Below are 144,179 nucleotides of genomic sequence, written 5' to 3'. Positions count from 1 at the left end.
GTCTCTCTCTGTCTCTCTCTCTCTCTCTCTCTCTCTCTCTCACACACACACACACACACACACGTAATACTGTTAAACATAAAGCAATCTTTGCCCTAAGTTCGCATCACAGGTGTTATTTCACGTCTCCAAGGCCTAATTTTTCCTTGTCTCTGTGAAATGACTGATCTTTTCTGCAGTAATTTGCCGACCCCAGTGCCATAAAAAAGTTTGTTTTCCATGCTTGTTTCCAGACCCTCTGTTCCTTTCCATTGCTGTTTGCCCATCCTTGCTCCAGTACCATATCATTTTAATCATTTTGCCAGGTATACTGAAACCCTTATCCAGCAATATGTCGAAGACTGTTTAGAGAGCCTAAACTTCATATCCATACTCATTTTGTTATCAGGTTGCCATTTTTTCAAGACAAATTAACATAGCAGAATTTCGAATGACATTATCATCCTTCTGGGAGTAAATGTTGCTAAGAAGGTGGTTTTTGTTTTGCTGTTGTTTGTTTTTAACATAGGATTTCACTGTGTAACCCGCCTGGAACTCATTTGTAGACACAGCTAGCCTTGAATTCTCAGAGATCCACCTGCCTCTGAGGTGTGTACTACCACACCTATCTGTGCTGTTGACCTCTAATAACAAGATATCCACTCCACAGACACATTGTTCATTTCCATTTATTGCAGTCTCTAAATTCTCTTAAGTATGACTTACCCTTTCTATGGACTGTGCTAGCACATCTGTCATTATATTTCTAAGTGGTAAAGGGTTAGGGCACACTCCATTGCTACTAATTTATTTACTAACTTGTGTTTACTATACAGAAGTACAGGTGGCTTGTGATTATTGGCCCTCAGTCCAGAAACTTGGTTACTGTCACTTAATAACTGCAATGACTTATTTTTAATTTGTCGTATTTTATAGTGTGTGTGTGTGTGTGTGTGTGTGTGTGTTCCCCATATATGCCAGAAGACAGAGTCAGATGCTTTGGAGCTAGAGTTATAACATGAGCCCTCTACAAGAGCATTCTTAACCACTGAGTCAACTCTCTAGCCCTGGCTTTATATAATTTTATTTTATTTTAAAAAATGTTTATTACTTTAAATTATGCATCTGTGGGTATATGTACATGGAAGTGCAGTTTCCCACAGAGGCCAGAGGATCCCCTGGAGCTGGAGTTACAGATGGTTGTGAACAACCAAATGTAAGTGTTGGGGATTGAACTCAGGTCCTCTGGAAGAGAAGTGTATGCTCTTTACTGCTGAGCCATCTCTTTAGCCCCTGGCTTCCTATAATTTTTAAAATTTTATTAATCTTTTAGAGTTTACTTCTTTATGTGCATTGGTAGGGTTTTTTGGGGGGTTTTTTGCCGTTAGGTGTGTCTGTGTGAGGGTTCAGGAGCCCTTGGAACTGGAGTTACAGACGGCTGTGAGCTACCACGTGGGTGCTGGGAATGGAACCCAGGTCCTCTGCAAGAGCAGACAGTGCTCTTAACTGCTGAACCATCTCTCCAGCCCTGGTTTTATATCAGTTTAAATGCTCTCTCTATACAGGAACGTCACCTGTAGGTAATGGCGCTCCCCCTATTCCTTTCCAGTCTTTGTGTTTTCACATTTCCCTGTTCTGCCACAGTATCAAGATGTCTAACATTTTATTGGGTAGAGAATTCACTCATCCTAGACTTGTTTTAATATTTTAGGGAGAAAATGCTTACTATGTCAAGTGGATTTTGACATTGTCATAGAGTAGGGGGTTTTTGTTTGTTTGTTTGTTTGTTTGTTTGTTTGCTGTATTATGTATTTATTTGGTTGGTTGGCCTTTTGAGGCAGGGAGAAGTTTGAGATAATCTATGTAGTCCTGGTTGTCCCGGAGCCCACTATAAAGATCTGTCTGGCCTCAAAGTCATAGAGATCCTCTTACCCCTGCTTCCCGTGCATTGAGATTAAAGGTGTATACTACCATACCCTGCCTGCACTTTATTGTTAATTGTTAGGCTAACCTGCATCGTAATAGTGGGTGTCATCAAGATCCCATCCCTCATGTATCATTGCCCTGTGCTCATGTTCATCTGGCCATCCCCTCTGCTGTCCCTCTTTCCATCCAAAAGGGCCTGCTGCTGCTTCTTGAGTGCATACACAGTGATAAAATCTTGACTGTCATATGAGAGAAAAAACAGGTTTTTTGTATCTGATAGAAACACTTCACTAGGTTACAGGAGCTCTTTTGTATTCTCAGTTGCTGATCCTTTCAGATCCCAAGAGGATTTGAACATAAAATAACTTGCTGTTTCCATGACCCTTTCCTGCACTCAAAACTGATTGGGGTTAAAACAGCCTTGCTTTTCTGCATTGAACTGTACGGTGACATGCTGCATGGTTCCCACCCACCTTTGGTTTCTTCTTGATCATCTTTTATTTAACATATGCGTCTCAGGGCTGGTGAGATGGGTCAGGGTTAAAGGTGCTTGCTTGCCGCCAAGGCTGATGACCTCATTTCAATCTCTGGTACCCACGTGGTGGGACTCACCTGGTACAAGCCACTAGTTGTCCTCTGTCCTTCACACTTACACACACACACACACACACACACACACACACACACCATCATGTAGGTTGGTGTCAGCTTCTGCTGGCTTCAAAAAATGAGCTAGAAATTTTTATGTTTCTTTTTCTGTTTCATGAAATAATTTGTGTAACACATTTTTTTTGCCCAAATATTTAGAAGACTCCTTACCAGAAGCCTGTGGATACAAAGGTTTCAAATTTTGTCCTGACGAATCTTACCAAATACAAACACATTCAGATTTTTCTCTTCTATTTTTAAACTTAAGTGAAGTTTTTTCATAATATTTTGCCCCTCCCACTTCTCCACGTCTGTTCCCGTGGTTATATAGTCTTGCTTTTTTTTATTTGCTTTGGAGTCCGCGTGTCTTTCTGTAGCCTAGACTGGCTTCCAACTTGCAGCAGTCCTTCCTACGTCTCCAAACTGGATTACACTCACCTTCCCGGACGCCAGCTTGTGTCCCATCTCTTCTCTCGGGTAATTGTTTGCTTTGCTGCATACAGCTTTCCAGGTGGATGCAACACCATCTGCCATTTCTTTTTTTTCCTGACTCAGTGAGATCATATTTGAAAAGTCTTTGTGTTTATATCTTGAGGTGTTATTCCTGTTTGCCTGTAGCAGTCTCAGTGTTTCAGGTCATAGTTTAATCCATTTTGAGTTTCAGTCTATCTAGTTTGAGTCTTGTACGTGTAGATACTCAGTTTGTCAAGCACCACCTGGTGAAGAGGCTCCCATTCCTCCATTTATGTATTCTTGGCACCTTTGTTGAGAAATAGTTGTATTTATTGATCTTATTTCTTGGGTCCCCTATAATGTTTAATCATGTCTCTCTCTTTCCCCTCCTCTCTTCTCTCCTCTTTCTCTCTGTCTCTGTCTTGTTGTTTCTTTCTCTCTCCTATCCCATCCTGCCTCCCCTCCCTGTCTCTCTCCCTCTGGGTGCCAGCACAGGCTGTTTTCTCACTGTGATTCTGTAGTATAATTTGAATTTAGGAATTGTGATGCCTCCAGTATTGCTCTTGCTTAGTTAGGATTGATATTATTATTTGGTGTCTTTTCTGCTTCCATCTAGATTTTTAGAGTTCTTTTTAGTTTTGTGAACGGTGTCACCACTGAAATTTTGGTGGGGGGTGACATTGAACTTGTCCATCACTTTAGGTAATATGGCGACTTTATGAACATGATATCTGCCAACTAACCCTTGCACATGAGAAGTCTTTCCATCTTCTAGCATTTGTTTTGAACATTTTAAAAATGTATTATTTATTTTCTGGGTATGAGTGTTTGTGCACCACATGTGTGTCTGGTCTGCTGCCTGTAGAGGTCAGCAGAACATACATGTTGGATCCTCTGGAACTGGAGTTAGAGGGCTGTGAGCCAACATGTAGTGCTGGGATTTGAACCCTGGTTCTCCGAAAGAGCAGTTAATGTTCTTAATCTCTCCAGCTAGCAATTTCTTAAATTTATCTTTTCAGTCTTTTATAGTTTTCATGGCAGAGCTCTGTTATTTATTTGGTGAGGTTTATCCCTAGGTGTATATGGAGGCTATTGAAATGGAATTGTTTCCTTGACTTCATTTTCACTCTGTTATCATTGTGTAACAAAGCCACTGATTTCTGAATTTGGATTTCATGCTTTGCTACTTACTGACAGTCACATTGAATGTGTAGAAGTTGGGCGTTTGTTCTCTCCTCCCACCACAATGACTTTGTGTGAGTTGAGCTATACTGCAGACCCATGGTCTGTTAATTGATGAAATGTGGTGTTGAAGTCAGTCACTCCTCCCTAACCCCTCATGTCTAGTACTTCTTGATCTGTGAAACTGATTGCACCAATGTGGGAATAGAAAATACCTCTGGCTTCAAGACACTGAACTTTTTCCGGATCTTCTAACCAAGTTAATGCTATGTCTTGAGATTATTTGAAACTACATATATAACCTTTCATTCTACTGTGAACTCAGCCTGTTTAACTTGACTTTGAGAAAGCAGTGTAACCAGCATTCCTACGTCCTAGATTTTCCATGTCATCAGCCTTTACTAAATGTATAGCTTTAATGTTAAAGTATGTATGCTTCCATGCCCCTGATCAAGGATAATGTATGTGTGTATCTTGTGGGAATCATATGCTGAAAGCAGCTAACAAGTTAAAAGCAACCTTACATGACAAATGTCCCGTAAATGTTGGAAGCAGCATGTGGTTATAATGGTTGATAACAGCTCTCTGCAGGTTTGAATGCTATTATGGGTAAGTTTGGGTCAGTAAAGTAACTTCTTCCCTTGCAAAACTCGGTTAAAGATCTCTGTAGAAAAGAATTTCTCATTCCTTTCTCATACTATGTTTTCTGTGCTATTAAATAAATACAGAACAAAGCCCTTTGTTAGGGACAGTCAAGCACCATACATGTGGCAGACAGACAACAGACAGGCCCCAGATCAGAAACTGCAATCAGACGGATGAAAGACACAGGGAGAAGTAGAGAACTCAAACGTGAGCTCACTATTGCCCTAAAGCACTCCGTGAAGTCCCCTAATACCTCCAACATTTGCCTGTGTATTTACAGTGTGAGATCTTTTGATGGATTGTCCTCTTTATTAAGATGCAGTGATTTTCTTTATCCGTTCTTGCGGTTTTTGTCTTGAAGTCAGCTTTTCCAAATAAGAGTATAGCTGCTTTTGCTTGTATGTAGATTCTGTTTGCGTGGAATACAATATTCCAAACTTTCACGTTTTGTCTTTTGACAATGAGGTAAGTTTCTTGGAGACAGGGCACAGTGGAATCTTGTTTTTCTTTTTTCTTAGCATTTCTCAGTTCTGCTTAGTTTTTAGTGGCTGTGCATTTTTATGCAGGTGTCTTCACCTGTGCATGTCTGTGCATGTAGAGGCCAGGGAATGACGTCAGGTGTCTTCCTCTAGTGCCTTCTACCTTAGTTTTTAAAGACAGAGTCTCTCAGTGGACATGGACCTCACTGATCTGGCTAGACCAGCTGGCCAACCAGCCCCAGGGACTGTCCTGTTTTTGCCACTCTGACTTCCGGTGTTGAGGTTACAGATGCATGCCATTGTACCTGATGGTTTCTAAGGTACACGTGCTGGTTCAGCAGCCACTTTAGACACCAAGCCGTCTCCCCAACCCTCAGGCTGCATATTTTCTGGAGAGGTAACGTTTATATTTAGAGCAATCACAGCAAGGTATGTACCGATTTCTTCCTTGTCCATCTTAAAGCTTTGTCTTCACTAAGGTAAAAATGTTAGCCCCTTCCCAAATGGGCTGTTGGTTTTTCTATTCTGACAGTGATGTCTTTTTTTCTTCCTCACACTCTCATGATGCTGTGAATATTTTTCTTCTGGGTGTAGTATTCTTTCCTTACTGTCTTCTTTCAGGATATCTGAGGAGTGGTGGATTGTTTTAGTTCAAGCTGATTGTAGAAGGACTTCATTTCTCCTGATTTTAAAGGATGAATCTACTGGGCATAGTAATCTGGGTTGATAATTACTGACTTTTAAGGTTTAAAATATGTCAGCCTGTGGTTCTCGTCCATTAGTATTTCTACAAGAAGTATCTTGATGCCCTGATGAGTTTGCCTTCCTGTCTCACTTGGATCTTCTGTCATGCAGCTTCCAGTTTTTTTGGTTTGTTCTGTTCCACATTAGAACCTTGAGATGACATGGAGAAGCACTTCTCTGATTATGTCTAGCTGCAAATTCCTCCTTTACTTGCATAGCCACATATTTCCCATGATTTGGGGGGATTTTCTGCCGGACTTCCACGGAGTAGTGTAGGAGCTTAGATTGTAACCCGGATCCTTTTTTGTTTGGTTGGTTTTTTTGGTTTTTCAAGACAGGGTTTCTCTGTATTGTTTTGGAGGCTGTCCTGGAACTCGCTCTGTAGACCAGGCTGGCCTCGAACTCACGGAGATCGGCCTGCCTCTGCCTCCCGAGTGCTGGGATTAAAGGCATGCGCCACCAACACCCAGCCGGATCCTTTTTTTAAGGCAAAATTTCAGAGAATTGGTCTCCTCAGCGTGTCCCAGCGTTCCTGAAAGTTGTAGTCATGATTGCTGTGGGGGTTTGCTGCTGTTGTTGTTTGTTTGCATGCTATGTGAAAGCAATTCCTCAATCTTGTCTTTAATTTCTGGAATTTTTGTTATGCTTGGTCTACAGCAGTGCTTTTCAGCCTTCCTAATGCTGCAACCCTTGGATACAGTTCCTTGTGTTTTAGTGACCCCCCTACCCTAAAATTATTTTTGTTGCTACTGTATAACAGTAACTTTGCTGCTGTTATGAATCATAATGTAAACATCTGTGTTTTCTGATGGTCTCAGGAGACTCCTGTGAAAGGGTGGTTTGAGTAGCAACCCACAAGTTGAAAACTCTCTTGGTTAAATGTTTTGCTTGACGCATCAGTCTTTGCATTTCCAAGGAATCTGTTTGGCTCTGTCTCTCCAGGATCTCTATTTCAGTTGCCATTTTTTTCATCTGCTTCAGGAATTCACTTCTTAATTGCTTCTTTAAGCTTAGGGATAATTTCTAAAACTGTACTGTAGAATTCTTTGTCCATTTGAAACATTGTGGTATTTATAGATTTAGCCACATTTGCTTTTTCACAATTATTGGATTTCTATGTTTTCCTGACTCTTCTTATTTCAGTGTCACCTGGAGGAAACTTCTTACCACATCTTATCCCAGACATATCCTATGTTTTCAATGTTGTGGTGGTTGCAGTTTGTTAAATATTATATTTTATGCTTTTCTTTCCTCCCTTCTTTCTTTCTTTCTTTCTTTCTTTCTTTCTTTCTTTCTTGTTGTTGTTGTTGTTCTTCTTCTTCTCCTCATCCTCTTCCTCCTCCTCCTCCTCCTCCTTCTTCTGACAGGGTCTTTCTACATAGCCTCGGGTGTCCTGGAATTCACTATGTAGACCAGGCTGGCCTGGAACTCACAAAGATCCACCTGCCTCTGCTGAGCTCTGGGATTAAATGTGTGTACCACCACACCCAGGAAGTAGTATATTTTCATTGCTGTTTTCTAGGGCAAGAACTCTGAAAGAAGGAGCATCACACAATGTCTAAACAGAAAGTTAGCCCTGTTGGAGAAGGAGAAGCCATGGGTCCATCACCAAAGAAAAGGTACACCATGGATATGGCGTCAAATAAATCTCTTGAAGCTCCCATCAAGGCGAAGGGAGAAGGTAAATATATCATTGTTGAGTAGACTCAAATTTTAAATAGCTTGTTTTACATGTCAATCCCAGTTCCCTCTCCCTCCCCTCCTCACGCACTCCCCCATCCCCCCCCATCCTCCCACCCTATTGCCAATTCCTTCCACATAGGAGATATCTAGAGTCTATCATTTCACTCAGGGTAGGGTCCAGGCACTTCCCTAAGAGTTCAGGCTGAGAGAGCATCCCTCTTTGTGTTATGGACACAGGATGTCTGTTAGTATTCGAGGGATAAACACTGATCCACTGCCAAGGACCCCATAGGTAGCTCAGGCCTCCTCACTGACACTCACATTCAGGGGGGTCTGGATCAGTCCCATGCTGGCCTCCCAGCTGTCGGTCTGGGGTCCAAGAGCTCTCCCCTGTTCAGATCAGCTGTCTCTGCTGGTTTGCCAGCCCATTCTTTGCCAATTTGTTCTTCGCTCCTCTCTCTCTGTCGCTGGGTTCCTTGGGTTCTGTTCAGTATTTAACTGTGGGTGTTTGCCTCTGCTTCCATCAGTCACTGGATGAAGGCTCCAGGATGGTTATAGATAGTGAACTTGATCTCCATACGAGCGTATTTATAAGTTGAAGAAAGCATGTGAAATGATGAAAGTGCTGGGAGTTGCTGCAGGGAGAGCAACAGCTATCATAGGACAAGATCTTAAAGGGGGCAGATGCTCTTCCCACCTGGCTGTGATTCTTCTCCCCCTCCCCTCCCCTTTCCTCCAGATTGTAATGCCTTCTGAGTCATCCACAGCACAAAACTGTTGTGAACATCAGCGCTCTGCGATGACACTGACATTCGCTTCTCAGCAGCTTCTGATGTAGACAGCCACCCCTTTATTAAGGGCAACTTTCTGGGATTTCTTATTTCATTTTCTGTGTGTGAGTGTTATTCCTGTGTGTGTATCTATGCCCTAGTTGTGTACCTGTTGCTTACATAAGCCAGAAGAGGGCATGGGATCCCCTGGGATTGGAGTTGCAGATGGTTGTGAGCAGCCATGTGAGTGCTGGGACTCAAACCTGGGTCCTCAGGAAGAGTGGCCAGTATCCTTTTTTTCCTTTTTAAAATTTAAATTAGAGCCGGGCAGTGGTGGCGCACGCCTTTAATCCCAGCACTCAGGAGGCAGAGGCAGGCGGATCTCTGTGAGTTCCAGGCCGGGCTGGACCGACAGCCTCCAAAATAATACAGAGAAACCCTGTCTCGTAAAACCAAAAAAAAAAAAAATAGAAACAAGTATATCAATGTGACACTAAGATGAGAGCGCCAAGGATGTATGTTGTTTCTTCATTGTCCTGTCCAACTAGTTTGTGCATATGATCATGGAGCCACAGGAATGCAGTGATGCTCTTCTATACTGTATCCTGGGGTCAGTTTGTCATGGTTGAGGTTTTTCTCTGGTGTACTCTCCTCTGCAATAATTTTAGGTCTTGAGGAGCGCAGACATGTGCAGCCAGCGAGCTCACCCACTTCCCAGCTCCATTTGCTACCTTGCTTTCCAGGTGCTACTGTTATCCAGAAAGCCCAGGTGGGGACGATGGAGGGTGATTCCAAGTCACCCAAAGTCTACCTGAAAGAATGTGACGAAAACCAGCTTAATCCTGTGGCAGGAGAAGCCATTCTCCCAAGTCCACGTGGTTCTCTGCCTGATGACTCTCTTCATCGCAAAGATGATGTCACAGTTGCAGGGGGAAGTGTTAGCCGTGACAACTCTGCAGACACTGCTACTGCACCAGCAACACCTTCATCGGAAGCTGGCCCCTATGTGTCCCCACGGAACCGAACTGTAACTAATTATGAAATAAAACATGCCCTGATGTCAGAAATCCGACGCTATGGACGCCGTAAGTACTCAAAGAATGGCTAGTAGCAAAGACAAGGCAGGTGTTTCTAGTTGTGTGATCAGAATAACCTGAAGCTGCCTCAGGAGATCCAGCCTTTGCCACAACCCAGAGTTTCTATACAATTGCCTACAGTCATCGTCACTGAAATATCTCAGTAGTCTCTGGCTTTCATTTGTAATGTTGCTTGGTCATTGCTCATAAGGATTGTGTCCGTCTCTGTGCAGAGGCATTTGGAACACATACCCACCATTTAGCATTCCTGACCACAAAGCGTATTACTGAGGTACACACAGATCCACCAAGATCCAGCCCTATTTCTTCATTTCTGGGAAATGCTCAAGTATTCTTACATTGTCTCTAGAATATGGAAGGATTTTCAAGCTGCTTGAAGAAGTGCAGGGACCTCTGGAAGCCCGGAAAGAGTTGGTAGAGTTCACCATCAAGGAAGCGGCAAGGTGGGTGGGCGCACAGGGGCACCGCAGATCTTCACGCAGTGCTTGGGTGAGGGGTGGAGAACAGCGCCTGCTTGGAGTCTTAGTCCCTGGCCCAACTTTATAGCTAAGGCTGATGACGTAGACATCTAGGTTGATGTCACTTGTGTTGGACACATCCTTCCAGGCCTACTCAACCCACCTTTGTCATGGTAGTCTTGAGCTGGGCACTGATCTCAGTAGACACCCTTCATATTGCCTAGAGTACCTGGTACCTGCAATGTACTGACTATTCCCACAGATGGTGAGCTCCTGCCTTGGGTCACACAGCACTTCCTACGACACAGGTGCTTTGGGTGTCTTTTTCTTACATGGTGTTTATGTTTATTTTCAGATTTAAAAGACACCACTTAATACATTATCTCAAGGAGATCCTGGAAAAATTAATGCCAGAAAGCTCTCTCAAGAACGATGATCTACACCCAAGTGTGTGATCCTGTTATTACTGTGGTCAGCAAGATACAACAAATACTTTAATGTGTTTCTGAATGTAGCAGGGGGATACTGAAGCCTCCTAGCATGTATTAGCTAAGATAAGTACCTCTAAGAAAACTGTCTTAAACTACTTTGAATAAAAGATGGGCTTTTTCCCTATGCATTTTTTTGAAAGCATAACTTCTGGTCTGTTGATTTTTTTCTATCCCCTCTGCTGAGTAATGTTATTTCATATCAGGTAAATATTATGACATGTCTGTATTCTGAAGCAGGTCACCAGTGTCATCTCTGGTATTTAGAACTGTGGTCTTTCCCAAGTATTGCTTTGGGGTTTTTTGTTCGTTTGGTTTTGTTTTTTGATTGTTGTGTTGTTGTTGTTTGGTTTTCTGAGATAGGGCTTCACTGTAGAACTCTGGCTGTCCTGGAACTCACTATGTAGAACTCACAAAGATCTGCCTGGCTCTGTCTCCTGAGTACTGGGTGGTAAAAGTGTGTGCTGCTGTACCTGGTGTCCCAACCGTTTCTTAATCCCATTGTCCAGAGATAGCCGCTCGACAGATCCTAGTGCTTGACTTAGGGACTCCACTCCTTTCATACCATCCTCCTTAGCCCTTGAAGTGCATTCAAGTATCATGTGATAACCAAGTATTATTCCAGAAGTCACAGACTCCTCCTCCATATGGTTGTTGATTGAGAAAGATGTGGTTTCCATAGTGATGAGCTTTTTACTTCTGCGTCCGTGTCAATGGATTCATTTTGGGATCTCCTTGAAAAGGTGATCTAACAGTGTCTAAAACTGTCAGAATAGGAAACATGGGTTCAGTGTTATACCACTAGGAGTAGCGGGTGGAGTTGGATCCTCACATTACTCCCTTCATCACCGAAGACATAAATGAGGCTATGATACAAACTGCTCCTTACACTTAGTAGCAAAAGAGAGACTTGCCAGCTCCTAGGTCCTACCTATCCAATTCCACAGGCAGTGCTATGAGCTAGAAACACAAGCAACTCTTCACTCGTAGTCATTTTAGCTAGGAATGTTGGCACATACTTGTCATCCCAGAGTTTGGGAGGTAAGAGCAGGAGAATCAGGGTTTGAAGTTTATCCTTGGCTGCAATGCTAGTGTCAAGGCTAACCCAGACTAAATAAGACTCTGTAAAAAAATATAATTTCACCCCTGTTTTGAACCAGTCAATTCCAGTCGTAGGAAACACAATGAGGCAGTGCATGTCAACAGCATGTACACTGGAGCCATCTCCCAATTTAATGACATTGCTGTATGGAGTGCCATAATGGTCAGGAAGCCATTTCTTAGGTCTATGAGTGCTGGCGTTCTCTTGATAATATGGCTAGAAAAGGAAGTCTGTGCCTTGAATAAATCTCTATGTACGAGTAAGAACAAATCTGCCCTTCTCCTTCTTTTGGTCAGCTTCCAAAATCATTGACCTGCCACCTGGAAGCCAAGTACTCACTCTGGGATGTAGTATCTTATGCAGTGTGACTGTCGTTTCCCCTGTGGGGAGATTAGGTATTGAGCAGTGTGATTGATCATGGAAGTTCATCTTCACAGGCTATTATGTAATATCCAACCGGACACCATGTCCTGGAACAGTGTGGATGCTTTAAGAATGTTCACCAAAGGTTAGTGTGGTCCTAGTAGCTTCCAACGTTGTTTTGTCCTGCATACAACCTTGGGAAGTTGGACTTGCCACTAACCAGAGTAAGCTTGGAAGTGATTTTTCTTGAGGTCTCTAGTGAGTCAGGGCTTGATTGAAACCTCAAGGTTGGTTTTGTGTGACTCCCAACAGAGACCCATAGTACTTCTCATTTACATATTTTATTGCTTTAAGCTGTTGAGTGAGAGTAGTTTGTTATGTAGCAGTGAAGAAACTAATATAGGTGCTGCCTACATGTTGTTAGTGATTAAAGTCACACATGATTTTTTTAGCCTAGTTGTTTTCTTGTTTTCCTTATCAACTGGCCACAGAGAACTATTCCTGAAGCCACAGACGCTATACAAGAAAAACTACTTTTTTTCTGGGCCCTGCTCTACTAGCAGATTCTTACTCAACATTGCATCACACAACCCTGAGGTAAATTGTTGTGTCCCCTTTGAAAGCCAAGATGCGGGTATTTGTTCGTGTTACAAGCACTATCTTGATATGCTCTAGATTATGTGATCACCCAAGTGTCACTCATTTCAAAGGCTCTGGTTTTTTTTTTCCGGAATGATTTCTCATGTTCTATCCAGCAAGTGTGCTGTTGGGGTATCTGGATTGGTTTCCATTTCCTGCTCAATGAGAATAATACACCAATCCAAAGGAATGATGCTATATGCTGGTAAGCAAGACCGCTAAGGACTGCTTTAGGGTGTAAACCTGAGGTAAGAAGTGATACAGGGCATGGAGAAATGGCTCTATGAATAAAGGGCTTGAAGCACAAATATGAAGGCCTGACTTTAGATTCCCAGAACCAACACAAAAACCAGGCACAGTGGCTTACACCAATAATCCCATTGATGCTTTGGTGGAGACAGGAGTATCCTTGGGGCTTTCTGGCTATCCAGTACAACTGAACTGGCACGCTTCATGTTCAGTGAGAAATGCTGCCTCAAAAACTAAGGCAGAGAGTAACTGAGAAAGACACACATGCACACACATATGAACATGTATATACACATACTTCACATATGCTTGCACACATGAAGTGATGCTACATTGACTTTTCAAGTAAAGTCAAACTTGTCCTTGTGACTATCAGGTGCCCAGCAACACATTGATTGTGAAAACAAGGAAGCCTCTTAGAGAATCATATTGGTTCCTGAAATAATCATCTGATTACAGTTATCATCATTGTGGTCATTCTCTGAGATGCATGGTATGAGGATCGACAACCTGCATCTTTAATTGTCAACAGTTTCACAAAGCACCACAATCCCTCCTATGAATGATGCCATTTTTAGTTTGCTATTACTATATGTATGCAGTTCTAGTGGTTTCCACTAGGCCTTCCATATCGAAATAGTCCTTTCCCACCAATCTATGATGTCTGTTTTCTGAATGTCTATTCTAGTGATAGCTTTCTGAGTTTCAGGTTATTAATAACTGAAGGGTGAGTTCAGGACCAATCAGAGATGGATATAAGTAAGTACAACTGAATTGATCATACGATCTCTACTTTCACCCATGAGCCACAGTGACATTTTGCTTCTATGGAAACGGGTGTTACTTCAGGGATGGTATCAAATAATCTCAGAATTCTGATGACTTCCCATGATAATTTTGTTCTCTCTGACTGCACTGTGGGGGTGTCCAGATACAACATTATTTTTGAGTGTACCTGTCACAGTTCTGAACTAGATTGGTGAGTAGGTTGCCCTGGTCTTAAACCATATTTTGCTTCCTTAACAAAATACTTAACACTGGGAATTTTAGAAGGAGCTGGAATTTACTTCTTACAGTTTTACAGGCTAATAAGTCCAAGTTCAGGAGCTCACATCTGATGAAGTCATTCTTGCTGTGTCACAACATGCCAGAAGGCAGCATCTGGCTAGAAGGACTGAAAGACGGCCAGCCTCACTCTGTTGTATTTTATTATGTTGAGACAGAGTCTCATGATGTAGCCCTGACTGGCCCAGTATTCATTATGTAGACCAGGCTGACCTTAGCTTGAAGAAATCTCCTACCTAAGTGCTGGCACTAAATATGTGCGCCAGCAATTAGCCAACCTCATCCAGACACCTCACTTTTAAAACCAACCTACCCTGCTGATCACTAACCCACTCTAACATTGACAATCCATCTAGGAATCGAGATACTCTCATGATATATTTTCAAAACCAGAAAAACTGTTATACCTCTCAACTGTGTTGCATTAGAAAGTAAACCTCAAGGGACACATTCAAACTATAGCATCTTCTTGACATGGCTTGGAGTCATCCAGTCATGCTGAGTAAATGGTCTTAGCTTTGGAGGTTCATGGGGGGCATACTGTGGTGAAACATCCTTTTGAGCATTACGTTTACTAAAAGACTTATTAATGCCATGGACATACAGACAACCAGTAGCACAGCCAGGGCCTAAGTGAAGTTCAGCCCCAACACCATATGTAGGCAGACAGCATAGTTGGAAGTCTGATTAGAGTTTAGGCCTACAAGGCAGAGTTGGGTTAGGAGAGCTTCTTTGGGATCTCAGAGGAGACTGGAAGGGTTTTTTCTTTTCAGCATGAACTTACAGCCAGGCTGTCCTTGATTCCCTGCCACCCAGTATGTTCTGATTTCTCTGGAGACACCTGAATAATCCACTACCTCTACAACACATCATTAATCTAGTAATTTGGCATGGGTTGGGGAACAACAAGTAACAGAGTAATCATTTTGCAGTGTAGCATGCATGGTTCTTCCTCAAGGGCAAAGCCACAGCAACTTCTGGCAAATGGAATAGTCATTAGAGAGGTACCTGGGCTCTACTTAGAAAATCATTATAAAGTCGTGTCCTCAGGGCATCCCAAGGTGGCCAAGCAGTTCTTTGTGCAGTTAAATCACTAACGCTGCAATCTCATTTAGGCTTCAGATTATCTTTCTGTGACTAGGCCAAGTTCTGTCTGAGATGTGTCCTTAATTTAGAATAAATCACCCTTGGGCCATATTTCCGCTCACTAACCATCGAGCTGTCAAAAGCTCTTTTAACCTCAGAAATGAAACTACTGAATCCAGAGCCTTGGTTTAGTAAGCCCACATCAATATGTTTAATTTTGTTCAACATTATTTTCCTCCTACCTTCATATACCACTATTAAAATCTATATCCACTCAAACTCTCTGTGTTCCTGCCTAAACATAAAGGGAAAAATCCTGGAAATATTTGGAAAAATGCTGAAACTCTTTGATTCGTTTTGGGGGCTAGTGAGAGAAAGGGGGTGTGCTGCACCTTCTAATGAGGACCAGCAGAGTTCTGCAAGATCTCTAACTCCAGGACTGGAGAGATGGCTCAGCAATTAAAAGCACTGGCTGTTCATCCAGAGGAACCGAGTTCAAATCCCAGCATCATCATGGCAGCTCATAGTTGTCTGTAACTCCAATATCTGACACTCTCACACGAACATACATGCAGGCAAAACACCAATGAACATAACATAAAAATAAATAAATTATTTATATGTGTGTGTGTACAGATTTGACAATGATTGAATGAAGATATCTATTACCCCATATACTTAGGGGGGCGGAGAACATTTAAAATCTATTCTCAAAGCTATTGTTCCAATCCTGGCACTCAGAAAACTTAAGCAGGGGGATCTCCAATGCCATTCTGTGCTATAGCCCGACTCTGTTGCCAATGTTAAAAAAAAGAAAAAGAAAAATTTTTAGGTGTATAGAACACTGTTGTTACTATGTTTTCTCACTAACTGTGGTTGCCAGGTTACGTGTTTGAACTCTTGCACACATTCCTCCTATCTAAGCACCTTTACGTGGCCCAACTAGAAACCATCCCCTAACCTCTGGCCCTCAGTCCTTAGCAACCACAATTCTTTTCTGTTTCTAGGAGCTCAATGCTGTAGTTAGAATGCACATGGGAATGAGGTCATGCAGTATTTGTCACTCACTTAGCACAGCAGCCTCTAGGTTCAACCATATTGTGACAAATAACAGAATTTTGTTTTCTTTTCCTTTTTTTTCTTATAGAATATTTTCCGTATTTTTTTAAGGCAGGTTCTTATTAGGTGGCCCATGCTGGCCTTGAACTTGCAATAATCCTTCTGCTTTGGGTCCTTGACTGCTAGGATTACAGCACTCCATCAAATTTCCTTCTCTTAAAAAATCACAATCAAATTCCATTGTGGATATGTACCACATTTTCTTTATCTATTCATCTACTGATGGAAGCTACTTGGACTGATTGTATATCTTGGTCATTTTAAATAATGCTACAATGATGATGATTTCAATTCTTCCTGAGACAAACACAGTAGTGGAATTGCAGGATCAGAAGACAGTTGTTGTTGTTTTGGCTTTAAGAGCTCTCCATCCTGTTTTCTGCAATAGCTGCACTAATTTACATTCTTAACAATAGCGTGTTCTTTGCAAAAAGCTCTTTTTAAACACCCTTGACAACAGGTGTGTGTGTGTGTGTGTGTGTGTGTGTGTGTGTGTGTGTGTGTGTGTAGTCATGTGTATGGGTATACTGTATGCACATATATGTGGAAGCAAGAGTTAAGCGACAGATTGGGGGTAGTGTTGTTCTTCAGGTCCTTCGTTGTTTTCTTTTGTTTTCTGCTGAGTCTCTCGCCTGGTTGGCCGAGGCTTAGTTGGCAGGTGAGTCGCTGTCCCTGTCTTCCCAGCATAAGGATTACAAGCAGGCACCTCCACACCTGGTTTCTTTACATGAGTTGTAGGGACAAAACTTGCATCCTTGTGCTCTCATAATAAGCTCTTTATCCACTGAGCTATCTCTGAGCCCCATACTTCTTTTTGCTTTTGTTGTTTTAAAATAAGGGTAATTCTAATAGGTACAAAGTGAAGTTTTGTTGTGATGTTACAAACCAATTTTCATGATGTCATTCATTTCCACTTAGTGACCTAAAATTAGCGGGTTGGAAATTCACTTAGTGCTGTAATTTCCTGCTGGTAGAATTGGACTTGGGACTTTGCTTTCTCCAACTCCGCTCCTGCCATCATAAAAAGGTTCAGCTAATTGTATGTGTTTTTTATTTGACATGGAACATGGACATAACCACATCATTTTCTCCCTTAAGCCATCCAGCAGATTCCGAGGCACCCAGTCATCAGTAATCTCTTTCTTAATCTGACTTTGGTGTTTGGAGCAAGTTTGACCACCTAGTCTCATTTGGTAGGGGCTTGAACTCAGGACTTCTGGAAGAATAGCCAGTGCCCTTAACACTGAGCCATCTCTCCAGTCCCCAGTTTGAGTTTCCATTCTGGCAACTTCTGGTATCTGAGTCTGCTTTGGTTTTGATGCATTTATCTCCCAAAGGGAATCAATATCCACAAGCACAATGTTCCATTCTCCATGTTATTATCCCCGGCCATTCCTCCAATGTCACCTCTCCAGACCACACACCCTTAGGTTTCCCCTGTTTATTAAGTGACCCTAGGATCCAGAATATTCTCTACTCACCTGCCTTTTCTTATAGGATTTTTCCAGGGGAAAGGATAGAAGGCCTTAGTCTATCATATTTTTTATCGTGGTTAATTATGATAGGACAGGAGAGATGGATCAGCAGTTAAGACACACACTTCTCTTCTAGAGGACCTGGGTTCAATCACCAAAATCCACCGACTAGCTCACATCTGACTGTAACTCCAGTTCTGGGTGATCTGACACCCTCTTCTGCTCTCCAATGATACTAGGTACAAAAGTGTGTAACTCCATACTTGCGGGCAATATACTCATACACTGAAATTAAAAGTTCATCTTATAAAAATACGACATCATATTTCCCACACAGACCATTCAAAGTGGACCACTCACTAGTAAAGAGCATCCTCGTTGTGTCAGGGACTGGAAAGCCACTAAACTCTCAGTCACTCCTCTGCCACCTCTCCTAGCTCTCAGTAAACACTTTTCTACTTCCTGTTTCAGTGATACATCATGGGTGGATCATACAGTATCCCTTCCAGATTTCCACAAGGTTTATCCACATAAATAAGAATCCTTTTTAAGAGTGCATAGTAATCTATTATCTGTATCACAAGCCCTTTATCTAGTTTTCTGCCTATGAGTATTTGGTTGCTTCCATGTCTTAGCTGCTGTGAACAATGGCACCATGAACATAGTTGTGCAGGTATTTCTTAAAGACACTGTACAGAATTCTTTTTGGTATACATGCAGAAATAAGATTGCTGAATAGTCGAGCAACTCTATTTTAACTCTTTTAGGAATCTCTGTAAAACTTTCATGATATGGTTGCATTGTTTTCTATTTACATCGCCACTCCAGCCTCTCTTGTTTGTTGCCTGCTGCATTTGTTCATTTCTTACAGAAGGGGCTTGAAGGTCTCCAACAGTGGTAGTGGGAATACCTGTTTCTCCAAGCTCTCCTATCAGTTTCTGCTTCAAATGTCCAGACTCTAACTTGCTATGTGCAAACGCATCGAAGACTACTACTAGTATACTATTCCTCCTCCAATAAACTCTCACTGCACAGCCCTGGTTGACCTGGAACTCGCTCTGTAGACCAGGCTGGCCTCAAACTCACAGAGGTCTCCCTCCCAAGTACTGGGATTAAAGATGTGTGCCACCACCCCTGGCTGGTATGTCTTCATTTCTAATTGATCCCTTTAACAGTATGGAATTCCCTTTTTTAACCATTCCTTTACCCTGAAGTATGCTGTTTGAAAATAACTACTGTTTTCCTGGATTAATTTTAGCGTGGGATATCTTTCTCCGTCTCTTTACTTTCACAGTCCATGCACCTTATATTTAAAGTAAGTTTCTTTTAGGTAAAATATAATTGTGTATTGTATTTTGATCCCGTCAACCTCTTAATTGTACTTGGCGTAATGATTATTGAAATATTTTCATCAATATCTAGCAAATTTGTTATTGTTTCTTGTTACCCTTGTTACACTGTCTTGTGTGTGTGTGTGCGCGCACGCACATGTATAAAATAGAGTTTTGTTATGTAGCCCAGTCTGGCTTCAGACTTGCAACCCTGCTTTAGTCTCCAGAGCTAGCAAAGCAGGCACCACCACACCTGGCCCTTGTGTGATTTTTCGTAAAGTGTGCATGTGTGTGTGTGTTCTTTGAGAAGTCCATACGTGTGTATATAATATGTTTCAATCATATCTGTTCCCCACTCCTCCTGAACTCCCTCCAGATTCCTCCTCCCACAACTTCCTGTCAAATTTATGTCTTCTATGTTTTGCAATTGCCTTTGATAACCCTGAGTCCAGTTAGTGCCGCTGGTATGCTCATGGCTGCGGATCTATCCACTGGAGGAGCTTGAGTAACTTACCAGTGGCCATACACTCCCAGTACCCATCAACTGCTAAGAGCATCTCCGTGAAGGGTGGGGCTTCATGAGCTCCCCCCCCCCCGCCCATGCTGGGCTTTTGACTGGCTTGTTCTTATGCAGCTAACCAGTAGTGAATTCACGAGGGCAACAGCAGCATCAGAAGACTGCACTTCTCCCTATCCTCCAGCCCTTAGACTCTTTCAGTCCCTTCTTGTGCGAGTGTTCCCCAAGCCTTGGTGGAGGAGATACAGATGTCCCATTTAGGACTGAGTTCTCACAGCCACTTATTCTCAGCACTGTAACCAGCGATGCATCTCTATTGTACAGGCAATGGTTTACCTACTCATTCTGGATAGAGTTTCTGGACAGCTTTCAAGCTTTTTCTGAATCCTTTCTGGGTTGATGAGGGAGAATACTCTTGTAGCTTTCTGCCATGGGATTCCCCCTGATTTCTACCTGTACTACTGCAGCCGCACAAATGCTGTGCTAATCCATGGTCCTGGGCTGCCACCTAGTGTTACTGCATATCCCGACACTTGTATTTTGTTCAATGACATCTCTACCTAGGACATAATTCTCATGCATGCTAAGATTCAGTTATGGGAGAAACTAGTCCCTTGGTCAGCCCTCTTTAAGAAGCAGGTTGTAATATCTAAATTATACTGCTTTGTCTCTCAAATGGGAATTGGTTTTCTCCCAATTGTACTGTATTGCTCCCCTGGGATGGAGAAGGAAATGGGAAGCAGGTCTGATGAGAGAGAATTCCATAAACTGCCCTACTAGTCTTAACTGCAGTTGTTTTATGTTCACCTTGGGTGCAGGAACATAACTGATTTCTATATGTTTCAAAATAATTGTTCCTTATAGTGTTCTTAATTCCACAACTCTGGAAGAGACCTCTCTAGGACATGCCATTCATCTTTTCGCTTTAGCTCCTTTGCTTTTTTCAAAACAAGATTTCTTAGCTCTGGCTACCCTGGATCTTGGCTCTTTTGGTTTTTGAGACAGGGTCTAATGTAGCTCAGATTGGCTTCATACATACTATGTAGCCAAGGATGGCCTTGAATTCAACAGTCCTTCTGCCTTTACCTCCCAAGTGCTAAGATTACAGGTGCAATTTTCTTTTTAAAAATTTTAACAGTTTTTATTACATTTACCTTTGGGGGGCATACACAGATACACATGTGTGTGTACACACATGGGGGCCAGAGGACAATTTTGAGAAATTAGTTTTCTACTTATATCATACAGGTCCTAGGGAATGAACTCATGTCATCAATCTTAGCAGCAAGTGCCTTTACTCCTAGAACTCTCTGGATGACCCAAAATGATCTTCTCTCCTTCTACTATGTGGATCCTGGGGATGGAGTTCATGTCATCTGGCATTGCAGCATCTCACCGGTCCTATATTCTAATAAAAAATACAAAATAATAGACTGGGCTCTTTTGTGCTACCCTAGTCTAAGACTTTCAAGACCGGGTTCACAGTTCACTTGCATCATTTCCCATGTGCATTTCATCACCGTATCAGCACTCTAGACAGTGACTGAGTGCTTTTCTTGAAATAGGAATTTCCAGAGAGCTTTGCCATGCTATCCACTTTGGGCTGTGTGATAAGACGGTGATGGATGGGAGCCCTGATCGCCCATGCCACGGGACTTGGGGAAGTTATTAGGTTTAGATGAGGATTTGTTTTCTTGGTTTTCAAGAACTTTCTGTCTCCCCTCTCTCCATCATGTAAGGACACACATGGCTGGCTGCAAGCCAGGAGCAGGCCCTCCCTTGAACTTGACCATGCTGACTTCCTACTACCCCAAATGCCAAGAGATACATTTATTTAAAGTTTGTTTTGTTCAGTTCGCCTAATCTATGCTATTCTGTTATGGCAGCTCCAGCCAATACATTCCGATTGTTGAATACCATAATAGTGGATTTTTGCCTGACTAATTAAGATACCAAGTCAGCTGGCTCAAAGGCAGGGAGATTATGTGGGTGGACCTGACCTTCTCAGGGAAGTCCTTAAGAAGCAGAATCCTGCCGGGCGGTGGTGGCGCACACCTTTGATCCCAGCACTCGGGAGGCAGAGGCAGGCGGATCTCTGAGTTCAAGGCCAGCATGGGCTACAGAGCGAGTTCCAGGACAACCTCCAAAACAATACAGAGAAACCTTGTCTCGAAAAAAAAAAGAAGCAGAATCCTTTCCCTACTTAGAAACAGAAGTGGTCCCAGAGTGTCAAAGCTGCAGAAGGAAACTCTGAGGCATATTTTCTCCAAGGATGAAGTGGGGTGGCTATGGAGTTTAGCTCAGCCCCCCAGACGACAGCCACCATGAAAACAGGGTCATCACCTTAAGGAACTAGAGCTGAATGAACACCAGGTGGGATGAGCCCCGGAGAGACACCCAGCCAGCTAGAGCTTTTGGGCTGGTGACACCCCCCATTGAGATTCGATGCCACCTGGTCTTTTGAACAGAGTAGTGACTACCTGTTTTGCAGTCCCAGCTGCAGCTCAGGCCTAAGTTGTATTTCCTAGGCACCTGGTGATAAGGAGAGCCCCATGAGCCCACAGATAATAGACGAATGGTGTTCTCATCTAGGCTGCAGTTAGAATCAGCAGATTTTGCTGATATTTGGCAAATAACCATGGAGGCACACAGCGGTGAAAAAGTTGATCCCCAGACATGTAAGGCGAGCACCACCACCGCCCAGCCTTACACCCACCTCTTGAGTACCGAGACCTCAAGCATACACCTCTATACTATTACTTAAGAATCTTAATTTTTATCCCACAACACAGGCAACAACTAAATGACTGTCTGGGCCTCAGATAGCATAGATAATTTATCTCATATCAATTGCTACTCCAAAGTGACTCTGGGGCCAAAAAGATGGCTAAATGGATAAGTATGCTTGTCACCAGGCCCGATGCAATGTGAGTGTGACTAAAGAACCCATATGGTGGAACGGGAAGACAGACTTCTACAAGTTGTCCCCTGGCTTCCACAAATGCACTGTGCAACATTTCCCTTCCCTGTCTCCCATATGAATGTCTCTTTGTACTGGCTGGTTTTGTATGTCAACTTGACACAAGCTAGAATCATCAGAGGAAGGAGCCTCAGCTGAGGAAATGCCTCCATGAGATCCAGCTGTCAGACATTTTCTCAATTAGTGATCAATGGGGGAGGGCCCAGTCTACAGTGGGTGGTGCCATCCCTGGACTGTGTAAGCCATGAAAGCAAGCCAGTAAGTAGCTCCCACTACGGCCTCTGCATCAACTCCTGCCTCCAATAACCCGCCTTGTATGAGTTCCTGTCCTTGACTTCTTTCAGTGACGAACAGCAATGCTGAAGTAAGTAAAATAAACCCTTTCCTCACCAACTTGCTTTTTAGTCATGATATTTCATCTCAACCATAGAAATCCTGAGATATTCTTAAACACATTATTATACTTTGTGTTTGTGAGGTGTGTTTGTGTGTGTGAACCATGTCACACACCTGGAGATCAGAGGACAATGGTTGGTTTTGTCTTTCTCCTATGTAGGTTACAGGGATGTAACTCAGGTTACCACGCTTGGTGGCAAGTGCCTTTCTCTCTAAGCCATCTCAACAGGCTCCAAATAATTTTTTGAAATGCAAATGATTTTCACTTCCCAAATATGGAAAGATTAAGTTAAAATCTGTCTGGGCTTTTGTGGAATAAGTCATTACCACACCCAGCTGTAGACTCCACATGCTTCAATATTGAATTGCAGGGCAAGATATGCCTTCTGATGCAATAGTGGCATAAATATTCTGAGAGTAACCAACTGTTTCCTGTTTGGGTCTGAGGCCTGCTCTATGGGAAGGAATATATATCTTGTGCCTTTGAACTAATCAAAACCCTGTGGTTAGGGAGGTCATGGACCCTGTGAGGGAATCTACTACTGATGCTTTGTTAAATGGACATATTATCAACTTGTTCAATATTTATAGACAAATGCAGCACTCAGTCTTGGTTAGAGAAGTCTCTTTTGGCAGCAGGAATTCATAATTGGTCAAAGCACTGATAATAAGTGACTGCTCAGTGCTTGGTTCCAAATGAGACATCTCTGTCATGCCCAGGGGAAACTGAGGAAAGGGAGATGTGGAAAGACAGTGGGAAACAAAGGTTGGAAAGGAGTGCAGTAGGGTACTGCCATCTGGAGATGACATGGTCATTGCCATCATGCACAAGGCAACAGTGACTGCCTGCATAGGGCCTAATTTTTTTTTATGGTAAAAGGAAAGTGAGAGACATGACAGGAAAATGGCAGACATGACAGTAGAAGGGGAACTAGTTGGGGAAAAGGTTGTCAGTGGGAAAGAATGTTGCCATTTCAAAAAGTGGAGCGCAAGAGAAAGATGCCGTGGGACAGAACTCGGGTGGAGGAAAGTGAGTGGGAAAAGCAGGGAGCAGACAGGATGCGCCCTCAGCTGCAGCCACTAAGAGCACCTCCTGTGCACATTCACTACGTTCCCTTTTAAAAGGGCCCTGCCCACCTCCCATCTCTTTCTCTCTCTTCTGTTCTGCCACTTCTGTCCACCAATGCCTGGCTTTTAAAAAAAAAACTTAAAAAATAAAAATAATTTAAAGGTCAGGTGCCGGTGGCACATACCTGTAAAACCAGGCACTCGATGGACACCGACAGCCTCCAAAACAATACAGGGAAACCCTGTCTCGTAAAACCAAAAAAAGTCAGGCACTCGGGAGGCAGAGGCAGGTAGATCTCTGTGAGTCTGAGGCCAGCCTGGTCTACAGAGTGAGTTCCACGACAGGGTCCAAAACAATACAGAGAAACCCTGTCTCAAAAAACAAACAAACAAACAAACAAAATCTCATAGACATAGTGGAACAAAATCTATGCAATCCTCATAAAAAAGTGTGACTGAAATACTTTATACCAAATAAACTGTGACACAAAATTTAAAAATATGGGGGTTGGAAAGATGGCTCAGTGGTTAAGAGCACTGACTGGTCTTGCAGAGGACCTGGGCTGGATTCCTAAAACCAGCATGATAGCTCACAACCATCTGTAATTCTAGTTCTAGAGTATCCCACACCATCTTCTGGCCTCCACAGGCACTCACTGCATGCACATATATGCTGGCAAAATACCCATACGTACAGAATAAAAATAAACCGTTTCAAACAAATTTTAAAGCTCTATACAGTTGTAAAAGGAAAAAAGCAAACCCTCTGTCAAAGAAAATCTGAACTTTTTGTCATGTAACTAGACATTTAGCAAATGTATCAATAGAGGCTCTAGCATGGCAGGCATTTGTAGTTGTTTATTTCTTTTTGCACTTCTGGCTCTTTGGGGGGCCTACCACCCAGCTGCCAAATAAATACATGGAGACTAACTCTTTCTTAAGGAATACCAGGCCTTAGCTTCCTTTGTTTCTAGCCAGCTTTTCTTAACTTAAACTATCATGTCTACCTTTGCCTCTGGGCTTTTACCTTTGTCTATTCTATATACCCCTCTTTCCTTTTTACTTGGAGGGTGGCTGGGTGGTTGGCCCCTGGTGTCCGCTATCCTTTTCTCACTCCTCAATCTTCTTTTCTCAGATTTTTCCTTCTATTTATAGTCTCTGCCTGCTGGGCCTGCCTATTTCTCTCTCCTGCCTTGCTATTGGCCATTCAGTTCTTTATTAGACCAATCAGGTGTTTTATTCTGGCAACGTAACACAGCTTCACAGAGTTAAACAAATGCAACATAAAAGAATGCAGCACATCTTTGCATCATTAAACAAATATTCCACAGTAAAAACAAATGTAACACATCTTTTAACTAATACAGGCATTTTACATTTACCTTTACAAATTGGGGCCAGAGCACCAAGCATCTCTGGCCTGTGGAAATTCAACTGTCCAAATTATAAACCTGAACAACTAGAGCCCTCTCCCCCAAAAAGACCTTGTCAGCATCCCAGAGCATCTTTCATTTATCACCAGCATGTATTCAGAGGCAATTGGTACCCAAAGATCAGAGAACCAAGACTATTTCCCTGCAGCTAAGAATTCTCCAGTGTTTGAGATTGACCAGCCATGGGTTTACTTCCTAACAGTCTTGATCAAAGTTGTTACAGCAGCACTTAGATTCTTAAACCTGCCATAACTTAAAAAAATTGAGAAGCAAATTGGTGAAGAAAATGTATTTGTTTAGTATTTAGCTAAACCAGAGATAGAAAGTCTCGTAGTTTCTCTCTGCTTCCTCTTTGATAATGCCATAATTCTATAGAAAAGATAAAAGAACTGTTGGAAGTCTTCCACTGGCAAATAAGGTCATGGCTGACATCAAGGTCTCAGCTTTTTCCTTCCACTAGTGTGAGCTTCTGAGATGAACTTTAATTCTTTGAAGTTCATTGTTTCAGTAGTATGATGGCTGAGGGGAGGGGCACAAAGGTCTTCTTTTAGAATTATCCCCATTCCTGCCAGTGTAGTTATAATTCTTTCTAGTAATTTTTTTAAAAAAATGTGGTTTAGCACCAGGCAGTGGTAGTTCATACCTTTAATCCCAGTACTCGGGTGGTAGAGGCAGGCCGATCACTGTAAGTTCGAGGTCAGCATGGTCTACAAGAGCTAGTTTCAGGACAGCCAGGGCTGTTACACGGAGAAATCCTGTCTCAAAAAAACACAAAAATATGGCTTGGAGGACTGGAACAATGGTTCAAAGGTTAAGAGTACTGGCTCTTGCAGATAACCCAGTTTCTGTTCCCAGACCCACATGGTGGCTCACAACCTTCTGTCACTCCAATCCCAGGAGATCTTAAGGCCTCTTCTAGCCTCTGAGGGCACTACATGGTGCTCAGACATACATTCAGGCAAAACACCCACACATATAAAAATTAATTAAAATAAAACATAAGTGTATAAATATTATTTTTATTAGATATATGAAATTGCTATTTTGCAGTGCATTGTTCTTTTTAAACAAATTAAATATGCTTGCAACTCTGTTAATTTCTAATATGGGAAAAATAAATACAGCACAGATACAAAACTTCCAAAGGCTTTATTCCTGTTTGATAATGTAAAGAGGGTTCTGGGGGAAATAAATTTGAGGATCACTGGTGTAACACAATAGAAAGGGGATACTTACGACAAAAACATTGAATAGATACAGTGTTCTTGTGCACTTTCAACTGACTTTGTAATTTTCATATGTGTAATTTTCACATCTACTGGGGAAAATCAAGCATATGTAGATTTGGGTATAAATGTTACTGGTGTCTGCTGGGAAATTTTTGAACACCATTATTTACACTCTTAAATGTAATTTGTGGTAATCTGGAGTCCCAAATATTTTTATAACTTCACCATTGCGCTGTTATTTTAGGCTACACACACACACACACACACACACACACACACACACACACACGCGCGCGCACACACACACACACACACACACACACACACGACAGCAGTTTTAGATTTATGAAGGGTTAAAACATCAAGTCTCCCTAACACCATGTAAGTCAGAAGTAGTACAAAGTACAACTCTGCAAAGTTGACAGTGTCATGGAATATGCTTAGGGAATGCACCAGAATTGAAAGCAGCATTGTAGAGGTGAGTTTGTTTTCTACCCTGTATTTCTCACTTGATTGCCACTTCCTTTGGCTGAGCTTTAGAAAGGTCCCCACTCTTGAAAGTGTAGGTAACCAACTCATATTCTTCTACATTTTGGCTCATTCATGTTTTCTTCCCCTTCCATTATTGATTAATTTTTTTTTTGCCCCTAGGAGTTCTTACTGGTGATACAGTAAACCATGCCTTTTTTTTTTTTTTTGGTTTTTATGAGACAGGGTTTCTCTGTATTGTTTTGGAGGCTGTCGGTCCAGCCCGGCCTCGAACTCACAGAGATCCTCCTGCCTCTGCTTCCTGAGTGCTGGGATTAAAAGCATGTGCCACCACCACCCGGCTAAACCATGCCTTTTATCTTCCAAACTGAATGGTTCAGGTTCATCCAAATCTGTTCTGATTTGTGGCACCACCTATGACTTGAAGGATGTAGGCAATTGTTTTATCATCCATTTTGTCCTATTCAGAAACAATTGCATTTTAGAGATGAGTAAAGGAATTATCATAAAGGTAATCCTCTGTTTGTTCCAGTTACACCTGCATTTCTCCTTGTAGTTTTGGTGCCTTGGTGAGCAACACAAGCCTGGGTGTCTAGCACATATAGCACCAATGGGATCAATGCTTGCTTCTCTTCAGTAATAATCGCCACAAGGAATGCTTTGCCTTCACCTGGGAAGTGCAACAGTATACCATAACTTGTTGTGGTAATATCAACACCTAGGCTTATATCTTAAATGAGTCTTTATAGGTCTGATCAGCTTTTTCTAATACCACACAGAACACCATTCTGTTGTACTGATGTCATTATCCTAACTGAGAGAGATGTAGAAAGTATTCAGACATGCTGGCAACACATTTACAAGATCAAAGTGTGGGAAATCAATCCTATGCAAAATCAGGATCTTACATGCTCTGAGGCACACTCAAATAATGCTTGTGGGGTACAACTGATACAGCCCAGTAATAACTGCTAACAATAGGTGGGAGGGGCCTACAAGGAGTTGGTCTACTTAGGATTGCTGACAACATGAACATGATATCCTATATTTTGAGACAGAGTCTCATTGAGTTGCCCAGCCAGACCATGAATTTTCTATCTTCTTCCCTCACCCCTTTCCAAGTAGCTGGAATTATAAGTCCTGGCCACACAGCTTATATTAGGTTTCTACTGCTACAAAAGAAACGATCACAAATTCAGCACCTTACAAGAACATGAATGTGTTGCTGGGCAGTTCTGTAGGTCAGATATGATAGCAAGATCAATTGCTTCTTCTGCCTAAAGGCTCATAAAATCAGTGTCAAGCTCTAATCATGATGCTGATTAACTGCATATTCAGTATTCTGCTTAATTCGGGTATCAAGTTGACTGTCTTAAAGACCACCGAGAATAGCCAAGCATGAGCTACTCTCAGGACTTCAGCAAGCACTGAACTCACCCCTTCCTTGCTGAAAGGGAAATCCAGGTGGTTTGAGGCTCTAGTTGGGTTTTGTTTTGAGACAAGTTCTCACTATATGGTGCTGGCTGGCCTGGAACTATATATGTAGACAAGGCCAGCCTCGAGGTGACAAAGATCCTCTTCTTTCTGTCTCCCAAGTGCTGGTGATACTGGAATTGAATATTCAAGATGCCCCAGGTGTGTCTATGGGGGTGTTTCTGGGGGAGACTGCCCTGTGTGTGGACGCAGGGAAAATTAATCCTTAGGGTGGTGAGCATCATCCACTTAGCTAGAAACATGGATTGAATTAAAAAGGGAAAAGTAAGGAGGTGACATGGTTCAGTGGGTAAACATGCTTGACACCAAACCAGGTGAGCTGAGGGCGTTTGATCTTCAGAACCTGAATGGCTTAAGACTGACTCTCTTGTCTCTCTCACTGTCCTTTCCACTCTCTCTCTCACTCCCGTCTGACTCTCACTCACTCTTCCTCTGTTTCTGTCTGTCTGTCTGTCTCTCACATGCACTCACTCCTCTCTCCCACACACACTATAATAAAAAGGGGGAGAGCGAGCAGAAAAGTGAAGCACTTGTCTTCTGGAGCTAGGACAGCTCTCTTCACCTGCCTTTGGAAGTCACAACTTCATGTTTTCTGAGCTCTGCAGACCAGGCACACACCCACACTCTTCTAGCCAGACTCTATGGTCCTTGACCCTGGACTAAGAGGTATCCAATCATGACTCACCCTGGGTTCTGTGATGCCACCTTGTTGTGGGACTTTTCAGCTTCCATGATCAAGTGAGCCAACCCCCTGCAGTCTCTTTTCACATATCTCTCTGTATATCATTTCGTTTTATTTCTGAAGAAAAATGACTAGATGTGTGGATGCTGCTTTTACCCTCACTTGGGTCATTAGATAGGTCTCATCTCTTAAGGCTTGCAGCGCTCACCTCTTTGCCTTTTCACCTTAAGGCAACATTAAGATCCTAGGACCACGCCCATACCTCCTTAGGCACACCCCTTCCATTTCTAAGATGTAAGGCTGCATCCTGGCCGCATAGTGAGAGTTGAAGGTTATTTATGTATAGGCACATAGAAAATGACTTTTATGCACTAGAATTGATGTTGGCATAGTCACTGCCAAATATTCAGTATGCCAGAGGTAGAGCCAAACTGTGAACCTTACATATGGCACTGTGTCCCAGAGTCATTAATCAGCTTCTGAGTGGCAGGCTGATTAGTTTGGCCTACTTCCATCAAAGGAAAGGTGGCTCTTTCCACGTGACACTTATTCTAGATATTAACTTTCTTTTTTCCAGTATTTATATTTGAAATGTGGGGGGGAATGTGTGGGTGCTCATGGGGGCCAGAAGAAGGGAGTAGGGTTCCATGGAGTTGGAATTTCAGGTGGCTGTGAGCTTCCCTGAATGTTAGGACCCAGACTGGAGTCCTTGGGGAAGAGCAGCAAGTGATATTATCCAGATTTCCAGTTCTGGATATGAATTTTAACTCCCATTCACTGCATTATGAGGAAACCACTTGTGGTCTTTTCAGTCAATTTTTATTTTTTTAAAAAAGCAGCAAACCAACATCACAACTCAAACCTAATCTAAATGTGCACTTGTCAGTGAAACACATGTAGATGTGGAGTGAAAAAGGCTTTCAAAATAGTCCATCAGATATGGTCCCCAAACCCCCGAATAAACGAGCAGTCTTTGTAAGCCTTGTGTTTGACGACTCCCTGGGAACCGAGGCGTTATTGCTGGGAACACAAGTCTGCAGTACAGTAGCATGAGTCTTGGGTAGTAAGCATAAACAGTTGAATCAAGTTAAAAAGTTGAAAATGTGGTAAGAAACTGTGGAGGTGGGGGACGGGGTAGGAGAGAGTCTGTGAGCCTTGACCCAAGAGCAACTGAGACATCTCTTAACTTTTCAGTTGAGAGCAGGCATGTTAAATCTCCACTTGTTTTACAAGAAGGCAATTAAAACTTACAATTCCAACAGCCCACAAACCAAATAAGAATATTGTAAAAAGAAATCAAAACTATGTTCAGAGCTCCACCCCATCTCATTTTCAGCACCCCAAGGAAAATAAAGGCATCCATGACTATCACAGATGAAAACAAAATGAATGTCACTAGAATCAATTTTTCCCCACTGAGGCATAAAATCTATATAGAAATCTGATACTATAACAAACTGTACTTGTCATAATTCTGTTTTAATTTCCTTTAAACCCTGTTTGATATAATTTTATTGTAAAAATGTTTTCATGATGCTGAACCTGGTCCAGTTCTTTCCACTTACTTTCCTATCAGGTTAATATTGCAGCTACTAGTTCTATCAGGAGCCTCTTCTCCAGGAGGCACACTCAGCAGAAACGCTGGCGTGCACAGAAGCTGTGGAGGGGCCTCTGTCAGAGAGCGCATTCCGCCTGCTGGGGACCTGAAGGCTATTCACCACTGTTCTCGGTGAGGACTCTTCCAGCCCTGTAAACATCAGTGTGCCACAGTCTCATTACTTTGCAGTTTCATGTCCTGGGACAGGAAGGCTGGTTCACAGCCAGTGAAAAGCTAGAGGAGTCTGAGTTTTGATGGCTGATAAACCTTACATCCCACAGAAAAGGAAAACACTTTTCCTTCTTTGCTACTTAAGAATGTGGCAGAAATGTATGCTGAGGTAGCCCAGTCAATCCTTATTTTTCTTTCTTTCGTTGTTGTAAATTTGGTCTCAGAATATTTCTGGAAGGGTGACATTTCGAAGCCACTGCTGGGACCTGCTTCCAGTACAGTCTCTAATGCTGGGCACTTGGCTGTCCTCTTCCGTGGCTTTATCCAGGCACTGGTTACTGTTCACATGCTGCAGGGTTAATTTCACTGGGTCATACTCCCAGAGCTGGTTGCATTTGAGCATGGTAACTGGGCCATTAAGTTTGGAAATGTCCAAACAAAGGTCATCTGTTCTAATCTCTTTGTTGGCAGTGTAGGAGAAAGCCTGATTACCTCCCAATCCATGGCAATTGAAAATTCCAACCTTTCCATTCTCTTTTCCAGCCATGTTATCTAGACATTGATTAGTTTCCACATTCTGTATCTCTCCCAATGAGGAATAGTGACGTGGAATTTGAGAATCAGGGTAAATATTTTCTAGGTACCAAGAGAAAGGTTTGCATTGTAGTTTATGTCTCAGACCGAGTCTTGATAATATATCTCCATAATCCACCTTTGTAACACCTGGAGAAATTATATAGAAGAAATTCTTGAATTCATCCATCCATACTTCTGCAAGCCCTCTGTTATTTTTATTAATAATTTGCCCTGTCCCTCCTGGAAACGTGTAAGGTGTAGCTTGCTGAAACACATGACCAACATGGGAACAAGTCACAATTTCTAAAGTTCCTCCACACTGCCAAATCCTAAAGGAAATTTCTAGGTTTTCTCCTCCCCAAATATCCATGCCAGCATCATAGGTTCCAATTTCCTGAAAGTAATCTCTGTCTATTGAAAAAAGGCCGCCGGCCATTGTACGTGTTCTGACAGGAAGAGTCCGGTCACCTTTCCTTCTGTCCATTTCTCTCTGGGGAACAGGATACCAACAAAAATTGAGCTTCCAGTTGAATCCACCATAGGTCATGTCAGAGCCTGCCCCGTACTCGAAAGTACCATCGCTGATCACATCAATGATAAGACACACCACTGTTTTCCTGCCATGTTTGATCCTGGCTAAGAGAGGATCCAGCTACCCTGCTGTACACTCACAGTGTGCATCCAGGAAGGTGGTCACTTGGCCTTTGGACACAGCAGCTCCTTTTACTCTAGCTCTGATGAGCCCAGAACGTTGTTCCATTCGAATTACATCAACTGGCACCTTGAGTTTTTTTTTTCCACATAACTCTCTAGAGGTCTTTTCAAAAAGTCTCTTCCACTGGCATCATCTACAAGAAGAATCTCTTCTGTCATGTGTCTTGGGGAGCGATTAATGACACTATGGACTGTTGGAAGAAGTGTGCTCCATGCCTCACTGTGGAAAACAATCACCACGATTGTTGTAGGAAGGTTATCTGGATACACCTTTGTTTTACATCCCTCTAACCTCACATCTGGTAAAGATCTGTTGAGTGCAATTGTCTCACTTGCCATCAAATTGAACTGATTGATTTTAAACATCGCTTTCAGTTTTTCCTGATCCTCTTTAGGAATGACGACTGGTTTCCCCATTTCTCCAGGACCTTCTTGAGGCTTCTGCACTGGCTCTGGAAGTCAGGAAGTCCCCTCTCCTCATCACACTTGTTGCACTCACTGAAGCAGCAGGAACATATCCAAGAGTACCCAAACCGAGGAGGTGGCGAGAACCACCTTGCAATATGCAAATTTTCTCATGGCACTTTAAGTCAAATGTAAAATTTTAAAATATACATATATAAATATACAAATATCATGAAAATTATTCCAATCTGGTTTCATCAGAAATCATGGTCACACCCCCAAAGTGACTTTTCAAATGAATTCGTATCACAAATCCACATGTCTCACATCATCTCGGCCCACGCGGTGGCGGCAGCGGTGGGCGCTCCTCAGGGCGGCGCGGGCAGTGGCTGCGCGCTCCCGCGGGCCTCAGCAAGGCCGCCATCCGCTGCGCCGCCTCCTCGGCCTCCGCCGCTCCCGCCCCCTCCACCCTCCCACCCCACCCCTCGGCGCGCTAGTTCCTGCCGAGCCTCATGCAGCCGCGAGGGCCAGCGCTCGCCAGGTGTCTCCATCAGCAAGGGGCGCTCGCCCCAACGCCGCCCGCCCGCCCGCCCGCCGGGGCGCAGTCCTCGCCCCACTTGTGGTCTTAGAAAGGTGATATTGGCCATCGAGACACTCCACATTGCTCCACTTCTAAGCATGGACCTCCAGAGAGGAAGCACAGCAATGAACAGTGCTGCCAGCTGTCACTGGTCTCGATGCCATAAGCCTGACCTGGCCAGCTCAGTATGACCTTCAGTTAATTCCCTTCTCACATGTCACTTACAGTTCTACCTTTGGAGGTCCGGTTAAAAGAACCCAGAAGGTAGAAGTTCCCTCCTAGCATCCAGGGTATACAGTGATTTCTTCAATAAGCTGCTTCATGTCCTCAGAAAACAGTGTGGGGTTTCTCTCAGTACTGATCCTTTAAGTTGTTGTTTTCCTGAGACAGGTTCTCACTATGCAGCCCACGGCGGCCTGCTACTCACTTTATATACAGAATGGTCTCAAACTCAAGATAATTCTCCTGCCTCATTCTTCCATGTTCAAAGATTACAAGCATGTGACATCATACCTGGCTTCAATATGTATAAATTGTAAATTTTACTTAATTTTGGCTTTGTAGAATGATGGGACATTACTTCAATATTTTCACCAAGTAAATAAAAAAAAAACTTCACTGGATTCATGTGTGATAGAGAATGACTAATTCCAGCACTTTGGATGACTGAGACAGGCTAATTAGCAATTTGAGACCAGCCTGAGTGATGTTAACATTTTAACATTTCAGGGCCAGCCTAGGCTACAAAGTGTGATACTACCTGAAAAAGAAGAAGAGGACAAGGAGGACAAGGAGGAGGCGTCTTCACAGAAGTGATAATTGTAAATGCCATCTGAACATTTTGGAGGACCTAATCTTTTTTTTTTTTTTTTTTTTTTTTTTTTTTGGTTTTTCGAGACAGGGTTTCTCTGTGGCTTTGGAGGCTGTCCTGGAACTTGCTCTGTAGACCAGGCTGGCCTCAAACTCACAGAGATCCGCCTGCCTCTGCCTCCCGAGTGCTGGGATTAAAGGCGTGCGCCACCAAGCCCGGCGACCTAATCTATTTTTATCATAGGTACTGTAAATCATAGAGTGATGAAAACTTTTTTCAAACGAAATTGGATGCTACTATACAAGGAGCTGAAGAGGATGGTGTGGATGGTGTGGAGTCCTTAGCACTCTTGTACTTTGTTATTAGAGATGATGATGTTTACAGCAGTCACATTCATACAGGATATTCACTGGCCCAGATGCTCAGTAAAGAGGGTTGGAGACAGCCCATAAAGCCAAGCACCATGACCTATTGACGGGAGTATCTGGGCAATGGGACTAGGAAATGCCTGGGAAAGAAGACAGTTCTAAATACCAGAGATGACACTTGTAACCTGCTGCAAAATACAGACTTGTCATGATAATTACCTGATGGGTCAATAACATCAACCAGCAGAGGTGAGAGGGGAAAATATCAACAAACCAGCAACAAGTTATGCTTTCAAACAAAACACAAGGGACAAAAGCCCATTTATTTTTTTACTAAGCGTAATTTAGAATACTTTTCTTAAACATAGTTATCTTAACTAACACATGCTAGACTTCAGCATCCTCCTACTACATTCTGGAACACATTAAAGTATTTGTTGTATCTTGCTGACCACAGTAATAACAGGATCACACACTTGGGTGTAGATCATCGTTCTTGAGAGAGCTTTCTGACATTAATTTTTCCAGGATCTCCTTGAGATAATGTATTAAGTGGTGTCTTTTAAATCTGAAAATAAACATAAACACCATGTAAGAAAAAGACACCCAAAGCACCTGTGTCGTAGGAAGTGCTGTGTGACCCAAGGCAGGAGCTCACCATCTGTGGGAATAGTCAGTACATTGCAGGTACCAGGTACTCTAGGCAATATGAAGGGTGTCTACTGAGATCAGTGCCCAGCTCAAGACTACCATGACAAAGGAGGGTTGAGTAGGCCTGGAAGGATGTGTCCAACACAAGTGACATCAACCTAGATGTCTACGTCATCAGCCTTAGCTATAAAGTTGGGCCAGGGACTAAGACTCCAAGCAGGCGCTGTTCTCCACCCTCACCCAAGCACTGCGTGAAGATCTGCGGTGCCCCTGTGCGCCCACCCACCTTGCCGCTTCCTTGATGGTGAACTCTACCAACTCTTTCCGGGCTTCCAGAGGTCCCTGCACTTCTTCAAGCAGCTTGAAAATCCTTCCATATTCTAGAGACAATGTAAGAATACTTGAGCATTTCCCAGAAATGAAGAAATAGGGCTGGATCTTGGTGGATCTGTGTGTACCTCAGTAATACGCTTTGTGGTCAGGAATGCTAAATGGTGGGTATGTGTTCCAAATGCCTCTGCACAGAGACGGACACAATCCTTATGAGCAATGACCAAGCAACATTACAAATGAAAGCCAGAGACTACTGAGATATTTCAGTGACGATGACTGTAGGCAATTGTATAGAAACTCTGGGTTGTGGCAAAGGCTGGATCTCCTGAGGCAGCTTCAGGTTATTCTGATCACACAACTAGAAACACCTGCCTTGTCTTTGTTACTAGCCATTCTTTGAGTAGTTATGGCGTCCACAGCATCGGATTTCTGACATCAGGGCATGTTTTATTTCATACAACTGGCGAAGCTTCAGAGAAGCGCCCCCCCCTTGCAGTAGATGGAAATTAATGCAGTGGCCCACAACTGGAAAATGTGCAGAGAGTGAGAGAGTTCAAAGCTCTCAGTTCTAAATTTGATATATTCATCAATCCCCCCTTTCAAGACTCAATGCTCTACGCAGAAGAGGAGGAAAAAATTTTGTAAAAGCCAGAGGTTGTGGATGACTCCAAAACAGTCTTCTAGACAAAACAGTACTGGTGTAAATCTGAACTCATGCATGAGACCCACACAGGTTCAATCCACACAACATCCCTGTCTGGAGAGGGGCAAATATTCACAAAGTTCCAACCCGAACAAAGAAGCTATTTGTAATTAATTCCTTCTAACAAGAAAATCTGTTTTCTCCCATCGAGTGTCAACAGGGTATATCAATTACACACCAGAGAAGGCTCCACGACCAGGTGTAGTTGGCAAACACAAAACAGACTCTGTATTTTGTTTGGTTTTGGTGTGTTGTGTTGTGGTGTGTGTATGTGTGTACATTTGCCCTTTTTTGGTATTTCCTGTCTTATTGTTTTGTTTTGATTTGGGGGGGTGTAGAGTGAAGCCTTTTCCTTGCTAGCTGCTTTGGTTTTTCCCCACCAGTCGCCTGGGCTCTGCCGCGTTGTAGTCCCCAAATAACACACAAGACGCTGTATTAATTATGAAGCTGTTGGCCTTGCTTGTTTTATACTGGCTAGCTCTGACTGAAGTATTTACCCCATAATTGTTATTCTAAGTATTTCTCTTACTGGAGAAAGGGTCTGGACTTCTTACCCCTATCATAGCTACATGGTGACTCCCTGTGTTTCTCCTACCTAGAGTCCTCCTGGACTCCTAGTCCCACCTATCTTGCTTCCCTATTGGCCAACAATGCTTTATTGACATATACACAGGCCTTCCCCATCATCTCCTCTTTTCTGTCTAAATAAAAAGAAAGGTCTTAACTTTAACATAGTCAAATTATATATAACAGAACAGTTTCGAAGTAAGAACACAGTTACAATATTTTGTCTATCACATTCAGCAGGATTTAAAGAAAATATCATCCATCCCATCCTTGTGAGTCCAAAGTTCTATATGTAGCTTATGTTTTAACATAACTAAGGAAAACTATAATTATAACTATCTGCCTTCAACTCTATCAAAGACCACAGAAGGATAACATATAAACACTAGGATTGACAGAGCCTACTCCTGACACCAGATAATGATGATAATCAATGCTATAGGGAATACAATATATTTATTTACCAGAGTGAGAATCACACAAGCTGGGAGTCAGAAGTGTGGCTGTATTCCAAAAGAGGAGGTCCTTTTTCCTTTCGCTTCCTTTTATATCTACCTGTGCTAATTTACTTGTCCCTGCCCTCATGGGTGGATAACTTTGTGGGGTTCACTCCTAGGGGGGGTTCTGCTTCTCATGAGAGAGAGAGAGACAGAGAGAGAGAATTTTAATAGGATTAGAGATACTTTCCATCTCTGTTAGTAGTCATTTTCCCAGTACTTACTTCGTCCATATCGTCGAATTTCCTTCATTAGCTCATGTTTTACATCAGCATTAGGGTTCTCACAGCTTACTGGGTACTGATTGGCCACAACTTTGCCCATAGTCAGTGCTGCAACTCTCGGAGCACTTACAGGGCTCTCTCTGCTAATGATTCCTCCTGTAAATGTGGCATCACCACCTTCAGGAATTAGCCCTGCACTGCTAAAATAAGTGGATTTGTCAAACGGAGCATTCTTTCTCAGAACCCATTTTGGGGAGCCTTTGCTTGTGGTGGGACCACCTTCCACCATCTCCTCCTGGGCCTTTGGGCTGACAGTAGCACCTAGAAAGAAAAGAGAAAAGCTGAGTTGTGGAGTGGGTGAGTTCCCTGTGCTCCTTGGGGTCTAAAATAATTTCAGAGGAAGAGAGCATACCAGAGAGAAATCTCACCCATGACAAACCGACCCCAGGACCTTCTGGAATCATGAACACACACAAACTAGGTGGACAGGACAATGAAGAAATAAACACGTACAGATCCCTGGTGTGCGTGGTTTAGTTTCACTTTCATGTACTTTAGAGGATGAAAATATCATGTGATATGAACATAGAAGCTATTTCTAGGGGCGAGAGAGATAGTTCAGCAGTTAAGAGGGCTTATTGCCTTTGCAGAGGCCACAAGTTCAGTTCCAGCATCCACTATGAGCAGTTCACAGCCACCTGTAACTCCAGCTCCAGAGGATATGAGTCCTCTGGTTTCCAAGATCATCTGCATGAACACACACATACCCATAGCTAAAATAAAAAAATCTGAAAAAAAGATATTGCTGGGAGGTGGTGGCAATGCCTTTAATTTCAGCACTCAGGGAGCAGAAGTGGGCAGAACTTTGTAAGTTCAAGGCCACTCTGGACTACAATGTGAGTCCCAGGACAGCCAGGATAGTCACATAGAGAAACCCTGTCTCGAAAAGGCAAAAAAGAAAAAAAAAGTTTAAAAAACAAACAACAAAAAAACCAAAAAAGGTATTACTACTCATTCACCCCAAATCCCAATCTGTGAATGATTTCACGCCTCTTTCTCTTATAGAATTCACATACATGAATTCTTCTTCCTCCTAGCGTGATGCACCCATGTCATTTGCTCAGCCTCTGCTGTGCCAGGCACCTGTCAGGATGTGTGATGAGCAGTGAAGTAGAAGAACAAGATCTTGCCTCGCCCTAAAAGAACTCACAGTGCCCCGAGCACATCAGGGAGGAACTGCACTCAGCTAGCACAAATTCACAGCTGTTTCTGTGTTGACGACATGAGCACGGATAGCTAAGGGAGAAGAGAGGGAGCCCACAGGAGCACTTGGTGGCAGGGCCTTTAAGAAGGGTTCACATAGCAAAGGGGGAAACAGAGGTGACCTGTGCAGACACAGAGGCAGGGATTTGGAGACATGAACCTGGGGCCACAGAAAGCGTGACAAGGTGACCACTGTGATCTAGGAGAGGAATGAATGGTAGGATGAGTTATACAGACTCTTGTAGATCACAGTCAGGAGTCAGCTTGTGTCCTTGGGGCTAAAGAACACAGAGGATGCGCTTTCAGCATGGGCGTGGCATGGCCTCATTTCCCTGTCACTATATCCAAGCTGCAGAAGTAGAGACTAAGAAGTGGGCAATAAAGTTGGGCTTGGTGGCGCATGCACCTTCGTCCCAGCACTCAGGAGGCAGACATAAGTGGATCTCTGTGAGTTCAAGACTACCCTGATCTACATAGCAAATTCCAGGTCAGCCATAGTAAGACACATTGAGACCCTTCCCCAACAAAAATGGAAAAAGTGATCCTTGGGGATGGAGACATGGTTCAAAAGTTAAGAGTGCTTGCCACTCTTCCAAAGGAACTGATTTCAGTTCCTGGCACCATGTTGGGAAGCTCACAAGTGCCTGTCCTTCCAGTTAGAGGGGATCCAGTTTCCCCTTCTGGTCTCCACATAGACTGCCACAAACATGGGACACACATAAATAAAAAAATTAAAAGAAGTAAAGAACATTGGGAAAGGGAAAGGGAAAGAGCAGAGCAGACATTTTTGGTCCTTTGTGGCGGTCTGCTTTAGAGAGTATTGCATGGTTAAGCAAATGAATAACAGAAAAGGGAGGAAAACTGTGGCAAAGCGTCACCAATAAGGAATAGAAACACAAAGCAGATCATGGAAACCCTGGTAAATGGCTATAAATGAAGACATGAACAGCTCCATCTAAACATACTCAGCATAGATGGGAATGCCATCTCAGACCACTGATGCTGTCCATAATAGTTTCTGCTGTGAAGGATACCGAGACAGGAGACCACACAAAGTATAGCATGAAGGAGAGGTGAGGACAGGAAAAAAGACATGCAACCATGTGCTGCTGAGCACAGGCCAGGGGATACAGCACCTCCACCCTCTGTTAGAGTTTATCCACGTGCAGGAAGCTGCTTTCCACGACCTGCTTGACACATGAAGGACACAGCATCGTTTACATCTTTACACCTCTGTTCCCTACCACCTGCAAGCTTACCAATACCTATTTGTCTAGCCACAGGGGACCGGATTACCTTCTTCTTTTGCAATGACTGTGGCCTTAAGATGAAGTTCTCCTTCTTTTTCCTCCACTGGCATCCAGGAAACAATGTGCTTCATTTCGGGTAATGTATGACCCACAGCTTCTCCAGCATGCCTCTCTTTATTTTCTGAGCATATAGAAAGCTCGTCACCTTTTTCAGCCATCATCTTTGTGTAGAAAATATCAACAGTTTTATTCCATTAATGACAAAATCCAACCATACAACGTTGCAAAAAGGGAAAGAGAAAAAAGGAGCAAAGCTTCTGGGCTGGAGTGATGGTTACGTGGTTAAGAACATTAGCTGCTCTTCCAGAGGACTTCAGTTCGAGTCCCAGTATCCATATGGTGGCTCATAACTATTTGAATCTCCAGTTCCAGAGGATCTGATCCCCTCCTGCTTCTCCAGCAACAGGCATACGAATGGAGTAAAAACACATATGCATATATGCAAGCAAAATACACACATACAAAATAAAATAAAGCAAACATTCTGGGGTAACATTGCAGTTTAGAAGTTTCATCTGTGTGATTCCACAATGTGAAAAGTCAGGAAAACCCAGAAACTCCAAACTGTGAAAAAAGCAAGGCTATGTGGTTCCTCCAGAAGATTATGACTCCATGATAAATAAAGTAAAAATATCTAAAAGTTTTGGGTGCAGAAAAATCCAGAAGTTTGGTGTGTGAGATGATCTCTGAGCTCAAAGGGTTCACAAGAAATGGAAGAATGAAGGAAAGAAGTGAATTCATGAAGTGGGTGAAAACTTTGGCAATGAGATAGATATCCCTCTGGGGAGCCAAACAGATAGCTTATAAATTCAGCAGTTAGTAAATCAAACGAAACATTTAACAGAGAGCATCTAGACCAAGCCTAACAAAGAATTCCAGGAATTAAATACAAGATTGAGGAATTATTGCTCTTACATGGCAAAAATCAAATTAAAAACAGAGTAGTCATGACCACAGCATTCAGGGAATACTGGAACATGATCAAGACACCAATCCCGGCTGGAGAAATGGTTCAGCTATCAAAAGCATTTGCTCTTTCAGAGGACCCAGGTTTGATTATCAGCATGCACATGGTGGCCTCCAGTTCCAGGGGAAGCCCTCATCTGACTTCTGACTTCTGTGCAGGCGCATACCTGATTCACATATATGCATTCAGGCAAAACCTTCACATACATAAAAAAATATTCTTTAAAAAGAGAACAATCCTATGAACTTTGGGCTTAAAAAAAAGGAACCAAGTTGTACTCTAAACACATAAACTCTATCCCATGAAAGTTCAGCAGAAAATTTCCCAAATCTTAGGAAAGATGTGGTCATGTATGTACAGGAAGAATTTACGACCTCAATTAGACAAGCCCAGAAAACCACCTCTCCATGTCATCTTATGGTTCTAATGAGAACAAAGCTGAACAAAGAAAAAAAATAAAATAAAAAGTCGTATGACCAAAGCTCCAAGACTAGAGCTAGGAGATCAAGTATTTAAACAATTTTTTTTCAGCTTCAGGATCAAGGACTTTTTAAAGATTTATTTATTATGAATACAACATCCTGCCTGCATGTGTGTCTGCACTCCAGAAGAGGGCACCCGATCTCATTATGGATGGTTGTGAGCCACCATGTGGTTGCTGGAAATTGAACTCAGGACCTCTGGAAGAGCAATCAGTATTCTTAACCTCTGAGCAATCTCTCCAGCCCAAATATTGATAAACTTAAAGCCTTGTTGTTCTCTCCTTCCTTCACTTGGGTCTCAGGAATTGAACTCAGGTCATCAGATTGGGAGACAAGCATCTCTGCATACTGACAGATCTCTCTGGACTACATATATATATATATATCGGGGCACTGTGCTTCATGACTTTAACCTCATTAAAGTGGTAAAAGCAGAGTGAGTTGGATGCCAGTCTGGTCTAAAAAGTGAGTTCCAGGACATCCAAGGCTACATAAAGAGACCCTGTCTCAAAAAAACAAAGAGAAAGAGAGAGTACCTGCCAACCAAGTTTACTACACCCTCATTTTTTATCCTTAGAGAGAAAGTCCTTCCATAATAAAGAACAAGATTAGTCATCACTAAGTTATCACCAACGGAGACAGTTAATAGAATATTATGCACAGAAGATATGATATGAAGCACCTTTCAAGGACAGCATGGTCTACAGAGTGAGTTCCAAGACAGCCTCCAAAACCACAGAGAAACCCCGTTTGGAATCCCCCGACCCCCAAAAGATATGCAGCAGCATGAAAGCTTGGAAACAACCCAGAAGAAAGGTAAGTGGGAATTTGGAAAGGGACAAATATTTTTACCTCAGTAAACCCACAAATTTTAAGATGAATATAGGAGAAATTAATACATACCTTATAAATATCAATGGTCTTAACTCTCTCCCTATAATATGCAGACTGGATGAAGAGATTAAAAATAAGATTCAACTGTTTCCTGTCTCAAGGAACTTCACTGTCAAGGACAAACAGAAACAGTCAAAGTGTGGACTATGGCATTCCCAGGCAAACAGAACCTATGCAAACGCAAGGGCAGCTATACTCATTATCTTTAAAAAAAAGTTAAAAAGAGATAAGGAAGGTCACTGCATCTTAATAAAGAGAATAATCCATCAAAAAAGATGTACCAACTGTAAGTACCCACAGCAAATGTTGGGTCACCTGATTTCATAGGCCCAAAATTCTGGACATGAACAGGTAGATCCAGGATACAATAAAAGTGATTGCTTACAATAGCAGATTCTCATCAATCCCTAGATCATCCAGACCAAAAAAAAACCAATGGAGAACCTTCAGAGTTTAACTGTACCACGGCTCAAACCGGTTTTACAGACATCTGCACCTGCAAGGTAGCTAGGAAATGCATATTATTTTCAGCAACCCAGGGAACGTTGTATAAACAGATCACATTTTCTGTCACTGAGTGAGTCTTAATAGGTACAGTCTTAATGTTTTATCAGACAGCGGTGGGAAAATAAAAGGCAAAGCAAAGGAAACAGCCCAGTGAAGAGGGAGCACACAAGCCAGCCCCAGGGCTCGTGCTTCTTAGAGCAGCATATGGGACCCACAGTGGGATTGCTGCTGCAAATTCAAGGGCAGTCTCCGCTACAGCCCAGACCATGGTTCACAAGCAAACTGTAATAAGACGGAAGAATGAAAAGACTACATAACCAGGAAACCAGAAGTGGGGGAGGAAAGGGAGGGGTTAAATATCAAATACTTCACTTTTTGCGTTTGAGTGAGATAAGACTAGATACAGTGTAGAAAAAACAGCCTAAGAAAAGCTGCTCCTGGGGGGTGTAGTGACACACACCTTTAATCCCAGCACTTGGGAGACAGAGGCAGAAGCAGGCAGATCTCTGTGAGTTCGAGGCCAGCCTGGTCTACAGAGTGAATTGCAGGACAGCCAGTGCTACAGAGAGAAGCCCTGTCTCAAAAAACAAACAAACAAACAAACAAACAAATAAAAATGTCTTATATTTTGTAAAATTGCTTAAAGCAAAAGTGGAAACTTCTATGTCCACAATGTTTTGGTTTAGGAGTCCTCTAAGCATTTCAAGGGTAGTAAAATATTTTAGACAAAGTCTGTCACAAACAGAAAAAAAAAAACGAGCCCATTCCTAAATCATTTTGTGAAACCAATAGAAAGCTGGTGACAATCTACATAACACATTAGAAGGAAAACTGTGAGGTGTAATCTCTCCTGAAAAAGAAGATAAACATCTCAAATCAATGATTGTCAGACAAAATCCAAAGGTGGGTGGGAACCATGCAGCATGTCACCGTACAGTTCAATACAGAAAGGCAAGGCTGCTTTAACCCCAATCAACTCTAAGCGCAGAAAAGGGTCAGGGAAATAGCAAGTCATTTTTTAAACCTTTTTATTACTTTAATTTTAAATAAATAGTTTGCTTCACATGTCAATCCCAGTTCCCTCTCCCTCCCCTCCTCCTGCACCCCACCATCCCCCCAGCCTCCCACACTATCCCCACTACCTTCCACATAGGGGATATCTAGAGTCTGTCATTTCACTCAGGGCAGGGTCCAGGCACTCCCCTAAGAGTCCAGGCTGAGAGAGCATGCCTCTTTGTGTTATGGACACACAAAGTCCGTTAATAGCAAGTCATTTTAAAAATGCCTTAAAATTCCAATCCTCTTCATGACTTGAAAGCAACTGAGAATATAAAACAACGGCTGGAACCCGTTGAAGTGTCTATCATATACAAAATAACCTGGTTTTTCCTCTCATATGACAGTCTACATTTAGCACTATGTATACACAACAGGAAGCAGCAGCGGGCCCTTTTGGGTAAAGGAAGCACAGTAGCAGAGAGAGGAAGAGGGAGAACCGAGGGGAGGGGACAGTTGGAGAACAAGAGTAAGCTGCAATAAGACAGGGATGTCATCTTGATGACACTCACTATTATAGCACAAGCCAATGTCACAATTAACTAATAAAGTGTGTCTACTAAACAAACATCAAAATCCATTTAAAAATACTAAGCATTTTCTCCCCCAAATTGCAAACAATACAACGATGCATACTCTCTATCCAACAATATGTTAAATGTTCTAATAATGTGGCAGAGCCGGAGCAATGTGAAAACACAAAGGCTGGTAAGGGAAGTGTCATTACCCACAGGTGACACTTCTGTTTGGAGAGACCACTTAAAATGATCCAAAACCACTGCAGTTACTAAGTGACTATAGTTAAGTTTCTAGACCTAGGGGCAAGAATCAGAAGCCACCTGTATTTCTATAGAGGAAGTACAAATAGTAAATGAACTTCAAAGAATCAATGAAAGCATGCCCCAAACCTTGAATACCTAGGAACATACTGGCAGATGCGCTAATGCATTAGAAAGGAAGGAAGGAAGGAAGGAAGGAAGGAGGGAGGGAGGGAGGGAGGGAGGGACGGAGGGAGGGACGGAGGGAGGGAGGGAAGGAAGGAAGGAAGGAGGGAGGGAGGGAAGGAAGGAAGGAAGGAGGGAGGGAAGGAAGGAAGGAAGGAGGGAGGGAAGGAAGGAAAGAAGGAACGAAGGAAGGAAAGAACGAAGGAAGGAAAGAATAACCATTACTTAGAGAGAGTGGAGATGATAGTAAATTGAAAAGAACAGTATTTGTACGAAGGAGAAATCATGCTTTTAAAACTCATCAACATTAATTCCTTCTAGAAAGGTAATAACAATCTCATTCAAAATCCCACTATGCTAATTGATTTTGAAAAATGGCAACCTAGTAATAAGTATGGATGTGAAATTGCTTAGACTATCCAGTCTTTAAGGAAAACAACATTAGAAGAAACAATCCCAGCTGGGAGTTTTAAAAGAAAAGCAGGGTTGGGGAGATAGCTGTCAATCAAGGGTTTTATATTTGATTCTAAGCACCCACATGAAAACGCTGTGTGCGGTGACGTTCACCTGTAATCCCAGCAGCGCTATGGAGGAAGAGACACTCAGAACAGATATTTGGGACTTGTTAGCCAACCAGGCTATTCTAATTGGTAAATCCCAGGTCAGTGAGACACTATCTCGAAGGGGTGGACAGAGGCATTTGAGGCATCCACATATAACCTACACACATGTATAAACTCATAAGTGAAACCATATGACACTGGAATAAAGACAGGCAAACATGGCAGCGGGAGAGGATATAGGATCTAGAAACAACTAGATTTATAGCACCTAGGCCAGCAAACCATCCTGGAAAACATGCTTCATTCATAAGTTCACTACCAAGAAGCTTCTCTGACGAGGGCCAAGCAAGACACTGGTACAGCAGAAGGTCAGTGGGAGTCATTTTATTGCTATGTTACCTTAGCAGGTTAAGAGTTCCTTTTATCCCTCCATAACACTATATTCTACTTCTCATTCCTTGAGAGCCTGTCTTCCCCCACTGTTCTCTTACTATCCCTACCCTCTGGGGTTATTCGGGTTGTAGCATGCATATCAAAAGCTTGGAAGCTGAGGAGCTTCTTGCAACAGATGGGAAGTAAGACAGAGACCCACGACTGGACAACATGCAGAGAGTGAGACTTTGCAGACTCAGTCCTAAATGGGATGCTTTCACCAAACCCCCTGCCCTCCAAGACTTGGGCATCTATGTGGAAGAAGAGGTGAAAGGACTATAAGAACCAGAGGCTCCGGAGGACCCCAGGGAAACTGTCTTCCAGATGCAGCAGGATTGGTACACAGATGAACTCCCAGAGGCTGTGGCAGCACACACAAGATCTGCACATGGTCAAATCAGACGGGGCCCCAGCACTGACAGGGGAAGTGGACAAGGGATGACATGCTAATTAAGAAGTGATTTGCAACTGATACCTTCTGGCAAAGGGACAGTTTTCCTCAATGGAGTGTCCCTGGATATATCAACCACACACTTCAGGGTAGGCTGCATGCCCAGAAATATTTGGCCAACAAAAAATGAACTCCATAATGGGAGGGGGCTTTTTGTTTCCATTTTTGTTGTTTTGGCTTTTTTGGTTTTTCTACTTTTTTGAGGGGTGAGAAAATATAAAGTCGGTGGGTAGGATCTGAGTGGAGTTGGGAGATAGGAAAATACAGTAAAAATATACTGTATGAATTTATTTAAAAATTAAGAAAAATAAATTCACATCATAAAGACAAAGAAAAATTATCCTTTGACTCCTAGTTCACGGGAGACATGTAAGTATACTTAGAATATTATATTTGTGGGTATTTGGGCAAGCAAAGATTGCTTTTGCCCTCCAAAACAATACAGAGAAACCCTGTCTTGTAAAACCAAAAAAAAAAAAGATTGCTTTTGCTTGTTTTTGTAGTTACTAGGGACCAAAACCAAGACTTCAAAAATGTTAGGCAAGCCTTGTCCCTTGAGACACATCTTTAGTCTGTCCATTTATTATTTATTTGTTGATTTATTGAGACAAGTCTCACTAAGTTGCCCAGGCTGGCATGAAATTGCCAGACAGGACTTCAGGTTGCAATACTCCTGCTCAACCTCTCGGGTAGCTAGGATTATAATCTTGTGCCTACAGGCAATCCTAACTAAGTTTTTTTTAAAAAGAATAAGACCACTGGCCACCAAGATTGAATTTTAATACATTCAACTAAAAGCCATTAGTTCCAGTGTTACTACTGGGCATGGTGGCACATTCTTGCAATCCACGCATTGGAGAGGTTATGGCAGGAGGATGCAGTGTGAGGCCAGTTTGGTCTACACAACAAGAACCCAACTTAAAGGGAAAGCAGAAGGGAGACAAAGAAGAAAGTTAAAATTCTCTTCTTATATACGTGTATATATGACAATGCACTTACGTCTAGAAAAATGAGTGGAACTGTGCAGATGTGGTAGTACACATCTGTACCTCCAGCATTTGAGAGACTGGGGCAGGAGTGGAGTTCATAGACAGCTTCAGCTATAAAGCAAATCTTTGACCAGCCTGAGGTCTACGAGAGCCTGTTATCAAAATGGCAGCAGCAGCAGCAGCAACACCACCAAATTGGCAGATTTCATAATGCATGCAAAACCACAAACTAAATTTTCAAATGTGAACATCTAACAAAATTTGTGCAGGAAGCCAGAAACACGATGGTTCTCAGTCTCCCGAGTCATCAAGAGAATTAATTGCAAATCCCCACACAGCGAGTGATCTATGCCCTGCCACCTGAGTGGCAAAAATGGAAAACCAAGTGACAAAAATTCAACACACTGGGGGAAATAGGTGGAAGATTCCCAAATTACTGGATTCAGGTGCCCAAAACCACAGTTGAAGGGTTATACTGAGGCCTCAGGGAAACGAGGATCCGGATGGAATGTCCCGTCTCACGGCCTTCGCTGATCATCCTGGGCTCTGGTTACACACCCGTTCAGAAAGTGCTCACCTCCCTAGGGCATAGACACAGTTCTGAAGCTGAGTCTCCGGCATTACTGAGGTCGAGAATCCAAGCAAACTCACCACCTATGGGTAGTTCAAGATTCAAGGAAAACTGCTACGCCTAAGTACCGCTGGGTCCAACATCAATAACTTTAAGGATTCAAGAAAAAAAAATTGCCACCCTTAGGGCCCCCAACATGGTTCAGTTCAAAGACACAAGGAAAACCGTCACCCTCTCAGTAGCTGAGGCCAGGTCCTAGCCTGGTTGAGTTTGAGGACACAAGGAAAACTGCCACCCCGGGGTTGAGACCGAGCCCAACATGGCTGACGCAGAAAAAAAAAAAAAAAGTCTCCGTTTGGAGGATTTATCCTCGCCTGAGGATGAGAAGGTATAGTTAAGTAAGACCCTTTCTTCCCAGTAGAGACTTACACTTGACGGTAGCTGCAAAAGTAGCAGAGGACTCACAGAGAAGACGACTGAGAAACCGCTGAACGGAGAAGTCCGTTGAGCCTCCCCGACTCTCCTCCCACGCAGAGTTCTAGCCTCCTCGAGATTCTGCGTGCATGCGCAGAGAAGGCACGTAGCCTGCGCAAAGTGGTTACTGGTTGGGCAGAACACCTCCACAGATCTCAGGCAGGACCTCACCAGAGGGAAGCCCACACAATTCTACAGAACAGTTGAGAACTGGCAGCTCTAAACAAACACCCCTCATAGGTGTCCTCAAAGAGCCATTATAAATATCCTACGGAACAGACCCATGAGTTGCAGTCCACGCTAAATGAGCTCACCCACGGAATAGTGTATGTATCTCGGCACTGAAATCCTGATGTTGTGGAGCAGGCCTAGTCATTGTGCAGCTGTATGCTGTGTGGTTACTTGGAACTTTGTAGAAACCGGTACTATAAGTACTAGCCACTAGCAAATGCCACCCCCCCCACACACACAGTTTGTCTGGAATGGAAAGAAGTGAAAGGATACTCTTATATTTTGGTTGTGAGCCTAGCCTTTAAAGGCTGAGCCATCTCTCCAGCCCGAAATGAAAGAGTACTAGTCTTACCAGGAATCTGATTAGTGACTGAGATCAGAAAGGAAGTAACTGGCCAGCTACTGCTGCTGGGCTGCTGTCCTCTGCCCCAGTGGGAGACTGACCAGAACTTGTTACACACAAGCCTGGAGATCAGGGAAACTGGCTGCCACCAGCCCAGGAGTCCTCTGTAGACAGGCTTCAGTGGCAATTGCCACAAGAAAGATCTTTAAAGGAGCCACTCTTTCTCACTGAACAGGACAAAAGGGAGCTAGTGAGCAAAATTAGCTCTCATCCTGAGGGATGCACAAAATGCAGCAGACTTAATGAGTGGTGCTCTACAGGTATGTTGAATATATTTTTTTAAGCATTGTTCAAGTTCTCTGCTTCTTTTTTTTCATTTTCTGAAATGAATAGTTGTATCTAATGGTCTCCTACTATTATTGTGGAGTTCTATGTTTCTTCATCATCTCAATTCTTCTTTCATTTAACTTTTTCCCATTTACTGCATGTGTATAATTTTCACATCTTGATGAATTGTCCCATTTATCAATGTAGAAGGTCATTATTTGTTTCATATAACAATTTCTGGGTCCATGCCTTGTATTGTCACGAACCTCATTATTGATCATTTGCACAGAGTAACTGCTTTTACTTTTTCATTTTCAGTCTGCTTGTGGCTTTGAATGTCGCGTGCCCCTTGCACAAAGCATATGGTTACATCATGTCCTTTCAAAATCCATCCTCCCAATAGTCAATAAGCATACTGACATATAATTCTCACATACTGCTATTCATCCATTTTAAGTTACAGTTCAGTGGCTTTTGGTAGCTAACATTTAAAAAATCATTAACTATGTATAACATAAATTTGTTACTTTCACCCATTTTAAGTGTGCAATTCAGTGGCTTTTTGCATTCACAATATTCTATAACCATATCACTCTCTCTAAATTTATTTACCCCACAAAGATAAACTCTGTAATCATTAACTCTACATTATCCTCAATTCCCAAGATTTAACCTAAAACCTAAAGGTAACCTATGCATTTACCTTCACTGAGGATTTCTCTTTCTTTCTGTCAGTTGCTGTCTTTTATGTATGTCTGTTCCTTTCAGCGTGGAGAACACTGATGTTCCAGGCAGTGGATAGTGATGAACTCCCTTATTTTTTTGGTCTATCTGAGAGTGTCTTAAATTCTCCAGCATTACTGAAGGTTTGTTTGTCCTGACTGACAGCACTTCCCTTCCACTGCTTGAATCCACTGCTCTCCTTTCGAGTGCAGTGCTGGGAACAGCACCCAAGGCATTGTGCAGACTAGACAGTTGTCTACCAGAGCTACACACACAACTCCTTTTTAGCATTTTCAATCTTATTATATTGCTTTTTGCCTTCCCAGGCTTCTGATAGGAAACCAAATGTTAAACTTAGGGCGGGTCTCTTGTATGTAACAAAATACTCTGGCGGCCTCCAGAATCTTTTGTCTCTTAATGGTTTTATTATGTCAGTGGCTCTCTGTTTCTCTGCTTTGCACTTCCTTGAGTTAGGTGGGTATACAGATATACATCTGTTAATAAATTTGAGAGTTTGGGACTGCTGGGTCTTTAAATATTTTCTTTACATAGTCTTCACACTGCTTTCTCACCTCTTCTTCTAGGAATCCTATTAATGTACACTAGGGTGGTTTGAATGAGAATGGCCTCATAGGCTCATATATTTGAATACTTGGTCTCCAGTTGGAGGAACTGTTTGGGAAGGATTAGGAGGTGTGGCCTTATTGGATGTGTGTCACTAGGAGTTGACTTTGAGGTTTCCAAAGCCCACACCATTCCAGGTTAGCTCTCTTTGCCTCTTAAGACAGATAAAGACATAAGCTCTCAGCCACTGCTCCAGTGCCATGCCTGTCTGCCTGCTGCCATGCTCCATACCATGATAGTCACGGACTCACCCTCTGAAACTGTAAGCCCCAATAAACACTTTCTTCTATAAGTTGCCTTGGTCACAGGGTTTTGTCACAGCAATAGAAAAGTAACTAAAACATACATATTTTTCAGGCTTGATATGGCCCATGGGGTAAGGTGAGTCTGTCAAATTAATTATTGGTTTTTTGTTTTGTTTTAGTGCTAAGACTTGGAACCCAGGTCTCTTGACAGCTATATCCCTCTGTTATTTTCACTTTTCTTAATACTAGTTTCTTTTATGCTCCTCACATTGGATACTTTCAGTCAACCTATCTTCAAGTCCACAGGTTCTTCTGTCTGCTAAAATCTGTTGTTGAACTCTTTTAGGGAATTTTCCATGTCAGTTTTTATACTTTTCCGGTCCATACTTTCTATTTGCTTTCTCTTTTTGTTAACTTATTCATTATATTTATTTATATACAATCTTCCTGCTTTTATTCAGCCATTTATCCATGTTTTCCTTAAGTTTCTTGATATCTAAGATTTAGAGTGTTTATACATTAAATCCAGTTACTATGCCATTTTCAAAATCATGGGTATATCTTGAAAAGGGTTGGACAAGTGTAGGTTGAAAAACCACAAAGCTCTCCTACTATGTTCTCATGACTCTGCACATTATTCCACTTTCATTTCGGTTATTATAAACCGGAGACAGTACTCCAGTGCCCCACACTAGCAAATAAAAACTCCAGTTCCAGAAATGGGTTGTTGCTGTGTGACAAGACTTTTCCTGGGGAGACACTAAACACATGTCTACTCAGCCCAGACAGGGAGCCAAAGACAGACCAAAGTAGGGATACCACCAAAGTCCAACTAGATGGGCCAATGAGTTTTATTGGGGTTACTTACGGGAATCTGAGTGAGGGGTCACTTACAGGAACTGACTCAAAGACAGCCGCATCACCAAAGTCCACTGGAGCACAGTGACAGCTCACAAAGCTGGGAACCTGGAGCACACTGCACAGTCTGCAGCATCTCAACAAGTTGGAGAGTGTCCTTTCCAAGTGCCTCAGTTGGTCTAAACCTCTTCCAGGCAGCTTCACTGGTTTCTGCTTCTTCCAGGCAGTTGATCTGGTCTCAGGGTCTTCTTAGCAGTTTGTCTTGTCTGAGAGAGACTCTGAAAAGTCTTGTTTACTCTGGCAAGGAGGAGCCTAATAAATCTGATCAGTTTCAGGGACTTCCTGAGCTATTTTTATTTGTTTGCCTTCTCTTAAGGGTTTTCCTGAGTGATGGAATTTTTCAATCTGGAAGGAAACTGATAAACAACAGCTACCTTTTTTTGAGTTGTTGCTCAATGGGGTTACATAGACATCCATGTATTATAGAGTATTGTCAATACTCTTAGCTCTCTCTAGAATTTGATAATAAGATTCTATTGTTAAAGTAAGTCATAGAACATGGAAAAATCAAGCTAGTACTTATTTGGAAGCTTCATCCCTATTGGTTAGCATTCATGGTGCTAGAAGATGCTATGCACATTGCTAGAGGAAAAAAGTCATTCTCAATCTCACTTAGATGCGAACCCTGCAAACTACAACAGGTCTGATAAGATGTGCCCATTGGTGCAATAATGGCATGTTATGGGAGTAGTCAATCACTTTCTGATTGGATCTAAGGCCGCTCTAAGAGAAGTAACCCATACCTGTCACTGTGACTAGATACGTCAGTGTTCTAGAGAAGAAGCTAATACTGTTATTCTCCTAAAAGGGCATAGTATGAAAATTACTCCTAATGACATGCAGGTTGACCAGTTGCGTATCTGTGTGCGAAGTACTATCTACAGCAATTAGCTTCTCTGATGAGAAGTGAGAGATGCACTGATCTATCAGTATAGCATTCATAATTAAGAAGTCTCTGTGCCTTTATTTGGGAGCTGGTTGTTGGCCCAAAGAAAATTCCAACTACAATAGTGTCTAACATTTTTTCTGAAAGGAATGCTAGGACAAGAGACATACAACTAGAAATGTATTAGCAATAAACTTTTGAAAATCAATAAAATGATTTTATTTCATATATGCAAAGTGAAAATCTCTTTGATCACTTACATTTTTTACAAATAAAAACAACAATACTGCTCCATATAAACTTTTATATAAACATCAAAGAAAATATACATATTATTTTTCCTTTTAGTGCTTCCAAAGCACAAAATGTACAAGTCTACCTGAAGACTTTCTGTTGTCACATGCAAGAACAAATGTCAGAGGTTAGTGCAGCCTCAGGTGCACTTTGTAATGTTTCTAGAAAAAATGGAAGAGCACTGGAGGTAGTTTGGTTGGTTACTCTCCCTGCCCCTTCCCAGAGAGAAATAAGTTACCTAAATAGCAGCTTTTTACTCTTTGATTCCAACTATCCTGAATATTGCATGGTTTAAAAGGCACAGCTAGAAATTGGTGAGTGGTGATTACCACTTGGATTCTATATGCTCACTTGTTTTATGGGACACAATAAGGATACTAAGCAGTGGATACTAAGCAGGTGGCCCCTGCCCTCTCTGAAAATGTCTGGAATGGTAACGCTCAAATGAGTGAACTCTGTTAGCTGTAGTAGGAGCAGCAGTGCTTTGTGATTTAACATCACTTTTCCTAGTTGGAAAAATAAAGAAGGAAATTAAAAAAATACTTTCAATTATAAATCTTAAGGCAAAAGCCCAGATTTACTTCCAGATAATCATTAAAATATCTAGTCAAACACTTTTCTTAGCCTGAGTTAGGTCATTTCCTTCACTCAAACATTCTAGTGGGCTTTATTAAGGTCCCATTCCATCCTACAGCACTTGGGAGGCAGAGGCAGAGGCAGGCAAATCTCTGAGTTCAAGGCCAGTCTGGTCTACAGAGTGACATCCAACATCCTACAGTGTTCTTTTTCCTCACTTGTCTTGATATTAACATGATGATCTGCTGTTGATGTGATTCACATTGTTAAGAAGGTAATGGGAATCTATTTTTTCTAGTACCTTCTCAAGGTACTGAATTAAAACTCTTCTTTTAAACCTGAAAATAAAAAGAAATATTATTAACCATCACAAAAGACTTGATAGTGTGTAAGGTGTTGTGCAGCCTGCAACCCAAAGGAAAAAAGTCACCCTCATGGGAAGATACTAACTTACCAAATGTGACACAGACAGATACACACACACACACACACACACACACACACACACACACACACACACACACTAGCTAGGAGTCATGAATCAGGACTCTAGTTGTTGTAATTTAAAAAGCAATGTGTGACGTGAGAGAAAGATGCAACAGAGCTCATGTGGAGGGTTTTTTAGGGGAAAGAGAATGGGAAAAGGGAGGAAGGGAGGAGGGAGATTGGTTTCTGGGGATAGGAGCAGTAAAAGAGAGAAGGGGGCAGAGAGACAGAGAAGCAGAGAGAGAGAGACAGAGAGAGATGGAGAGGTGAGCAGGGCCCTTTTAAAAGTGGGTGTGGTGAATGTACACAGGTGGTGCTCTTAGTGGCTGCAGCTGAAGACATATCCTGTCAGAACCCCAAGGGCAGGCCAGCAGAGATGCCTGAATACTAACACTGGTAGTCCCCATCTCAACACAGTAGTAATCAGCATTAACTATGAGTGAGGAGAAGTGTTTTCTTTCCAGATGAAGACAGAGCCTATCCCCTCTTTGTCTTTTATTGGATCCTACAACTAAAGTAAACAAAACAAAAGAAAAACAGAACCAAAAGCAATTAGAAAACATTTAGAAGTACTATTTATACCCACCTTGCAGCTTCCTTGATAGTAAACTCAACAAACTGTTTCTTCATCTCCAGAGGTCCTTGCACTTCTTCAAGCAAAATGAAAATCCTTTCATACTCTAGTGATATTACAAAATTCAGTGTTATAAAAACATGAATGAGAAATAAAATTCAATCTTTATGAATCCTCTGAAATCATTATTCTTGGGTAGAAAGTCATAAGCATAGCTGTTATGTTAAACACTAAAATCAAAATGTCTACATACATTTATGAAGGAAATTCTTTTAAACAGTACTCAAATGAGGTAAGCTGAATACTGGTTGCCCCAAACTGCCCTAGTCCATGAAGCCTGTGATTTTATTACCATAGATGCTTTATATGCTTATAGAATTAGGTTATGAATATTGAGTTTGTCCAGGTTTATGCTCAGGGGTTCCATGTAACCACAAATATCCTTCAAGATGGAATCAAATGAACATATGATTGCTTCTGGAATAGGGAAAATCAGTTTTCTTTGCGAGTATGGCTCATGGTAGTAGATGGCCTTGCACCTAGGAGTAGTACAAGGTGGATTCAGGTAGTTACTTAAAAAAGAAGAGAGGAAGTTGAGGGGGTAGGAAGTGGGGTAGATTCATGGAGGATTGTGGGTGAATAGGATCAAATATATTATATATAGGTCTCAAAGAATTAATCTAAAAATAGAATCTTTTTTGTTTTTTAAGACAGGATGTCTCTGTGTAGCACTGGCTGTCCTATAACTCTCTCTGTACATCAGACTGGCCTTGAACTCACAGAGATCACCTGCCTCTGCCTCCCAAGTGCTGGGATTAAAGGTGTGCAAAGGGGAAAACAGTGTTCTGCTGCTGACTTGATGCAGGGGGGATGATGGGCACAGCAAAGTGCAGCCAGTCTTCAGAAGCCAGAAAAGGCAAGGAAACAGATTCTGCCTTTATCCCGGAGAAGAAGCATTTGCCTTCACTTTAGTGAAAATATAGTCTGAATATGTAGTCTGAATTGCAAAGCTGTGAAGTAATCAATTTGTGCTGTCTGCTAATGAGATTTCCAGAGATCTACAAGGATAACACCAACTGGCAAACTAAGCGATAGTGGAGAACCTACATTAATAGCCCCTCCCTGATGATAAGGTTGATGATTACCTTATATGCCAAACTAGAACCTTCATCCAGTGACTGATGAAAGCAAAGACAGATACCCACAGCTAAACACTGAACTGAACTCCTGGAACCCAGTGACAGAGAGGGAGGAGTTATGAGCAAAGGGGTCAAGACTGTGCTGGTGAAACCTAAAAAGACAGCTGACCGGACAAGGGGGAGCTCTTGAACCCCAGATTGATGGCTGAGAGGACAACAGGGGACTGATCCAGACTCCATGAATGTAGTGTCAGTGAGGAGGCCTCAGAAATATCTGGGGCTTTGGGTAGTAGATCAGTGTTTACCATGGCATACGAATGAACTTTGGGAGCCCATTCCACATGGAGGGATGCTCTCTCAGCCTGGACACATGGGGAAGGGCCTAGGTCCTGCCCTGGATGAAATGACAGACACTGGAGATCCCCCCAAGGAGGGCCCCACCCTCCCTGGGGAATGATGTGGAGATTGGGTTGGGGGCTGGAGGGGCTGGTGAAGGGACAAGGGAGGAGGGGTAGGAGAGGTAGCTGGGATTGATATGTGAAGCATTCATGTTTCTTTCTTCCTTTCTTCCTTCCTTTCTTTCTTTCTTTCTTTTTTGTTTTTAGAGACAGGGTTTCTCTGTATTGTTTTGGAGGCTGTCCTGGAACTCGCTCCGTAGCCCAGGCTAGCCTTGAACTCACAGAGATCCACCTGCCTCTGCCTCCCAAGTGCTGGCATGCATGTTTCTAAACATATATTGAGAAAAAAAGAAGAAAAATAAAACCCTAAAGCAATGTTGCATGTCTTCAGTATGGCTCTTCTAAATGTATGAAGTTCAGTGAAATGTACAGATTTTTGGTGTGGGCTAGTGTTGTTATGATTGGCTATTTCATTGCTGCTCTTTAATGCTTGTATTTGTGAGCTCATTGCAATTAATTGATATTCATTTAAAATGAAAAACATCACAATAAAAAATTGAGGTGTCTGAAGCTATGGGTCACCCGAGAACTTGTTACAGTAGTAAAATGAAACTACTATAAGTTTAGGCCAGAAGAATCACTTTAAATTATGTAAAAGCCCAAGATTGACCAAAAATGCATGTGCAGACTCTACTCTGGGCCTAAGGATAGAGCTTTGTTGGTAAAGTGTCTGCCCAACAATCACGAGACCCTAGGTTCAATCCTTAGGAGCACCTTGTCTGTGCTACCACATAGTAATGCAAGCACTATGGAGGTAGAGACAGGAAGATTAGACAATTATCACCTGTCTGGACCACATAGAGAGTCCAAGGCCAACCTGAGCTGTATGAGAGACTGTCAAAACCAACAACAAAAACCACTTCGGAATCATACAAGAGGGATCTCCCGTTACTACTTACTTCGTCCAAACTTTCGGACTTCCTTCATCAACTGATGCTTTATGTCAGCATTGATGCCTTGTGCCATCGCAGGAGTGATTTGCATTGAATTTGGCACAGTTTCCAAAGCAGATGCCATTGGGATTTTTCTATCATCTACAGAAAGAGTGCAGGTTTTGGCTCCTCCTAGAAGTATATTATTAGTAGGTTTGTGAATGAGTCCATCTTTCCTGAGGCCAGTAAAATCATCAGATAGAGAATCCAACTGGTTGGACATAAGGCCGTCTCCTGCCACATTCATAAACTCTGCTGGAGCAGATTTTAATAAGAAGCCATCAGCTGGGCTTTGCCCGTTTTCCATCTTGTCTTCATGGATGTCATGAATGGCAGTGGCATCTGGAAAGCAAATGAAGAGGTTGAGCTGTGAAGTGGGCACACCGTGTCAGCCCCACAAGGACATCTCCATGTTCCTCAGTTTCAAGGAAACGATTGCTTTCATTGATGAAGAGGATGGAAAAGACGGAGATCTGAGACTCTTTCCACTAGGAATGCATACACAAATCAACATACCAATAAGTAAGTACTCATAGGTCCCTGGTGCTCAGGGCTTAATGTCACCCTGTATGCTTCAAAATCACACATAAACTACTACCCTTTACTGAGTTTGAATCTCTACAACTTGCGTATACAATATGCTTCCTGTATAAACCAAATATTCTGAGAAAATGCATGCCTATTGGGACTGACTAAACATTCCGTCCTCCCCTGCAAACAACTGCCTATCTGTAGACGAGTCTGTCCATTTCCCTTTTGATGCCAAAGTAATTATTTTTCTAATCTCAGGCCAGCACCTCTGTGTCATTTACTTCTCTTCTGCGGTATCAGGGATCAGGGTAGCAGCTGGGAATCAGCAGTGACCAAGAAACAAAGGAACTTGCTCCTGTCTGTCCTTACAGAACCTGGAGTTTGATGAGGCCATCAGAGAGGTCTACAGAGTGAGCAACAACACACTTGTAACTGCTTTCATTTGAGGAAAGACATAAACAGGGGATGACAGAGGGAGCGTCCAGGGCTGCCAGGTGGTGGCAGGATCTTCTGGGAGATGCTAATTTGTGATGAGGGCAGGAGATACAGGGGAGTAAGCCAGGAGCAGTGGGATGAAGGGTAAGGAGGCTATGGATGGAACTTGATGTAAGAGAGGACTGTGGTGTCAGGCCACGTGAAACTGTGTGGATCATGGTTAAGAGTCATGATGTATCCTGAACGTTAGAAATATGGAGGATGTATTTTCTGTATGGATGTAGCATGCTTCTATTTATCTAATGGCATCTTCACTCTGACTTCAAATTGAGAGAGAAGATGGGTAGAAACTAAACAAGAATGAGAAGCAGAGAGACCACCTAATAATAATAGCTTGGTGAAAATTCATGGAATTGTGGAGTGAAGGAATGGAGAAAGATAATAAAATACAGGGATTAAATTGAACGTCAAATTACTTCATCCTGTTAATGGAAGAAAGAGAATCTTAAAAATCATGGTGATTTTTGAGGTCTGTCACCTGAACCAACTGGATACAGTCATATGTCCAGGAGCCAGCATATTATTGGCTTTGATGATACTCACGATACTCAAAACTTCCTGACTCTGATTCAGTGGATTTAGGTTGATCACTCCGCACCAACAATACAGTGTTAGTTACACTACATTCTAATCTAAGGTTCTTCAACCCTACAGATCCTTAAAGGTGATAGAGATTTTCCTATGGACTGAGGGGTAATATCGTTAACCGCCAAGGATGCCAGCAGAGCTATTCTGGAGAGAGGCAAAGCTACACATTTAGTTGTAGCTTTATTGTCTATTATACTCCAAAATGGAGGCACTGAGTCCATGGTTAAATACAGGGTTGAGAGTAGGGGAATGGATTGTAGACTAAAGGTATATATATATATATATTGGGAGTTGTTCAAATAGAAACCCAATTTAAAGCCCCAAGGCTGCAGGGGACCACTTCAGGAAGAGAGCACAGTTAGAAGAGGTTCAAGGATTGAACTGTGGGGGTCAGTCGTATCTAGCTGTGAGAAAGAAAGGGAGCAAAGAGAAAGGGATGGAAAGGAGTCACTTTTAGAAAGAAAAGAAAACTATGTGTCTGCGAACTCAAGGGCTTCCCTAGAGGAAGACATGAACAACTGAACCAAAAACTATCGAGAAAGAAAGGCAATGTACAGAAAACCCTGGTGATCTTGAGAATTGTCTCAGTGGGGTCAAGGAGGCAGACCCCAGATTTACCAGTTCAATTATGAATAGGAGGTGGCAGTACGGAGAGTCATTGCTGATCCAGCTTCTTAATAGTGAGCCTACTTTACCTCCTTAGAAACTTGGTTTATCTTCCTAACTTCTGAAGTTGATCCAAATGGTTACAGCACACATGCTCATAACTACTTTTTGTACTAGCCTATGTTAATACTTGCTATGCATGTTTTAATCATTAATTATGGCATTAATATCATGTGTTAATTAATAATTATGTATCTTTTTCTTCCACTCATATGGCTAAGATAGCTAAATCAGGGTTTCTGCTCTCCAGAAGGTCTGTTGTGCCTAACATAAGATGCCTTAATAATGATTTACTTAATCAACAAATAAATGAACACAGAAAGCAATACAAAGGCAAAACAAAATTTTTAACGTGTTAATCCTCTAGGAACCATAAAGGAAAGCACAACCACTACTCTATACCTGGATGTACAAGGGTGGGTTTTATGAGGTTTGGACAAGATGGGAACCACGAGGCTGAGAGTGGTCCCTTTCCGCCCACATGGTTAGTTATAGTAGGTGGTGTTTGTGGTTTCCTCAACAGCAGGGACATACTCCGCCTTCTCTTAGATGACATAGGACTGCAGGGTTCTCCAGGACGTTTCACTTTGTTTTGTGGCCCTACTACAAACTCATCTGCTTCATCAATCATCATTCCCTAAAAAACATCAATGAACATGTTTCATTTAAAACAGAAGCTCAAATGTCAAAAAAACCCAAAAACAACAATTTAAGCACTTTTCATATACATACCCCCTGAGCCATGCATCGAATCATCTAGATTAGCTTTAATTATAGTCCCTGTAGCAACTCTGTTATCAGAAAATGCAACCCAATTTTAATCCTATCTAAGTGGAACAAGGAGGAAACTAACATGCAGGTTTTTGTCTAAGGTTAATAGAGAGCCTCAAACCAAACAAGATGAAATAAATCCAGTCATCTTTAAATATCTTCTTAAAACAATTTATGTTGTTTTATGTTGTGTGCACATGTGTGCTTGGATGCACCACATGTGTGTAGGTGCCCAGCAAACCCAGAAGAGGGTCTCAGATCCCCTGGAACTAAAGTTTTAGAAAGTTGTGAGCCACCTAATGTGGGTGCTAGGAATCAAACCCAGTCTTCTGCACGTGCTCTTAACTGCTGAGCTGTCTTTCCAGCAGCCAAGGTCATTCCTCATTCCTTTTTTCCCTTTTTTCTTTCTTTTTTTTCCAAGACAGAGTTTTTCTGTTTAACAGTCCTGGCTGTCCTGGAACTTATCCTGTAGACCAGACTGACCTGGAACTCAAAAGTCACAGAGATCTTCCTGCCTCTGCCTCCTGAGTGCTGGTGTTAAAGGCGTGCGCCACTACCTCCCAGACACAGTCACCCTTTTTAAAGTAATACAAAAACTATCTTTTGTCTGGTGGCGCAAGCCAGGCAGTGGTAGTGAACAACTTTAATCCCAGCACTCAGGAGGCAAAGGCAGGTGGATTTCCGTGAGTTCGAACCAGCCTGTTCTACAGGATAAGTTCCAGGATAGCCAGGGCAATTATACAGAGAAATCCTGTCTCAAAAAACCAAAACAAAACAAGAAACATCTTGCACTAGCCCTTGGTAGGGTTTAAACTCATCATTAAAAACACTGATTATTCCTCTACAGGGTAGTGCATGTAGACGGTGAAAGGCAGGCAAATGTGAAAACATCATTCCCTCAGACACAACCTCAGATATATATCTGTCTACCTTGGTGAGAACAGATGAACACAAAAATCAGCAATACCTTATCTTAGCTAAAAGCTGTGTCATTATAGACAGCTCAAGAATATGGGCATTATTACTTGGAAAAAACATGGCAAAACTATCTTTCTAAAAAATGTTTCCCTTCCATTAACCATGCAAAAAAGATAATGTTTTTACTGAGCATCTACTCTATGCTCTTAATATTCTAAACAGTGTAGGTGTATAACTCAGTATTCTTTACAGTTCTGTCAGTTTGGTGTAATTGTTATCCACAGTGTTACATGAGGAATCAAGGCACAAAACATTCAAAATCTTTAACTATGGATTGGCATGAGCTGGAATTTTTTTAATACAATTTGATGACAAAGAAAGATACGGAATATATCCATAACTTACATCCATGTTTGCCTACAGAAGTGTAGGGATAATCCCATTTCTTTTCATCATTAAAATGATCAAGTCAGTTTGCACCGCGCGCACGCGCACACACACACAGAGAGAGAGAGAGAGAGAGAGAGAGAGAGAGAGAGAGAGAGAGAGAGAGAGAGAGAGGAGAGAACATCGTAGTTCAAGAGATACACACTATAGATATGAATCATGGAAATGGAGGAAATACTTGGTATTCTCTATATTAAAAGAATTAGTGTGTGGTAGTATGAATGAATATAGAATGTGGATCCAGAAATATGTGGCTTTGTCAGCCATCACAGCATTTTGATATCTGACCACTTTAAGCCAAGATTTCTTCTTATTATAGGGTAGATGTGATTTATCTTTCAAAACACTTGTGAGTACAAACAATTATTTAAAACACCAAGTCCCACTATACACTCAACAAATGACAGCTATTGTATTCAATTAACACAACTTACATTAGGAGACTCCATTTCTCACCTACGGAGTCCTAGTGTCATATTTACCTCCGAGTGGAATACATCTGGCTAAAAGGACCAAGTTACAGCAAAAGTATAACAGACTCAGAAATGGGTATACTACCTTCTTATCTTGTTTAAATGGATTGCCGAAAGTATGCAGTCTTTTTGGTTGATCTGGATCAATCTCTCGTAGTGGAGAAGCCAGCATCTTTAGATATTCCTGATAGTTGCCCATTTGTGCAACTGGAACACTATGAAGTGAATCTGTAAAACCAGCAGCAGAGAAACTAATACTTAAAGCTGAAATATATGGCCCTTTTGAAAGGACATTATCATAGCTAGCTCGGCAATGTGTAGCTTAGCACTATAGTCTGGAATCTTGAATCTAGTATTCCAGGATCTATCTAGTGTCATCCTCAGTACCTAGCATCGTCTCCATTTTTACTAATCAGTGGTCTACAATTACTATACTGCCTCCAGGCTCACTTGACAAGAACTAGCAACTCCTTTACTTACTTCCCAACTCCATGTAAAAATGGACTTGTTTCCCGAATACCATCATTTGAATTCAAAACACTGTACATTCTGCATTTTTGTTCTAGTGTTCTGTTTCCAATAAAAAGATTTATTTTCGTTTTATATGTATGGTTTGCCTACATGTAAGTATGTGCACTGCATATAGGCCTGGTATATGCAGAGTCTAGAAGAAGACGTCACATCCCCTGGAACTGAAGTCATGGACAGTTGTGAGTCACCATGTAGGTGCTGGGAACTGAACCAGGGTCTCTTGTAAGAGTAGACACTGCTCTTAAATATTGTGCCACTGCTACAGCCTCTCTGTTTTCTGGAAAAGGTTTTCACTCTGTAGCCCAAACTAGAATCAAGTTTGTCGAATCCTCCTGTCTCGGGCTCTTGAGTGCTGAGCAACTATGCCTAAGCACTCACGGTGTTCTCTCGTCACAAAGGGAGTCTTGGTTAATGAGATTATCATCTAGAGATTTGATTGCATACACTTGGAAAGTTCTCTTCCTAGGAAACCTCTATTCACACACATGAAAGGTATAATAGCAGAGACTTGGCTAGAGTTTGTCCATTTTTTGTGGATAAGTAACCCCATTCAAAATTAACAAGCTAAATAAAGAGCAGTTGCAAACAGCCACAATATTCCCAGACATTATCTAGAGTTCACTGCTTTCATGGGGAATCGGTATTCTCTTCTGACTTTTTCACAGCTGGCTGGTGCAATCAGTGTCTGAGGGTGTAGGTTTGGAAATCTGACATACCTAGGTTCTGCCACTTTGCAATGGGCTAGCCCTGCCTGAGCAAGCTATTAAAATGCTTGCTCTTCATTTCAATGCCTATAAACTGGGCATAAAATCAGTATCTCTCTCCTGAGATTTTGAGGCTTGCAAGAGTGAGCCCACATAACAATGGCAATGGTGGTACAGAATGCTGACTGACACACACCTGCCTTTAAACTGGAGGGAAGAAAACTCGGGAGATGTAGGGCCTGAGTGACTATGAGCATTGTGAACATTAACACATTACAAAATAATTCTGCAATGAAGTCTTTCATGTAAGTCGTATCTGCTATTCTCCTAAAGAAAAGCAGTCCACGATTGAGTTACCTTCATCTTGTCCAACAATAAACTTCCGTGTTTTCAGTAGATTGGATCTCATTCTGGTCAACTGGTCTAAAAGTCCTCTACGTGGAATATCATAAGCATTTCTGTATGTCTGAGGTTTCAAATCCTAATTTAAATGAAGCAATCTCAGTTACTCCTAAGGCTTTTAAAATCTTGCTGAAGAGAACTATATTTCATACAACCAATTACAACTAATTTCTCTAGTAGAAAACTTCTATTTATTGTTCTGAATGTTAACATACCCTTAAGTCATTAAAGTCACTGGGGATATACTTTTCAAGTCCATCATTTAAAACTCTAAATTCCAAGATTTATATATACAACTGTATCTGTCTTGCTTGTAACCTAGATTTAGTCCCCTAGCAGGCAGGGAGGTGGGCTGCAGCAATCTCACGTCACGATGGGAACTGCTGACTGCACATGAAGTGACATTGGCTGAGGGCCTAGCTGCAGTGCCCTTGGAGTCTGCTGCAGCCCTGGTCTGGCTCAGGCATTCTCTAAACTGCACAGCGCTTCCTCATCCCCATACTACTTGCTGCTACTCTGTCATAGGTGCTAGCTCTACATGGCAGCCTGCCTACTGCAGTTTCCTTTCCATTTTACTGTTGACAGCTGTTTGGTGCTCATTTCTACCAACCAACGTATCATGTCCATTTAATCTCATCTTGGTATCTGCTGGCAGAATAATCTCAAAATGGCCTCACTAATAATTAGTAACTCCAAGCTGTGCATGGTGGTGCATGCCTTTAATCCCAGCACAGGCAGAGGCAGGCAGGCCTCTGAGTACAAGGCCAGCCTAATCTACAAAGCTAGTTCCAGGACAGACAGGGCTACACAGAGAAACACTATCTCTAAAAACCAAAATAATACTATTACTACTGCTACTACTAACAATAACAACTCCAAAATAGGCCATTGTTTCAAAACTAAAGCAACACAAACAACAAACATACCAGGAAAAGTCAGATAAACATGCCTGTTCATTGCACAACTTACCTTGTTGAAGAGCCCTATTTGGAAGCCAGCAAATTCTTTGGTATTCAATTCTGTCAGTCTTGGTGCACTTTCCCCTATGATTTCTTTCAACAGCTTTCTAAAGTTTTTATTGTGAGCCAAGGGCAAGCCACCTCCAGAATGGTTTTTCACTTTGATACCAATCTCCTGGGGGGGCTTCTTCCCCACTGATGCTAGTATTCGCTCTGACTCTAGTTTGGTCTAAAATGAAAGGACAGAATATGTTATCCGAGTATCTACTATACCATCATTTTATTATTTAAGAAAATACTTTAAGAGCCCCACTGAACACTTTTCATGTGCAAATCACAAAAAACAGTTAAGTGAATATTTCCCTATGCAAACACAGAGGGGACTGGAAAGACAAACGACTTCATGCATGTTTTCTTTTGTAGTGTCAAAACTATGAACAAATCATGGAGAAAATAGAAACCATGGGCAAGGATTTCACTCATAGACATGAAAAAGTGCATATTGTTACTGCAAAATCTAATCTAAATCAACACATTCAGTTTGGATCCAGACATAAAACTCTGTATTCATACATGTAAATTATTACTTTAATTCAGATCATATAGACTGGCATTATATTTGAAAACATAAAAATAATTTTTTTAAAAAAATGTGATTATCCAATAAATCTTATAAATGTAAAGCTTACATTAAAATATTACTAAGCAAATACTTTTTAATGTCTACTCAATAATTTTATCACCAAACATTGGGAAGTCCCCTTAATAAACATTGTATCAATTCATTTTGCTTGAATGATTTAAAGCATGGTATTTGGCATATTTTGAGCTTTAGATACATCTGAGATGGTTCAAGGAACACTGGTGACATATTAAATTAACAATTAGAGAAATAGAAATTAGTAACAATCGCTTCTTTTTCTAAAAAATTCAATCAATGTTCAGTAAGCCCCCAATAATTCTTTTATTTCTAATGGATTGGCCAGAGATATTTATTTTCCCTAATTATTTGGAATACATACATACATGCATGTATATATAAATATGCTTAAGAAAATTCTTGAGTCACGAAATGAGAGAAAAGTAGATAAAGGGTCTGTTTCTTTGAATGGCCTTGAAAGCACATTCAGTTAGAGAACACAGTGTGTCCCAGGAGGTCCCAGCACTTGCAGTAGTTTCAACTCTCTTCACTTTTCTTTCATTGTGGCCATACCCTGACAAAGCCGTAAGGGCCAAAAAGAAAATCAAATTAAAAAAATAGATCAATAAAGATAAATAACCAAGGTGTTTGCAACAACAACAACAAAAATCTATTAGCAGAGAGGAGTGTGGGTTAGGGGACTTGTCAGGTCAAAAATCTGGGCTTGCCTTTATTCTCTTTTGCACTTACAAGCACGCTAGACTAGCATGCCTTTGTGAGCTTTAGAATGGCTTTACATTTTTGCTCATTCCTAGCAAGGCATGCCAGCACCCCAATTGTGGAGTCCTATAGGTCCTTAGTAAAATCTGACACTTTGCTTAGCACCCGGTTTTCTTAAGGCCAAATTTGCAAACATACTCAGCTTGAAATGCTGTAGTTGCTGCGCATGCTGCTTCCTACCTAAACATGTATTTGTGGATAAGAGCGCAAAGCCGCTGCACTAATTTATCACACAACACAACTGTATGTCAGTAGCACTCTAACTGGGTAGTTTCTCAGACATCTCCATCGTACAAGAATGGTCTAGTTCAAAGTGAGAAATATGATAAGGAGGGGTGAGTGGAAGATGAGGTTCCAATAGAGAGGGCCAGGCAAGGGACAAGGTGGAGATGGTGAATGAGGTGGGCTCTAAAGGAATAGATGGAGGGCAAGAGAGGAGGAAGAATTCACTCTCCAGGGCCCCTTGGGGTCTATCACCCTCCAGGTGGAAGAATACGAGTCTCATGCCCCCCTTCTCCAGGGACAAGCAGGCAGCTTTATCCAAGGGCTAGCATGTGAGTATAAGAACTTAACATGCCCCCTGAAAAGCGATTTCAGGCAAGGGCTAGTGAATGACACCAGACCTTGGCATGCTGACTCACAAAACGGGGATGCTCTAGCCAAGTGAATTGAGGAGAAACTAGTTGGAGGACAGACAAAATGTGACCCACAAGAGAATCCTATGAAGCCTCTGCCCCTCTTAGGCCACAGAATATCAGCCAGCATGTGGGCAGAACAAACTGGCAGGCAGAAGGAGAAATGGCACAGCATCAAATGATACTGACAGACCCTTAACTGCATTTAATGGTGAAGCTAGAAGCCATAGAGAATCACATCATTACTAATCCATAAAGTGTAGAGATATATACACATTTAGTTTGAAAAGTTACAATTACACTAAAGAATAAGGAAATGCACTTCTGAGGGCAAAGGATTTTGGTTTGTTTGTTTTTACCAATACTACCTGTTGGCTGAGTTTTTTAAGGTAAGAGATAACACTGTAACTAAGTCCACAATCTAAATTATCTGATATCAGATTTGGAGCTCCCATCATCCTTAGTGCTTTCTTTAATGGCTATAAGGAAACAAAATACACAACAGTAAGAATAGAATAAATCTTAAATACTCAAAAGTTCAGTTATAAGGGGCAAGGGGACATGATTCATTTCTTAGAAGTCAAGGTGCTGCACATAAAACCAAACATGGAACATTAAAAAGTGGCAATGAAAATAGCAGAGAAGTAAAGAGCAGAAAAAAAATCAGAGGAGAGTGGGTAAGAAGAGCAAGTAGCAGCCAATTGAAACAAGTACATTGCTTTCAGTCTTAATCCCCATCATTGAATGTCTGCCCACTGCATGACTGCAGAGTCCACACTTGCCATGGCAAATACCAACACAGCCCACTTTCTCCTCCCAGCAACACCAATGGTCCCCTTGAAGACTGCCTTTTCACCTCTAGAAACTTGGCATCAACTTAAGACAGCAACCCCTGAAATGGTCTTGATCATCTTGATTAGGATTGCACGACCAGTTCAGAGTCATTAGGCATTGTTTTCTCGAAGTATACAAAAATAGAAGAGGCCAAGTCATGTTCTCTTCTCCTTGGATCCTCTCTAATACCAATGCCTCCACATCATGTTATATCAAGGTTGCATTTAACCAGCAATAAAGAATTATAATTTCTTGCGAGTTTTGTTTATGGACTGAAACATCACATTGAGTTTCTAGAGTTCAAAAGGGAAGTTGATGTAACATGAATTGAGACGTATTTATCCTTACATTCCAGAATTACAATTTTATAGGGTTAGTTTTAATAAGAGAAACATAGATGCGTTTATAACAATGACCATGGCAGTTAAAAATAAAGGAAACAGAAAGACAATGCTCGTTTGTGTCATCATGTCATCTGCAAACTCTTACATATGGCTTGAGAAGACAGTGATGACACAAATGTTTGTAAAGTAAAAGGAGTTATCTTCTTGTAGGGGTAAAACTTGATTCCTTATTCCTTATGACAAGAATCATCAGTGACAGTTTATACGTATATATACACACAAAAAATACATACTATTAAGTAGTATGGAGGCAGAGTTTTTAAGTAGCTGTCAAAAGCCTGTCGCCACTTCAGATTTGGCTTAAGCTTGTGAACTTTAAACAAGTCATCTGTAACACAAAACCAAGTAATCATGTTAGTCCAGAACCAGCTTGCAAGATCTAAAATCAGGCAACTAACATCTAGAAATCAGATTTGATTCAGGTTAGATGAACATTTCATGGCAGCTTATCTAAACCATCCTTCCTAGTTGTTGTACCTACCAAAGTTCCATATAGATGTTCTCCAACTTACAATAGTTCAATTGAAGACTTTTTTTAAACTTAAAGATGGTGGGAAGCTGGGCAGTGGCGCACACCTTTAATCCCATCACTTGGGAGGCAGAGGCAAGAGGATCTCTGTGAGTTCAAGGCCAGCCTGGTCTACATAGTGAGTAGTGAGTTCCAGGAACAGCCAGGACTGTTACACGGAGAAACCCTGTCTCAAAAAAATGAGAGAGAGAGAGAGAGAGAGAGAGAGAGAGAGAGAGAGAGAGAGAGAGAGAGAGAGAGAGAGAGAGAGAGAGAGAGAGAGAGAGAGAGAGCTGGTAGGAAAGTAATATATATTCAACAGCAACTACATTTTAACTTCTAAGTTGTGATCTTTTCTCAGCCTAATGATGAACAGTACAGAGCATTGTCCCAATGCTAGGCAGCAGGAGTAACCCACAGTTCCCACTCAGCCCCATGAATCATGATGGGGGAAACGAGAGACATTGTGAGGTGTGCCCTGGTGCTAACCTGAGATGATCTGGAGGTGAAGGGTAGTATAGGCATTTTGAACTTAAAACTTGATTTAGTAGATTTAATTCTATTATAAGTCACAAAGCGTATCTATTGTGCCTTTTAGAAAATGAAGTAAAATTTCAACTTGTGCATCCATTTGCAAAGCTATACGGCATAATATTTAAAACACTGATTTAGATTCACTTGAAGTATTTTCCTGATATGTTATGTATTAGTCATTCTAACATAATAATTTTCAACTGGGGGATTCATATCACTGGTGGACAGACTAGTATTTCTTTGGTTTAAAAACAAAGGATAGGCCAGACATGGTGGTAAATGTCTTTAATCCTAGCATTTACGAGGCAGAGACAAACAGATCTCTGATTTCGAGGCTACATGGAGAAATCCTGTCTCAAAAAGCCAAATCAACCAACCAAACAAACAACATAGAGTATAGGGGCCGGCAAGATGGCTCAGCAGGTAAGGGTGCTTGCAGCCAAGGCTCCCAACCTTAGTTCCAGCCCTCAGACCCACACGGCAGAAGGAAGAGAACAGATTCTTCTGACTTTCACATACATGCCATGGCATGTACACCCTTCCTCTCTTCTTGTTTCTTTTTTTTTTTTGAGCAAGGGTCTTAATATGTAGCCTAGATAAGCTTGAAATATACTATGTCTTCAGGCTTGACTCACTCATAATCTTTCTGCCTCAGCCACCCAATTGCTGGGATTATAGCCACGCACACTACATCTGGCTTAAAATGTCTCTTGCACACCATGTACACCAACATACTTAAGATATTCACCTTAAATATGCAGACATCCCCGATTTTAATATATAATGACTTTAGTAATATACACATTATACATATGGTGTGAAAACTTCCAAACACCCTCTTATTTCCTTCCAAGTTTGAAAAAACATTTGTAATTTAATAATTCAAACTGGTATTCCCAGGTACCAACATCTACCTGTCACCCATGCTGTAAAGACATTGGTGACAGTATCAGTTCATCCTCTATTGTTCTTTTAAGCTTCATTAGGCAAATAGTTTACTTACAGAGGGAAAATACAGACATTCTCTACAATTAGGTCTATTCTTTAAAAAGTACTTTGGTCAAGAAAAGCAACTAGTTATTTCCTTCTCCTTGTTGCCCTAATAAATTATTTACTTGCCGGGCATTGGTGGCACACGCCTTTGATCCCAGCACTCGGGAGGCAGAGGCAGGCGGATCTCTGTGAGTTCGAGGCCAGCCTGATCTACAGACCGAGTTCCAGGACAGCCTCCAAAACAATACAGAGAAACCCTGTCTCGAAAAACCAAAAAAAAATTATTTACTCACAGAGAAACAAATTTCAGTAAATTTACAGAGCCACAAAAACCAGGTCTTTTGTTCTTTTTTGGTATTTTTTTTTGCAGAAAAAATGAAAGAGAGGGCTGGAGGGATAGCTCAGCTGTTAAACACTAGGCTCACAACCAAAAATGTAAGAAAAAAGAAAGAGATCAGAAGGTGTCCTTGATTGAAGACCTCGGGTCCTTTACAGACCATTCATGTCTTGACAGGAAGCAATGAAACACTATGCTATACTGTGCTAGTTCTTGAAGTCTTTTGGGAATTAGTTAGAGGTTTGAAAGGTCTGCAAGAACTGGGATGTAGCTCAGTGGTATAGCGCTTGCCTAGTCTGTGAAAGGGCTTGCTTTCATCCCCAGCACTGGACAAAATCAGCTTCTAGGCAAAGTATTTGTCATTGTTAAAAGCAGTAAGGATGGGGCTGGAGAGATGTCTCAGTGATGAAGATCACTAACTAGCTTCTGTTCCAGAGGACCCAGGTTCGAGCCTCAGCTCCTAACAGTATACAACTTTCTATAACTCCAGTTCTGGGGGAATCTGAAGTTCTCTTGGCTTCTGTAGACATTAGGCATATACATGGTACATAGACATACTTGCAGGCAAAACACCTCTATGCATAAAATAATAAATTCTTTAAAAGAAAAGAAAAACTAAGGGTATTACTTACTCTGTTTATCTGATTTGTTTCTATCTAAAGTCTCTCTACTATTTACATCCTTGTCTATGTAGAGAGTGTGAGGCCAGCTGGCAATACACAAGACTATAAGATAGACAAGTATGTAAGTATGGTCATGAATTATTTGTCTTTCTGCATCTCCTTTGTTTCCTATAGCATAATATCCACCAGCACAGTGCCAATAGTTAGCAATGTGTTCTGTATATAGAAATTTTACACAGGGAGTAGATTTTATGGTATATACTTTCATTATAAAAATAATAAAAAGGAAACTCTTGAAAGACATGAGTAGGGCATGTTTAAGGCATAAATTGTAGATGTTTCATTGGCATACACTCATGAGTGCTTGAGATTAAATATGCCAATTCTAGTGCAATAAAGTGGGTCAAAAGTACACTTAAGGCCGGGAGTTGGTGCCCACGCCTTTGATCCCAGCACTTGGGAGGCAGAGGCCGGCGGATCTCTGTGAGTTCTAGGATAGCCTGGTCTACAGAGCAAGTTCCAGGACAGCCTCCAAAACAATACAGAGAAACCATGTCTCGGAAAACCAAAAAAAAAAAAAAGTACACTTAAATAGAGAAAAATAACAGCAGTCTAAATGAAAATTACTCTATTTTCTTTACTATATATTTGTTGAAATTGAGGTCATAAGGACATATTTAAGAAAATGGGTAGATTGATATATAAAATAGATATATTTTATTATTATTTAAGAAATATGTATTTATTCCTATTTATATGTATGGCTGTTTTGTCAGCATGTATGCCAGTGCATTGTGTTCATGCAGTGCTTTCAAAGGCCAGTAGAGGGTGCCATATTCCCTGGAACGGGCGTTCTAGGTAGTTATAAACTTGTGAACCTGTCTCTCTCTCTTTTTTAATATATATTTTTTATTTTTAAATTTAAATTAGAAAAAAGGTTGCTTCACATGTCAATTCCAGGTCCCGAACCTGTGTCTCTTAAAGGCTGAACCATGTCAGCAGCCCCTCTATTGGTAATCTTACTGTCCTCTAACACATAGCCTATACATTCTACTCGTAGTAACTCTCACAAAGAACATAGGTTCAGACTGGACTAAGAAATAAAGTACCTACTACAAACAAAGCAACCATGCTGATATACTTATGGTGACCTACTTTTAAATTTCTTAAATATGAACAAAGAAAGTAAAGTACTGTCTTGTAAATATATCATAATTAATAGTAGCACTATGATGAAATTCTGTAAATTTTTCATCTTTTAAGCAAAAATTTAGAAAACCTTGCCCAAAAAACCTCAAAGCTTTACAACTATATTATTCTATATTAGTCTAAAAAGATACAGCTTTTCAAACAAAAAGTAAATATTTCCATATACATTTTCAACAGCATTGAGTAATGGCTACTTAAGTTTTTTCCTTTAGAATTTTGTCATAGAATCAATCCATAACCTCTAACCCTGCTATTGTAGAATTGACTCTTGTACCTTAATTCCCCACCCTACTGAAAACATATGCTTTTAGGGTAACTAATATTCTGGAGAAAAATGAGTGTAACTCAGTCAGTACCCTCACAGAAGCCCTAGTTTCTGAAGAAAGCCATCAAATTCCTCTCCAACAAAATCCATAGTTTGGGAGATGGAGAGAGGGATCATCCGGGAAAGTGCTCACTGTTAAAGCTTGTTCCAAACAGACCAAGACACTGGTCTCAAAACTCAAAGTAAAAAGTGATTCATAAAGATATCTGACATCAACCTATGGCCTTCACACATGCATACACACATGCTCATGTTAAACACACACACACACACAATCTAGTTTTCTGGAGGCATTCAAATTCATCTAAAAAAAGCCAATATTCTTTCAAAAATGGAGAATGGAGGGTGATTAATGGAGTTTTGCAATTTGCAGAACACCAAAGATCAGATATCTCTTCTGTTTGATGTACAAGCAGAGAGAGACAGAGAGAGAGGAAGAGAAAGAAAATGAAGTCCAATCTTTCCAAATCAGTTTTTACACATTTATTTACTCTAATATTGCTTAGTCTTCAATGGAATTTGAAAGCTTATTAATCTTTTATCTACCAAGTATTTTTGCCATGTTTTAAAGAGGATTAAGTAGCACATAATTTACTCACCTAAAAGAGGAAGTAAAACTGGGTAGTTGTAAGGCATCACAAAGAGGTTTACACAAGTTAAAGTCGTACTAGCTTTTAAATAACCAAATGGATATCCAAGCTCATTGTATTTTCCACTGCTGGTGACAAACACCTAAGAGGAACATGAAGCAATGTACAGTTATGACAACATGTTATGTAAAGCCTAACTTGTAGCAATACTCCACAGCAGCATCTGTGGCACAACAATTCAAAAAATAGACTAGGTACTTTTGCATAGGGTTATGTAAAAATAACATGCTAAATATGCATATTCAAATTATAGGTATTCCACAACTATATGACAAATTAAACTAGATAATGCAATCATCACTCAGAGGCCACAGGAAGCATCAACAACACCCAGAAGTTCACTTCATTAGTATAATGGAAAATGATGCTGCAATCGTTTTAAGTATGCCAACTTCCCAAAAGAACAAGGCATTGTTACATTAGACTTAGAAAAACAGGAATATGGTTCCATAACCAAAGCTATTTAAAAGACTATGAAAACGGTCCTCACGCATATTATAAGCCATGCTGTTTCCTCATTTATTCATTTTTCACTCAATAAACAATTAGAGAGTAACCCATTATGAAACTCAGAAACTCTCTGTGGCAGCAAGGAGGTGCTTCACTTCAATCTGGAATGCACTTTCTTGGCTACATCATCTTAAAGGCTAGAACCCTGGGGGCATTCGCATAACTAACTGTCTTCTGATTCTTTATTGGTACTCCTGGGTTGGTATGTATTATTTATCAGCTTCCACACACTTGATATGCTGGGGTTCTCCAGGCACCATGTCGTCTCTGTGTTCTTGTTCCTGCAACCCTCAGGAGGAAACCTTCCTCTAATTTCTGACACACTAAGTTAATTTTAGCTGTCTGAATACAGAAAAATACAAGATACAATATGTAATCTTTTTTGTTTGGCTTCTGTTCAATACTACAGTTTTTAATTTTTTAAAAATTTCTTTTCTTTTTGAACCAGGGTTTCTCTGTGTTACAGTCCTGGTTGTGCTGGAACTTGGTCTGCAGACCAGGGTTCTCTTGAACTCACAGAGATCCACCTGCCCCTGCCTCCCAATTGCTGGGATTAAAGACATATGCCACCAGCACCCTGTAGTTTTGAAATTGTGTTTCTTATGTCTTTTACATCTTTGATTCAAGTTTGCTCCTTTTCTTTTGAACAAGCCATGGCATCTTGAGAGAATTAAAGTAGTTTATAGACACTGTGTATCAGTAATCTCACATTTTAGAATAAAACAGATGAGTGTCTGAAAGTGTTTCCTGTGTCAACAGAACCTAGGAATTACTGGATGGTCCTATAGTTTCGTAATAGAACAACTTTTTATATTCAACTAGAAAAGCTATGACTGTCAAGTTTAGAATTTTACAAGTAAAATTCCATAGGAAACTATATTAAGCAATGAGCAAGTCTTTCTAACTGCAGCACAGCACTTAGAAGAAGAATGGGATCTGTGCACTTGCCTCATCTAAGTAAAATCCCAGTCTACACATCGATGGGGCTTGGACCAAAGAAACTAGAGTTTTATTGCATTATTCTCACATAGAAAGTAATTTCAAGTTTCTGGTTCTTGGCCCAAAATATGCAGGACTTCTCTTTGTCAAGTTCATAATAAGAGCTGAGAGTCTTGCTCATACCTGAACTGAATCATACCCCATAGTTTAATGATTCTTAACCTGGGGAACAGATAAGAACGGGTCTCCCCTATCCTAAATCCTCAAATGCATGTTTCGTTAGATTCTACTTCCATAAATGGAAATGTACAGTACGTTAATGTTTCATACCTTTCTAAAATTATTTTTTGGCTATGTTGTTTATTTGATAGCATTTAAAATAGCATAATTATTACCAAAATTGAAAGTTTTTAAAATAATGTTTGTAAAGACTTTAAAGTTTTTATTTTTTAATATTTTTATTTTATGTGTATGAGTCTTTTGCCACTATGTACATATATACAGGCATGCATGCATACCTGGTGCTTATGGAGGCCACAAGAGGGCATCGAATCCCTGGAACTCGAGTTAGAGATAGCTGTGACATGGGACATGCCACATGGATGCTTAAAACTGAACCTGGATCCTCCAAAAGAGCATTAAGTGTTGTTAACCGCTGAGCCATCTCAGAGCCTTATTTTTGTTTTGAATTATGTATGTAGGGGTATGTGCATGTGTGTGGTGTCCACAAAGGCTAGAAAGATGGCATCAGATCATCTGGAGGTAGAGCTGCAGGAGGCTGTGAGCCACCTGATGTGAATAATGGAACTGAATTTAGGGTCTCTGTAAAGTTAGTGTGCATTTTTGTTTGTTTTGGCTTTTCGAGAAACGGTTGTTATGTGTAGTCCTGGTTCCCTGGAACTCAAGTCTGTAAACCAGGCTGGCCTTGAACTCAGGGATCTGCCTGCCTCAGACTGTCAAGTGCTGGGATTAAAGGCATGGACTACCACACCTGGCTAGTATGCATTCTTAACCACTATCACTAGACTCCTAATTCAGAACCAATTCCCCGATCACAGAATGATTACAAACATTTGGCTACTAGGCAATGATAGGTACCTGCCAGCAAGTATGAGGAGATTTTCTTTCCAAGATGTACTGAGTTAAGGGAGAGGGTTCAAGTTCATATTTGTCGAAGGGCAGTTTATCTATAACCATTGGTTCACAATCGATACAGGAAAACCTCACAACAGGATGAGATGTTCGTGGAGGCTAAAAAAAAAAAAGTAGGGAATATGATTGGATATTAAGCAAGTTCACAATTTTCTGACCATTCTAAAAGCTCTGTTACATTTTTGTCAAACCATCATTAAGACACAGATAGTATCTGAAGAGTTTCTAGAGCTTTAAGACTCACCATGGGGGTGGTGAGTCAAGTTCTTCACCCCTAACCTCTATTTAGGATTGGGAAGAGGGATGATAAGATAATGCAGAGCTAGAATTTCAGTAGAATAATAACTGCATTAATTATGTTAAAGTAACCGGTATAATCCCCAGGATAAACTCTCACTTTCAAATCCACTTTGTGACCTTTAAGCATTCCCTGTGCACCAGTCTTCTGTATGGGGTGAGATCATCGAGATACCACTGGACAAGGAGAATCTTTGAACTTTTCTAATGAGCTCAAGCTACTAAGAAGAAAAAGGAAAAACAGCCAAGGCATGGAAGTGTAAGATACACACTGATAATGATTTGGTCACAACTACAGGGCCTTAAAGGAATTTTATAGCACTGCTCATACCCACATGTTTGTTTTGAATAGCTGAAGCTGAGAGAGTTTTGGTGAGACTTCAAAGGCCTATGTGTTTGGGATACCACAGTAGATCAGTGGGGAAGCAATTTGGTCACCAGGTGTGTATAACTAGAAAACAGCACAGAGAGCAAGGAGGACAGCGATAGCTGAGACATGTGGGAGGCCAATACACACGTGATGAAAATGGCTGACTTCCTTTATAAAGGGGAAGCAAATGCATTTGGCTTTATCATTTATAAACGTGTAAGATGTTCGAGTAAAAATGGCTATCCAGTGAACTTCTACATGTGGAGAAATGGAAACACAAACTATGTATAAATTACTGGAATTTCCATAATTCTAGCTTTCCCTTATTTCGGTTTTAATCAGTCTTGTGAATTGTTTCTGATTCCTTAGATCTGACTATCTAAAAAAAGCTAATAAACACCGAAGTGAAACCCTATAACTAGCAATAATGTAATAAATCTGTCACTAAAGGGGTTTGAAGGGGCTATGAGCTGACAGGTTTGCCACCTTGGAACCCTGGGGGAGAGAAGAGGAATATTTTCCCTCACCCACAGAAGGGGGCTAAAAGGTGCCTGGTTCTTTGAGCCTTCCTTGGAACCCTGGGGGAGAGAAGAGGAATATTTTCCCTCACCCACAGAAGGGGGCTAAAAGGTGCCTGGTTCTTTGAGCCTTCCATGACTACTCCTGCAAATATAAGAACCTAAACTGGTAGCCTGGAAGAAAATGCAGTTTAATGTGGAAATTTCTAGAACCTAAAATATAAGTTAACCTGAATCAGGCAAGTAGTACATGAGAGGAGCAACGATATATTTGTATTCCCCATCCCTAGCCCCAAATCACACATGAACTACTCAGGCTTTCCTTCCTTAAGGATAGTGTTTCCTACAACCTTCTGTTTTTCCTAAACACTATCCCCCCAAAAAACCAACTCTCTGGTGCTAAGAGTAACTATAGCATCCAAACCTCTTTTACCAAATGCAGATACCAAAAGACAAACCTTTGCTCTGGGATAATTTTTGAGCACTACATGATTACTAATCATTGATAAGTAAAATGGTTCACCAGGGCATGACTATAGGTAATTGGGAAGCCGAGTGAGAAGAACTGTGAGTGAGTTCAAAGCCAGCCTGAGCTACAATGTGAGAATTCATATGATACAGAAATGCATTGATTAAAAATATGGAATCAACACATGTCTATCCATAGATGAATAAATGATGAAAACAGACATATACATAATGGAATTTCAGCCATAAAAATAAATTTGTCAAATTTGTAGGCTAACAGGTGCAACTCAAAAACATTTTATTAAGCAAGGTAACTCAGGCTCAGAAAGACATATGTTCTCTCATGTGTGGATCCTAGTTTGTAATGGTTAAATATGTATATCTAGGTGGGAGAAAAGGTAGGTACAGGCCAGGAAACTAGAAGGGACCATCAGATGGGGAAAAAGAGGTTTTAAAGAAGTGAGGTAGAGAAGGCAGCAGAATCCATGAGTTATTCAAATAGAAGAGGGCAAGAGGCTAACATGGGGAAGGGCAAGAGGCTAACATGGGGAAGGGCAAGAGGCTAACATGGGGAAGGGCAAGAGGCTAACATGGGGAAGGGCAAAGGGATGCTGAGGAGGACAGCAAGACTCAATCAAAATGAAGCATGCATGAAAACACCATAAAAACGGTTACTTTGTAAGCTAGTTTTGAAAACCCAATAATATAAGGTGACTGAAAGGAAATACCAAGTAAGAAATGAAAGTGTATCTACATAGAACGGCACATATTTTTATCTGCACTTCCTTTCAAGGGCAGTAGACAGCTATTTGCTTACCTTCTTCTCTTACTTTCATCCTTGAGAGCAGCTACCAACTGTGATTTTTACATTTTCATGCCTTAAAACAATATTTTCTGTATAAACTAGCCTTCCATTCTATTGTCCACAATAAAAATAATGACTTATTCAGTACAGGGCTGTAGCTGCCTAGAACATGTGAAGCCCTAAGTTCACCTCCCAATATTGCCATGAAAAATAAACAAAACAAGCAAACAACACATAAATAAATAGATGAATAGATAAATAAAATGGATGTTCCTTGGGAAAATGTATCCTTTTGGAGGGAGAAAACATTAGAATAATGCACTCCTAATTTGCTTTAAAACACATCAAAATAGCCATATTCAAAATAACTTCCTATATAAATTATAAAAATATTTCAACCTTTCGTTACACGCACACACTAAATAAATATAAAATAAATAAATAAAAGCAACGCTTTAATACTCATATGGCAAAGGCAATAGTACAAAAGACTAAAAAGTATGATAAAATAAAGGACACTCTCCTCTACTGCTTTGGGGTATTGAACTAGCCCCTTCAATAAAAGATGAAAAACAAAACAGTTTAAAAGCCTCAAGTTACTTTAAAAACTTCACTGTCATATAATTAAAAACCCAGATGACTGTTTACCCTCTTCATTTATAATACTTACTAGAGAAGGTAAATTCTGTTCTGGCCAGAAAGATTCTGGAATTGGCCAGTGTCCAACAGGAACACCAGTTTTAGAATTAGGTCGTACGTAGATGAGTTTATGACAACTATGCCAGGGTTGAGCAGCAAATAAGTTGCTTGGCCTACACAAATCCATCAGTCCATCTAAAAGAGAAATACATGACAGAAGGCATGGAAGACATGTCTGTTTTTACAGTTATTAATTTCTTGTACATAATTTTCAGTTTCAAGCAAATGACAAACTAAAACAAAAAATATGGTTTATGAAAAATGAAAGAAGAAAAAGGCAGTGACAGTTCATGGGTTTCTGTTCTCTCTCTTAAGACAATTTGAATCTAACTTGCCATTTAACTTAATGCTTCCCACTAGTCTTGTATTTTTTTGGTTGTGAGCCTAGCCTTTAACGGCTGAGCCATCTCTCCAGCCCGCCTCCAACTATTCTTAATGTACTATGAGAATATGAAATTATGTGGAAAACTAGCGCAAAACTAGTTTTACATTTTATGAGACTTGGGCACATAAATTAAGCACATCACAATGGTCTTTCTTCAAACAAATTTTAGGCAAATGAAACCATTTGTTCCCTGGTATAGTCTTTACATTTTTGGCATTTGGCAAAATAGATCATAAATTCCACTTATAATTGTCCTCTACACCCAATGACCCCCAAAACAAAGCACACTTGAAACTTGAGAACATGTTAAGTGGCATAATCTGTGTATACATAGGGGTGGGGAATATAAAGCAAATGGCTCAAGGTTGTGGGTGGATATTCACCCCATTTTCATATAATCTGGCCACATAATAATATACCATTAGTGCATTTTAATTATTTAAATTAGCTTATTTCTTTTGCATCCCCAAACAAAAACAAAATCCCTTATGCCATAATTTGCTAGTCTACATTAAAATTTGGAAGGACATTTTTTGCTATTTGGGTATCATTTTTCTTAAATTACGGAAGACTTGATTTACTTATGTTGGCATTATTTTAATCAAGTAATTATTTCAGGTCAGAGGTTTTTCAGGGGTTCACCAGGCTCTAGGAAAAGCATAGAGATACATTTGAGGGTCCCTCTAAAGTTGGGCACACAGTGCTTGGGATGCCCATGTTTCTGAGCAAAGTATTATTTACTTTCATCAGATTCTTTGAGACTACAGAAGTCTGGACAAAGGAGAAAATTGGAGCTAGAACGAAAATCTGAGCTACTTATGTGACAGCAAATAGAACTAGTTTTTCCATCTAAAGGGTTTCCATTCATGTTAAGGTCGTAAACACAAAATTATGGGCTGGGCAGTCAGTTTGCAGCACCCCTATATGGTTGCTTCAGAATATTCTGTGAGGCCCTAGTCTTCTCTGGCAGATATTCTTAATTTAGGAATCTAAGAAACTCCTGAAATTAGGCATAAAACTGTGGGTGTGTGACTTAAGTTCTTTTCTCCAGGGAAAGGAATCTAGATTTTTCAACAATTTCTCAAAGGGTTGCATGAACTAGAGAGTAAAACAAATCAAGAAACACAAGACCCACTGTGCTAGACAAAACTGTGTTGTTTTCTGCCATGTTCAGTAGATCCCGTCGGCTTTGCCCGCGGAAATCAGATACAAAAAACACCATACGCGGTAATCATGAAATCTCAGTCTCCTAGTCTCTCGGCCTCAGTCTCTCAGTGTGTGTGTGGGGGGCCGGGTGGTATGGTGTACTGTGTGTGCTGTGTGTGTGTGTGTGTGTGCGCTGTGTGGGGTGTGTGTGTGTGTGTGTGTGTGTGTAGTGGTATGGTGTGCTGTGTGGGGTGTGTCTGTGTGTGGTATGGTATGCTGTGGTGTGTGTGTGTGTGTGTGTGTGTGTGTGTGTGTGTGTGTGTGTGTAGTGGTATGGTGTGCTGTGTGTGTGTGTGTGTAGTGGTATGGTGTGCTGTGTGGGGTGTGGTGTGTGTGTGTAGTGGTATGGTATGCTGTGTGGGGTGTGTGTGTGTGTGTAGTGGTATGGTATGCTGTGTGGGGTGTGGGGTGTGCTGTGTGTGTGTGTAGTGGTATGGTATGCTGTGTGGGGTGTGGGGTGTGCTGTGTGTGTGTGTAGTGGTATGGTGTGCTGTGTGGGGTGTGTGTGTGTGTGTAGTGGTATGGTATGCTGTGTGGGGTGTGTGTGTGTGTGTAGTGGTATGGTGTGCTGTGTGGGGTGTGGTGTGTGTGTGTAGTGGTATGGTATGCTGTGTGGGGTGTGTGTGTGTGTGTGTAGTGGTATGGTATGCTGTGTGGGGTGTGGGGTGTGCTGTGTGTGTGTGTAGTGGTATGGTGTGCTGTGTGTGTGTGTAGTGGTATGGTATGCTGTGTGGGGTGTGTGTGTGTGTGTGTAGTGGTATGGTGTGCTGTGTGGTGTGTGTGTGTGTAGTGGTATGGTGTGCTGTGTGGGGTGTGTCTGTGTGTGGTATGGTGTGCTGTGGTGTGTGTGTGTGTGTGTGTGTGTGTGTGTGTGTGTGTGTGTAGTGGTATGGTGTGCTGTGTGTGTGTGTGTGTAGTGGTATGGTGTGCTGTGTGGGGTGTGGTGTGTGTGTGTAGTGGTATGGTATGCTGTGTGGGGTGTGTGTGTGTGTGTAGTGGTATGGTATGCTGTGTGGGGTGTGGGGTGTGCTGTGTGTGTGTGTAGTGGTATGGTATGCTGTGTGGGGTGTGGGGTGTGCTGTGTGTGTGTGTAGTGGTATGGTGTGCTGTGTGGGGTGTGTGTGTGTGTGTAGTGGTATGGTATGCTGTGTGGGGTGTGTGTGTGTGTGTAGTGGTATGGTGTGCTGTGTGGGGTGTGGTGTGTGTGTGTAGTGGTATGGTATGCTGTGTGGGGTGTGTGTGTGTGTGTGTAGTGGTATGGTATGCTGTGTGGGGTGTGGGGTGTGCTGTGTGTGTGTGTAGTGGTATGGTGTGCTGTGTGTGTGTGTAGTGGTATGGTATGCTGTGTGGGGTGTGTGTGTGTGTGTGTAGTGGTATGGTGTGCTGTGTGGTGTGTGTGTGTGTGTGTGTGTAGTGGTATGGTGTGCTGTGTGGGGTGTGGTGTGTGTGTGTAGTGGTATGGTATGCTGTGTGGGGTGTGTGTGTGTGTGTGTAGTGGTATGGTGTGCTGTGTGGGGTGTGTGTGTGTGTGTGTGTGTGTAGTGGTATGGTGTGCTGTGTGTGTGTGTGTGTAGTGGTATGGTGTGCTGTGTGGGGTGTGTCTGTGTGTGGTATGGTATGCTGTGGTGTGTGTGTGTGTGTAGTGGTATGGTGTGCTGTGTGGGGTGTGGGTGTGTGTGTGTAGTGGTATGGTGTGCTGTGTGTGTGTGTGTAGTGGTATGGTATGCTGTGTGGGGTGTGTGTGTGTGTGTGTAGTGGTATGGTGTGCTGTGTGGGGTGTGTGTGTGTAGTGGTATGGTGTGCTGTGTGTGGGGTGTGTGTGTGTGTAGTGGTATGGTGTGCTGTGTGGGGTGTGGTGTGTGTGTGTGTGTGTAGTGGTATGGTATGCTGTGTGGGGTGTGTGTGTGTGTAGTGGTATGGTGTGCTGTGTGTGTGTGTAGTGGTATGGTATGCTGTGTGGGGTGTGTGTGTGTGTGTAGTGGTATGGTGTGCTGTGTGGGGTGTGTGTGTGTGTAGTGGTATGGTGTGCTGTGTGGGGTGTGTGTGTGTGTGTAGTGGTATGGTATGCTGTGTGGGGTGTGTGTGTGTGTGTAGTGGTATGGTGTGCTGTGTGGGGTGTGTGTGTGTGTGTAGTGGTATGGTGTGCTGTGTGGGGTGTGTGTGTGTGTGTGTAGTGGTATGGTATGCTGTGTGGGGTGTGGTGTGTGTGTAGTGGTATGGTATGCTGTGTGGTGTGTGTGTGTGTGTGTGTGTAGTGGTATGGTATGCTGTGTGGGGTGTGGGGTGTGCTGTGTGTGTAGTGGTATGGTGTGCTGTGTGGGGTGTGTGTGTGTGTGTGTGTAGTGGTATGGTGTGTGTGTGTGTGTAGTGGTATGGTGTGCTGTGTGGGGTGTGTCTGTGTGTGGTATGGTATGCTGTGGTGTGTGTGTGTGTGTGTGTGTGTGTAGTGGTATGGTGTGCTGTGTGGGGTGTGGGGTGTGTGTGTGTAGTGGTATGGTGTGGGGTGTGTGTGTGTGTGTGTAGTGGTATGGTGTGCTGTGTGTGTGTAGTGGTATGGTATGCTGTGTGGGGTGTGTGTGTGTAGTGGTATGGTGTGCTGTGTGGGGTGTGTGTGTGTGTGTAGTGGTATGGTGTGCTGTGTGGGGTGTGGTGTGTGTGTGTGTAGTGGTATGGTATGCTGTGTGGTGTGTGTGTGTGTGTAGTGGTATGGTGTGCTGTGTGTGTGTGTGTGTGTAGTGGTATGGTATGCTGTGTGGGGTGTGGGGTGTGCTGTGTGGGGTGTGTGTAGTGGTATGGTGTGCTGTGTGTGTAGTGGTATGGTGTGCTGTGTGTGTGTGTGTGTGTGTGTGTGTGTTCGAGCGCATGAGAGAATGGAGAAGCAATAACAAAAGAACAGAGATTTAAGCAAGTCCTATACTGTATCACTATGATGTAATTTAGTTTCCCTGATCCATCTGAAACCCATTCAGAAACATTCATTTGACAAACCATCTGGAGCTTCACTATGGTTTAACTTCCTTATGCAAAATTAGCCCTTGCTTCTATATTTTTAGATGTCAAATTTTCTGTACGATCTCATTTGAAGAGAAAACATTCTGCAGCCAAAGAATGATCGAGAAAATGCCAATATGACCTACAGAATACTGTAAGTTCCTGAATAAACAAACATTCACACTCTTTTGCTGTGGGGCGGTAATTAACAGAGATTTCATAAAGCTTAGTTAACATATTTACTGATCACAATTGCCAAATCAGATCACTACCCAAATGCCATACCATAGTAGATATGCAAATACTTTGGGGGCAGCAAGATGAATGAATACGTTTTAGCCAAAAACTAGGGTCAAAAAAGTAGTAATTTCCTTAAAAAATGTTTGACATGAAATGAAGGTTGCTAGAATTTGACCACCTAACACATGCATGGATGACGGTCACACATTAGTTGTTTGGATGGATGTTCGTGATGACTGGGATGCACATGGATACTGAAGATTCTACTGCCACATGTTTAATGTCTTCGATCTTAGATCATTCTTCCATACAATATATTATGATAAAAAATGTTGTTGCTTAAAAAATGACTACTGTACCTTCTCCAACAGGAAGTGGATCTGGTCCTGTTTTTTCAAAATTAATAACTACACCACTCTGCACTTTTTGAACTAGTGATTCTAAACACTGATTCAGCATTCTTTGTGTTCTTACACAGTAGGAGCGACCTATGCCGGAGAGAAAAATTAAGAGCATATTTTATCAAATTAAATGCTGGTTCATAATACAAATATTTGAAAGCCTAAAATATCATTCAGAACCATCATAACTACATTAGCAAGAATGTGGTATGAACAATGACCTTAAGCAGCAGAGTTCACAAACTGCAAAGACAAGCAACCAAACACTAGCTATGGCATTTAATAAGAACCATACACTCTTATCCAAAATTCTTCCTTCAGACACATGAAACAACGATAGTACCTCCTGTGACTTCACACATCTGTGTGATGGCTGATTCATCAGTTGGTACACTCCCTAGTTGCTCTGGTTCGGTAGAAGCCACTCCAGGCAAACGCAACACCAGGGCAAATAACCTTTGATCCCAACGAAAAGGTTCTTTGGTTAGTTCACTTCCCGGCAGTGGAGAGTTCAAAGGAAGATGAAGCTGATAAGGCAAAATTTGAAAAGGTTCATCATAACAACCCACATGAAAAAGAAGAAAGAGTTCGCTTTCATGGAACTCAGAAGAATTAAGCTATCTCTTAAGGATTACCAAGATAGATTTGTGCAAGCTTTATTCTTAACTAGAAATACATGCCTCCCACAGAAATAGTTACATGTACTCTGCTATTTAAATGAAATGAAAAAAATTATATCTCACCTCTTCTTGAACGCTAGCAGTACTTGTTAACTTGTTTCCATCTGTGATGGTAATTAAAATAGACGGCTCTAAAAAAAACGGATTTCTCCCCTAAAATATATTTCAAAAGCATTAGAGCTGAGTAAAGCAATATAATTGTACTTAAACTTCTAAATTTGCCTTGCCAGTGATCCCTCAAACATAATAAAGTTTCCCTTGATAACTAAGGAATAAAAGCCTCACCCTTACTCATGAACCCATTCACCCGAGTCAAAAGCCTGGCAGATTAGGGCACACCTGTGGCACATGCTCTGCAGCCTGGACAGTGTGTCTGGGGATACTGAGCAGAATATTTAGCATAGGAAAGGACAATGGCGGCAGCAGTAAGTGCTTGTCTGACCTCCTCTTTGGTCTACAGTCTTTTATTAGAGGGGGGTGGGAGAGAAGTAAGGACAGAGAAGATTGCTCTCCAACTGTCTTGTTCTCATATTTTGCAGCACCTTATTTGTCACATTCTCAGATTTCTGATGATCAAAATGACAAGAAATTTTATTTGCTGTATAATTCATTGATGAATTGAGGTTTAAGAACCAAAATAGTGCCGGGCGTTGGTGGCGCACACCTTTAATCCCAGCACTCAGGAAGAAGAGGAAGGCGGATCTCTGTGAGTTCAAGGCCAGCCTGGTCTACAGAGCGAGTTCCAGGACAGTCGGGGGATGAGGGGGTGAAAGGAACCAAAAAAGTTGGGCTTGCTTTGTGATTTTTATGAAATGTGCATCATCTAAAAAACCGCATGAACCTCATTTTGGTTGATAATTCAGGTAGCACAAATCTTGCCTAATTTTGCACTCTTACCCTAAGTCATCAAAATAAATTAGCTGTACTCACTCAAAAATTGTTACCTGTCCATAATTGTCTATTCCAGATATTAATCTATTGAGATTTAACAAATCAAATGAGGATCTTAGAGCCTGACCAAGAGTAGTCAGTCCAGAAGCCTGAAGATTTTTCAGTTCGCTCATGAATGTGGCGTGATTTTCCTTCCAACCAGCCTGAAAACCAAACATTGACAAAGAAATTCTCAATTACACAAATATGATAGAGCGCAAACAAGCACTCAATAACACAGTGTCAAGCCGCTGATAAATAATCCCTCTTCAAACTAATTCCATTCTAGATCTTGACTATTCAAGAGGAATCAAAGCAAGTAGTCACTTTCAAAAAGTTCTACTAGCTTTAATGATCAAAGGCAAAGAAGTCAAGCAAACAACAATACATTCATTCGTTACAGCAGGGCTTTATTTCAAGATGGTAATCTATATTCAGGCTCAACCAAACCTACTCATACACACCAGCTCCCTCATCTTCACAGTGGCAACAAGCAGATGAGCATGGGGTAAGGTGAGAGTAAAATGCAACTATTTTGTAGATTCAGTGTCTTTGATAGAGGGGGGAGAGTTTCCCTTTTAAATGACAATACGGAGATGCACACAGAGTGTCTGGAGGGATGGCCCAGTGGTTAAGAGCACCTGCTGCTCTGGCAGAGGCCTCTGCTTTTGTTCCCAGCACATACGCTGGGTGGCTCACAACTGTGTGTAAGTACAGTTCCTACAGACCAACATCCTCTTCTGTTTTCTGGGGGCACCTGCACACTTGTGTGGCACATATACAGACAAGCGGCCACGCATAAATACATATCATTAATAATAAATAAATAAGCAGAGCCATATTTATTTGGAGACAATCCTGTTGGCACTATTTAAGATTCATAAAGTCCCAGACATAGAATAAGAAGAAAAAGAAAAGTTTTTGCAACGAAGCAACAGCTTCTAGGCACCCCCAGAAGCTATAAACAGCAGCAAGGAGCCAAAGAGTCAAGGTCAACAGCCAACTGTTGCTGGGATTAATTAGTCTGCAGAATTGGAGGAAGGAAAGGATTGTACTGCCTGCTCAGTAGTGACTATAAAAACAAAGCAACGGCGGGATACAAGAAGATGATGGCGGCTTTTAGTAAGTCACAGAGGAGTGTCAGCAAAGGGGAATGCAGATGGCACAGCCTGGCCACATGGAAGACTGGATGTCAGTCACTGGAGCCTGGAGGATGCTGAGGACATGGAGGATAAGCTGAGCACTGAAGGTACACCAACCAGAGCAGTACAGTTGGAGGCAGAAAGAGTAATACAGAGACAAACTCAGTAACTTATCTTTACTATTTGGCTAGAGTCAAAATGCCCATTATCAATACAACTACAGCAAACACTGTTTCAGTTTCATCATTTCTCAAAGCACAACAAGGCACAGAGGATAAAAGAACAAATGACCACATTGTGAAGGAAGAAAGGACATTGGAACAAGCCTGAAGATGACATGTCGTATTGATGTAAGAAGTAGAAAGGACCATCAAAAGAAGAGGAGTTCCTAAAAGGATGAGTCTTACTGGAGAACCACTAATAATATTATTATTGCTCTGGATATATGGCAGAAGTCAAGGCTAATGGGATAATTTGGGCTCTGACTATTAAATGTTTTGTACAGCACACTCAGTAGTTTGGATTGTATCTGCAGCCCTGGGAAGAACTCAGTGTTCTTTTTAATTAGGGGAGTGGTGTGATCAGATCTGCATTTTAGCAAGATCATGCTGCTAGGAGCTGGAGACTAAATTGAGGGGTGGAGGGAAGACCGAAGCTTGAGGCAGGAAAACTGGTTTGGAAACTGTTGCAGTAGCTAAGAGAAAAGTAATGAAAGCCTGAGCTAGGACAACAAGGGTAAGAGGTGATTGCAGACTAATGAAGTACTTTAAGAGGTGGGGTTGCCCGGACTCAGCACCTAATTTAGTGGGATGGATGAGGGAGGAGGGCTCATAGGTTAGGTTTGGGTTTCTAGCTTGGGAAAACTTCCGAATGATGGAATCCTTATTTCATTCAGCAATATTAGTTCCACACTATAAACTCATCCATATTAAGTGTTGAATTCCTAAAAGGCCACAGGACAACTCAGGATATGACTAAAGAGAAATGGGTGTACTACTTGGAAATCACTTAAAAACTCATAAATATTGTCAAATGTGGTGGGACCTGCTTTTTAAGTCCAGCGCTCATATGGTGGAGACAGTCCAGACAGATTACAAATGAAACCCAAGGCCAGCCTGGACTCTATCTCAAAAGGAGGGAGCAAGATGGTTCAGAGAGTAAAAGTATTGAGCTCAATCCCCAGGACTCATAGCAGTAGAAAGAGAACTGTTCTCTTAGCTGCATGTGTGCCACGACACACATGCCCATGTACACACACATAGATGCACACACCCATAAATAAATAACATACTCGAGGGGGAAAGGCTCTGCTGGTGAAGGCATCTGCTGCCAAGTCTGACGATCTTGATCCTTAAGACCCCCATTGTGGGAGGAGAGAAACACCACATGAAATCTGTCCTTTGACCTCCACACATACTCTGTGGCATGTTCCCAACCACCACATGCACACAATAAATACATAAATCATAAATAAATCAGTAACTATTAATACTTTTAATGGGCAGCTGTAATCCAGCACTCAGGAGACTGAGGTGGGGACCAAGGCTTAAAGCCAGCTTAATCTACAAACTGAGATCCTGTCTTAAAAACAGTCAAGCAAAAAACAAAGTAGGAAAACAAGTCAACAGGGAAGTAGCACAATGGTACTGTTTGCCTAGCATGAAGGCACTGGGCTTGATCACTAACTGGGGGTTAAGTGAGGAGTTGACACTGGGGGCCAACTCACTGGTATTAAAAGAACATATGCATCCTGGTTTTTACTAGTCTTACTCATCAATTTGTTAGGATACTTACTCCTTAGAATTTTCTTTCACAGCATAGCTTGAAAGCATTTTATAAATGGTTTCAATGTCTAAATATATAACATCTGTTTTAGGTCAATTCTTCGCCTTTATATTGAATTGGATGATATGAAAAAATTTTAATGTCATTCCATACTTGAGTGTTACAAAGTATTGAAAGCAATGGGTCTCTTGACAGTCACCTGGATCCTATTTCAAGAAAGAAAGTAAATGGCCCTCTATCCATTTTCCATAAGTAGGAGGGGCTAGAAGATAATTTAAAAATTTAGAAAACTTTATTAATGTAACTAGTTTCTTCCTAAAAAGCCATTGTCAAGAAATAGCAGTAGAAAGTACATGTTAATGTTCTCCATTCATTGCTTGAGGCTATATTTTTCACAGTGCAACCAACTCAGAACAGCTAATGTGTCTTTTTATTTTCAAAGCACAGATATTCAAACCCTAGTCTCTTGTATACTGAGTACACACACTACCACTGAGCTACATTCCCAGCCCCTAATAAAGAGGAGTTTCTTTTGTTTGGGCTGGGAACTGAACCTATGGCATTATGCATGCTAAGCAAGCACTATACCACCGAGCTATATCCTCAACCAGATATTTCTTTCAAAATACTCTACTTCTAAGACATTCTACTCTTGTGTGAAAGAACTTTCATATATTCTTGCAGAACTATGCTTACAAAGTACATTCACACTTCATAACAACCCAACTAAACAGGTACATTCTATTTTGTTTGAACAAACAAGGAAGAGGTAAGATGTGGTTCTTTTTTGTGGAAGTAACAGTGATGACAAGTAGAGCAACACGTGACTATTGAACACTTGAAACGTACATAGTCGAAATGAAGTTGTGATATAAGAATAGAATACATTTAGGAGCTTTTCATGGTGTTGAGAACAGAACTGAGGCATCTTCACAACCTAGGCAAGGAATCTACAGAATTACTTCCCCACATCTACACGTGAGATTTTGAAGCTATAGACTCCTCCCCCAAATAATATAAAAAATCTCACTTTTCATTTTATATTGATTATATTGAAATGATACTCTGAGACATGTTGAGTTAAGATAAACTAATAAGGAGCTGGAGAAATGACACAGTGGTTAGGAACATATACTGCTTTTGTAGAGGATACAAGTTGGATTCCAACACCCATGGGGGTGGCTCACAAACACCTGTAACCCCAGCTCCAGAGGATCATACTCCTCTGCCTTCTTATGGCATATGGACTCACAAGCACATACCCACATATAGACACTACATGCAATGAGGACCTGGGTTCGATTCCCAGCACCCACATGGCAGCTTACAACTGTCTGTAACTCCAGTTCCAGGGGACCTTTTTGTTTGTTTTGGTTTTGGGGTTTTTCATATATATAAATTTTATTTGAATTAGAAACAATCTTATTTTACATATCGATTCTGGTTCCCTCCCATCCTCTAATACCCCCACAACGGTCCCCTCCTATCCCATCCCCTATCCACTCCCCAGGGAGGGTGAGGCCTTCCATGAGGGATCATTATAATCTGTCAAGTCATTTGGGGCAGAGCCTAGGCCCTCCCTTGTGTATCCAGTCTGAGAGAGTATCCCTCCATGGGAAATGGGCGAATTCCATTGTGCACTAGGGATACATCTTGGTTTCACTACCAGAGGCCCCATAGGCTGCCCAGTGTTCAGTTCCAGGGTATCTCATACCTTTACACTGATGCACATAAAAAAGAAAAATAAAAGGTTAAATAAATTATGAAAAAAATCATTTAAATAAAACTGACCTACAGAAGGAAAATACCTGTTACCTTATAAAGTATGTTAATTTAGGTCTGGTTTAAATTTGCATAGGCAGCTCAAAATATCTTTTCATGTCAATAGAAAAACAACTCTGCCTGACTGGCCACTACGCACTTATTCCCAGTTATACCAACCAGTACACAGTAGAGACCATCTCAGAGGTGGAAAGCCTAAAGAGGCTTCTCACTGCCATCATCTCTACCTTCTAACCAACTGATAGGTTTAGGATCAAACAGTCAGCACTGTCTTTCCCAGATGATTGCTAAAGCCCCTTTGAATTGCTCACTTTGTTCTCTGACACGTAATACTTACTTAGGAGGTAAGCTCTGTCCCTAAGGAGACCAACAAAGCAGGTGTATCAGTAATAATATCTGAAAACGTTTCAGGATCATACATCTAGATTGGATTCTTAGTCTAGCCTTCATCAGGAATAAAGGTGTTACTTAGAACTCTTGAGCTGACTGTCCTGGCTGATGCCTGCCTGCAATCTCTGCGCTTTGGAAGGCTGAGGCAAGAGGACAGTGAGCTGATGGTTAGCCAGATGTCTCTAAAACAAACCACAACAAAGGGACTCTCGCTGGTTCTAGTGTCTATTTCTCCCCTGGCTTCAAATGAAGGAGGAAAAAGAGAAGTATTTACCAGCCCCCACCCCACCCTCAAATCTCAGCATCCTGAACTTCATCCCATTTCCCACAGACCACTTCTCTGATGTAGGTTTCTTTTTTAATAGAGGAACTCTGTCCTTTATTAAACCTTGCCAGGGAGTATACACAAGTAAAGGAGCTAGAAGATCAACTGTGCTTGAAGGGGAGGGATGTGGGAGTGGTATTAAAGCCCTTTCTGAAAGCTTCTGCTCTATCTCTAAAGGTCATTTGTAATCCTTTTCCAAAATATCAGTGGCCTTACTTGACTTAGCATAATTCGTAAGTTTAACAAACACAGTATGAACATTCCCATCCAAAGTAATGCATAAAGACAGTTAGGTCAGCTACACTTAAATGTCCATGTAGGAAGGGGCCCTTCCGGACTGTTTGTAAACTGAGTATTCATAGAAAAATAGATTATTGAGATTCTCTAGTATGGTTAGCTATTGAAGGTATCAGTAGTGAATCTTTTCAAAGAGAAAAAAATCTTTCCATGTTAGTTTTCTCATACAGCAGGCGGTGACCTTCTCTCTGAAATAGCACAGCTTCCAATGTCCCCAACTTAGTGCTGAGCCACTGCACTGAATCATTTGGGGGCACATTTGCTCCCCAACCTATCTTGACATTCTCCTGACAGTCTAGTCCAAGTCGTCCCAGCTGAGGAGAGCCCTTCACAGTGACTGACTAACAAGGGCTGCTGTTGACATCAGGGAGACAATACATGTTGCTTTCCCTCCTCAACGCACATTTTGTTTTGCATGAAAGGAAATGAAATCAGCCTGATAGTATTTGTTCTTCATAAGCTTATGCTAAAGAGCTATTCTAGACTTTGTGCTTCTTTGTAGACGGTTACAAACTAGATGATTAACGGATCTGAGTATTTTCCCAGATGTCCCAAGTTAAAGCCAAAGAGTCTAAATATAGCAGGGCCATCAATTCTCTTGTTGAAAGATAAACAATTTTCCTTTTTCCATCTGCTCTCCATAAGTTTAGGGAAAACTGCTCTGCAGCAACCCAGACAATTGGAATAAATCAATTTCAACAGTATTTTTTTAACCAATTTACTTTCTTTTTCAATTTGACATTGTATCATCTTTGTCATCACAAACTATTTCTGTGTCAGTAAACTGATGAGTAAGATAGAATCATGTAAAAAAAATGCCCAGCTTTTCCAACCAACCCTGTATCTCCAGAAGACAAATGGTTTTTCTCTTGGTGCTTGCTCTTAACCTTATGCCAAATACTCGTGCAACTTAAAACTTCCAATGTCAAGAATTTTCTCCTTGCCGGGCAGTGATGGTGCACGCCTTTAATCACTTGGGGGGCAGAGGCAGGCGGATCTCTGTGAGTTTGAGGCCAGCCTGATCTACAGAACAAGTTCCAGCCAGGACTGTTACACAGAGAAAGCCTGTTTCAAAACAAAACAAAACAGAATTTTCTCTTCACCATTAAAATGAATTCTAATTCTTCAATTCTCCATCCACCGCCCCCCCTTTCTTTGGGGTACTATTTCGGTTCATTTGTTTGGGGTTTTCAAAGTCCTTTTTTTAAATTTTTGATTTGTTTTATCTTATACATATGTTTTGCCTGCTTGTGTATACCATATACACACCATTTACACACCTGGTGCCCACAGAGGCCAGAAGAGGGCATTGGATCCCCTAGAACTGCAGTTACTGGTGGTTGTAAGATGCCAAGTGGGCGCTGGAAACTGAACTCTGGTCCTCTGCAAGGCCAACAAGTGCTCTTACATTGCTGAGCCATCTCTAGTAGCACTGTTAGCTGGGTTTTTTTTTTCTTTTGAGGCAGTCTCATTCTGTAGCCAAAACTGCCTTGGAAATCAATACTTAGACTGAGCTGTCTTAAACTCATGACGGTCCTCCTGCCTCAGCTTCTGAAGTACATGAGTTTATAAACACACCCAGGTCTGTTTGGACTCCAATCGCTAGGAAATGTATCAATAACAGAACACTGTGAGAGCTAAAAATCACTAAAATATCCATTTAAATTGTTTTTATCTAACCTATCCATGAACAGAGGTATTAAAATTAGGAAGTACAGCTAGGTGGTGGCTCAAGCCTTTAGTGTCAGCATGGAGGCAGGCAGATCTCTGTGGGTTCAAAGCCAGTCTGGTCTACAGAGTGAGTTCCAGCACAGCCAGACCTGTTACACAGAAAAACCCTATCTTAAAAAACTACAAAAATTAGGCAGCACACATTGGGAAGACACAGTATCATTACAAGAATGCAACTGCTTCTTTGTGTACCTCCTCGTGAATCTTTTCACACAATGTTCTGTCAGCCTCTGTGACACGTAATTTCCCTCAACATTGAGCTATTTAATTTGGTTTTCTTTGTGAAGATTTGCATGCTTTTTTTTCTTATTTTATTTTATTGAGACATAGCCCCGGCTGGCCTGGAACTTGCTACGTTGAGGAGGCTAGCCTCAAAGTCACAGAGAAGCAGTCTTTGGCTTTTGCATTGATTGAAAGTACTGGTACTTTCAGGCAGTGCAAAGGGTGCATTTGGTTAGCCTTTGATTAGGATAGCTCTTTTTTACAACATACTTGTTTAAGGACTGACTGTGCAGTTCTCTTGGATTCCTTTCTGTTTGAATTACTTGATAACCCTTGTGTCCTGAACTTGCTAAAATGTGCTGTCCATTCTAATTCACTAAATGACTTCCCTGCCTGAGAATACAGAATGCTACAACTACCGATGTCCATACATGTGCTTCAAACAAGACAAAGGAAAAAAGAACCCAGGCGGTGGTGGGAGGCAGAGGCAAGCAGATCTCTGCGAGTTCAAAGGCAGCCTGGTCTACCAGCGAGTTCCAGTACAGCCAGAGCTGTTACACAGAAAAACCCTGTGTGGGGGTGGGGGAGTACTTGAATTTGGTTCCCAGTACTCACTTCAGGAAGCTCACAACCATTTGCAATTCCAGCTCCAGGGGATCCAACACCCTATTTTGGCCTCTGTGGGCATCTGCACTTACATCTCATACATATACAAGCACAAATAAATATTTCTAAAAACTACTGTGCAGATTGCATGCACTTTTGTTTCAATACCAGCTTACATATGAGACTTGTTTGTCAAGGAGTCTCACTACATAGCTCAAGCCAGCTTCAGACCCACAGTCCGTATGCTTTAGCTGCTAGGAATTCAATTATGTGACATCCAGCCTAGCCTAACTACAGTGAGGCATTTTTATGGACACATATGCATAATAAAAATTCACAATAATGGCCCAGGGAAACACACACACGGTCAGGAATGAGACTAAGCAACAGCTGCCCATAACCAAATAGTCATTTACAACTTTCTAATATTACACAGCTTCTCTTCCCAATTAACTAATTTTTTAAAATCATCTCAAAAAAGTTATGAGATCATTTGCACAAAATAAAGGTAACATGCATTTGTGGTTGAAAATCCACACATAAAAAGAAAACTAGTGTATTCAACCTTCACCGCCTGTATCCTGAAGCAATTCTTGATAGGAGTTGTGTGAATACCAAACTTTGTAGCAGCACACAAAAACTGTAAATTGGGGAGCTGCCTACCAACGTAAATAAGTGTACAGTGAAACACAGTAAGCACACCAAGGAGCTGTTTTCTGAAACTTCAAGTAATTTCTAAATCACCTTGAATTCCAATCCTCAATTATTCCATTTCCTGCCTTTTAGTCCCACAATGTTTCTCCCGCCCCTTTTCAGGAAGGAACCATGGAAATAATCCAGTCTGATCCTTTCATTTAGCAGATGAGGAAACTGACACCATAAAAGGTTAAGTGATTTGCCCAGGGGTCATGTGTGTAATTAGTAGCAGACTCTGTTAAAAACCTGGGTCTCTTGCCTTCCAGCCTGCAATGTTCACACAACTGAAATGGCACACGCTGCAGGAAATCATGGCAGTGGAAAGTGTTGTTTTGCAGACAGCATGCACTATGCCCAGTTTTTGAAATCTGTTTCATATAAAGATAACTAGGTGATGAATCTACTTTTAACATATAGCTTAAAAGTATCATTTCGAAATGACGTTTACACAGGGCATAGTGGCACACACCTCTAAGTCTGACACTTGGAAGGCAGTGGCAGGTGGACCTGTGACTTCAAGGCCAGCCTGATCTGCATTGCAAGTTCCAGGACAGCCAAGGTTAGGGAGAGACCTTGTCTCCAAAAACCTGAAGTGTACGGTGTTAATATACCTGTGGAACATTTCGTGAAAATGAGAGATCTGCTTTGTGCATCACTGACGTTCTTGTTTGAGAAATAAAGCAGAAGGGATTCCTTACTTTCCAATGCCTCGGCTGAGTTAAATGTTTGACATTGTCCCAAGAATCCCACAGTCTATTGCTTAGTTATGTAGGCTCTCTTCCATGGAGACAGAAATGCAGAGACTAGGGCTTCTCACTAAACAAATCTGCTTCTAGGCAACTTCAGGCCAATTTAAATCAAACCATCTTGGTCTGGTTCAGGCTAATAAACCACTAAAGGTCATACTCCATTCCCTCCCCCACTCCTTCTGCAGCCTCTCATCATTAGAAGAGCAGTTTAAAAGCACCTTCTGTCACAGCATCCCCCTCAAGTCACACCCTTAATGGGATACTTCCAGTTCACTTCCCTCCCTCTCCCTCCCCCACCCCAGGCCTCCAGAGGCCTGTGAATCTCCAGTTCCTTTGTTAAGTGAGGTTCTAAGCATTGTGAACAGAGTGGAGAGTCACGCTCAGCAGGTACAGGAGACAGGTCTGGCTGAGTGTGAGGCTGGAAATGATGAGGTATACATTTATAGACAGACACACGGAGCAGTTCCCAGAGAGCTCTAAAAACCCAAGAGAGTTCAACTTGGCCCTGTAGGCATGGAGAGCCTTTGAAGGTTCATGGGGAGGGTGAAGTGATGAAATGAAACTTTAAAGTGAGCAAACAGTTGGTCTGAGTGTGGAGCAGCAACATGGGAGGCCCCTGGAAGACCAAGTAGAAGGTTGGTATAATGTGCAAAGCATTACAACATTGACGGCTAGGACGGAAGCAAGCAGCCAAACCCGGTGGAAGATAGCGGTGTAGGAAGCATTTTAAAGGGATGCTAGCTAGGTCTTAGAAAAAAGATGAAAAGACATAATCAAAGCTGCATCGTGGTTTGCTTTCAGTCGTGATTAAAAGAGGAAGGTTTTCGATCTGGGGATGTTCTAACTGTGACTGAGGGCATCCAATAGTCAGCTGAGATACCGCGTGAAAACCAGAAAGTGGGAAAGCATCCACGCAGACAGGAGCAGGATGCATTCATTCCTCAAAGGAAAAACTTAAGACAGAGGACAATAGATAGAAAGGCAAAGAAGCAGTATCAAGGAAGTGATGAGTTTCTGGAAGGAAGAGGTATTTACTTTCAAATTCAGCTAAGGGGAAGGGGAAGAAACACAGGCAAACTTCTGGCAAAGAAATGTAAAAGCCCAAGGCATTCTTTTTCAAATGCGTATTATTGTGCTTAAGTGTAGTGGGGGTGTGAGCCCATGTGATGCAAATGCGGAGGTCAGAGGACAGCTTTGTAAAGACCTTCTTCCCTACTACCTTTAGTGGTCTCAATCACATGCACATGCAGTCGCCGGGCCTGTGAGGTCAGTGCTTTTTCCTGTGAGTCAGCGCATCAGCCCTACCCAAACAGTCTAAGGAAAGAAATCCTAAGGCTTTAATAAACCTTATTTGCTCAACAATAGTGTTCCTTGGCTGCACAAATAAAAGTGTCGGGTCTTTCGTGCAGTAGCATTCAAGTCCCAGAGCTTGGCTTTTGGTACGAAGTTTACCGGATTATTCAAGGCAAGGGGCAGGACATAAGCAAGTAAAGTTGCACTTCTCACCCTTCCTAATGCTGTGACCCTTTAATACAGTCCCTCATGTTGTGGTGACCCCAGCCATAAAATTATCCGTTGCCACTTCATAACTGTAATTTTGTTACTGCTATGAATTGTAATATAAATATCTGATATTCAGGATATCTGATATGTGACCCCTGTGAAAAAATGGTTCAACACCTCTCCCCACCCCCACAACCCCGGGGTTGAGACCCACAGCTTGAGAGCTGCTGAATTAAAGCATGACAGATAGTAAAATACTAATGAATTGCAGAATCAGGAGAATTTATACAAAACTCTACTTTTTTTGTTTTGTTTTTCGAGACAGGGTTTCTCTGTAGCTTTGGGACCTGTCCTGGCACTTGCTTTGTAGACCAGGCTGGTCTCGAACTCACAGAGATCTGCCTGCCTCTGCATCCTGAGTGCTGGGATTAAAGACATGTGCCACCACCTCTCAGCTCAACGCTCTTTTTAGGCGAGCATGTGGTACACTAGCACAAAAGTTTGCATGTAATGTTTTTCCAGTCAAGACCTCAGTAGTCATTCTGCCAGCCTTTCCAGTTCTTCTTTGAAACCTGCCTCTCCATTTCAGGTCATCTAAATAAGTAAGTGAACTCTCTGTCTCTCTCGCCAAGGCTCTGAGGAGAATGGGAGTTTGGAATGAAATGAGGCACAGACGGATGCATAGTCTGGTGCATCTAGAGCTTATGAAAACTGCTTCAACTACAGGATGCGGATTAGAAGACACCACATAACTCTTGTGGAGGGCACTAAATACTTTTCCCTCGCAGTAGAATCATTTATCAGGTGATTGCTAACGCAAAGAAACATAGTAATTTCTAACCATCTTTGAGTAACCAAGAACTACCCTGCCGTTTTTTGCCAACCTGCTACTGTTCTTACGGGGCCTACTCAGTCTCTCCTCTTGCCAGAATATACATAATATATCCTATCTCAAGTTCCATCCACTTAGCACCAGAAGAACTCCACATCTTTGCTATACAGCACTCAACTGTGAGCTATCCAAGGCAGAAATGTACAGTGCTATTCACATAGAGACAGCCAGCTAAATAAGAAAAATAACATTTGCAGCAATAATTTTCCCTTGCTGGGTGATTGCTAAATTACTATGCACTGTCATACTAGAAGAGATTCTGGAATGGAGGCATGTTGCTATCAGCTGTGTTTCTTAACCTCTCTGGGCCCCAGATAAACGTCTCTGACTTATCTACTAAGTGGTGATAATAATACCTTTGACACGGGCTGACTGGGGAGATAAACTAAATAAACACTTTATATTCACTGGCAAACTGCCCTATATATAAGCATTGCTCAATAATTGGCAGCTGCTATTATTAGAAAGCATTTGACTGTTCACCTTTATAAGGAAGCAGATACAAGTCAATTCATATCTAAAATATGCTGTATACCATAAGATCTAGACAACACATTTGACCGTAATGTAGGATTTAGGAGGACCCAAAACTTGGCTATAATTTTTTTTTACAGCGTTGAGACCTCACACACTCAATTATTCTAGCATTGAGCCACACACTAGCCCCTCCCACATCTTTTGCATATTATTAACAGGCTTATCTGTACTTGCATCCTTGTAATAACACATTTATCCTTAAAATTGGAGTCTTTATAGTAACAATGCAATCAGATGGCCCTAGAAACCCCATTAGGAAGTTGAATCCCTCAGAAGTAAGACTCCTTCCTAGGTGCTTTCCTGTCAGGCGGACCCCCACCACCACCACTTAAGCTTCCATGACTTCCATGATAAGACAGGGCAGTGCAAGGAGCATTAAAATAAACTTCCATGAGAGCAATCATTCAAACTCCCTTTTGTTTCTTAGGTTTGCACTATGCTGAGCTGAAAATGTATTCTTTATCTTACTTTTCTCAGGGAGTCTTGGGCCAAGTAGCTAGGGAAATCTAATAAGGGGCATTGTAAATGCTTTAATACCACTAAAAGCATGAAACATTTAATGTCACCAATGAAAACATGTTGTAAATGGAATCCTGAATTATCACAGTTAGATTCATTCACATGTGTACTATGTTATACTTAGTCCAGGAAAAAAAAATTCTAACCCAACCAGTTAGGTCGGCAACTGCATCCAAAAAAACCTAAGCAACCAAACTAGCTTTCAGTACAGCCAAGAATAGGATGCTTTCATATTTTGCCCCAGGGCCAAGGGTTATCGAGTCATCAACTCTGAACTGTAAGATAACCTTTCATGTATAAATGAAGCCTTTATGATGGTGTTCATTTTAAACAGGACTCTGAGAGAAAGGATCCTCCTTCAAAAACAATTTCCAGGGCCTGAACATCAGAAACTACCTTCAGAAAAAGACAAAGAGATACTGCTCACGGAAATGCAGTGCAAGCCATATATGTAACTTTATATTTCCAAGCAACCACAATTTAAAAATTGTAAATGCTACGAATGGTGGTATGTGCCTGTACTCAGCCTCTAAAGAGGTAGTTAGCAGCAGGAAAATCACTTGATCCTGGAGGTTCGAGGCCAGCCTGGGCAACATGGTAAGACCACATACAGAGAGACAACACACTAAAACAGAAAAAATAAGTGGACTATTATGCAATTTATTTAACAGAATGGAACATTGTTCAGCACACTTATCAACCATCCACTTTTGAAAGGCTCAACAATTACACATGGCTTGTGGATGGGCCACTGGCCTGGGTCAGTGGGAAAAGTGCTTGCCCCCCGCCTGACGACCTCACATTGGAAGGAGAGAACTGAAGCCCTGTGACCTCCACACATGCACCAGAGTGGCACATGCAGACAGATGAGCACAAGGCAAACACAGTGCATAAGTAACTGAAAAGTATGAACAGCTGGCATATTTGAAAAGGACATGCCAACCGCCTCTGCCATCTCCCTCAGTCTTTTCTACGTCCTCTCCCCGCACTGGACAGGCCAAACCCTGACAGGGAGTTCTGAGGAAGAAAGGGGGAGTGGCGACGATGTGTTTTTAACAAATCGAGGTGGAACCCAAACCCATTTACCTACAGAAATGAGAATAAACACAATAGTTCTATGGCCCAGTGACCTCTGAGGGTTAAAAAGGCTTTCCCGGGAGGAAGCTCTGGAAAGTCAATCACCACTTGCAACCGTGTATTCAAGAGCTGAGTATACCAGGCTTGCAACATCTCCATGCGCTTGGACTAGATCTCACATGCACACGCTCTCTGAGGGAACAGGAGGCGCTTGTTTAACAATCTAAATTAAAGGAGTTAAGTTTTCTTTCTTCAGATCCCTCCCCCACCCACATAGAGGCCCCTTCGATCTGGCACTTCCCTAGAAAGCACATCTCTCCCCAAGGCATAGAACAGCTGCCTTGTTTGGTCACTGAAACTAAGAAGCCTGTGTTCTCAGCACTTCATATTCTCTTCCAGAAGCAAAGGCAAACTGAAAAGGAAAATATTTGCTTTCTTCCTACCTGCACCTGGCCCTCTCCATCCCCAGTCCCAGTGCCAAGAGCAAATACTTTCAAGTAGCCAGCACTAATTAAAAAGCAGGCAATTTCAACTAAGCCTTCCGTGTCACCCACCAGCTTTCCACTTCCTCTCCACCCCGGCCCACGTCAACAAACGCTGTGAACTAAGAAGCAGACACAGACAGCAAACCTTGCCCCATTTCTCCTCAACTCCACCTCAGACACCTTCTTCTCAGAAGAAATAGACAAACTGCGGCTTGTCAGTTTCAAAACTCTCACGCTTTCGGTGCGAACTAGGCACGATTCTAAGCAGACAGCAGGGTCCTCTGTCTTATCTCCTTCACCTCCAATCCTTTGGTTGAGTCCACTACTCTATGATTGCTGCTCTCCCCTTGAGCTGGGTGTTTCTTGGTATTACCCTAGGTCTCTATAACAAAGCCTGCTGCACAGAGGTTGTTCAATAAATATAAATGCATGCCTAGGCTGCAGAGAGAGGGAGGCACAGGCAGACCACCCTGGGGCAGCACCATTTTGATCATATCCTAACAGTGATAAAAGTTACATTTCCCTGCAAGAAAGAAAGACTGCAGAAGGTGAAGAAAAATTAGAATTGTTAGTGGTTCTTACTATCTGGAGAGAAGTCTTGCAAATGGGGGTGAGGGTAGGGGTGGGGGGAAGCTTTTGTCCGTACACATTGCCAGAAATATTTTCCCTGCTGCGTACCCACTAAGATCTAGGCCCGCTCTTGTACTAGAGGTACAAATATCCCTATGTTCAAATACATGCCTTTAAAATGCTTGTGTTAGGGAGGAAAAGATGAACACTAACGTATTTAACATGCTAGGAGCTGTGCCTGTATCTCAGCAGTAAAATGCTCGCGAAGCATGCATGAAGCCTTGGGTTTTACCCCCAAAACAACAAGAACACACACACACACACACACACACACACACACACACACACACACACACACTAATAAGTGCTAAATGCGGAAGGGAGGCTATGGAGAAAAGTATCAAGGAAATCACAAGGGGATTTATTGGAGCGGAAGTGGGAAAGGCAGATCACTTCAGAGAAGGTACAATGAAGGCTGGGAGTTGACTGGGTGTGGCAGCACACATGCCTTCAGTTCCAGCACTCAGGAGGCTGAGGCAGGAGGACTGCTCCAAATTCAAAATAAAGTCTGGGCTACCTAGTGATACCCTGGATCAAACAAAACAAAATGACTTGAAATACACCCAAGTTACAGAGGACATATACAGTGGCACAGAAGTAAGAACTACATTGAGTTTGGAGATGAGGGCTTCATCTCCTGATGACTGGAGCCTGGGTTCATGTGAAAAGAAGAAAATGGAAAAACACTGTTGGAAAAGCAACACGGGTCCAGATCAAGGCTATTACTTGTGTCTATGCCAATGTGTACAGATTTTATTCTGACATCTAATGAATCCTGAAGGTGTTTTAATTTTTTTCTCATATTTCATTCATGTTTTTGGAGACAATATCTCACTCTTTGAATTCCAGGCTAGCGTGGAATTCACTAAGCAGCTCAGGACATCTGAGAACTCATGTCAATTCTCCTGCCTCAGCCTTCCCAGTGCTGGAATCATATGATGCCACCATTCTGGGCTTGGTTTGTTTTTTTAGACAAAGTGCCAATATGCAGGCCAGGCTGTGATTACAAGCATGCCCAGTGCCTGAAGGAATTTTCCTAGGATGATTATTTCATTTCATGAAAAAACCAACAAACTTAGTAACCAAGGAGAAGAGTGACTGAAGGGCAAGACTAGCTACCAACTGAATGTCAGCTACATCAGCAGCCCAGGTAAGAAGTGACAAATGTTGATACTTAATGAAAGGATATACAAGAGATGCTAGGGATACAAGGTACATAGACGGATTTCTACAAATTCACCAGTCTTCTCCTAGTATTTTCTATAGATCCCTAATCTGAACACTACTTACAAAATTACCTTTGCCAGAGATGATGCAGTATGCTACAGTAAAGGCTCTCTCTCTCTCTCTGTCTCACAATAGCTATTATCAAACGCTTCAGATATAGTGAGGAAAGAAAACCAAAATCAAGCTAGGCATGGTGGTACATTCCGTTAATCTCAGCACTTGGGAGGCAAAGGCAGGCTGATCTCTGTGAGTTTAATGCCAGCCTGGTCTACATAAGACAATCAGGGCAACATAAAGAGACCTTGCCTCGGGCTGGAGAGATGGCTCAGCGGTTAAGAGCACTGGCTGTTCTTCCAGAGGTCTTGAGTTCAATTCCCAGCAACCACATGGTGGCTCACAACCATCTGTAATGAGAGCTGGTCCCCTCTTCTGGCCTGCAGGCCAGAATACTGTATACATAATAAATAAATAAATCTTAAAAAAAAAGAGACCTTGCCTCAGGGGAGGGGCAAAAAAACTAATGGGGAAAACAATTCATCATCAAAGTGAATGTGCTGCTTTTTAAATTTTATTTATGTATTCTTATTTTATCTACATTGGAGTTTTCCCTGTGTGTAAGTCTAAGTGAGGGTGTCAGATCTTGGGAGTTACAGACAGTTGTGAGCTGCCATGTGGTTGCTGGGAATTGCCTTCCTTGCATTGCCTAAGATGACTCTTAGAAGTTATGTTGCTATTTCACCCCAAAACATTTCCATGGCGTCTTAGCCAAAATAGAGGACTCCCTTAAAAGATGCTCCTTAATCCGGGCAGTGGTGGTGAATGTCTTTAATCCCAGCACTTGGGAGGCAGAGGCAGGAGGATCTCTGTGAGTTCGAGGCCAGCCTGGTCTACAGAGTTCCAGGAAAGCCAGGACTGTTACACAGAGAAACCCTGTACTGACTACACACACACACATACACACACACACACACACACACACACACACACACACACACACAAAGAGTTGCTCCTCCAATGCCCTAGTTAAAATTTTAATAAATGTCTGTTACATGTATCATTTTTTTAAAGTTTAGATTTACTTCCTCAGTCTGTAGGCTGGGATTCTTCCTCTTTCTGGCTCATATTGACAAAGGCATGCAGATACCAATAGGTAAAAGGAGTTCCACAATGTGAAACAGCAACGGCTAAGAGAACCACTCACTTTTTCAAATGACCACTTTAGGGTGTTTCTTTGAAACACTATCTCTTCTTATTTATAACACACTTCTGACCACTGTCTATACACGTTTCAACTATTTCTAGAAAGGTGATTCTGTGCTATGGTAAAAATAATCTCCTTTAAATAAAAATAATTTTAATAAAGTGGCTTCAAGTATGAAATCATTTTTGAGTACTTTTACTAGGAGAGAGCTCAGGCTCATGACTTACTTTCTTCTGACAAGCCTGCCTCTCCCAGTCACAGAATAAAAGGAAATTATGATTCATAACAAAACAAAACATACAAGACAGCAGAATCTCAGCCAAGACCATTAAGAACTATGCCACAAACCCCTCACAGAACGTTTTTTTAAAGCCCTATACTATATTCATCTTCTAAGGATACACTGGAAATTATAAAATACTAAACGGGTATTCTAACTATGTACACTGAAAATACACTATATATGTGTATATATAGAGTGTGAATACTTATGAAACATGTTTACAAAGCAACACTAACACAGAAATAACACAATGTTTGTGGTCCCTAAGTCAAGGTTAATTCCAACCAAACACAGGGTGCTGCAAGACACAGGTATGACTGATTTTAAAAGAGTAGACAGCTATATGCCAAGAGATATACAGTGCAAAGCTACTAAGTCTTTGGGGAAATACTGTATTTACATACTAAACAACATACATTAGTGAAAAATTTCTGTTGCAGTAACTTCTCCCAAGAGTTATTGTCAAAGCTTGTAAGTGGATATACTGGGAAGAGTTGCATGCCTGTTAAAAAGAAATCTCCTAAGCAAATGCACAACTCATGCCTATTACAGTTACAACAGAAGAGGACCTACTGGCAGAATGCAATTCATTTGGAAACATTTGGGGCTGGATATAATCCAGATCTGAAAAGTTACACTGTTTCTGCAGCCTTAGATAAAGTGAAAAATAACACTTACTTTATTTATTCTACAGAACAATTTGCTACCAATAAAATGATGCCAAACCATCACTTTGCTAGAAGGACCTCTGGCCCCTAGCGAACAGTGAAGTTTCAAGTAGGAACTAAGATGTCTGCTGACAAGCAAAGATGGACCTGTTTGATAGCGTGTGTGAGAGCAAACAGATCTAGAGGGTTCCCGGCCACTAACAAGTGAAAATGTTATCCTGAACTTTGTGAAAAATATCATCAGATGCTCTTAAATTTCCAGATTTCTAAGCAAGCTACAACCCTAAAAAGCAGAAAAGTGAAATTATTACAGAGAGAGGGTTGGGTTAGCAGAAGGTGCTGACCAAAAGAGAAATTCAGGAAACTCTTCCCTACATACGGTCGATCAATAGCAATGTGGGTAAAGGGCAAGAATGTTGTGAGATTCTTAACTTTCCCTTTTACCTGGATAAGATGAAGAATCTGAAAAGGCTTGGGAAGGCATAAAGACTAAGATGAAGTGGCTAATAACTAAACATTCTACACAAAGTATCTCCTCACATTTGATCTACAGGGGAAAGAAATCAAAGGTAGAGTGTGTCTTGTTTAAGGGGGAAAGTGTAAAGTGGTAGGATAAAGAGCTAAAATGAAATTTCCACTAAAATGACACTCAACATTTTCTTCTGTTCCATACAAGTATTGAGAGCTTCGTAAACAAGTGGTTAAGATATGCAGTCACTAAAAAGTACGTGGCACGGGGTTGGGGATTTAGCTCAGCGGTAGAGTGCTTGCTTGCCTAGCATTCGGAGGGCCTGAGTTAGGCTTAAAGATGCAATCATTGCTGCTACAGTGAAACAAAACATTTTATCCCCTCCGAAGGAATAGATTCTGTAAACTGTCATGTAACTCTTTCTTTCTTTTTTGAGAAACTGTCTCCCTATATAACCCTGGCTGGCCTAGAACTTCCTGGGTAGACAAGACTGGCCTCAAACTCAGAGATACTGGTCTCTCTCTGCCTTCTAATGCTGGGATTAAAGGTATGCAATACCACAACAGGCTGTCATGTAATTCCTATAAACTCAAAAACTATTTTAGGAACTGTCCTCAGTCCTCACAAAACACTCAGTAAGTTGTACCTTTAAAGAAAAATATAGGTACACTGTTTTGTAGTTTAGTCCCCCCCACTGCTTCAAATTACAGACTATATCTTCAAACAGCCATACTACAAATGGCAGGCTCTTACTGTTATTAGTAGTCAAAGGATGTAAACATTTGGACTCTGGATTTTTTTTTCCGAGACAGGGTTTCTCTGTATTGTTTTGGAGCCTGTCCTGGAACTTGCTCTGTAGACCAGGCTGGCCTGGAACTCACAGAGATCCGCCTGCCTCTGCCTCCCGAGTGCTGGGATTAAAGGCGTGCTCCACCAACGCCTGGCTAGGACTCTTATTTTATTTTCCTATGGTGAGGATAGAATGTTAGCAAGACTTCATATTTGTAAGTGCTCCATCACTGAGAGTTAGGTCTCCAGCCCTGTACTCAAATTATGTTAGCCCAGACTGCCCAGGAAAACTGTCATCCTCTAAAAACATATGGCATTTGCAAGATGTCTAGTAGCTCGTCTTGGGGGTGGGTAGATAAGTGAAAATTGAAAACAAAGAAATGAAACCAGAATAGTGTTAGGAAGAACCAACAAATTAAACTTTTAATCAAAGCTGAGACATACAAAATAAGTCTCTTCACCTCCATTAAGTATGAAAGAACACTCTATCTTTCATTAAAAACAACCCAGTAACCAAGGCTTGTCACACATCCAGACTGAACCTCCTGTTAATTTGCCTAGATGATTTAGACCCGGAGGGAGGTGGGAAGGAGGTGCGGAAGACCGGAAGACCCGAAGACCCGACACTCGCACTAGTAAAAGACATCGGGGATAATGGTAATAACCTTCTAAAATTTCAACATGCAAGCACGATCCCTATGCAGGATGATTTCACAGTTTGAGTTCCTCTTATCAAGCCACTGCAGGCAAACCAGTTCTTTATCTCTTCACCATGGGAACACAAAAAACTACCCCATAGAGGCTAAGGGTCAGACCCTGAGAATCAAATCATCGAAACTGTCTAGTGCATCTGCTGTGAGTCCAATCGTGCCCTCGGCAAATCCCTATGCAGCTATGAGCAAACCTAATTTCGGATGCAAATAGGTAGGCCAGCTCCCTGAAAACCTCTGGCCCCTGTTAAACCTGTTCCCTAAGAGGGTTCTGCGCAGGCACCCCCCTTCGCTCCCCCCGCACACTCGGTGGTTTCTTCGCAGGAATTTCCAATGAAACAGCAACAGTCGCTAAGGTAACTGAGAGCAGGGATCAACCTGGCTGAGCGGAGAGCAGAAAGGAGCATGCAGGGTCTGGGAGCTGGGAATAGCTTAGCCTAACCATTTCCAAACGGGTGGTGGCGCGGGAGGGGTGGGGCGGGGCGCGGGAGGGACGGGGCGGGGACGGGGACGGGGACGGGGCCCAGGGGCTCGAATGCAAAGGAGCAGCTCCGGGAGGCCCGCTCTAGCGCGGCCCTGCGCTGGGCAGGAAGAGGAGGGGAAGATGTGCTGGAGGAGGGAGCGGGAGGAGGGAGAGGAAGCCAGGGCAGGGCGGGCCGAGGGATGGGAGGAGGGTCCAGAGGAGGAGCCGGGGCGGCAGGAAAGCCCGCGCTGGGCTAGGAGCACGCTGGGGCGGAGTCCCAGGCGAAGGGGCCGCAGCCTCACCAAGGGCCTTGAGCCCTCCTCCTCCCCTCCCTCCTTTCCATCTCAGCAGCGCCCTCACCCTGCTCCGGCAGCCTCATACAAAAGCAAAATGTCCGCCATCTTCCGAGGCGACTGCGGCCGTCGCGCTACGAGCTGGCCCTCCGGTGCCTTCTCTACACGGGCTGCCCGATCTGGGCTCCCTCTCTGCGACTCCCGGCCGCCGCTGACCTCCCCGCTCCTCCCGGCCTTCGGCGCCCCGCACCCAAGCGGGTCCCGCAGGGCGACGCAGGATCGGCACGGGCGGAGGCAAAGGGGATCAGCAGCTCAGGCTGGGGGACGCGCTCGCTCTTCCCGCCCGCCGCTCCCCCGCCGGCCTGTTTACCTTGATGCAGTACGGAGGTTCATCGTAGGTGACCAGCATGTACCTGTCTCCGCGGCTGGCCGGATCTCGGGCTCGCAGCTGCGGGGCGAGGGATGACGGAGGGATCGCGTAGGGAACGAGGGGAAGCGACACAAACGTTACAGAAGCACCTCAGTCCAAACCCCCCATCCCGCAGGACCGACCCCCAGCTCTCCTCTCCCCTCCTTTTACCTTCAAGAATAACTCCACAGCGCCTTTGGCAATGTCCAAATAGGAGGTGCCCAGGTCAGTGCGCTGGTTCATGGAGGCGGACGTATCTATGAGGAACAGCAGGATGGGCATCTTCCACTACACCTTTGGTTCTGGTCCCCACTCTCCCGTCCCCTTTGCCCTCGCTGCCACGTATGGCTACCCAAATCCTGAACTCTTGCACAGCCAGGGAGCAAGAGGAAGAAGGGGGAGATGGAATGGGATAGATGGGACCGCTCCTGGCCTCCTCTTTCTGCAGCCCCAACTCCTCTCCCTCCAAGGGAACTTGAAAGTGTGTGTAGGTCTCGGGGCCGTCTCCCTTCCCCTCTTCTGCCACCACCACTGCCTGCCGCTGCTGCCGCTGCCAGGACTACTGCCTAAGCATCCGTCCACGCTCACTAGAGCGCTCGCCCCAGACAGAGAGCCCTCTCTGTTCACTGACACAACTTCTGTCTGCACACCTACCATCAGCACCATGTGACCAGAACCCACGCCATTGGCTGCCAATTATGTTTGATTTGCATATTCATTAGATGACAGGCAAAGGGGAGGGACTTGGGTCAAGCCTAAGAGTTGAAGTTTGAACCCATGCTGGAGGTAAGGGGCGGGAGAGTAAAGGACCCTCTTGAAGCTCAGATTCTCCTTTAAAGGATTCGGAAGCTGTTAGGGTAATTTGTTTGGTCATTTGGATGGATTTTCGTTTGTGCTTCAAAGATAGTAATTCGAAAGGAAGAGAGAATTGAGCAACAGTTGTACAGAAACAGATGTTTAGGCAGGCTGCACAGAAAACATTGTGCTAACTTCAATTAATCAATCAATCCCACCAATGGCTAAGACCAAAACATTTCAGTAGCAGCAAACTTCTTTCCTGGTCAGAATTGCTTGAATTCCTCTAGATTAGTCCCTCTTCCTGATCAGTGTTCATCTGTCTGCTCAGTTGTGTTTGGCTATGGCTGAAACAGTTCCCCTACGATGTCTTTTTGTAAAGACAGGCTTTCTCAAGCTTTGAAACATTAGCCAGCCTGTAATACTCTAACCACTTTGTGACATTGTTTTTATTTTATTTTTTGTGGAGGGGTTTAGACAGGGTTTCTCTGTGTAGCTTTGGAGGCTGTACTGGAACTAGCTCTTGCAGACCAGACTAGTCTCGAACTCACAAAGATCTGCCTGCCTCTACCTCCCAAGTTCTGGGATTAAAGGCATGAGCCACCAATGCCTGGCTGACATTTTTTTTTTTTTTTGGTTTTTCGAGACAGGGTTTCTCTGTGGCTTTTGAGACTATCCTGGAACTCGTTCTTGTAGACCAGGGTGGCCTCAAACTAACAGAGATCCACCTGCCTCTGCCTCCCGAGTGCTGGGATTAAAGGCATGCGCCACCACCGCCCGGCGAGCTATAAAAGCTTTTATAAACATTAATTCATATTATCTTCTTAACACTCATATGAAGTGCTATTATTATCAGCATCGTATAGTTGGGAGCTCAACTTGAAAAGAATCAGCTTGGTAAAGCTCAGGAAAGCTGTTGGCAGAATTCATCTCATTGTGACTGTATGTATAGAGGTTGAAGGCCACCCACAGATCTGCCTGCTGCTAATGTTCCCTGCCACACAGCTCTCTCCATCACCTGTTCACAACGCAGCTGCTGCTTCTTTGGGGCCAGCAGGGAAAGCTCCCTCTCCAATCTGCTGACTTAGAACCTTATATAATGTAACATAATCATGACAATGACATCTATTACCATTACCAGTGACTAGAAGCAAGTCACAGGTCCCACCCATACTTAAGGGAAAAAGATTATGTAGCACGGGTGCATATCCTAGGGCCCATCTGAGAATTCTACCCAACTCTAGGGAAAGAGGGAGCATGACCTAGAAAACAGTTTTGCCTAACTTATAATTTTCTTTAAAATTCGATTTATAAATAATAATAATAAGCTGGGCGTTGGTGGCGCACACCTTTAATCCCAGCTCTCGGGAGGCAAAGGTAGGCGGATCTCTGTGAGTGAGTTCCAGGATAGCCTCCAAAACAATACAGTGAAACCCTGTCTCAAAAAACCAAATAAATAAATACACACACATACATACATACATACATACATAATGATAGTAAATAAGCCACTCTCATCTAACCAAATAAATGCATTGTGTTGACTTATCATATTTTGTTTGAATAAATTACAGTACTATTCATGAGAAATACATTTCATTGTGACATTATTTATTCCTTAGTATACAGGACTATTGAGGCATAATGTACACCATTTCGCAAACAGTATCTTTTTGTGGGGGGGGGGGTTCAGACAGGGTTTCTCTGTGTAGCTTTGGAGCCTTTCCTGGAACTAGCTTTTGTATATCAGGCTGGTTTCAAACTCACAGACATCCACCTGCCTATGCCTCTCAAGCCCTGGGATTAAAGGTGTGTGCCACCAATGCCCATTTTTTTTAACAAGAGCTATTCCTCAAGTCTTTTCTGACTGTGACGTAGCATCATGTTGATCAATTCTGCTCAATCCACCTAGGACTTGACAGGTTTATTTACTGCCATCTCTTTCTCCAACAAAAACTGACACTTGGGAATTCCAATTCTTTGAAAATAAAAAAATGATTTTAACAAGGTTCTCAAGGTATAGCATTCTCAATACAAAATTCTCTGTGCTCTATTTTGTAACTCCAGCTACTGGGGTTCGAATGGCTGCACTCATATGAATAAACCCACATGCAGAAATACACACATACAAAGATTTCAAAATAAAAAAGAAATCTTAAAAGATCTCTTATACTATTCTTCCAGTTTTACTTATGCCTTACTTTTATAATCAACAAAGAAAGAATGTCTCTTTAAAATATTACACAATTAGTCTTACAAAGAAGCCCCCGAAGGTGAACACTGCAGGAAGTTTTCAAAAGTGACTTTCCAGCGTTAGCAAAGCACAAATAGCTTCAGTCACACAATTCTCCAGCAGCTGAGGACATGCAGGTCCTGCAGGGTACAGAGTCTCCCTGGCAAGCAAACTCTTTATAATGTGTTGGTTTTCCTTCAAACAACACATGGTATTTATTCTGTTTGGCATAAGCTCAAATGTAACTGCAGTGATATAAACCTAAAAATCTGAAAAATGTCCACATGTCATTATGAAATGCAGAAGTGGGAATATACGAAAAGTAGCAACTTAGTGGACTTATATACTTAGTCAGATTAAGCGAAAACCCCAACTGGCTTTCTCAGTATGAGCTCTATTATGGCATACGTGTAGATCTCTATACCACACATCAATACTATGACCCAAGAGGTCTTTCTGCATTTTTGTCTGCTACAGACCATCCACTCCTGCGATGCAGTTTAAGTGCCTTGGGTCAACTTGTCCCTCCTACTAGAGTGTAAACTTTTTTAGAACATGCAAAGCCTATGAGTAATGCCTGGTACAAAGTACTTGCTCAAAAAATGCTTGTTAAAAGACATTATCAAAATCATCATGGTATGCATTATGTTGCATACCCTTTCCTAGAGCTGTCCAGTCCTGTATCATTGTCCCCTCCCCACCTGAGAAAAGTGTCCTTTTGGATCTAGGACCTTTTGGATTTGGGCCCCAGAAGGCCTCTACACACAGAACCCTTCAATTATAACCTTGGCAGCTTGCCTCATGTCCTTTGAACTTGTGAGCTCTTGAAAACCATTTCCTCTTTCCTCATATCTCCATTCACTATCGGCTTTTTATTCACTAATAGGCCCTAAATTATTCTACTTCCTCCCCATCATACTTCCTCATTCCAGATCTTCCTAGTTCATGTCTGGTGCTGCCAGATGCTTCTGAGGAAGGAGTTCCTAACTTACTATTGCTCGTTCCCTTCCCCAAATGCTAGCAGGCCTTATGCCACACTTATATTTTATGTGCTTGGCCACAGTGTGCTTGCTGCCACGTAGAAGTGACTGCTTTGTTCCAGGATACCTGTTTCACTTCTCACTTTCCAAAGATTCCATCCTCTTGCCATTAAGCATGCCCTAGTCATCACATATTGAGAAGATCTGACTTCACATCTCCTAAGTCTGCTTTTTATGGCTCAGAGAGGAATAAAGTCTCCTCGCTTTCTCCATACCCTCACATTCCATGAGCCCATACTGTCTGGATTCTTTCTCCAGCACTCCATGGAAACTGCTTACAGATGCCCTCAGTGGCCCGTTTCTGAACAAGTCCGGTGGTCCGTCCTACATTCTGCCATTGCTGGCATTACTGAGCTCCTCCACCCTACCCACCTGCCTCATGAACATACTTTTTGTTGTACTAGTGAGTAAATGTAGTAGTAAATGCTAGGGCAGGACTATACTGTTGAGATATATCCTGGTTCATCACCTACCATTTCTTCTAGAGTCATCCTATGCTATGGACTAAGTTTTGTTTCTTTCATCATGGCTGGCACATAAACATAATCTGTCTCACTTATTAGATCCTACATTTTTTTTCTTCCCACTGCCCCTCCCCACAGAACTGTGTCATTTCTACAATCTTTATTCACTTAATATTTCTTTCTGTGTTTTATTTAAAATTTCTTGGATGGGCCTGCTATATGAAAGGCAATGGAAGAATTGTAACTATAAGAGCTTGGATTTTTGAGTTATAATTACAATTTTGCAATAAACCAACACGCGACTTTGGTCATGTTAACTGACCTTGCTCTGTTCTAGCTTCATCAACTATACAATGCTGATAATAATAGCACCTCATATGAGTGTTAAGAAGATAATATGAATTAATATTTATAAAAGCTTTTATAGCTTGCCGGGCGGTGGTGGCACACGCCTTTAATCCCAGCACTCGGGAGGCAGAGGCAGGTGGATCTCTGTGAGTTCGAGGCCGGGCTGCACAGGCAGCCTCCAAAACAATGCAGAGAAACCCTGTCTCGTAAAACAAAAAAAAAAAGCTTTTATGGCTCACATCTGTAATCCCAGCTACTTAGGAATCTGAGGTAGATGATCACAAGACCTTATAGGTCTACATAAAGAGTTTAAGGCCTGCCTGGGTAACTTAATGAGAGACTTTTTCAAAATTAGGTAACTACAAAATGGACTGGGGATATAATTCAATAATCCAGAACTGCCTTGCAGTAGGCACTGGGGTTTGGTTGCCAGTACTGGAAAAATAATAAAATGTTTATGCTATGTACAGATTCAATAAAAGTAAGAATATATATAGTGTGTGTCCTTATAAAGCTTACATTCTTTTGGAGTAAAAATCAAAAGAGCAGATGTACTATTAAAGCAAATGCTGTAAGGGAAGAAGTACAAAGTGTTCTAGAAGCCCTGAGGAGGAACCTATATTCTAGAAGTGGCAGTGGGGAGCAGAGGTTTCCTGAAGAATCTGACTTTGAAGTGGTCAATGGCTGAGCATAGACTTTGAAGGGAGGCTGCTGGAGGCAGAGGAGGGAAGGATAGAATTCCAGGTAGAGAATGGGAAGAGGAATAAGATGGTGACAGAGGTTCAAATAGACTCCTCTGAGAACATGAAAGTTCTGTGTGGCTGCAGAGTAGCGGAGCCTGGGTTGAGGGAGCAGGACAGTGAGAAAGGAGTTAGAAATGAACTTGGAAAAATGAACAAGACCTGAATGAGGTAGGGTCTAGCTGGCCCAGTTAGGAGTTGATTGCTGTCCTGGAGGCATGAAGGAACTACTGAAGAATGATCAATGCATTCATTGTGGTTTGGTAATGCCATTATATTTGCAGCATGGTGAATGAGTGTGTGGGAACAGAAGTGGAATCCAGAAGACATGAGCAGTCTGCTTCTGTAATATAGGTGCAATAAATCTGTGACTAAGGATTAGAAAGAAGTGAGTGGGTGCCAGGTACACTGGAACAGGAGAATATAAAGTCTTAACTTTGGATTGAACATGGGTGTGAAAAAAGCTTGACATGAAGGACAACCAGTATTTTGGCATGGGCAATAGGAAAAAAGAAATGGGCTAAAGTGGGGAATAAGACAATAAATGCATAAGAGAGTGGATTTATTCAACAAATATTTATTTTGTAGCATCTACATGCCCAGCATTGGGGTATTTATTTATTTTATGTGAATGTGTGTTTTGCCTACATGCGTGTTTGCACCATGTGAGTGCTTGGTGCCCAAGGAGGCAAGAAGAGAGCATTGGATCCCCCGGGAACTGGAGTTATAAACAGTTGTAAGTCATTAAGTAGGTGCTGAGAATTGGAACCAGGTCCTCTGAAAGAGCAAATGCTCTTAACCACTGAGCAATCTCTCCAGGGCTCCCTCTCCTGGATTGTTTTACAAGTTAGATAAGCATCAGCAGATAAGACAGGTCAAAGCTCCTGCCTTTGTGGCCAGATAGTATAAAACAAGGAGATATCTAGTTTATTAGATGGAGCTAAAACTATAGGTAGCTGAGTGACATAGAGAGAGCGAGTCTGTGGGGGGGGGCAAGGTGAATTTGAGTCATCTGCTGGCCCCTTAAGTAGAAATAATCAGGAAACAGAATAGTAAAGTCTAAAACTAAGTTTCAGACAATGAATAAACTGCTCAGAGGAATCAAATTGATGGTAAGTGCTTCATTCCCTAAGCATAAACAAGACAAAGCACTTGTCCTCTGTGTATTTTAGTTCGGTTCCATACTCCTGTGAGATAAGAGCTAGTCTTCCTCTTAGGTAAAGGTGAGACTTGAGGACCCTAAGCTGACTAGCTAGCTGCCTCTCAGAACACAAGCATCCCTTCTCTTTAGTAATAGCAATAGGACAAATAGCTGAGGGAGTCAAGACACATCCAAAGAAGCCCAACAGAGGAGTCCAGTAAAGCCAGGGTAGCAGGCCACCTGGAGCTGTGGGGCACTGTGGGACCTAGCATTGTTGTAACTCACCGATAGACACCTGTCCATCTACTTGTGTTCCTAGGACCCTCTTTTCTGAAATTCAATGGGAAGAGGGCTGGTGAGGGCGTTGGGAAACCCAGAAATTTGAAGTAAGAGCCAGGCATTTGCTGATCAAAGGCATTTAAGAGCCCATGACAAGGCCTAGCATAATCCTTTTTTAGCTGCTCCCTTGTGCCTGGGGCCCAGGCATAGCAAGCCGTATGGACATTTATAGACCTGATTGCTCTAAGATGTGGCATAGGCTAAAAATAAAGATAGCTGCTGATGAAACTTGGCCCAGTGCAGTCCCGACGCAAGCTTCCCAGCGGGTTCTGCCACTTGGGTAACTTCCTGTCACAAGTATGGTGGAGGAGCTTCTGGGCAAAACCCTGGAAATCTCCGTCTTGCTTCTTCCTACTCACTGTGACAGTCTTCGTCTAGCATGCCCGCTGTGGTCTGTAGTGGCAGGAACACAGGAGGCAAAAGAGTCCTACTCTGTGGATGATGGCACCAAGGTGCACCTGATAATAGTCTAAGTACCTTGACAGGGAGGCCTATCACAGACAGCCTCAGTCTTTTCTGCTTCTAGAAACTCAGAACTTCCTCTCAGCTCTTTCTTTGCCCACGTGCAGAAGGCTATCAAATCCTGCCACATGTTTGCCTTTTAGATATTTTTCAAATTCATCGCCTTTCTGTCACCCCTCCACCCTGCTTTAGTCAGCCTCTGTTGTATGACGTTTCCTGGGGAGATATGAGCAAAAGTCTACTCACCCCAGATAAGGTTCTGATGACAGACCAGAGAAATGAGCCCACCCGAGCCTTAGTGAACCAATGGGTTTATCGGGTTACTTACAGAAGTATGAATGAAGAGTCACTTAAAAAAAAACAAGAGAAGCCAAAAGGCCACCTCAGCATGGCTAACAACCCAGGAAAGCTGCACCCTTTGAGTGTCCTGTGATGGGTAGCAAATAAACTCAGCATGAAATATTTCCTCCTAGCAGGAGTTTTAAGACTGAAAAGAGGCTGGTGTGACTTGGGTACCACACATTTCTGAGATTCACAAACTTTTACAAGTACCAGTGCTTGCTGGGAGAGGAACCGTCTTCTCTCCTCTGATTTCTGAGCAGCTGATGTCTGAGCAGCTGAGTTGTATGCAAGTCATGCAGAGAGCTCCAAGAATGTCACTCACACTGGGGTGGGCTTTTTTGGTGATGCAGCTGCCTTTGTGTCCATACTCTTGTAAGGAACCCTAGTACATTCACTGGTTTGCTATGTTAGATTTGGATGGAGTTGTTTCTCTGGCCTGTCGTTGGTACCATGCTAGGGGTACCAATGACAGATATGTTTGTTCACGTCTCCCCATAAAAAAGACATACAGCAGCTTTGCATTGTGGTGACAAACTACATGAAAGAAATCCACGTAAAGGAGGAAACATTGATTTGGTTAATGGTTGCAGAAGTGTCAGTCTGTGGTTCACTTGGTTTTAAGCCTGTGGAGGCAGTACACGGTGGTGTAGGATACAGCAAAGGAACAGCTCATTTCATGATGGTCAGGAAGTGGGGGCAAGGGTGCTATAGCCAAGTCCTTCCCCTAAGGCTAAGCTATGAATTCATAGATGAATTCATTCATTCATGATGTGATCACCTTCCAAAGGCCCAACCTCTGAACACTGCTATTTAGCCCATGGTGCTGGCAAAGCATTGCTTTTTTCGTTAACTTCTGGGGAAAAAAATTACTGGTGTGAAAAGTTCTTAACCAACTCTTACACCAAACCATTTCCACTAATCAGAGAGCAAAGGCTTTCCTTCATTTTATCATTCTTTTCTCTTCCTTATGGCTGCCTCTAAAAATCAACAGTTCTGACCCCCGGTTATGTTAAAATACATGTTAAAGTATACTTGAAATGTAACAAGAGCAGAATTCTGACTAAGAAGACAGTTTGTCACAAGTCACTTACTCTGTCTCAAACGCAGAGTCTTTGTGTTTTCTCTCCTGTCACTTGGAAATAGATGCGGTCTTGGCACAGGAAGTCACGTACTTGGTGTTCAGTTCATCAGATATTTGTTTAGGACTGCATTCCCTGGCATCTGCTACATGCTTGGGGTAAAAAGACAAACAGGACGTGATTCCTGTCTTAGTGAGCTACTACTCCACTGGAGAAGGCTCAGCAGATCATTTTCTTTATCCAACAGTAAATGTTGGGAGGGGCGCAGACATAGATACTGAGGGAGGGTATATAAAGGTCCAGCTTAGTTGACCATTTTTGGGCAAAGCCTCTGAAAGAAATGGTACCTGAACTTGGCCTGAGACAAAGAAGAATTAGGAACAGATCAAAGAGATAAATATCTGCCAAGATAAAGAAATAGGATGAGGAATCAAAGTCTGAGGCTTTGAAACTGTGCCCTTTCCTTTCTTAACCAGTGTGCCCATCCTCCCACAGCTGCTGGGAGTGTGGCCTGAATTCCCTTCTCTAGAAAATTGCTTGGAGGACTGGTAACTAACTGCCTTGGTTGGAGATCACTAAGCATTACTACATCAGCAGCCTGCCATATCCTCCCACCCAACATGAAGGCAATGACTGCCTGGAATGGCCCCTTTGCTTTGTGGTGTTAATCTGCTTTGGACATTCAGGCTGAAACCTACATTCTTGCTCAGCTCTCACCCCTGCCCTATTCTGCCACCTTTACCCCATTCTTCCTGTAGGTTCTTCTGTGGCAAATTATACAAATCCAAATCCCTAACAAGAACTCTGCTTGTAGAGAAGCTAACTTAGTGTGTTTAATAGACTTCTGCACACTTAATATACCTTGAAATCAAGATGAGTCAAAGACTAGATGGGAGATTAAATCCAGGAATCAGGCAAAAGCCAGAGTATAGAAACTCTGGCCCTAGATGTCCCACAACCAAAAAACGGATAAAGAAAATGTGGTACATGTACACAAGAGTATTACTCAGTTGTTAAAAACAATGACATCAGGAAATTTGCAGACCACACTAGATGCAACTAGAAAAAATCATCCTGAATGAGGTAACCCAGACCCAGAAAGACGAATATGGTATGTGTTCACTTATAAGTACATATTAGTGGTTAAGTAAATGATAATCAAGCTATAATCGGTAGACTCAGAGAGCTCAGGTAAAGAGGAGGGCTCTAGGGGAGACACATGGACCTCCCCCGGGAGGGGAAATAGAATAGATTTTGTGGGTGGACTATGGGCAGGTGAGGATAGGAGTGGGAGGGTCAGATGGAGTTGAGAGGAAGAGTATAGGGAGACACAGTTGGAATTGGAGGTTGTGGGGGTGTGTGGAAATCTAGAGCAGTGGAAACTTTCTGGAATCTTTGAAGGTGATCTAAGGAGGACTCCTAGGAATGGAGGATACGCAGTCTGAACTGGCACTATTTTGTAGCCAGGGAAGGCTACCAGTGGAGACTGGCTTGCGTTTGGCTGATTTGTGGTTGAGGGGTCCCATGAACCTAAACTACCTAGGCTGATGCTAGGATAGAGAGAGGATCACGCTCTGAAAACTGACAGCGGAAGCCCCATTGCCGACGACAGCATCCGTCCAGCTCAGTGAACATAGAGAGGTTGAGCCGGTGCCTGCATGGAGACTTCACCTCTATAATCTAGTCTCTTGGGTATAAGAAGATACTCCCTCTGAAGGCTATGGGAAGAGAAACCTAGATAGCAACCCAGCCACAAAACCCTCGACCTGGGGCAATGGTGGCACAGAACTTGTGGGAGTGGCCAACCAATGTTGGTTTAACTTGAGGCCCAGGTCTTGAGAGTCCATACTCTACACTGCCTGGGTGGCCAGGTGTGGGAGACTGGACAGCCAGAGATCTAGACCTAGGGTAAAACCAAACATGACTGGCAAAAAAGTCAATGAAATAATTCCTAATGATATTCTGCAGTACTCATAGATCAGTGACTTGTCCAGTTATCAGAGAGGCTTCCTCGGGCATCAGATGGGAGTGGGTGCAGAGAAGGAGTCTAAATTGGAGGTCTCTATCAGGTCCCTCCCCTCAGAGATTGGGGAACCCCATGGAAGAGGGCGAGGAAAGAGCCGGAGTCAGAAGGGATGGAGGACACCAGGAGAACATGGCCCACTGAATAACTATGCTGGGCTCACATGGGCTCACAGAGACTGAAGTGATAAGCACGGGACTTGCATGGGCCTGCAGGAGGTCTTTTGTGTACATGTTACGGCTGTTAGCTTGGTGTTTTGTGGGACTCCTAACAGCAGGAGCAGGTGTGTCTCAGACTCTTGTCTGCTCTTGGGACTGTTTTCCTCCTATTCCTCCTATTGGGTTATTTTCTCCAGCCTCGATAAGAGGGCTTTTGCCTTGTCTTGTTGAATCTTGTTTTGTCATATTTTGCTATTATTTCTTGGAAGCCTGCTCTTTCCTGAAGGGAAATGGAGGGGGAGTAGATCTGGAGAAGAGGGAAGTGAGGGAAAGCTGGGAGGAGTGGAGAGAAGGGAAGCTGTGGTTGGGATGTATTGTGTGAGAGAAGAATCTGCTTTCTTTCTTTTTTCTTTTCTTATTAATACAGTATTTATTTGTCTTCTCTCTGTTAAACCCTGAGCCAAGCACTTTCCCCAGACTTCCTGTGGAGGTACAGGAAAAGGAACATGCAGGGCAGACGGGACACGAAAGAACTATGGGAGGTTGAAGTGGAGACAGCTGCTTCACATGGCGAAGAGGATGAGAAAGGCCACCATCAGGCAAAAAAGCCCCATGGCCTCTGAGAGGGCAAAGCCCAGACTCGCATAGGAGAAGAGCTGTTGCTTCAGAGAAGGGTCCCTGGTATAACCAATGATGGAGATCCCAAAAACAGTCCCAATCCCAGCCTCAGAGCCAGCCACCCCAACTGTGGCAGACCCAGTCCCAATGAACTTGGCGGCTGTGTCGATGTCCCTGGAAATGACGCTGGTTTGGAAGCCGGGGCTAGGGATGAGTGAGGCCAGAGGACGAGGGGCTGCCAAGCTGCTGAGGCCCCCATCTGTCCACATCTGTGGTCGATTCAACTCCACTGCAGACAGGGGACGACTCAGCAGCTGAGAGGTGCTCCTGATCAGGGAGCAGGTGGAGATGAACTTGGAGCAGGCATGCATTTTCAGGGGTGAGGGACCAAGGCAGGAGAGCTGATCCCAGGGTAGAGAAGACAGAGAGGGTGAACATACTTTCAGTGAAAGAAGATATATATATATATATATATATATATATATATATATATATATGAGAGAGAGAGAGAGAGAGAGAGAGAGAGAGATAGGAAACCAACCAACCCTGGCTCAGTTGATCATGCCTACTGTGTACTAAGCTGTATGTGATTATATATTATATATAATACGTATACTATATATTACATATGCCTAAAACCCCAGCATTTAGGAAATAGAGAAGGATCAATCTAGGCTACATAGTGAGTTTGAGGGCAGTCTGAGCTACATGAAAGACCCTGTCTCAAGACACTCCAGTCTCTATACAAAAAGATAAACCTAACAGGGCAACGGTGGTGCATGCTTTTAATCCCAAACACTCTGGAGGCAGAAGCAGATGAATCTCTGTGAGCCACCCTGGTTTTAAACCCTTTGAGTCTTTGTTTGTTTGTTTGTTTGTTTGTTTTTCGAGACAGGGATTCTCTGTGAAGCTTTGGAACCTGTCCTGGAACTAACTCTTGGAGACCAGGCTGGTCTTGAATTCACAGAGATCCGCCTGCCTCTGCCTCCCGAGTGCTGGTGATTAAAGGCACCACCACCCAGCTTACCTTTTGAGTCTTTTAAAGTTTCCTATTTAAAAACAAACTGAGTCTTTAAAAGGCTAGAGCATCCATTTTGAAACCACATCCTCATTATTCCCAATTCTGGGAGATTTATCCTTGAACTATAAGAGACACTGCCATATTAATCAGAGTAGCTGCTGTGTCCACAAGCAACCCTCAATATCAGGCCTATTGACATTCTATAGGCCAGGCCTTATAGAAGAATGGGAGGAGAGTTACTAGACTCTCAGCTGAGATTCCAGTCACGTGTTCCTATACCTCCCTCCCAGATATATGTAATTCTGCTCAAGTTGCTCATGGTCTTATGGTCTCAGGAGGTGCTAGGGAGTATAGCACCTGAAGGGAAAGCACCATGTACATAGCTATAGGGAAACTGTCACCCGTGATAGGGTGAGACTCAATGTGGCTGTTTAGGAGGTCATCCACACTCTGTAAGTAAATTCGGTGAACACAGTGCTTCACCGATAGATCTAGATGGAACTATCAGTTTGGTCTTTATCTGAGGTGAATTAGTAGATAGTGCTTTACATTTTCCCTGAGTGATGTTAATACAAAACTTCCCCACTCTTGAAAAATGGAGCCTCCAATATCTTGACTGACTTACCCATTTAGCTTAAAGCCTTGGAAATGTTATATAGCTATTAACTGAGAATTTAAACATTTCCTTCTGGAGGGAGGCTCATGAAGGCTCAGAAAATAAAGTAGTAAATATCAGGAAGTCTCTGAAGCTTACAAGATTCACAGGTGGCTCCAAAATTCTTCTTTGAAGTTTCTGTATCAAATTTGTTGTGGTGACAGTGTCTGAATCTCTCTTCCCACATTTAAGTCTAAACAAGGCACCATTAATTGTTTTTAATTTTTTCAAGGCGAAAGACAAAGTCAAAGTTTCCACATCATTATTTTATTTTGTATTTATTTAATGAGTGCAGCTGAACAGCTTGCATAAGTTTATGGGCTACTTGCACTTCATTTCCTGTAAAGTAACCCTATTCTTTATTCACTTTCCCATTGAAGTTTGAATTTAAAAACTATTTTTCCATGAGCTTGTTATACAGTAACACTATTGTCCCTGTCATCTGTTGTAACTATTTAATCCAATTTATTAATACACGTTTTAACTTTGTTTACAATACCAGCAACAATTTTTAATTTTTTCTCCCATTAAATTTGGTTTTCATATTCATTATGGCTTCTGAACTTCTTGTCAGGAGTTAGAAGCTCTTCCTAACCTGGTGTCATAAATGCATTAAGTATTTTCTCTTACTATATTCATAGTTTTGTTTTTTAATGTTTACATTTGTATTCCAAAGGCAGAAAACATGGGAAGAAAGTGGATTGCAACTTATGTCTTTCAAAAGAAGGCATGCTACAAACTATACTTTATATATTAAAAGGAAGTATCATTTAGTCATTAGATAGGTAAAGCAGGACTTTAAAGAGATAAAAAGTGTTCACCATTTTATGTGAAGAGATAGAAGAGACACTTGGTTCAATTTTTGCGCATTTGTATAATAAAATGTGTGAAAATGCATAATCCATAGTGCCAACAGATGTTGATATTGGGTAAGCCCAAGAAAATGATTTAAATGTCAGGAATGCGCTCTACGTGGATTAAGAAAAAAAGACTAAAATGGGGCAAACAATGAGACAGCATCTGCAGTTCACACAAATCCACGTCTGCTAACCACAAGGAACCAACTATGGAGACATGTCTAGATTTAACATCAAACGCAGTTTGCAACTATTAGGTGAGTGTGGCTGTTTCAGACATTTAATCCCAGCACTGAGGAGACATAAGCAGGACGATCATCACAAAGCTCCAGGCCATCCTGGTCTGCATTGCAAGTTCCAAAGCAGACACGGCTATAGTGGGCGGCCCTGTCTCAAAACAACAGACAAACAAAACGCTCACAACACAAAGCAGAACAGCCAAGCAGGCTCACTTTTCTTACTGTTTAAAGCAGGTCAAACATGTAAATAGTTAACTGCTGCCTGACAAACACAGTAAATGAAGATTCCAATTATACTAAATGTGTTCTAATAAGCCACCAAAACGTTTCAGGAAATTGGGTTTATTTTATTTTATTTTATTAGCACATAGAGAATTGGGATTCATGCTCCCCCCGTTTCCCTACCCTTCACTGTCTCCTGTGCCCTCCCTCCCAATAACATTTCCACTGCCATGTCACATGTTCCTTTTGTCCTTCTCCCTCTCCCCATCACTTCTTCCCCTTGCATGGCCTCCATCTAGTTTACTAATCTATGCCCTCTCTCATACCCCCTTATTTACATAGATAGAAACATTGAAAGTTTTCCACCAAAGTACGCAAGGTGCCTAAGAAGCTCTATTAATTAACTGTTAATGGTTGCTGGAGGAGAGGATGCCACTTCCTCTAATGCAGTCACCAAGAGGGGAATTAGGGGAGAAGAAGGGTTTCATAGAGAAGAGAAGGGGCATAGCAGAGGGTAATGGGGTGAGTACAATCACAATACATAGTACATAAGTATGCGATAGTCAAGAAAGAAAATAAAATTAACACCTGCCAATGAGAGAGAATATGGGATTTTTGACTTTGTGAGTCTGGGTCATCTCACTTAATACCTTCCAGATCTATCCATTTTCCTGCAAATTTCATAATCTTGTTTTCTTTATGGCTGTATAAAATCTCATTGTATACATACGCCACATTTTCATTAGCCTTTCTTCTATTGATGGGCTACTTGGCCATTTCTATTCCCTTGCAATTGGGAATAATGCAGCAATAAACATGGATATGCAAGTATTTCTGTTGCAGAACAGAATCCTTTGATTATATGCCCAGGAGTGATATAGCTTAGTCATATGATAGTTCTATTTTTAATTTGTTGAGGAGCCTCCATAGCGGGGGAAGCATATTTTTTAGTACAATAGAGAAAAGCTTCAGTTGTTCCTTATGTCCCAAGGCTGTTTTGTACATTTCTTGACTATCGTAGTCACTTTGGGTAATGCTACAAGAGCACGCAGCAGACACAATTATACTGCCAGATACTGGACTCGGTTGGATTTTACCTGGTGAGGGTTTTTATTGACATAGAATACACAAACTATAAAAATCCATCCTTTTAATTTTTTAAAAAATTGCTTTGCAGTTCTAGGGATTAAATCCAGGGCCTTAGGCACACAAGGCAAACAGCACCACTGAACCCTAGCCCTGAAATTGGTCCATTTTAAAGTCTACAATCCTGTTGTATATAGTATATTTATAAGGTATTATCCAATCATCACAGTCTCTAATTTCAGAACATTTCATCCCCCAAACTTCATCAGCTCTAACCACTAGTTCTGATTAGAGCTACATAATATGGAGCCTTTTGTGATTGGTTTCATTCACTTTACCAACTATTGTCTTTTTTGTTTGTTTCTTTTCTTTTTCAAGACAGTTTCTCTGAGTAGCCTTGGATATCCTAGAACTCACTCTGTAGACCAGGCTGGCCTCCAACTCACAGAGGTCTGTAGTGATATCTTGATTGTATTCTAACAAACAAACTTGCCTGCAGATCAGAGGGCAGAACTAGCCACTGGTTAACCATAGAGGTCTGGAGGTCTGTACAGACAGATAGGAAGTGATATGGTTGGGCAGAGAGAGGAAGTGATAAGGGGAGAGGAGACAGGAGTTCAGTATGTTTTAATCTGGGAAGTTAGTGAAGTAGGGTAGTGCTATGGTTTGTTCCTTTGTCTCTCTGATCTTTCAGAATTGCCCACTATTTCTGACTCTGGGCTTTTATTCCTAAGATCTATTAGAACTCAGTGCTACACAGATCCACCTGCCTCTGCTTGCCTCTGCCTCCTGAGTGTTGGGATTAAAGGCATGCCACACCATGCCTAGCCTGAGTATTTAATTCCTTTTTATGCATGAATATCATTTCATTGTGTGAATATAACAAATTGAGCATTAATTCACCAGTACATATGTGTATATATAAGTTCTTTCCATTTTAGGATATTTTGAATGATGCTACGGTGAATATCTTTGTCTAGGAAAATTTTTTTAACTTTGAAATATACATTTACTGCTACCCTCTGCAATCAATACTTAAATATTTTAATTGATTTTATTTCATGTGTATGGATGTTTGGCCTGTATGTATATCTATGTACCACATGTGTGCCTAGTGTCCTCAGAGACCAGAAAAGGTTGTCAGATCCTCTAGGAACTAGTTACAGACTGCTGTAAATTGCCATGTGAATGCTGTGAACTGGACCCGAACCTGGGTCCTCTGTAAGAGCAGCAAGTGCTCCTACACTAAGCCATCTCTCCATTTACCCCCTCTAATGATTTTATCTTTCCTCGGGAAAATAGGTCACTATTGAGAATTTACATCTTCCTGGAGAAACCTTCATTTTTCATTCACAGCCCTAAGAGCTTTTTGTCCCACAGTCTGACAAAACCTTTTGAAATGACCTCTGGGGAAACTTTTGAAACTACTGAATATTCTAATAGACTAATAGAATCAAAACATCTGGAGAATACAGGCTGGGTAGCACCTTTGTATCCATTCTGTTAGTCACTTAAACTCAGCTGGTAATTCTAATGAGCAGTCAGTTCAAAATAATTGGGTAGCTATCTCAAGGTAGTGGTCTTAAAATTGTAATAGTGAACAAGTAGCATTGGCTAAGACATGTTTAGAAATGCAGATTTCCCAAACTCTTCCCATATCTACCCCATCACAACATTTTAAGGATGAATCCAGAAATTTATGTTAGTCCTCCAATTAATTTAAGTTTGAGAACTAATGCATATCACAATAATATTTTGTGTGTGTGTGTGTGTGTGTGTGTGTGTGCGCGCGCGCAAGCTTGCAAGCATGGAAGTCAGAGGACAATTGTGTGTGTGAGTGTCAAAGGAAGCTAGTTCTCTCCTGTCACTGTGTGGAATCCTGTAACACAAAAAAATAAATGACCCAGAGACTGATATTGGGGTTCAAACTTAAAGCTGAATATCAGAAAAGCAAAGCAGCTGGCCACTAGTTTCTTACCTTTACCTCAGGCTGAATGGGCTGATCCTGTCTCCATGAGCTCTCACTATACCTCAGACTGAAACCTCTCCTTAGTGTGGCTGGAGAAGGAATGCCTGCTACATTCAGAGTGGCTCAAGAATGAAGGCCTCATACTGACTACTTGCTCCTGTCTTTTATATCCCTCTCGTGCTGGGATTAAAGGTGTGAGCTATAATTCTCTTTTAGATTCATTCAATCTTGTGTTGATCTGGGTGGCCTTGAACTTACAGAGATCCATCTACTTCTTAATCCTGAGTCCTAGGATTAAAGGTGTGCACCACCACCTACTAGCTTCTGGCTGCTGGGATTAAAGGTGTCTATCACCTACCAGACATAAAGCAAAAGATACACAGCCAATAATCCACAACCCCAGAGAAGCTTGAACCCTCTTCCAGAAACAGATGGAAGCAGATGCAGAAATCTACAACCAACCAATGTACCAAGCTTCTGGAGTACAATCGAAGTGAGGGAGGGGTGATAATATGAACAAAGGAGTCAAGACCGTGATGGGGAAACCCAGAGAATCAGCTGACCCGAGCTAGTGAGAGATCACTGACTTAGGTCTGACAAATGGGGAACCTGCTCAAGACCAAATTAGGCTCCCTTAATATAGGTGACAGTGGTGTGACTGGGACAATATATGAGGCCATTGGCAGTGGGTCCAAGATCTAACTCTAATGCACAAGCTGACTTAGTGGAGCCCATTCTATATGGAGAGATACCTTGCTCAGCCTAGACACAGGGGTGTTTGGGGTAGAGAGGTGCCTTTGTCCTGCCTCAATGAGATGATGACTGAGTAGACTTCCTAGGGGAGGCCTTACCCTCTCCGAGGAGCAGATGGGAGGTATGACAGGGAGGGAAGTGTGGGGAGCGGGAAGAGAGGAGGGAGGGGGAACTGGGATTGGAATGTAAAAAAAATAAATTAATTTTAAAAAGGTGTGTATCATCACTGCTTGATTTCTATAGCTTGAGGCTGACTTGGCTTTTCTGAATCCTCCTCAGTCAAGCTTTAACAAATCATAAGTAATATATCACTACCATTCCCCTTTTTTGTCTAATACAAAAAGAAGACTACAACTAACATAAAAATATATAAGTACAGTAAGTATATACAGGCAATAAGTTCATCAACAGTGTCTAGTCTATTTGCATTTGACAAATTCAGAGAAAATACTTCATTATCTAACCTATCTTGGTGACTCCAAAATCTTGTACCAAATTTACTTTCTATTCTAATTTGCATTATCAAATTATCTCTTTATGTCTCCCAACTATGTTTCTTTTTTTTCTTTTCTTTTCTTTTGTTGTTGTTTTTTTTTGAGACAGGGTTTCTCTGTATTGTTTTGGAGGCTGTCCTGGAACTCACTCTGCAGACCAGGTTAGCCTCGAACTCACAAAGATCCTCCTGCCTCTGCCTCCTGAGTGCTGGGATTAAAGGTGTGCACCACCAACACCTGGCTGAATAGAAAGTTTTAAATAAAATAAGAAATAAAAATATAATAAAAATGAGTAAAAAGAGAAAAGTAACATCCCAAATGAGCATTCAGTGAAACTAATGCCCTTGATCTGGCTAGTCACAAGGAGAAAACTACCAAGATTAAGCAGGAAATGTCTTGTGGTGATAGAGCACACTAGTGATTACGTTTATCATGTGAATCACAAAGAATACTGCTATGCTTACAGCAGTTAATTTGAGCTGGTGCCTGTTAATGCTGAAATTGCTTTTAAAACACAAAACTGAATACTATACATGATATATCATCTGGATTCTCATTTCCAGCCTATACATTAAGCAATTGTCCTTTGTGAATTTGCGTGAATGACATTTAAGTTTATGTGATAAATTTGTATTATTATTATTTTTTTTTGGAAAATCGACTCCAGTTGATAGTTCTCAGTAAAAAAAAAACAGTTATTTTAATAGTTTTTCTGTGTTAATTGTTTCATTAAAAACCATAGGTTCTCAAGTAGTTTCTTCATGCACACACTTCATTCTTTTTAAGCTTCTCCTGGATCCTCATTTCCCTATCCCCATCATCCCACTACCCGTTTGAGCCCTTCTCCCTCTAGTATTGTCCCCTGTGCTTTAATTTTATACCTAGTCTAATATTTCCTCCTTAAATGCATCCTACACTGTAACATCAACGGCCTGGTTCTAGTTTCCTAGAGCATATGTACTCCGTGTTAAATGCCCAAAAGATTTGAAGCCAGGGTCTTCATGTAAGAAAGAAGTGGCCTTTGTTTTGTTTCTTAGAGTCTGGGTAACTGCACTCAGTATAATTCTTTCCCAGTTCCATCCATTTACCTGCAAATTTCATGATTTCATTTCCTTTACAGTTGAATAATTTTCATTGTGCATGCCTACCCCATTTTCACTATCCATGCATTAGTTAGTAGATTTCTGTTGATTTCACACATGGTAGAAAGCGAGAACAATTGTGGAAAGTTGTCCCCTGACACATGCACTGTGACAGGCATGCCCCCATAAATACATAAACTTAAAAATAAAGAAATAGTAAATTGTTTTTAAAATATCTGAAAACTAAATACAAACAGAAAGTCATGAATTTATGGAGAATTGACATCCATATTGATGGGGAAAATTATTTGCATAATGACGGTTTTCTCATCAAAAACCTGATTGATGTTGAGACAGTGTCTTGCTATGTACTATAGGATAGTCTTGATCTCAAACACTTAATCCTCCTGCCCCAGCTTCCCAAGTGCAGGGATTACAAGTATGTCATTCTTGGCAGGAAGTGGTATCTTTAATGTCTGAAACAAATAACTGTCAAAATTTCCCTCCAGGAATGAAGGTGAAATCAAGACATTTTTTCAGTTGAAGATGAGGCCAGCAGGAAAGAATGATCACAGGAACTCCTATAAATAGACAGGAAATACGAAAATAAGTATCATTGTCAAGAAGAAAGAATAGAATGCACAAAAATAGGATAAGTACTTTTTGTCCTCTCTTGAGTTTTCTACATCATATTTCATGTTGAAGTAAAAATTCTAGTTCTACCTTGAGCTGGTCATCAATAAATGTGGAGAGAACAATTTAAGGCAGTTATAGAGGCTGAAATTAGAGCTTTTTGGTAGAACACTTGTCTAGCAAACATAAAACCCTTGGTTTAGGGTCAATACCACACAAAAAGATAATTATATTCGACACTAGAGAATGTAAAGGGACACTGGAGGGCAGAGTTTCAACATGTCACTTGAATTGGTACAATAATGACAGCAGTGATAAGTTACATATGGATGGTGTAATTCTTAAACAAACACAAATCAAAACTGCAGTGAGAGATAAACAGCAAAGTTCTAGAGATAATCAAAGGTAAGTTCTCAAAAGGCTCAAATTACCAATAGGGAGTTAGCGGCAAAAGCAAAATATCAGAGACAGAAGGTGTGATAAAGAGCCAGTCTATCACATCCTAAGTGGATACATGCTGAACTGCAGAGCAGGAGAAAGACAAATCTACAATTGTGGCTAACATTCCAACATGCCTCCTTCAACAACCAATAGAGCAACCAAACAGAAAACCAGCAGATGGAGAGGAGCTCAACAACACCATCAAACAAAAGGATCTTAGCATTTATAGAACATTCTATCCAACATCAGCAGATGCACATTATTTCCATATAACCTTGGAACATGATACTAATACGAAGGTAGACCAGACTCTGGACCATAAAGCAAATGTCAAAGTTGTAGAAGAATTGAAAGACTTTACGGTTTTTTAAAGGTTTATTTATTTATTACATATACAGTGTTCTGCCTACATGTATACCTGCAGGCCAGAGAGGGCACCAGATCTCATTAGAGATGGTTGTGAGCCACCATGTGGTTACTGGGAGTTGAACTCAGGACCTCTAGAAGAGCAATCAGTACTCTTATCCTCTGAACCATCTCTCCAGCCCGAAAGACTTTACATTTTACTATCAACCATAATGGAATCTTCTCTTGATCTTATCCAAAAGTCCCAGAAAAAATTCAATAATGAAATGGATGAGAAAATGAACAAGAAAATTTATAAACACTTGGAAAATACAGAACATGCTTCTAAATAATCGACAGAACAAAGGGAAAGCCTCAAGAAAACAATTTTTTTTAATCCTGAAGTGACTTCAAATGAAGTCTAGCAAATCACAGTTTGTAGGATCCAATTTTATAAATTAAAGGAGAAAATCTCTTTAATAAATTCTTACACTAGAAAAAATGGTATAAATCAATGATCTGAAGCCCATTATTAAAAGATCTAGAAAAAAGCCTAAAACAAATGTAAATCATAATGATCAGTAAGTCATGAAATTGAAGATGCACAGACAAAATGCATAAAATCGATGGAATAAAGCTGGGTCTAGTGACTCACATCTACAGTATTGGTGTTGTGTGATATTTTGTTTGTGTTTGGTGATCAGAGGACGGAGCAATCCCCTAGTTAACCATAGAAGCTGGGTGGTAATGGCTAATGCCTTTAATTCCAGCACAGGGGAGGGGGAGACAGGAAGTGATGAAATTGGGTGGAGACAGGATCTCAACTCTTTTGGATTGAGGAAGGAGACAGGTAGGAAGCAACTGGCAGTTGCTCCTGGTACTCTGATCTTCCAGGTTCTGACCCCAATATTTGACTCCTGGTTTTTACTGATGAAGATTAACTCAGTATTGGGGAAAGTTGGGGAAGCTGAAGCAGGAGGATCATAATGAGTTCTAGGCCAGCCATGGCTACAGTGTGAGATCTTGTCTCAATAAAAAAAAAGGCCGGGCTGGAGAGATGGCTCAGAGGTTAAGAGCACTGACTGCTCTTCCAGAGGTCCTGAGTTCAATTCCCAGCAACCACATGGTGGCTCACAGCCATCTGTAATGAGATCTGGTGCCCTCTTCTGGCCTGTGGACATACATGCAGACAGAATACTGTATGCATAATAAATAAATAAATCTTAAAAAAAAGAAAAGAAAAAGCCAGCTGGGCAATAATGGTGAATGCCTTTAGTCCCAGCACTTGGGCAGGAGGCAGAAGCAGATGGATCTCTGTGTGTTCAAGGCCAGCCTGGTTTACAGAGTGAGTTCCAGGACAGCCAGGGCTACACAGAGTAAAAACAAAAGTCCAAATCAACACTGGACAAATGAACAAAGAAAAATCAAAACTCAATGAAATTAAACTTTATTATTTGAGAAGGTATATGAAGTTAACCCAATGAGACAGAAGGAGATGCAAGACAAGGGATGACAACTAAAGTAAGAGAACAAATTGAGGGACAGAGAGATTGTAGTTGATGCCACTGTTCGATCCTCTGTACCCACACTCTGGAAGGAGAGAACTCACACCTGAGAGAGTTGTCCTCTGACCTCCATGGGCATGCCACGGCACTTGTGCCTTCACTCATACACACATTCCTCAAAATACATGAAGTGTAATGTTTTAAAAGTGGCATTGCTGAAATTTGAACTCAAGGCTTGTTAGCCACTACAGAAGAAATTGCTAGTACCAAGAATGAAGCAAGCTGTACCACAACAGACTGTGTAGCATTAAAGACTATAAAGAAGCCCTCCAAACAGTTCTCCACACACACACATATTTGGGAGCTCAGTAAATCAATCAGTTCCTGGAAAAAACGCAAGTTAGCAAAAACTCAATCACTCTGAACTAATTTAACTAGCACTGCAGCTATGCAGGAAATTGCATTTGTAATTTTATAATTCTCTAAAAGACATGTCTTAGCCCAGATGGTTCCAGTGGAGAATTTTGCCAAATGTTTTAACAAACAACTCACACTAATTATCCAATATATATTTCCGAAAAGAAAAAAATTCAATTGTGCTATGACACCAAAACCAGACAAAGATAGTGTAAGAACAAAAACTATAGACAAATAACCTTCATGCTTTTGAAATAAAAATGTTTTAAGATGGTGAGTAACTGAGGAAGGCCTGACATTGACCTCACACTCACATACACCCATACTCACATGCAAAGACACCTAAAGACATGTACACACACACACACACACACACACACACACACACACACTACAGACTGGAAGAAAATTTTTGGCAGCTCCATATTGAACAAAGGACCAGTACATAGACTAAATTTCAAAATTCAGAAAATGTAAAGAAAAAAATTCAATTTAAAAAATGGGAAAAGCACACAAAGACATTTCAATGAAGAGCATCTACAGATTTAAAAAAGCTAGGTGTGGTGGCTCATGCCTTTAGTTCAGGCACTTAGGCAGGGGCAACTGGATCTCTGTGAATTTGAAGCCAGTTTGATCTACATAGTGATAGCCAAGACAGCCAGGGCTAAAAAGGAAGACTGGGTTTCAAAACCAAAGAGAGAAAGACAGATTGTAATAGCCAGAAGACCAAGAAAACAGCTGTTAAACCATGTCTTCTAGAGAAGTCAGGGAAGCTGTATCCATGAAATCCCAACAGTATGGTTATTAGTCAGGGTTCTCTAAATGAACAGTCCAAAAAACCGAAGACACACCACCACACAGAGGGTTTTAGATTGACTTATGAGGTGTGGTCTAGGTAGTTCAACAGTGGCTGTCTCATGATGGAAGGGACAAGAATTCAATAGTTGTTCTGGGTGAAGCAACACAAAACAAAGGAACTTGCCAGTGAAGAGTGAGGGCAGGCAGCTAAAAGCAAAGATTCCTTCATATCCATATCTTGGGCTAACATCAGAAGGTGTTCACATGATCTGATTAAGAAAACCAAAAAAAGAAAGAAAAAGAAGGAAGGAAGGAAAGGAAGGAAGGAAGGGAGGAAGGAAAAAAGGAAGGAAGTGTTGAGTGAAGCCTTTTCCTTGCCAGCTGCTTTGTTTTTTCTCCACCAGTCGCCTGGGTTCTGAAACGTAGTCCCCAAATAACACACAGGACGCTGTATTAATTATGAAGCTGTTGGCCGTTTGCTTGTTTCTTACTGGTTATCTTTGGCTTAAGTATTTAACCCATCTAAGTATTTCTCTTACCGGAGAAAGGTGTCCCTACAAAAAAGGAAAAGAAAATCCCTTCACAGGAGTGTTTGGCAACTTGGGTCCCACTTAATTCCAGATGTAGCCAAGGGGTGGGTGTTGATGGCGCACACCTTTAATCCCAGTATTCAAGAGGCAGAGGCAGGTGGATCTCTGTGATTTTGAGGCCAGCTTGCTCTACAGAGCCAGTACCAAGACTGCTAGGGATGTTACACCGAGAAACCCTGTCTCGAAAAAACAAAAACAATCAAACAAACGAAATGACAGCCAAGATTAGCCTCACAGTTGTCACAAGGCCCCACCCCAGATGAAGAGTGTCAGGTAATTAGAACTGGTATATGAATGTATATGTAAATATGTCATGTAAATGTAACGATAATTAAAGAACGAGAGATCATAAATTTGAGAGGGATTGGGGGGTCACCAGAGGAGATGGGGGGGGTGAAATGATGTGAATGCAATACTCATATGTGAAATTCTCAAAGAAGTTAAACTTAAAAAGAACGTGACATGGGCCGGGCATTGGCGGCGCATGCCTTTAATCCCAGCACTCAGGAGGCAGAGGCAGGAGGATCTCTGTGAGTTCGAGGCCAGCCTGCTCTACAAGATCGAGTTCCAGGACAGCCTCCAAAACAATACAGAGAAACTCTGTCTCGAAAAACAAAAACAACAAAAAAAGAACATGACATGGTGTGAATGTGCTCGGAGAACAAACTAGAGAGCCTTCCAGATGGGGGAAAAAGTGTCCCAGCATATCTGGAGACAGTCAGTCAGTTGAAGGAAGAACAGAGGAGCTTTCTGTACAATAAATGCCTGGGATCAGGAAGCACTTGGTGCTTTTGAGCTGAAAGAAGGGCTGGGTGGCAGATCTCAGGGTAAAGGGACAGAGTGCACAGTGGGGAGGGCAGGAACTGTTCATGTAGAGCTTTGTAGGACAAAAGGAAGAACATTCATTTCTTTCTAAATGTGCTAGGAAAGCATGGAGAGGCTTATGCAGGAGAATGCTGGGCCCTGATTCACATAGCATATTTGCAGAGAAAGGATTGTGTTAGGCAGGATTGGAGGCAGGGATTCTGTGTGGGGACAGCCAGAGGAAGCAGTGGAGGGTAAGAGTGAATGGATTCCAGATGACTTGCTGAAGAAAGACACCTTTTTCGCCACCACATGTGATGATCGTCTTACTTCAGACTTTTCAGTTGGAAACGAAGTATCTGAGGTTAAAGCAATGACAAATAGGTTCGTCCTCTTTTTCTCTCCACGATGTGGGATGGATTTAGGTGCCATGTATATTAGGGTAGAACTCTGTTACCACTGAACTACACTCAAAGCCCAAGGCACAGATTTCAAAATGTATAGCTTTATAATCATCGAAAAAATAAACACATCTATATCATCAACCAAATAACCTCTGGTCTCTTCTTCTCTTTACTCTTTCATAGTTCTCATCTTAATTTTGCACTGTATCACTCAGTTATTTCTGTTGTTGAACTTTATATAAATGGAATGTCATGGAATAATATATACAGCATATACATGCAGTGCTAGTGGGGATGAAACCCAGGACCTTGTTCATTATTGTCAAAAGGTCTACCCCTGGACCAGAACCCCATTGACAGTGGGATCTTGCTGTTTGCATTCTTCATGTCTAGCTTTTCTCATTACTTATAATGTTGCTGAGATTCATCCAATGTTGTGTATCATCAGGAGTCTGTTCGTTTCTATTGCTGAATAGCACTCATATTGTATGTGTCTGCCACAATTTGTTTAGCCAGCTTTCTGTTACGGGGCATTTAAACAGCTTCCCATTAGTTAGCTCTCAGTGACTCATTCCATTAGTATGCTGAGATGTAGCTTCCTTCTTTTACTTTTGTTTCTGCCTTTCTTCAGGATTTTACCCTGATGGGGTTGTCTTCCTGTATACATGTTTCTCGTATTGGTTAATGAATAAAACACTGTTTGGCCAATGAGGCAGGAAGATAGGCAAGTCTGGGAGACAAGGAGAACTCTGGGAAAGGTAAGCTGGGAGAGCCCACCACACAGAATCTCAAGGCTGCCAGAGGAGTAACACCATGCTGGGCATTACTGGATAAGCCACAGCCTCGAGGCAATGCATAGATTGATAGAAATGGGTTAATAATTAAGACAGAGCTAGTCAATAAGAAACCCTAGTCATTGGCCAACAGCATCTCTGTGTTCATTTGGGACTAAGAAGGACTAAGGGACCCTGCTGGGCAAAAAGCCTCTTATAACATTACCCTTCAAAATTCTCTATGCATTGATTTCCCTCTTTACTCTTTCTTCTTAATTTTAGGGGGCTGGAGACATGGCTCAGTGATTAAGAGCACTGGCTACTCTTCCAGAAGGCCCAGGTTTGATTTTCAGCACCCCACATGATGGCTACCAACTATCTATAACCATAATTCCAAGGGATTCAATATACTCTTCTGGCCTCCCCAGGCACTAGGAACACAAACATGCATGATATACAGACATGCATGCAGGAAAAACCTCCATACACATAAAATAAAACAACTTAAAAATTTTTTTTGAGACAGAGTTTCTTTGTGTAACAGCCCTAGCTGTTCTGGAACTGGTTCTGTAGACCAGACTGGCCTCGAACTCACAGAGATCCACCTGCCTCTGCCTCCTGAGTGCTAGGATTAAAGGTGTGCCCCCACCACAGCCCAGCTCCGGCCAACATTTAAAAAGTTATTCTGGGGGCTGGAGAGACGGCTCAGTGTCTAAGAGCACTTTCTGCTCTTGTAGAGAATCTACTTTTAGTTCCCACAAGGTGGTTTACAAAACTATATAGAGTTCTAAGCTATCTATCGCCATCTCCTGGCCTCTGTGGTTACTGCATGTGTGTGTAACCCGTCTTTGTGGGACTTCAGTGGGATCCAGCAGACTTGCCTGGTTCACACCTGAAAGAGAGAGTGTGGATTGAGAAATGGCAGATAAAGACGCTAAGAAAAAGATAGAGACACAATACAGTCAGGAGGGCAATCCAGTGAATACTGGACACACTGTTTAGTCATTCTTAGACTCAGTTTCTCATTATCTGGCCTTGAGGGTCAAGAGTAACACACTTGAGACCAAGTCTGTTGTTATTTAGGTAAGACATCCATGACCATGATCAAACATCCTACAGTAGCCACACCTTAGACCTTTATGTTTTAAGACTTTAACCTTGGAAGACTAAGGACAATTTTGAACTCTCTGATCTTAAGTCAAAATGAAGGGGAGCCATCTCTGTGAGCCCCAACAGTGCAGGTAAAACACACATACATAAAAAATAAATATTTAAATTAATTTTTTCTATGGAATATTCTTCTAATTTTATACAAATAATTCTAGTTGAATATTTTTCACAAATCCTCATCTAACTGTAGCTTTATTTATAGAAAATGGACAATATTTTTAAAAAAGATTTATTATGTAGCCAGGCATGGTGGTGCAACCTGTAACCCCAGCACTTGGGAGGCAGAGGCAGGCGGATCTCTGTGAGTTCGAGACCAGCCTGGTCTACAAGAGCTAGTTCCAGGACAGCCTCCAAAGCCACAGAGAAACCCTGTCTCAAAAAACCACACACACACACACACACACACACACACACACACACACACACACACACAGATTTATTATGTATACAGTGTTCTGCCTGCATGTATCCCTTCACACAAGAAGAGGGCAACAGATCTCATTATAGACAGTTGTGAGCTGCCATGTAGTTGCTGGAAATTGAACCTGGGTCCTCTGGCAGAGCAGCCAGTGATTTTAAACTCTGACTCATCTCTCCAGCCCAAAAGTAGATTCCTATTTAGAATATATTTCATTTCAGAGTGGTGATAATTCATATGTGTAACCAATATCCAGATAGGTGAAAAGGACAGTTCTCCATTTATAATTTTAATTTTATACTGAATTTTTTATTTTTTAAAACTAAAAATAGTTTTATTTTAAATATTGCTGTTTTCAAAATAGAAAAACATTAAAGAAAAGTAAACTGTTCTGCATTTTCAAATTTCCTTCCTATCTGATGCAATAAAAGACAATTGGCTTCTCTTCCGCATTTGTGTTCGGTCAGCTTCAGGTGCTGTTTTAGTTTCAATGTCTGAAAGATAATCAATCAGGGCTACATAGATATATGGTTGGAATAAAAACATTATTTCAATACTTGCATAAATAATTGTGGATATTCCTCTCTGACACTATGCCAAAATTCAACAAATGATATTTTCTTCTTCTTTTTTATAATTTCATTGAGTTATAGAGAGCACTGCTAGGTAAATTTATAAACACACATATTTGCTATGTAAGAAATTATTCAAAGAAGTGGCTTAGATAAAGCAACATTCAGCATCTCACAGTGGACCAGTGATCCAGGAGTGATGCAGCTGGGTCTTTTGTGTTATCCTGACCTCACCTAGGACTACCTCTGATGGCCTAAGAGTAGAGGATTTGATTCTAAGGTGGCTCTCTAGGATGGCTATAGAACAAAAGAAAACTGTTCCCTGTTCTGAATCCACAGGGCTGTTTGAGTTACCTTCCTGCTGTGGTGGGTTCCCTCACAGTGAGAGAAAGCCAAGAGACAGTAGGGAAGTTGTGATACACTTTCAGAGTTAATCTGGGAAGTAATACATCATCAGTTCTTCCATATTCTATTCAATGCAGACAAATTGCTAATACTGGCTTGTACTCAACAGAAGTAAGCTACATTTCTTCAAGGGAGGTGCTATCAAAAAATTGTGGTCTTATTTTTTAAACCGTTGTACTTGTCCTTTAGTATTCCTGGGGCTTGATTCGATGAACTTTCAAGGTTATAAAAGTTAGTGGATGAAACAGTCTTGAGCAAAAAGAAGGGGGAAAAGTAGGAAGCACGTACTACCTGACTTTATGTATACCACTAAGCCATAGTAATCAAAATATCATAATACTCACATAAAAACAGAGTATCCAGAAATAATTCCATGCAGCTGCAGCCACCTGATCCATGACAAAAGTGCTAAGAACACACAGTGGAAAACAGGCACTTTTTCATCAAGTGGTCCTGTTCTGAGAAAACAGAATGTGTATAAGAAGAATGTAGCTAGAGCCATACCTCTATAATAATTCACAAAGATAACTGAAAATGCATTCAAGATTTAAGTATAAGATATGAAACTATTGAAAAACATTGGAAGCACTTCATAACTTTGGAACAGGCAATCATTAATTCACATAACTCTAAAAGTACAGGAAATGAAAGTAAATATAGACAGATGGGATAACATCAAACCAAAAAGATTTTCAACAGCCAAAGAAATAAGAGTTAGGATATAATGGAGACTGGGAGAAAACATTGATAAGCTATGTTTCTGGTAAGGAATTGATATTCACAGCGTACTGTGAACTCAGAACCTCAAAAAATGGGGGGGGGGACAATGACCTAATTAAAAATGGGCACTAGATCAAAATAGCCATATCTCCAAACAAAAATAACACAAAAGATCAGGAAGTGTTGAATGGTGGTGGCACACGCCTTTAATCCCAGCACTTGGGAGGCAGAGGCAGGAGGATCTCTGTGAGCTCGAGACCTGCCTGGTCTACATAGTGAGTTCCAAGACAGCCTCCAAAGCTTCACAACGAAATCACTAACCAGGAAAACAGAAATCAAATTAGAGTAATAATGAGATACACTAAAAACAAAAGATAGCACATGCTGTTGAACATGTGGAACAAAGAGAATTCTCTTTACATGCAGTTGTTTGTGCATGTGCACACATGTGCCGCCGTATGTATGTGTAGGTCAGGTCACAATTTACATCTTCTACCATGTGGATTGCGGGGATCCAATGCAGTTCATCAAGTTGGGCAGCAGGGGCCTTCATCCAGTGAGCCATCTCACTGACCTGAGAGAAGGAAAGTCTTCAACACTGTTGGTAAGGATGTAAATTAGAGCATCCATAACAGATGTCAGGAGGGAGGTTCTTCAGTAACAACAAATTGTCTATGATTCAGCAATCACACTTATACTATGTACCAAAATAAATGAAATCAGTATTCAGAAGAGAAATATTAACTTTCATGTTTATAGTAGAAGTTTATAGTAGCTGAGAAACAGTCTCAGTTTCTGTGTTTATGAACTGAAGAATACATAAAGAACATGTGATGCATATAATTCATATATACATATATATCACACACATATGTATATACATATATATATAGTAGAATACTATTCAGCTATAAAAATAACAAAAGTCTGTCACTTGCACAACAAGGATGGAATTTATTATATCATTATGTTAAGTGAAATAAAGCACACAGAAAAGACAAGTATTGCATGATCTCATTCATCTTGGGGGTTAGAAAGGTGACTCAGTAAGTAAAGTGCCCGCCAAGCAAGAGGGGCTTCGTTTGAATCCATGTAAAGGATTCATGTAAGAGGACTCATGTAGCACAGTGATGTCTGCTTGTAACCCCACAGCTGGGGGATGGTTGAGTTCATTGGGCAGACATTTTAGCCAAATGGTTGAGCCCCAAATTCAGTGAGAGGCCCTGTCTCTGAAAAGTGGGGAGCAAGCAATGAAGATATAGGGCATTGACCTGTGGTCTCTACATGCACATGTACTCACTTGCATGTGTACCTGCATGTAGATACGCATATACCCACATGAGCATGTACACACACCACACAAAACATACAAAAGAAGACTTGGTCTCCAAAAAGTTCAGAGTAAAAACAAGATCATTTGTGGCAGGAGAGAGAAGGATGGGGAAATATTGATCAAATACTGATCTTGTTATGGACAGGAGTCGGAAATCCTGGTAGGCTATTGCAAAATCATACAGAGAATTTTCAGTGTCTTCTCCATAAAAATGATATATTTGAGGCGATAAGTGCTATTCATATCTAAATGTTGCACAGTATACCAGCATAAGACATCTACGACTACTCTACTAATATTCGTAATTTTATGTTTTTATATATGAGTTAAGATGAGGGAAAGTAGAGGATGCATCTTTGCTATGTGAACTGACATTGCATTTATATAGAATACACACATTTTCTTCAATACTTTAAATTATCTCCGAATTATTTACAATACCTAATACAGTATGAACCCAGTGGAAATAGTTGTTTGTACTATTTTTAAAAGCATACACAAAAATTCTGAAGTGGACATGGTGATGCACATCTGTTGTCACCGTACTTAGGAAGTGGGAGCAAGAGGCTTATAAAGTAATCCTAAACTTTCTAGTGAGTTCAAGGTCAGTCTGCTATACAGGAAAGCCTGATGCTAGGGATGCACCTGAAGTGCCATCTCCCAGCGTTCCTCTCTTCAGTAAGTGTGCTAAAGCAGCCTTTATTTTAAATTTCCTAATGACCAATGGCACTGAGAATTTTGTCATGTGCTTCTGTGTTACCTAAATGTCTTATTGGGTAAAGCTCCTGATTAAATATTTGGCCGCTTAAAATTGTGTTTGTTTGTTGCTCTTATGGAGTTCAAATGACTTATTTTCCGTTGGAAATCACAAAGAACAAGATCTCATTTTAACATATTTCCTCCCTCCCATGACCCTCTAAAAAAGCCCATATTGGTAGCAGGGAGGTTAAAACCAACACCTAAAGAGACAGGAACTAAAGATGCTGTCTTAGTTAGGGTTTCCATTGCTGAAAAGAGACATCATAACCATGGCAACTCTTATAAAGGAAAATATTTAATTGGAGTGACTTACAGTTCAGAGGTTTAGTCCATTATCATCATGGTGGGACATGTGGCATGCAGGCACACATGGTGCTGGAGAAGGAGCTAAGAGTTCTACATCTGTAACAGGAGGTGAACAGAACTAGGCATAGTGTGAGCATATGACACCTCAAAGTCTGCCCCCACAGTGGCACATTTCCTCCAACAAGGCCACACCTCCCAATAGAGCCACTCCCTATCAGTTTATAGAGGTCAGTTACATCCAAAGTACCATAGATGCTGAGCAACATAAGATTCAGCTGCTCTATAGGAATAACCCCCATGAACTAATTTCTCACTGTGAAGCCCACATTGGCCTTGAATCACACGTATACCTCTGCCTCAGACACTGAAGTGCTGAGATTAAAGATATCCACCAGCACACTGGACTATGCAGTATTTCCAACTTTCCCAAAAGTCCTACATCTCTGATTCACTGTCAGGCTTGGGTTTTGCATTTTCACATAAATGTTAGAACCATCTTACTAACTTGAGGGGTGCTGCAGGTATCAGAAGCAGGAAGTTGAGAGGTAGGTTCTAACTGAACACCCACGAGTTCTCTGCTCTGTACTGGCTTCGCCTGCCCTGAGCCAACCACCATGCTCAGAAAGGTCAGTCTTTTCAGGGAAAATGGTGTCTCCACACCCTGGGCTCAAGCATTACTTCTTCCCCTTCAGGGTCTGCAGGTGCCTGGTGGCATTCTAATGTGCAATTGCATCACACTTTCTCAGAAGGCTTTTCAGAACACCCTGCTTGCCAGCTTCTGGAACATCGTTGGGAGCTGAGACTGGAGGTTTTCAGGTGAGTTCGTACTGCCGCCTAGTGGACGTGCCCAGTCACGGCTATTGGTTTCCTGCAGGCCCTCCGCCCTATCCTCCTCCTTGTCCTCCCTGTGATGATTTTTCTGAGACCTTGTTGCCACTACTATCTAAGGCGCTAAAAATAGTTTTGTGATGTGTGAGTGGACTCTTTCAGGTGGGCTGTGAGGTTCTGGAAGGCTGGAGGGTAGCTGTATCTCGTTTATGGTCTGGCGCTGGACTATGTGGCTTCCAAGAGCCAATGGGCGCCGTTGAGAAGGAGCACTTCAAAGCAGGTTCCATCGTGTCCTCCTCATTCCTGAGCATGTGTGCAGTTAAGGGTGCTCATTCCCCAGGTACCTGGAACCAGCCCTTGCAATTTCCTTTACAGAGAACTTGCTCCTATTTACACACATACTAGAAGCTAACTGATAGCAAGAGGTATACGGGTTGTTATCAGAGTAAGTGACTCCCACTAAAAATCTTCTTTTGTACAAATAAGAAGCTTGTAGGAAAATATCGAGACTGGGCTAGATGGCATCAGATGTGTAGATTCCTTTGGGGAGAATCCATGTCAAGGGCAAAATTTTGAATTCTCCCTATCTCCAAGCATGGTATATTCCTGCATTCAGTTTGTTCCACTTCTTAACCTATTAAAAACTGCGTCTCAGACTTCCTAGGGGAGGCCTTACCCTTTCAGAGGAGCAAAAGGAAGCGGGGGCAAATAGGGGGAGCAGAAGGAGAGGAGGGAGGGGGAACTGGGATTGGAATGTAAAAAATAAATAAAATAAAAATTGCCTCTCAGATGAATTATCTTTGTTTGAGACAGAGTCTCATTCTGTATCCTTGAATGACCTGGAACCTCCTATGTGGACCAGGCTGGCCTCCCACTCAGAGATCCACTTGCTTCTGCCTCCTGTGTGGTGGAATTAAAGGCGTGTGCTGTGTATCATTCAGATTCATTTCATGCATCCCATAGTTCTGCAGTCTTCTCCTAATCATTTTGAAATTGAGAAAACTGTGTATGTGTTTTTGTGTGTTCTGTATGCATGTGTGTATATCTGGGGATGGAAGTGTACCTGCCCACATAGGAGCTCTTGCTCATGCATGTTTTAGCCTGTGATTGACATCCAGAAGTGTTCCTCATTCTCTTCTCCACCTTATCATTTTCTCTATTACTATTATTAAACATTTATTTTTAAGTTATCTACCTATTTATTTATGTTTTTGAGACAGGGTTTCTTTGTATTGTTTTGGAGGCTGTCCTGGAACTTGCTTTGTAGGCCAGGCTGGCCTCGAACTCACAGAGATCCGCCTGCGTCTGCCTCTGAGTTCCAGGAAAGCCATGGCTACACAGTGAAACCCTGTCTCGAAAAACAAAAACACAAACAAACAAAAAAACAATGTTAGCTGTTATTTTAATGTCTGATCTCATTCTTTTATGGTTTCATTGTACTCTATGAGATAAGAGGATCAAAATTTGCCCAGGTCTGAAAGTTCTGAAAACTCTGGAAGATAAGAGTCAGGGGGTGAGTGCATTCCAAATTTAGAGCAGCAGGGTACTTCCCACTAGGTGCTAGTCTAAGTTTCAAGCTAAGTGAAGGATGCTCAACCTTGGTTACATTGGCATTTGAACTGTCGAATTCTTCAATGTGTGTGGGTACTGAGTATTGGAAGGTGCTTTGCGGTGTCTCTGGCCTCAGTCTACTGTGTACTAGTCTCGTCTTCATTCACCAGGCTGTGGTATGAAAAATGTCTTCAAACATCTGTGAGATGTGGCCAAGTGATCAAGTGCTCCGGGTCAAAAATCATGGAACAAGACACACAAGGAAAATACTTCCAACTGGACTGAACAGTAAAATAGTGAAACCAAAAATTGTACAAGTGAGATATCTGAGATCTTAAGTGGTTTTTTATGGAAATGATAACACTATCAGCTATTGTTTATGAAATAGTTTGCTCTTTTGAAATAATTCCCACAGCAATAGCCCAAGGAAAATGATATGCAGAAAGTGCAGTGCTAGGGGGTACTATCTAATCTAATCGAGCTGTAACCTTTTGCTTTGAACTACCATAGTATTAATTGTGTTCAAAATGGTATTTCCTCTGTGGCAGTGGTTCTGAACTTTCCTAATGCTGTGACCCTTTAATACAGTTCCTCATGTCGATGGTCTTGACAGTGGTTCTCACCTTCCTAATGCTGTGTTCCTTTAATACAGTTCCTCATGTTGATGGTCTACACAGTGGTTCTCACCCTTCCTAATGCTGTGACCCTTTAATACAGTTCCTCATGGCGATGGACTACACAGTGGTTCTCACCCTTCCTAACGCTGTAACCCTTTAATACAGTTCCTCATGTTTATGGTCTAGACAATGGTTCTCACCCTTCCTAATGCTGTGACCCTTTAATACAGTTCCTCATGATGATGGTCTAGACAGTGGTTCTCAACCTCCCTAATCCTGTGACCCTTTAATACAGTTCCTCATGTTGATGGTCTACACAGTGGTTCTCACCCTTCCTAATGCTGTGACCCTTTAATACAGTTCCTCATGATGATGGTCTAGACAGTGGTTCTCAACCTCCCTAATGCTGTGACCCTTTAATACAGTTCCTCATGTTGATGGTCTACACAGTGGTTCTCATCCTTCCTAATGCTGTGACCCTTTAATACATTTCCTTGTGATATAGTGAGTCCCTCAACCATAACTTTATTTTTGTTGCTACTTCCTAACTGTAATTTCCTACTGCTATGAATTGTAATGTAAATATCTGATACACACAGGCTATCTGATATGTGACCCCACGAAAGGGTCATTCGCCACCCCTAGGAGTTGTGATCCATAGGTTAAGAACCACTGCTCAATGGGAAATCACCCACTGTGAAGGCTGATCCCATTGCCTTGACTGGATTTAGAATCACCATGGAAACACCTCTGCTTATGTCTGTTAGGACATTTTCGGGACGATGTAACTGAATGTTAGAAGCACCAGTAAAATTGCAAAAGAAAGTCAATCAGCACAGTTTCCATCTCCCCACGCTCCTGACTGTGGTATACAGCACCCGGAGACTTCTGCTGCTCGAACCTCCTTACCACAATGAACTCTACTCTCAAACTGTGAGCCAGAATAATCCATTCTTTCCTTACCTTGTCCCTTTCCGCTATTTTGTCACAGTAATGAGGAAAGTAACTAAATCATACATCTGTGATCCTACTGGGTTAGCTGAGTTAAGCTTAATTTTACATGATTTCGTCACCAAG

The 144,179-nt window shown here is 41.8% G+C and overlaps 3 protein-coding genes and 1 pseudogene across 4 annotated transcripts; 1 reads left to right on the top strand and 3 right to left on the bottom strand.

The window, feature by feature from the left end:
• Positions 1-7,512: 7,512 nt before the first annotated feature.
• Positions 7,513-10,681, top strand: LOC121140033 (integrator complex subunit 6-like). Of its 2 annotated transcripts, XM_040744642.1 has the most exons (4): positions 7,513-7,737; positions 9,253-9,594; positions 9,956-10,049; positions 10,420-10,681. In XM_040744642.1, exons 1-4 carry the CDS (start codon positions 7,611-7,613, stop codon positions 10,517-10,519), a joined length of 663 nt encoding a protein of 220 aa, XP_040600576.1. In that variant the 5' UTR covers positions 7,513-7,610; the 3' UTR covers positions 10,520-10,681. The 2 variants fall into 2 exon arrangements, with proteins under 2 accessions (XP_040600576.1, XP_040600575.1); XM_040744641.1 differs by having other exon boundaries at positions 9,956-10,681.
• A 19,390-nt stretch (positions 10,682-30,071) lies between these two features.
• Positions 30,072-33,127, bottom strand: LOC101832578 (annotated as a pseudogene).
• A 1,651-nt stretch (positions 33,128-34,778) lies between these two features.
• On the bottom strand, positions 34,779-108,185 carry LOC101832146 (integrator complex subunit 6-like). Its single transcript, XM_040744640.1, has 22 exons — positions 107,725-108,185; positions 107,515-107,592; positions 85,688-85,837; positions 84,807-84,896; positions 84,407-84,590; positions 84,022-84,150; positions 78,812-78,975; positions 75,630-75,782; positions 73,032-73,164; positions 68,137-68,231; positions 67,034-67,144; positions 64,621-64,839; positions 63,607-63,730; positions 62,100-62,242; positions 59,808-60,042; positions 57,093-57,467; positions 54,609-54,702; positions 48,325-53,874; positions 40,026-40,200; positions 37,467-37,787; positions 35,429-35,522; positions 34,779-35,059 (listed from the first exon to the last, which is right to left on the bottom strand). Exons 1-18 carry the CDS (start codon positions 107,833-107,835, stop codon positions 53,766-53,768), a joined length of 2,697 nt encoding a protein of 898 aa, XP_040600574.1. The 5' UTR covers positions 107,836-108,185; the 3' UTR covers positions 34,779-35,059; positions 35,429-35,522; positions 37,467-37,787; positions 40,026-40,200; positions 48,325-53,765.
• Positions 108,186-119,280: 11,095 nt separating this feature from the next.
• Positions 119,281-119,740, bottom strand: LOC101831893 (ATP synthase F(0) complex subunit C2, mitochondrial-like). The gene has a single exon (XM_040743908.1). It carries the CDS (start codon positions 119,704-119,706, stop codon positions 119,281-119,283), a length of 426 nt encoding a protein of 141 aa, XP_040599842.1. The 5' UTR covers positions 119,707-119,740.
• Positions 119,741-144,179: the final 24,439 nt, after the last annotated feature.

This window comes from Mesocricetus auratus, unplaced genomic scaffold, assembly GCF_017639785.1.
Source record: "Mesocricetus auratus isolate SY011 unplaced genomic scaffold, BCM_Maur_2.0 Super-Scaffold_100003, whole genome shotgun sequence".
Lineage (NCBI taxonomy): Eukaryota > Metazoa > Chordata > Mammalia > Rodentia > Cricetidae > Mesocricetus > Mesocricetus auratus.
The sequence above is the reverse complement of the archived record's forward strand: the minus strand, read 5'-3'. Positions and strand labels throughout refer to the sequence as shown.

Bases quoted from the DNA above. Each gene is read 5' to 3' on its own strand.
- LOC121140033 (XM_040744641.1), top strand. From the start codon at position 7,611: ATGTCTAAACAGAAAGTTAGCCCTGTTGGAGAAGGAGAAGCCATGGGT. The intron at 7,738-9,252 runs GTAAATATATCA...CTTGCTTTCCAG, and splicing joins CATCAAGGCGAAGGGAGAAG to GTGCTACTGTTATCCAGAAA. The intron at 9,595-9,955 runs GTAAGTACTCAA...CATTGTCTCTAG, and splicing joins AATCCGACGCTATGGACGCC to AATATGGAAGGATTTTCAAG.
- LOC101832146 (XM_040744640.1), bottom strand. From the start codon at position 107,835: ATGCCCATCCTGCTGTTCCTCATAGATACGTCCGCCTCCATGAACCAG. The intron at 107,593-107,724 runs GTAAAAGGAGGG...CTCGCCCCGCAG, and splicing joins CTGTGGAGTTATTCTTGAAG to CTGCGAGCCCGAGATCCGGC. The intron at 67,145-68,136 runs GTATGTATTTTT...GTTTCCTTATAG, and splicing joins TGCCTCCATACTACTTAATA to CCATTAAAGAAAGCACTAAG.
- LOC101831893 (XM_040743908.1), bottom strand. From the start codon at position 119,706: ATGCATGCCTGCTCCAAGTTCATCTCCACCTGCTCCCTGATCAGGAGC.